The 144,179-nt window shown below is 36.7% G+C and overlaps 7 protein-coding genes and 1 non-coding gene across 14 annotated transcripts; 3 read left to right on the forward strand and 5 right to left on the reverse strand.

Moving 5' to 3' along the window:
* The first annotated feature begins 24,164 nt into the window (after positions 1-24,164).
* LOC140159519 (uncharacterized) lies at positions 24,165-25,302 on the forward strand. The gene is made up of 3 exons (XM_072183009.1): positions 24,165-24,182; positions 24,379-24,559; positions 24,818-25,302. Exons 1-3 carry the CDS (start codon positions 24,165-24,167, stop codon positions 25,300-25,302), a joined length of 684 nt encoding a protein of 227 aa, XP_072039110.1.
* An 842-nt stretch (positions 25,303-26,144) lies between these two features.
* On the reverse strand, positions 26,145-41,689 carry LOC140159520 (uncharacterized). Its single transcript, XM_072183010.1, has 12 exons — positions 41,666-41,689; positions 36,784-36,835; positions 35,397-35,612; positions 34,637-34,879; positions 34,229-34,471; positions 33,775-34,017; positions 33,334-33,576; positions 32,889-33,131; positions 30,306-30,548; positions 28,732-28,856; positions 27,745-28,012; positions 26,145-27,504 (listed from the first exon to the last, which is right to left on the reverse strand). Exons 1-12 carry the CDS (start codon positions 41,687-41,689, stop codon positions 27,212-27,214), a joined length of 2,436 nt encoding a protein of 811 aa, XP_072039111.1. The 3' UTR covers positions 26,145-27,211.
* LOC140159018 (uncharacterized) lies at positions 41,171-78,768 on the reverse strand. Of its 7 annotated transcripts, none has more exons than XM_072182336.1 (13): positions 78,563-78,768; positions 69,632-69,881; positions 68,917-69,243; positions 67,865-68,317; positions 66,870-67,036; positions 64,611-64,826; positions 63,795-63,857; positions 62,415-62,531; positions 61,543-61,653; positions 60,498-60,582; positions 59,934-60,142; positions 46,444-46,517; positions 43,885-44,019 (listed from the first exon to the last, which is right to left on the reverse strand). In XM_072182336.1, exons 2-12 carry the CDS (start codon positions 69,834-69,836, stop codon positions 46,446-46,448), a joined length of 2,025 nt encoding a protein of 674 aa, XP_072038437.1. In that variant the 5' UTR covers positions 69,837-69,881; positions 78,563-78,768; the 3' UTR covers positions 43,885-44,019; positions 46,444-46,445. The 7 variants fall into 7 exon arrangements, with proteins under 7 accessions (XP_072038436.1, XP_072038437.1, XP_072038434.1 ...); XM_072182338.1 differs by lacking the exons at positions 43,885-44,019; positions 46,444-46,517 and adding exons at positions 56,082-56,103; positions 56,732-56,807; XM_072182335.1 differs by lacking the exon at positions 46,444-46,517 and having other exon boundaries at positions 41,171-44,019.
* Positions 65,588-65,661, forward strand: Trnat-ugu (transfer RNA threonine (anticodon UGU)). Its single transcript has one exon. It is a non-coding gene; the product is annotated as a tRNA-Thr (tRNA).
* A 3,943-nt stretch (positions 78,769-82,711) lies between the features above and the next one.
* Positions 82,712-92,565, reverse strand: LOC140159521 (CST complex subunit CTC1-like). The gene is made up of 6 exons (XM_072183011.1): positions 92,555-92,565; positions 92,231-92,374; positions 91,464-91,556; positions 85,034-85,205; positions 83,690-83,846; positions 82,712-83,128 (listed from the first exon to the last, which is right to left on the reverse strand). The coding sequence occupies exons 1-6, from the start codon at positions 92,563-92,565 to the stop codon at positions 83,037-83,039; spliced, it is 669 nt and encodes a 222-aa protein (XP_072039112.1). The 3' UTR covers positions 82,712-83,036.
* Positions 92,566-93,316: 751 nt separating this feature from the next.
* On the reverse strand, positions 93,317-113,666 carry LOC140159522 (CST complex subunit CTC1-like). The gene is made up of 19 exons (XM_072183012.1): positions 113,501-113,666; positions 113,004-113,171; positions 112,378-112,493; positions 111,222-111,288; positions 110,447-110,621; positions 109,808-109,882; positions 109,411-109,486; positions 108,646-108,732; positions 107,302-107,397; positions 106,646-106,707; positions 106,190-106,292; positions 105,185-105,399; positions 102,010-102,166; positions 98,104-98,862; positions 97,640-97,765; positions 96,175-96,278; positions 95,196-95,293; positions 93,875-94,068; positions 93,317-93,343 (listed from the first exon to the last, which is right to left on the reverse strand). The coding sequence occupies exons 1-19, from the start codon at positions 113,664-113,666 to the stop codon at positions 93,317-93,319; spliced, it is 2,871 nt and encodes a 956-aa protein (XP_072039113.1).
* Positions 113,667-117,822: 4,156 nt separating this feature from the next.
* LOC140159524 (uncharacterized) lies at positions 117,823-118,455 on the reverse strand. Its single transcript, XM_072183013.1, has one exon. The coding sequence runs from the start codon at positions 118,453-118,455 to the stop codon at positions 117,823-117,825; it is 633 nt and encodes a 210-aa protein (XP_072039114.1).
* Positions 118,456-123,429: 4,974 nt separating this feature from the next.
* On the forward strand, positions 123,430-138,524 carry LOC140159525 (zinc finger protein 474-like). The gene is made up of 8 exons (XM_072183014.1): positions 123,430-123,514; positions 124,169-124,269; positions 124,544-124,722; positions 125,252-125,362; positions 125,626-126,357; positions 127,750-127,756; positions 128,548-128,743; positions 137,441-138,524. The coding sequence occupies exons 1-8, from the start codon at positions 123,430-123,432 to the stop codon at positions 137,605-137,607; spliced, it is 1,578 nt and encodes a 525-aa protein (XP_072039115.1). The 3' UTR covers positions 137,608-138,524.
* The last annotated feature ends 5,655 nt before the right edge of the window (positions 138,525-144,179 follow it).

A 144,179-nucleotide genomic window follows, 5' to 3' on the forward strand; every position in this document is an offset into this window, starting at 1 on the left:
CGCTACTTTCTCCGCAAATATATCTCCTTGCGCTGCTTTCTCCAAAAATGGTGTTTCTTTCACCAATCACTCTTTTCCCAGGGAACAGGTTTCTTTAACACAGCTCCGTTGTTTTTTGACAGATGCGTGGCCTTCACAAACCCAGCAAACTCCAGCAATGTGACAGAAGAACTTTTAATCCTTTGATGAGGAAGAGCACTTTTGTGTGCTCGCTGTCTTCTTCGTTGCTGTATTAAAATTAGCTCAATTATTGGCTATATAAACTGGTTAAAATGTACTTCTTTTTGTTGAAGCACGAAGACCATCACACACATGTGGAGTTTCTCAATCTCCCACGGCATTCTGTAAAGTCCCAATAAAAGCCTCCAGCTTTTTATATCAGTACTCATGCGAAAAACCCATCATCTATTAATAAACGATTACTTCACTCACATTTTCACAACATTGCTGCAATCTTGGGATTTCCCAATATTAATTATACACATTCACCTTTCACATTACATCAGTTCCTGGGGGGGTTCTGACTATGGTGCAATATACTGAACTGGGGATTTCCAAGTTCCAAACATAGATCTGACTTTGTTTGCAATAATTTGGGGGAATACCAAAATGACTTTCCACACCATTGTCTTGCACGTACAAGGGGGTTTACCATCTCATTAAATACTTTCAGCTTGTAAACAAAGTTTAATAATTAAATTAAATCAAATTACTCAGGGCACATCACAGCTGTCACTGGCGCACTACTTTTTGAGATTCACTTTCAAATATACCCTAGCATTTTCCTAGATACCCTACATACAAATTCTGGATCCCATTCGCCAAAAAATCAAGTTTTTCACAGTTCTTTTATTCTTTCCGAACCACAGCATACATTCATATTAATAAATACTCACACCTCGTTATATCAGGACGTCCCTGTGGCGAAGCGGTTAAGGCCATGTACTTCATATCCATTTATGAATTTTTGCTCAAGTTCGAAACTTCCCACCACTTTTTTTTAAATGTTTTATTAACCAATTTATTGTCATAAATCAAGAATAACACCATTTCGAACATCCATTGCTATTGTTGTTATATTATATTTTTTCATCAAACAAACATGTTTGATTTTTTATACACATTTAGGCCTAGGCCTAGGGCCTACTTTCACCATCCAAATGCTTTCACATGCCTGACTATCATGACATCTTCGTCATTTAAAACACATTTATCAGTGGCTCTGTTCACAGCTCAGACTGATATTATATTTGGAATAAATATTATAAATTCTCACAAATTAAAATCACAAACCGCGAAAGATCCCCAACAACTGCCGCTGAATATTGATATCCAACCAGATTTCCCCACAGGGCTATAAAGAACCACAGACCGCGAAATTTGGATATCCAACTAGATTGCCCCGCAGGGCTACAACGGATCACACACCACGAAATATGGATATTCAACAAGCTTAAACTATAAATTAGCTCCCGATAGAGGGCAGGGCTTGATAAGGGAAATTAAAATCACAAACCGCGAAAGATCGCCGACAACCGCCGCTTAATAGGGATATCCAACTAGATTGCCCCGCAGGTCTACAAAGAACCACAAACCGCGAAATTTGGATATCCAACTAGATTGCCCGCAGGCCTATCGATTATAAAGAACCACAAACCGCGAAATATGGATATCCAACAAATTAAGAATTTGGAATAAATATTATAAATTATCACAAATTAAAATCACAAACCGCGAAAGATCGCCAACAACTGCCGCTCAATATTGATATCCAACTAGATTGCCCTGCAGGGCTATAAAGAACCACAAACCGCGAAATTTAGATATGCAACTAGATTGCCCCACAGGGCTACAAAGAACCACAAACCACGAAATATGAATATCTAACAAGCTTAGACTATAAATTAGCTCCCGATAGAGGGCAGGGCTTGATGAAAACCACAAATCACGAAAGATCGCCGACAACCGCCGCTTAATAGGAATATCCAACTAGGTTGCCCCGAAGAACTACAAAGAACCACAAACCGCGAAATTCGGATAGCCAAGTAGATTGCCCGCAATCTACAAAGAACCACAAACATTAAAACACGATTATCTTGCCTAGTCGGGGCATTTAGTATAGGCTTAAATATATGCGCATTTTCGACCATTTTTTACCAGTTCCGACTTGAAGTAGGCCTAAATCGGACTTACTCTCTGTGTCTCTCTGGCATTGTCAACATTGGGTGTGTGTTGTTCATATTTATATGTTCTTTACATATTTACGTTGCCTTGAATGATTAAAGTATACTATATAGTATTAAAATGTATATTGATCATTGTATACGCCTCTTCCCAGTAAAACACAAAAACGTTTTAAAAACGTTTTAAATAAGTTATATTTTGGCTTTTGGTTTAGGTAAAAACGTTTTAATAACATTAAAATGTCGGGTTATATAAAGGTCATGATAACGTTTTAAAACGTTTTGTATGAAAACACACTACAACAATATTTTTTAAATGTTTTCAAAAAATGTTATTTTAAACTATTTTTGCAAACATTTTTGCCAAATATTTTGTCAATACTTAAATAACATTATGTTAAAATATTTGAACCCAGCAAACACATAAATGTTCTTAAAATGTTCTTTTCAAAACCTTTTAATAACATTTAAATGTCGGGTTATATAAAGGTAATGAAAACGTTTTTAAAACGTTATTGCAAATATTTTGGGCAAACATTTTTCGCAAAATATTTTTTCAACCCCAAAATAACATTCTGTTTTGAATTTTTTATATCAAGTTTTCAAGAATGTTTTTGGAATGTTATTAAAACGTTTTTATACCCATTATATAACCCGACATTTAAACGTTTTCTGTAAAACATTTTTGTTTGCTGAGCAGTAGATTATCAAAAAATGTTTTTTAAGGTAAAGAAAACGTTTTATACTCTTAATATACCCTTTATATAACCCGACATTTAAACGTTTTCTGACAACCTTTTATAACCTTTTGCGAATGATGTCGAAAACGTTTTGTGTTTGCTGGGTTATCATTACAGTCACGCGTGACGAGCAAGTTTTAAAAATAAACGACTGATAAAGTTTTGTTTAATTAGGGCATATTTATTGTTTATTTATTTATTTATTATTTATTTATTTATTAAAAATAGCAACTTCAAACATCTATTTTTCGTTTTATGGAGCACTTCGTAACCTGGTGACTTTCCAAGCTTAGAGCTGCTTGGCTACATTCATAAAAAGAAAAGAAATCTACCAATAAAACGTTGACAACGTAAAGAAATCAGCAAGTTTAAAAAAACCCACCTCGGCTCACTTTTTGAAACTTGGTCCCATTTTGAACACCAACAGCAAATAAGTGTTTTTATTTTATTTCAACGGAATACAGCGTTTCCAACAAGATTACAAGCCTACTTGTTATTCGTTTAATTCAATCATTAATCATGATTATTATAAATAATAGGATATTGGCTTACCATGCAAGAACAAGATAATAACCTTTCAGGTCGTTCCAGAAAGCTTACAAGTTAATATCGCATCTGCACAAGATACATAGCACTTTTGGATATGTTTAAAATTTATATAAATATGTTTAAATCAGTACCTTTTACAAATTGGACCAAGTTTCAAAAAGTGAGCCGAGGTGGGGTTTTTTAAACTTGCTGATTTCTTTACGTTGTCAACGTTTTTTTGGTAGATATTAGTTACTGTCATCCTTGCGCAAAACCTCAAAAAAAGGAGTTTCTGCGCACGTTATACGCAGAACGGAAAAGTTGAAAGGAAAAGTTGAAAAACAAGATTAAAATTAGTTTGTCTATATCGCGGTGCGCAGGATGTAAATTGTATACACAGCTATACATTGAGATTGACTTTGTTACCCAAAATCAGTGGCACAAGAGTAAAATAAATTGTTGTACATTATTTACAAATGTCTGAAGTACGTACTTCTGTGTTCTGAATCATAGGATTTAGAAGGAATATGCGTCAATATTGACAATATTGTCAAGAGTATCCAAGACGCCTGTTTTGGTTGTCATGAGGTAGATTGTTTTCCTTCTTTTTCAAAGTAAAATCAACATTGTTACTCTCTAAATGTACACCGAGTGGAAAGAGTGGATAAAGGGAGTGCAATGTTGAAATGTAGGACAACACCTTTTTGAGTGGGAAAATTTCACTCTAAAAGGATTGAACTACTCTCAAAAGAGTGAATATTGTCTAAATAAAATGTACTTTCTCTCTTTTTAGTGTGTTTCCCCCTCAAAAACGGGTTGTCCTTCGTGCAACTCCTTAAAAGAGTGGAAATTCACTATTTTACATTCAGAGCAGGGGCGCACCATCTGATTTCCGGAGGGGGGGGGCGAGATTTTTGAAAGAAAAAACTTCGCCCACTATATATATACGGCGGAAGGGACCTGGATTTTCCAGGGGGACGAACCCCCCTAAAAATCATAAAAGAAGAAAAAATAACAAAAAATAACAAGTGAATTCCAAAGACGAGGAAATTTAAATTGACACTATAGGTATATTTAAAACAATCAGTTTTTGGGGTGATGTGATTATTAAAAAGCAAATTATCTAGATGGCTGGTGTTTACAATCCAGTTACTGAAATGAAAGACACGCAAATATACATTGGCAAGCAAAACAAACATGACAAATAGATCAATATTTCTTCCTAATATTAAGATCCATAAGATTAAGTTGTTGAAGACGCTCCCTGTAAGATTGACCCCCCCCCCCCTTCTCTGACCCAAAATAAATCTTGATGCCCTCCTTTGGATAAGTTCCAAATTATTGATGTGTTTTTTACGATACAAACCACACTATCTATGACCGGTAAAACAAGAGAACGATACAGTGTGAGCAGGATGTTTGGGTTTTGTTTACCAACAACAGTCCTGAGGAAGCCTATAAGTATATTGCACTTTTTTGTAACATTTGACACATGCTCATTCCAAGAGAGAGAGGTCACTTGACCTTTGACCGTTTTGCTATAACTCGAGAACTGTATATCGGAGACAGGTCAAACTTTCTCTGAATCCTTGGGATAAGAGCAATACATTGATATGTTTTAAACAAGATTTGACCAACTTTGAAATTTCGCCCCTGCATAAGCGGCCATTTTGGTTTAAATGTTTAATGCAAATTAAGCGCAGCACTGATCTACTAATTGGGATTTCGGGGACTTTTCATATGTTATTCAATATGCTTTATTGAAATGAATGGTGATTCAATGGATTCTATTGCAATTTGTGCTTTTGTTAACCCCTTATTTTTCGTTATTTTACTGGGCTACACGGTTGTTTGATATGATCATTTATTAATTTGTCAACAAAACATATGATGTTCAATTCCAGACTTGAATGATACCAACAGCTATCACACTACCGTAAACGTTCGCCTAATGGCGCTTTTGGATTCTTAGAAATGTGAGAGCGCCATCCTTGTAAAATCTCAACAGCATTAAGGATACGTGTATGTTAAATTGAGCAACCTGGACATAATGCCTCAGAAAAATATCGTGACATGACCCAATACTTTAGGTCACTAGGTTAGTTGCTAGAGCAGCAAATGTTTCGGGGTTTCTTCAGGTATTCTTTCTCAAAGTGCCATTGGACTTAATTTTTAAATCGATTCATACGTATACTTATACCTAACTCATTTTGGTAAATCTTTTTATAACATTGTAATTTCTTCATATTTTTTAATATTCTTCAGTTCAAAATTACACCCTTCTATTGTCTGACCCGTTAGCTCAGTCGGTAGAGGGTGCGCCTTGAATGGTGAATGGTACTTGTTCGAATCTTGATTTCTGCCCCCACTTTTATGTGAAGAAGGGTCAAGAAATGTTTTTGGATTTTGTCCCCATTTTACGAACGAATATTGTGAATTTTTTTTAATTTAATTTTTATTTTCTTATTTTTTTTTTAGATAAATAGGCACTGCGAACAAACGGCAACAAAAACCGCTGACAAAATTTGCTCCACCTGCTACCTATCAATGCGTGATATATTCCACTACATTTAACAGTTAAATGACCTTTGAAAAATAGAACGGCCTCAATGTTTCAAATTGTGTCACTACATTACTTTATTCATTTATGCATTATAAATGATCAGCTATTTTTTCTTTTCTTAAAAGGATCAAACCCAAGTATATCAGACCATTGATCATATAACTATCAGACCACGAAGTAGTTACGTAACTCCGTGATGGTATCGGAACCAAGCACTGTTTGTATGGCGATACGATCACGCTATTTTGGTATGCCTTTTTTGTGTACTGATTGTTTCGATCGTGGTTCATTACTTAAGCGCGTGATCCCGTTGACATAGTAACATTACGTAACTTCGATACCAGGCTTCGATACTGAATAGTTGTTGAGTGCACATAATATGGAAAGCCATTGGGGTATTGTGTGCCTTCCAAAGCGCCTTATAACATGTTCTCATTGTGCTGTGGAATCCTAGCCAGTATTCAATGATAGCTATAGAGGCCTTGCGTTTATCGATTGGTTCCAAACAAAGGATTTGAACCGGTTTCTTCCCCGTAATCATGGCAGTCCATTCAATCAAATGTTGTCATCAACCTATTTGATCGTAGTGCATTTTGTTATTTGTATGAGACGAACTGTCGCGGTAGATGCAATCATGCTTTTGTTGAATGCATTTGAGTAGTCCGCCATATTTACGGGATGATACGTCATATGCACAGCCTCTATTCAGTTGGTCGTTGTATGATTTTGTTCGTTCACTCATTCAAATTTTATTTATATCATTTGAAGACTGAGCCTATTATGATACATCCTCCGTGGAACAGTTTCAAACAAATATAGCTAGGGATTATTGGAGCAGAGGTTATCTTTTGAATCCTCTTAGGGGCTATCATTTTTTTCGGAAGGGGGGTCCCAAATTTACAAAAAGTCTGCGTCAATAAAATTGCGCACCCCCTATTTCGGCAACAAAACATTTATGATCCCAAACCCCAAAATTGTATTGAAATCAGTCTTTTTGAATAAAAATAACACACTTTCTGTGGTCATCGTGTGACTCCCTACATTTTGGTCATAAAACATTTTATGACCCCCTCCTATTATTCTTTCCAAGACTTTATGACCCCCGTATATTTGGGACCCCCCTTTCGAATAAAATGATATACCTCTTATGACCACTGATGCATAGGCAAGGACACTCGCGCGAATTGAAAGACTTGTCGCACGCGACAGTTCGTCTCACACACATAACAAATGCCTATACAATCAAATAGGTTCATTACAACATTTGATTGAATGGATTGAGTTACTCTAAAATGAAACGATAAAAGCAAAGAATCATGAAAAAAGACACATACAAGATAAAATAATAAAATTATATAAACAATGTTAAAGATAAAATCAAGAAAATAGAGAATAAAATCTCCTCAAATCAGAAAAAAAACATTGACAGACATCATAATCTGTCAGAAATTACTGCATGAGATTCGAACCATCAATCTTCTCCACAAGTTCTCTTTATCCTCGCACTATAGTCTAATGCTCTGCTCACTGGGCCACAACGTATCAGGTGAATGATTACCGCATTATCATGAACAAGTTTGTTCGATCTTGTTCATAATTGTATGTGTCGATAGGTTTCACCCTTTAACTACACGTACCCTTAATGATCAGTGATAATAGTCGGCCTTTACAGGGATGGCGCTCTCTCATTTCCATGAACTCCATAGCGCCATTAGGCGAACGTTTACGGTATTTCGTCTGTTCAATTAGCTTAGATTCTTGTATTTTTAAGATACATGAAAAAATATAAAAAAATTGGTCAAAGTAATCAAAGAAAAGTGTTAGCACAGCCTTAGACCCAATGTGATTTTAACTTGTCAAATTCCAAAGTTCAATTTAAAACCCCATTTCTTTTCAATTTTGCCTCATTTTAGGCAGTTACTTGGGTCCACCACAAGGGTTCGCAACCTTTTCACAAATCGAGTGGGACGGTCCATTCTCAACTTAGGGCATAGACCCTATCCAATTTAGCAAAACAATCTGTTCACCAATCTGCCAGTTCAATTGTAATATTATTGGATAGGATCTATGATGGTCCACCGGGTGCACAAAATTATCGCGATTACGTTTTATGCATAACATTTTATGCTGAGCATTATTTATTCCCCAAACAATGACATTAAAAGTTGTGGATTTCGTTCTTATTTCAACTGGTCTACAACATATATACCATCATTCCTTTCCAAGAATATCAGCATTCGCTGGATATTTTCAGATACAGTGACTTTACAAGAACTGTTTTCTGTAACCTCATTGTTTTATATAATATTTTCGAAATAACAAATTGAAAATAAATGTGTAGTTTTATAATAGGCCTAGGCCTACACCTTCACAAACCCATTCACACAATAAATAAATAAATAAATAAATAAATAAAAAAATAAATAAATAAAAAAATAAAAAAATAAAAAAATAAATAAATAAAAAAATAAAAAATAAAAAAAAAAGAAAAAAAATAAAAAAAAAAAAAAAAAAAAAAAAAAAATAAATAAATAAATACAAACAAATTCAAAGTATAGACCTCTGGCAAGGCAACCGTTACTTAAAGTTTCACGGAATACCCTCACTTACGATCATTGGGTAAACCGATCATCAGACGGATAGTTTGTCATGAGTTCAAATTTACAGAAATGTTTATACGAGTATATACATTCTGTGGTGTCAAAATCATGACGAACCAAGCCAACCAGAACAGTCTCTACTCCAAAAGTAGTCGAGAGTGCTCAACCACTAAAAATAGTGGGGGCGTATTATAACAAGTTTACTTTACAAGTGACTAACTTTGGAATTTAAAGTGCTCAAACCCATTACAGGTGAGCTATAGAAACAAATTCAAAGTATAGACCTCTGGCAAGGCAACCGTTACTTAAAGTTTCACGGAATACCCTCACTATTTTTAGTGGTTGAGCACTCTCGACTACTTTTGGAGTAGAGACTGTTCTGGTTGGCTTGGTTCGTCATGATTTTGACACCACAGAATGTATATACTCGTATAAACATTTCTGTAAATTTGAACTCATGACAAACTATCCGTCTGATGATCGGTTTACCCAATGATCGTAAGTGAGGGTATTCCGTGAAACTTTAAGTAACGGTTGCCTTGCCAGAGGTCTATACTTTGAATTTGTTTCTATAGCTCACCTGTAATGGGTTTGAGCACTTTAAATTCCAAAGTTAGTCACTTGTAAAGTAAACTTGTTATAAATAAATAAATAAATAAATAAATTTAGCTATTTAGCTGGACAATGCGGATGGTCGAATCTCAGCGCATCTAATTATTATGACATTCGTCCCCGGCCCCATTGCACTAAATGGATTGATTCAAAAAAGTTTATGGTACCCGATGTTCTACGGCTTTTTATGAAAAAATATCGCCGGAAAAGACAAAAATTGAAAAGAAATAGGGTTTCAAATTGAACTTTGGAATTTGAAAAGGATAAATCACGTTGGGTCTAAGGCTGTGCTAACACTTTTCTTTGATGACTTTGACCACAGGCCGTGTGTCCTGAACTCGCCACCCTTAGCGTTACATGACAAATATTATGAATTTTTACACCAACCGGGTTTCTAATTAGATTATCTCGACAATCATCAACCCTAAACTAGCAAAAGTATACATTTTTGGAAAGCTGAAGGCATAATCAATTCAATTATATACATTTCAACTCATTATACAGGGTGACCTGCAAGTTATACAGGGTGGAATAAAAAAGATTTTGATAAAAAAATGGGTCACTCAATGCATTGCTTATTACCAACTTACAGTAATACACTGGAAGTAAACAACATTCATTTGGTTAGAGGATATGGAGAGCCAACTGACTTTGGAAGAAACCAAAATCACAGCTGTTTGGTAATCTAGGAATATAGGGTGTCCCAAAGTATGTTAGATATTTTTACAATTCAACATATTTTGAACCTAAACATTTTCCCCTAACCCATACAGAAAAAATATGTCCATATTTAGATTCCTCAACAAATATAACTAAAGAAAATCTATACTTTGACTATGATAGAATAAGTAATTAAAATTTTACAGTAACTTTTAGATTTTGAAGACATCTGCATTACTTACTACAGTGTTTAATATGACAACGGGTAGTTTTGCATGGAAAAGTTTGTATTTTCTAGACTAAACCAATCATAAATTATTAAAAACAATTAGTAGAATAATTGTTTAGCTGTAAGGCCATGAGTGTTTTAGATGCTAAATAGAGTCCAAATCCAAGTTACAGCCTTTACAGAAGCAGATTACGCACTAAAAATACCAATCCCATAGAGTTTGTGTGTACCACATCCCCCACCACCACATCCCCACCACCGCCACCCTGCCCATTCTGAATTCTATGAAGCAAAGTGTCAGTATTAAAAAAGTTCAAGTATTTCTTTTTACAGGGTTGAAAGTGCATTTTATTTAGCAATAAAATGAGACCACAAGCATGACAATACCTTCTTGCTTGACAAAGATATCATCATTTGTGTTGAGTCGACTTGGCAAAATGTAACGCCGCCACCCTTTTTTGGTGGCGAGCTCAAGACACACGACCCACAATGTTTTATTTTTTTAAATATCTTAAAAATACAAAAATCTAAGCTAATTGAACAGACAGCAATAAACTGTATGTACACAAATATTTTGTAGCAATTTTAACATAGAATTTCATTTCTTTATTAAGTTATTCATCTTTTACTGCTTTTTTGTGCAATCTTTAAAGTGTACATTTGTGTGCAAATTGAGGGCGCTATTTACATATATTTTAAATTAGCCAAATAATATGAGTTATACCTTACATTTCATGATAAAAAGTTTTTTGAAAATTCCCTTGTCATTTGTTAGTCTTTTTGCTGATGTTTTAATACATTATACATGTGTCTACCCCTTGTAAAGATGCAAACAAAACGTAAGATAAATAGCGCCACCATTGTTCAACTTTTCTTTAAAATGACTCGGTTTTCCATATCATCAAACAACCGTGGCTAATAGGGTGGGGGACATTTACTTATCCCAAACTTCAGCCGCCTTCTTTAATATTATTCCGTTTTCTGTTGTCATTATGTAAATTTTTCGATTTTAGTTCCATATTCTTACATTTGGACACATCTTACGGAATGTTGACATCACTGACCGCATTCCACCAATGATGTACCAGAGTCGCGCTAAAGTGTATTTATCATTTAGTATGTTTTAACATCTATATATATATCATTGTTTATCATTCAGTAGACATGAATAACGACATTTCATTGGTTAATGGCCAAATAATATAATTTCGTATTGTTCAGCGTTCATAAATTACCGTACAATATATAGCCGTATTATTCAGCTCTTAATCAGTACCGGCAATTAACGGGCCTGCATACTCGCGTTGTATTGTACTCTGTGCTGATCACGTATGCGGTAGAGACGACAATTACGCGCTACCTCGCGTCGCGCGATGGCAATGGTGCGCTGTCATGGCTGTATTACATGGCCTGGCGGTAGCTGCATGACAAAAAAAGCATGCATGGAAGAGTTGGGAGTAGGCCTATAACTTGATCATTTATAATTGTGGTATTTATTTATTTATTTATTTATTTATTTATTTATTTATTTATTTATTTATTTATTTATTTATTTATTTATTTATTTATTTATGTTAAACTCATGTCTACTGAATGATAAATTCGTTAAAAAATGTAAAGCATGCATGGAAGAGTTTGGAGTAGGCCTATAACTTGATCATTTTATGATTGTTTATTTATTTATTTATTTATTTATTTATTTATTTATTTATTTGTGTTATATTCATGTCTACTGAATGATAAATTCGTTACCCCCTGTCTGTTCATGCAATACGAAAAATATCACTGGTTTGAGGACGTATCACACTCGGCCTGCGGCCTCGTGTGATACGACCTCAAACCAGTGATATTTTTCGTATTGCGTGAACAAACAGGGGATAACTAATAATATCGCCCGTATTTGGTTTACAGGGGTAAATGGACCTTAAAAAGGCTGCGTGTCACTGGCGAAAAACAAAAACATTGGTAATAAGTTATTACTGTAGCGGAAATGGATTCAGAAGAGAGATGGTGCCCTTCAGTTATTTCGGGTCACGTGATATCAGGGTATATAAACCGATGCGCCGATCATTCTTGGCTCTTCCGTACCCTGCGACCGTCGAGGCAGGTTGGTCAAGACATATATCTCTCTCTGCATCAATAACCACTACTACCGCTCCCAGCATATCACTTGGATCAGCCTAGAACCCTAATAAACAATGAACAATGACATATATCCGACTCTTTCGTCTGACTCATTAGTGTGACTAGTATTCATAAGACTGTGCGGATTGGCCGCACACCCACGTCATCACTAAGTTGCCTTAGACGCTCGCTACCAGATAGTTTCCGCCACATTGGTGCCAGCTGTGGGATTGATTTGTCATGATGAACTCGGAAGCTCGATATTCCGGCGCACAGTGGCCGGTTCCGCCACATTGGTGCCAGTGGTGAGATACTAATCCGCCACATTACTAATAACTTTGCTGAAAGTTGCAGCTCGCTACCCGGCTTAGGTGGACAGGCATCCTTTTTGCAATCTAGGCCTATATTATGTTAACTTTGTTGTCATAGCACCCAACCTGATTCTACCTTATACTTTGGTCGCTATACTTTGCGCAACTAAGAGTAAAGTTTAGGCAACATTGTACAATTTAGCCATCTTTTGGCAACTTTTTAAAACTCTTACAATGTTATGCATTCTTACCAATGTCGGTCAATTTTTGACATTTTCGTGAAAGACATGGTACCTCCGATATGTTAGCAATATGCTATATATACATGCTATTCACGTACATGTATTTATTAAATCACGACAATATTGCCGAAATGGTATCAGGCCTTTTGCCAAATTAAAGGTATCGAATTTGACTGGACCCTTTGCCTCAGTCAACAGCGTTGCCAGCTTTTAAGTGTAAGGGGGCAATGTCAGTTTTTTTGCAAGAAAATATTTTTGGGGCGAAATCCCCCTTTCCCCCAGTAGTGCCGCCACTGCGCACAAGAGATCACATTGAAACGCATCCAGAATTGCGTTTTAATGCGGACGTCGTGGAGTCACCCAATAAGGCCCTTATTCATTTGTCATCTTTGTAATGGTTAAATTACCTTTGGACCTCTGGTCCCTGGTGCAGATGCGACACCTGGTGTACCCGGTGTGCCTGGTATGCCATCCCTGCCATCTCGGGCCGACAGACCATCTCTTCCGGGTGGACCTGGGGGACCCGGGGGTCCTTAATTGTGTTCAGAAACAGAAAGACAGAAGTAAAGATTACTTAAGATCACCCTAAGAACCAGTCAGTGATCCACGAGGGCGAATCAATATGTTTTGACAGCCCAGGCTATTTTCAGCTAACTTTCTTAGTTCTTAGGTGTTAGTTCTTGAGTAAATTTGTGAAAAAACAATTAACATACCTATAGGGTTATTGGTCTGTTGTTGGTCATCCACAGTACGACGCATACGGTCATGATGTCCATACGCGAAGCCATCGGGTCCTACAGGTCTAGGTATATCCGGGACCGTGTCCTTGGAGAATCGTCCATGGAACATCAAACATAACAACAATGAGTATAAACTATTATAATAAGTGACTGTATTATGGGGAATCAAACCCGATTCTTACCAAAATCAAGTGAGAATCGATAGATCGTACCTTACCAATGCGAGTGCAGAATGGGTATGATTTGGGGAGAATCAGTTCTGATTCACGCAAACTAAGTTTAGGAGAATCTTTGCAAGAATAGATTTTCTGATTCTCGCAGAATTTGAGGCCATGGGTCATTAGTTCAAAAAGGGTTACAGTTAGGGCTTAGGGCATTCTGTTACGGCAACAACACAAGGCGTCCCATGTCAAACGTCCCATGTCAAAACCAGGATCGTAAATGGAGAAAAAGCCAAAAATCTGCCCGGGTGATTTTTTTCACAGTTTGGGTTTGTTGCGAATTTGTGATGTTATTTATGTTTAAAATATTGTCTGATAGTTTCAAATCGGAATATAACTGGCATCTTGTATTTTTGAGACATTTTAAAGGTAATTCCTACTCTCAACATTGTCAATATTACTAGGCCGATATCTTAATTTCCAATTTTATAATACCATAACTTACGAACTCTTAGGAATGTCCGATTTCATTGGGGAGCAAAATATCTCTATGATGTAAAAACCTCAAAATTGATAACCTGCTAAAAATGTCTGGTTTTGACATGGGACGTCACAAATAAGAAAGTAACTCTAACTTAGAGTATCATCTGTATGCGGTATGCACGTGTGGTCAAGCGCGTATTTTTTTTTTTTGGAGGGGGGCTTTGGGGGCGCGAGCCGCCGAGCCCCCCGGGGTAAAAGCAGGGGGCGGCCAAAACGAAGGGGCGGCGGAAGAAGAAGGGGCGGGGGAAGAAGAAGGGGCGGCAAAAAGAATTAGTAAATAAGAAAGGGCGGATAAAATTCTGAAAAGGTATAAAAAGTTGTGAAAAAATTGTACTATACATCAAAATGTGTTGATTTTAGGGCGCTAGCGCCTATAATCTTTTTTTTTTTTTTGCTCTTCACTTTTTCAAACCACCGAAAAAAATTGGGTCAACCTTTTCGGGCTGTTGAGGAAGGGGCGGCAAAATTTTCTTCAGCCCCCGGGGTAGGAGCGGCCACGGCGGTACGCCACTGGTGATGGGTAGGGTTGTACGACGCGACTTTGGGCTATGAATTGGTGATAATCGCGATTAATGACGACTATATCTACTGTGTTGTTATTTGAATCAACGAATAGAAGCTTGATTACATTGACAAAGAAGATGCTTGGGTTCAGACGTTACTTTTGCCTACTCACATTCACAATGTAACAGTTATAATACCAATTCATAACCTCATTAATATACGCAGCAAGTGCGATCCAATGACAGATAATAACTTTTAAATGCGCGGACGCAAATGCAGGTCATTGAAAAAGTATAATGACCGCGTCTCGTGACGTAGCTAAAAGTACCCTCTACAATGACCGCGTAATGTGACGTGTTACGCGTTTGAACAATTTACGCGAATGCTGGCCGCCGAATTTGGACATCGCATGATTGCGTGCTAGTGTGATTGGTCGCTAGCGGTATTTCCTTAATGGGCTATTCGATTTTATTCAGGGAAAACGACAGATAAAGTTCAAATTGTGTTCTGTTTTCAAATTAAAAGAAGAAAATGTGCCGTAAATTGAATTAAATAAAGTGAAAAGTGACGGTTATGAATGAGGTTAATGACTTTGCATTTTACTGACAGGTTAATGACTTTGCATATCCCTCGGGGCTGCGCCCCTCGGGATATTCCTCGGTTCCAAAGCACAATGTTTAGATATTTCACAATACCCTCAAAACAACTGATGCGCAGTCATTAACCTCTAATTCATAACCTCCGCGTATCACGCCATATGTGCGTCCCAATTAGATTGCTCGTTAGATGATATACGCACACCGGCGCGGAGGTTATTGATATCCATCAATGACCTCCGCGTATGCTTACGCGGAACAATGATTTCCGCGTAGTGCGCATCTGTTGCGCCGGAACTCTACACGCGCACGCAACTACCATATTTGCACATGGCGTGATTGCGCAGTGCTGTAATTGGTAAGTCCGTTTTAGCCTGTTCGACTTTTTAAAGGGCGAAATATAAGTTTTGATAAAAATTGTTTATTTCAACAAATTTCGGAGAATAAAATCTTGAGATTTGGTTGAGTGATGAGTTAAAAGTGACGGTTATGAATTCGGTTAATAACTTTGCATCAGTTATATGTCGGGCATTGTGAAAAATCTAAACATTTTGCTTTGGACCTCGGAATATCCCTCGGGGCTGCGCCCCGCGGGATATTCCTCGGTTCCAAAGGCAAAATGTTTAGATGTTTCACAATGCCCTCCAAATAACTAATGCGCAGTTATTAACCTATAAATAGTAGCAAGTTTTGTAGTGTCCGTTTCAATATACCATGCGTCTTTGTATGACACATACCTTTATACACATGCATTTTTAACTTGAAAGTGACCACTGAGGTTTTTACTCAAATTTTGACCTCCAATCAATTGTTGACTACTCGCGATTCTTTGGTGCCAACCTGCCAACTAAATTTAGTTGACTACTACTATATAATGTTATAATTTCGGGACTCCTTACATGAAGGTAGAACCATTGTCTGTCACAAAAGATAATATGCGGCGACACTTAATTACTTTATACCGGCTCTGGAAATCTTCGTAATCAATTATTATCTATAAAAATTATAGTTTCAAAATTGAATGGAACATAAATAGAGTTTACCTCCATTTGAGCCACTTTCCATTGCAGCGATTGTAACGCAAGGTCTGTTTGGTAAAGTTGGGTGGTTAGTCTGTATTGCTCAATGCCCATACACAACACTGCAAAAACAAAGACTGATATTGCCAACATTTTCAAATACTGTGGCTGGCTCTGCTTATTGTACTCATTGTAATACATGCATTTCTCCTGTTTGGCTGTAAACTCACCATTCGGGTTTTCTGCTGCGTAGGCATCCATGTTTTTCTCTTATTTTTCAAATTGAAAATGTTCGTGTCCATTCGGCACTATAGCTCAAAAGCAAAATATCTTCAAATATGAACCTTGATGAACTCAGATAACCGATGTTTTTATTTGCTTAGGAATGCAATCAAAACTCGACCGCCGGTTGACCGGCGGCTGAACCGCGTTCCATTGTTAAGGACAATTGAAACCGGCTGCATCCGGACGGAACCACCCGGAACCTGCGGCGGTCAACCGCGGGCCGAGTTTTGATTCCATCCCTTAGTAAATATGAGATCTGTCTGTGCGTTACGCCAACCAAATGTTTCCATTGCATCATCGTAGACATTTGGAGCTTGGAGAGAAATTTAAAACAACAAAAAACAAAAACAAAAACAAATGTACAAAAATATTATAATAAATTATGATATTAATATTATCCTGTCATATAATGAATATAAAAAATAATAATACAGAATAAGAGAAAAATTGCACTTAGTACCGTGAATAAGCCAAGGGAAATGTCGCGTTATTTATATAGTCTTCATGTTATCATTTGAAGTTCAAAGGTATTTGGTTGTGAAGATGAAGTTTGCACCCCGGGTTTACACGTACTGTACTAAGCATGATTGTGTGGTTTCAAATCATTGCCGATCTGTTTGTAAACAAACACATACTAGCAATATTTTTGGTACCATATCATATGTAACGCAAAATGGACAATAAAAGTTCGAATCCAAGTTACACGCCGGCTATTCTAGTGTTATTAGCTATCTCTGTATTTTCTCTTCTTTGTGTTGAAGTTGTGTATCTTCAGGTACAATGTGACGAACTTCACGACCAACTGCATTCTCTGAAGGTAGGCACTATAATAATTGTTTTTACACATATATTCCTTCACTATTAGCACAAAGCAGCCAAATTAAGTGCAATTAAATACCGTATGGGGATAATTTCGGGCAAATTTTTGCTCAAAATTGTCGCAAAAAGTGGCAATTGTCGTCAATTTGGGTTTTTACCTGGGGGGAACTGGGGCCAAGAGTTCTGACTGGGGGCTTTTCGCCCCATGTCCCTCCTGGCGCCGCCACTGATTTTGTACCTTTATAGGCTGCGATATAGTACGGCATTTTGCAGACGTTTTTATTGTTCGGGGCTTTGTTCGCATTAATGACGTCTTTCAGGAATGAAAAATGCCCGCAATATATTTTGGCCTTTACGTGGCTTGGTTTAATTTGTAGGAAAAAATAGCTAACGGGTAATTTGGTTCGTCTTAATATCTACAGGTTATGATAAAGACTGAAAAAGAAAGGCGGACACAAACAAGCTTGGAAGAACCTTCTATTTGGATGCATGGTGTCGATGAATCACCACATGAGAGGAATCGGAATAGAGACTCCCAGAGAGAACCATCTGGTCAGGAGGTAGTCATCGAATCAAGAGAGTCAAAGCCAGGGGCACCTTTGCTCTACCATCATTCGAGAGTCAAACGGCAATCAGCTGGAGAACCAACATTAGGAGTCAGAGGTAAACCTATATTGTGCTCATATTGAGCGTCAAGAAGATTTTGTACAAGATTGCATTGCTTGCACTTGCGTACATCCATATTAAAAAAAATTGCGAGCTTGAGGTAACGCGCACACAGACACCCAAATGCATATTATTTTAGGAGATAACATCAATTGGGTTTTATTATTTGAATGTTGCGATTTCGCAACCTCTTGAATCTCTCCAATATTTCGTGCACCAGTCGGTAATAAGCACATTTTACATAATACTGCCATGTCTTCGATACTATGTATCTGTTGCTATCATTCTCTGTGTTTGACAACTGGCACATTTCTATGAGCAATATTATCCAAAATGGTACAGGTGTCATATAAGTGTCGTACTTATCCACATCAGATATGTAGCAGAAGACTTGGACATTAACAATCAACTTTGAGATAACGTTGGAACAATAGAGATTGCGCACAATAGCTACCGACAAAAACAATGCTCATTAATTATAAAGAAACTCACTTGTGGCCTGATTGCGTCAGATGCATCACCCATGTTTCAGATGGAAAGTTTAAATTGCATATGTGAGTGGACACTACGAATGAGCCGTAAACTCGGCAAATTGTATTCTGAGTTACAGTGTAAAATATGCGTGAAGGTCATATTCATATGTATCTCAATTCGGCGCGACAAGTATCTCATCAAACACTGTTTAAACCAATCAATAATCCTATTGCTGAAGAGGATAATAAGCTTCTACCTCTTTCTATAGAATCCTTTAAATAGTTCTTGTCTTTGTTTGCTTTGGCGAAATCCTGTTCAAGTGGTGGATAACAAAGCATTGTATAATTGTCTACAATGCTGGCCATAAATGTTGGGACGGTTTGATAGGGTAATGTAAATAAGCCCCCCCCCCCCACTCCCCCCGATCAATGTTGAATCCGACTTTTTTGGTCACACGCGCCTTGTGGCACCCAACATTGATTGGTGGGGAAGGGGGAGGGTTGGGGTTTTAGGAAAGGGTTTAGGCTTGACACCAAAGAAACCTCCATTTTATCACGTTAATAATAACGGAAATAAGGCCATAATATAGTGTACGTTTTCCATTAGTGTCCCAACACATTTTGGCCATGGTTGTAGGTATGTATAACCAACAATTAACAATGAGAGGACATTCCTGAACCTCGTTGACGTGGGGATGATTTGAAATGACTGTTTGATATTGATTACCAGAAATGTGGAAAAAGAGACACATGTAGAACCGAAAAAAAGTACAATTTTGTTGAAGGAACAGATTTCAACAAACCATAACCCCGCTTCTGGATATCGTTTGAAGTCAAATGATATACAATTTTAAAGCTTATGATATATATTTTCTAAACACGAAATAAAACAAAATTGACCGGGGCCAACTTTACGGCTGATTCGTGATGTCCAGTCACATATGTACTTGCTCAAAATACTTGATATAATTCCCGTTCTTAATTAATAGGACCCCGTGGCTTTCCGGGCTTTACCGGGCCACCCGGTTCTCCAGGATTAGATGGCCGGCCTGGTCGGGATGGAAGAGATGGCATTCCTGGCGTTCCCGGCACTCCAGGAAGCGTCGGACCAAATGGCTTGAAGGTAAGCAAATATAGTAGTATTCTTGACTTGATTCTTGATGACCTACGATATATTGAGGCTCAAAAAGCAAATCAAGTACGTTGTAACAAACATCAGAATCATTTCAGTAGCTCAACGCTCCAAACGGAATTGACACTTCTTTTCAGTAACAATCATAAAGTATTGTTGGCTTGTGATTGCAGGTTGAGAACGTAAATGCAACATACCTTATAGTGGGTAAAAGATTGACAGCTGCAACCACATGCAGGATCAGAGTTCTCAAATGAGCACCTAAATATTATGAGAAAACCAATTACAAAGTTACGATCCACTTCAAAGGAGTTCCAATGTGTCCTTTTGGGAGATCCCTCACACTTGAACTCTTAAAAAGGGTCTCTGAAAATTCAAGAAACCTTTTAGAGGTTCTGCAATCATCTCATTAGAGAACCAGAAAAAGTTTCGCAGTAACCAAAGTTCTTTGTGGTTCTAAATGAACCATCAAGGGATCTCCTGAAAGGACAAATTACGAACCCTATTGAAACTTTGTTTTCTAAGAATGTGGCGTAAACGCAGTCCAGTGGTCAAAGGATGTTCGAGTTTATGAGAACGATTGCGAGATTCCAATGTCTATCAATCATCCATGTAATGTGGTCTCCATAAGATATACGTAAATCGGACTTTAAATATCACATTATATAAATTCGTTTAGGATATTTGACAGAACAATAATGGTGTAATTTTACAGACATTTTCCGGTCTCAAAATTGCCGAAAATATGGGTAGGGGTTTCAGAGTTCCAGCCGCACACCCTTGTCAAAATGTAGTTCGAGTATCGGTCCCTTGGGCATTTCTAGTTTTCTATTCCAGTGCTTTGAGATCCAGTGAACCAGCTTATAGATACCTGTCACACAGTGTCATCGCCCCGATATCTTCATGGCAGAAATCGCCATGGTAGGTTGAATCCACCGCCACGCATGGCCATTTTGTATCGACCTGTTTAATAGTTTTGAGTCGCTAAATGAGCCGAAGGACATCTGACTAAGGCTACTGACGATAGCCCCGATCAGCTCGGTGACTGACCTCGCTGTGTGTCAGTCGATCATGGTACGCTATAGGTCATATGCTTTTAGATTACCTTCACGATTGGCCTATACACTGCGCTATATAATTCGGCACATATAAATCAGAATTACGGGCAGGATTATTGTCAGTTTTTGACTCTAGACGCAAGCTACTCTCTCAAGACGCTAACTAACGACTATCATATCTGTTTAAAATATATATTCAAGTGCAAGGAACCACATCTGGTTTCTTTATACGAAATCATTTACGGGAGATATTCATCATTTTCTACCGCGGTATCCAAAGATTTTCTACTCATGTCAAACTCGTGCATAGCAAATTCACGTGTATCGATCCCGGGTATTTATTTTAGTATCTCTGCTGACAAAGTAATTATTAGCCAGGCGATGTCGGTGTGTGTCCCGCTTATCTCTGCAACAAAATGCACAGAACTGTGTCCTTAACTTAGGAAGGTCTCCGTACAATGTTGGTAATGGTATATCTGCCATCTGTGATTCAATTGTTTGGCTGATTTGGTGGTAACTGTCCATGCCTGGCACCCAAAGAGCTGTTACAAACAGTTGTTTACATGCCCACCAGGCTGTAGCTTAACGTATCTTTAACGTATTTTGGCTGAGCTCCATATCCATGCCCCTAAACTTGTTAAAACTTTACAAAATACAGGGTGTATCAAAATAGTGTATACAGTTTGAAAAATGCCGCTGGACTAAAAAGTAGGAGGCCTTTGGTCAAAATACTCTAGTCGATAACTAAATCAACATCTTGTCCTCCTACGACTGAAAAATCACTGGCGTGTGACCATTAATATTGGTGGATTTGGTGGCTACTTTTGTGAACCGAGTATAAAAAGCAGTTGCGCTAAGTCAATTAAAAACAAAACAACGTACAAATCACAAAAACGTCTCGCCACTTTCTTTAATGTTTACAGTTATTGACAGTTTTAGTCTTAGTCTTCTACATGCCCACAATTCTTCTGTATGCAGATGTCAGCTCTTCTCAACATGGCGTTCACACCACGTCTAATGAGAGGTCTGTCCTGCCTGAGAATGTCAACTTGTGCAATTATGCGTCTGAAGTTCATCAAGGTCTGCAGGAGGACTTGTGAAAATATTTAATACAAACCCTGTTTCATCGCCAATGATGAAATCTTCCAGGAAACAAAGAGGATGGGCAAAAAGCCACTGACAGCACACACTGCGCCGTTGGTAATCTGCTTGCTGAAGTTGATATATCTTCTTACCATCTGATAGAGATGAAATCACAAGGCTAAACGAGTTATTTTGTTAAAAGTTGCAGAGGGTATTCCAAGTCAATTTCGACGGCAGCTAATTTGAGGCCTGCTTGCCCGCCTGCAGAGTGTTACGGACTGCTTGGATATTAGCAGCAGATCTTCCAGTTCTGGAGCGACCACGATGTTCTCTGTTCAGATTGCAACTCGTTTCAGTTATCTGACACTTCGCAACATTTTTGTAAATAGCACCACGTGAAGGGGGACATACTTATGCTGGACTTTGGGTGCGATGGTACTCTGCAACAAGGAAGGCCCTTTGCTCTGGCGTGTACTGTCGAGTATCCATGTTAATGCTGCTATTCTCCTTATCAAGTAAAATCTAGCAAATGTAAGGAGACAGTTGCCCAGATTTACCATGTCACGTGTTATGTAACTCACACATGCACAGGACTGAACCTTAACAATGAGGACAAATAATCTGTACACCTGCGTGTTTCTCTTTGTTGCACAGTAATAGCAAGTACCAGGAATTGAAACCGAATTGGTTTCGCGCAACGGCTTTTTTACCACGGTTCACAAAAGTAGCCACCAAATCCTTATTAATGGTTACACGCCAGTGATTTCTCAGCTGTAGGAGGACAGGATGTTGATTAAGTTATAAACTAGAGAATTTTGACCAAAGACATCATACCTTTCAATCTAGTGGCATTTTTCAAAATGTATACATTATTTTGATACACCCTGTAGAAAAGAACAACAACTAAGACGAAAACCAAGACATATCCACTCTGGCACTCGTCTGAAGAATGGGTCTTTATTTGTCACTGGGTTGAACGCTGGTTCAACTATGGCTCTCCAGTGGAAAGGTCCGATCACTGGACTTTCTTGTTCACTGCAAGCTGAGTTCGGCTTAGCTGTGAGGGCTCTGATCAAGAACAGTATTTTACACGATTCGTGTTCTTTTTCGTATCATCCAGTCACCGCGCTTTTCGTTATTACGCTTGTTGGTATTAGATTGATAAAACTTTATACTTCTTCACATTGTAACAGGGGGACAAAGGTGAAATGGGCTTGGAAGGATACGAAGGTGTCCCCGGATTGAAGGGCGTAAAAGGTGATATAGGAGAAAAAGGGGATGAGTGTAGCATCTCAGATGCGGACATACGACCATACTTTACTAGATTTGGTTTAGGTGAGTGATGATAATTGAGCTACATGTATGTAATAGCAATACTATCTTAACCTACTGAGCCATATAATTTGTGTAAAATGGGCTACGAAGGGGAGCGGGCTACAAACCCCCTAATTTTCAATTATAAACATCATATACCGTTATACTAATGTATAGCTATGAGTCTCCTCTATCCAATGATACCGAAATAAGTACTTACATTCCCTGCAATTTTCACCAATAAGTTCTCGTAAGTATAAAATGAAAATTACTATTTCAAACTAACAAACAAGAAGTCAACATCTCTTGGCATAATTTTACAAGAGGGAAATGCAAATCGTCGATTTCACTGTAGAAACCTATGATTGGCCTCATTAACCCCCCTCAGACCATCTTTGATTGTCAGTCCTACCTGGGAGCTGGGGTTACAATTTTATCACTAAAATGAGCGCAAAGGATGGATCTACGATTAGCTTAAGTCGTTTGGGCGTAGAGACTCGCATTTTTTTTTATGACGGATGAAAAACTTTCGGGTTTTGTACACACACCTTGGCAGTTATAGTGTAATGTAAAAGAGCGAAATCGCTACAAAGGATACAATTATGAATTAAATTAGCTATATCTTAGTATATATCGCTCAAAATATGTTAGTGAAATATTAAATTAGTCACAACAAACAATATTGCATATTTCATTTTCTATACAAATAATACCACTACCAGTTAACCACTAGCGTAAGAAATCAAGTGGTCTATTTTATCATAAACATTTATGGGGATAAAAACTCGTCACACAACAAGAAAATTGCACTTATTCAATCATGTTCGCAGTATCAAAGTACCAACATTAAGACATTAGATTAGACTGTCGCAATATCAATTATTTACACCAATTTTAATTACAAATACATCAAATAGAAGTATTAACACAGAAAGCACTAGATTTGTTTTGATAAAGTAAAAGAAGAGTATTTAACATAATGGTCTTGTACATCATGGTAAACAACTTTTCTCGCACAGTCTGACTCTCATTAACATTGACATGATTATCTGTGCTTAAACCCTACCGCCGGTTACACCGTAGCACAATCGATCTTCGGTGCTTGTCTATAGCTCGCTTACCGGCAAAGGGCGTAGCCCGATAGATCAAGCTTAGTGTATAAATAACATATATTATTATGAATATGTATTTAGGCGGGAACTTCATTAAATCCAACATCTCTTTCAGAGTTACCACCAGAGCAAGATGGTTCAGTGGCATCAACCCCGACACCTTTGCAACCATTGATTCAACAATCATCTGGTAAAGCTGTTTATGTAAGATGGGGCCGCAAAACGTGTCCTGAAGATACCACCTCTAGCCTTGTTTACGAAGGTAAATAATTATTGTTAACATAGGCTATAATAATGGGCTATTACGCTCTAAAACATCGGATGTATGTCTAGCACGACAAGTAGCTCCGTCATATTTAAATTTTAGTAAAACAATGTAATACATTTTATTGCCATCAGAATCGTGGCCACAATTACCAATTTTTTTTCCTCGTGACCACCATAACTTTGCCTGTGCTTCTTTTCTTTATGGAAATACCAATACTAAATACTATTTAAACCCCAATCCCCCATTTCACAGGTATCGCCAGCGGAAGCCACCATGCTCATACTGGAAGCGGTGCCAATCTTCTCTGCTTACCCATGAATCCAGATTGGGATCAACATTCCGACGGCTTTCAGACCAATTCCTTCATATATGGCGTTGAATTTGAAGTTTCAGCTTTCAATCCTTTCTCTATGGAGAATGCTGAAACACTCCAGGACCATGATGTCCCGTGCGCTGTATGTCTTGCCCATCGTAAATCAGTTGCCACAGTGGTACCAGCTAAGACAACATGCCCATCAGGATGGACGAAAGAATACGGCGGGTACATCATGTCTTCTCATTTTCAACACCATCGTAGCGAGTATATATGCGTAGACAATGCCCCAGAGGTACGGCAAGGTGGATACACGAGTCAGGATGGCAGCTTGCTATATCCCACTGAAGGCAAATGTGGAACTTTGCCATGTTCACCTTATTTTAGTGGACGGGAATTGACTTGTTCCGTTTGTACTATATAACAGTTTTACTTTTAATGTTGAAGGTGACCCTAAGGAGTCTTTACTTGTGATGGTAGGCACACATGGCAAATGTATCGACGGCCTCGGAATGCCGACAAGTTTTTTGAAAGACGTTGCCTCCAAATTAAAATGCATTCTTGAATCTGTTGACAAGGGGGAACAATTTATACATGCACTCAAAACTTTCAAAAACTGTCAAGATGTACAGACGGGTCAATAATATGGGAGGGGAGGGAGACACGGACTCAAATGTGTCCGATAGAATATCACGCCTTCGCGTTACTGCAATACACCGTGCAGTGGCGTGCGCAGCACATTGAAAGTGGGGGGGGGGGGGCAGGTTGTTCAGTTCCCCCGAATGGAGTCTGATTAGGAGCAAATTTTGACGTTTTTAACGTTTTTCCCCCGAATGACCAACAAATATGTTCCTGCTCCCCCCCCTTTTGCGCACGCCACTGACACCGTGACAACCCCGTGGGAACTGGGGTGGGGTTCTGTCAGTATACCGTATATTAAAAAATAAGACCGTTTTCTTCTCTGCGATTTGTTAACGAAAGAGACAAATTAGTTTGGCCAAAAACGAGCGAGGGGGGAATGACGCGTTGTTTCGAAACAAAGGAACACAGAAAACATCGTAGAATAAATTACTTAAATCAAAAATTAATTCACTATCTTCAGCTTTTTGGATGATAGAAACAAAAACGTATTTCGCAATTGCCTGCATGCATCTCAGGGCTAAAATATTACCATCATTACTGGGTTATGAAAAATATGACCTTTCTTCTGATGATCTTTCATGATCTTAATTTGATGAGGTAAAAGGATGAGGCTGTCAATCAGGCTTAGGAATGTGGCAAAGAAAAAACACCCTCAATTCAAAACAATGACGTTACCATGGTTACAGTGGCATAATGTAATGTCAATGAATTTATTTATCTCCACATTGACAATATGAACTACGTATAATTCAACAAATTGAAGATTAAAATTACTCGACGCGAAACCCTTTCTGCGTTTATTTATAATTGCATATAATTTGGTGCAACAAAACGTTTCACTATACCCGATTGATTAAAATGACTGTATTTTGTAGGAATAACTTGTCATTGAGAATGAATGTTTTGAATATTTGACGAATCATGTTGATTCAAATGGATAAAGATCATTTATACTGGATGTCCAGGAACTCGCCCCTGTGAGCTCCTGTGAACACCAGCCACAAATACCAACCACTAGATTATTTACTGGATTTGGCTTAACAATGGAAATATGAAATAACCAAATCGAAGCTCATAAAAATGCCAACCCGGGCATCAGTTATTATCAAGTTAATACAAAATGTGACCGTACACGACGAATGAGCCGTAAATGTCCTAAATTGTATTCTGAGTTAAAGTTTAAAATGTGCATGAAGGTCGTATTCATAGGCACCTCAAGTTGGTGCGACTTGTATCTCATTTTGATCATGTTGATAGCACTAGTCAAACCCTTTTAAACAAATCAATAATCCTATTGTTAACGAGGATAATAAGCTTCTACCTATTTCTATAGAATAGTCTTAAATAACTCTGGTCTTTGTTTGCTTTGGCTAAATCCTGTTCAAGTGCTGGGTTACAAAGCATTGTATTTTGTCTAGGTATGTATAACCAATAATTAACAATGAGAGGACATTCCTGAATCTCGTTGACTTGGGGATGATTTGAAATGACCGCCAATTATGACTGCTTGATATTTATTACCACTGCAATGTGGAAAAAGAGATACATGTAGAACAGAAAATAGTACCATTTTGTTGAAGGAGCAAAGTTCAACAAACAATAACCCCGCTTCTGGATATCGTTTGAAGTCAAATGATATACCATTTTAAAGCTTGTAATATATATTCGCGGTGTACCATCAAATTAACGGTTTATTCTAGCTGTTTCCGGCGCATCTTCATCTCAGTAGTTTTAACCGCTTCCCAATCGCCTTTGAAATGAACCCAAACCATCAACTCTTCGCATATGTTAGCATGGCTAGTGATGTTACCGAAAGCTGGAACACTAACACCAGAGGCACTAGGCCCGCCCCACGGTCCGTTCAGATTAGAATGTCTGCAGCTCGTGTACCACCAACCGCCGTGGCAATCTTGCGCACAGAGGTCTGGTGAATCCTGGTCGTAGGTGTAAAAGTCTTGACCGTTGTGCCAAGATAAAGAATCACCTTGAAAGAGAAAAATTGAAAAGATACAAATCTTCATTATCATTAAGCTGAACATGCAATACTTCCCTTGTACTTATAAAATTGCAAATGTATTTTGGTTACCCAATTAGGTGTGTAGATGTGATTGGGTTATTGTTTTGCGATGGATGAATTGCACGATTGTTAATATTACCGTTTCAAGCCAAATGATGCATTTTACGGGATGCGAAAAAAAATGTAACTTTCCGGATTCTTACTTACCTGCTGAGCCATTATAGGTGCCAATTGATAATCTGAATTTCTCATTTTGACTTCCAATAGCGAAATTATCATAAAGTGCATAGCGCGTTACCGCCGGGTTGCTATAGTCGCCCAAATCCACACGAAGCTCCCAAGTTCCATGCAATGTCATCCTGTGAATGCGTGTATTCCCTAGCCAGAATTCACCATTTAAGTCACCAAAACCATTGCCATACTCATCCCAAGACCGGTAAAAATTTACAGATCCGTCAAAACGTTTTTGAAAAACCTGTATCAAAGGAAATGAAATCAAATTTTTAAATTTTTAAAATATATTAAACATTTATACATTTGCATAGGTTAGCAACTTGACTGGCTCGGAATTGAGTTGCAATGACCGGCCCGATAGGCTTCTTATATGGCATTGCTCAAACAATTTGTGGGAAAGCGTATTCAACTACAAACCATTCTCTACGATACCATTTTGATGAGTTTCGATAACCATGCATGGCAACATCGAAACAGCGGCACTCGTCAACCTGACGGTGCGTTCTTATACAATGATAACACGTTTGTTTGATTGCCAGAAAGGCCAAAGGTGATCTTATTTTCATAACTATTCTCCTTTTCCTATCTTTTAGTATGTCATAGTTTATAATTATTGCCCCGTCATTTCAGACCTTAAAGTATATTCCCTACATAAGTAACGATATTCTGAAAGAAAACGATATAATAAGATGATAAATGTTTGTTTGCCGCCGTACAAACTACTAGAAAATATCGTTAAAGGCCCAAATTAGCAAACCTCATTCCCAGAGAAAGATTAGACAGCAGGCCAGACCATGGCCAGACAGTAACATTATGGTTTATTTCATCTTGAAGGTACGGATAGTCTTGCAAATATGAGCTAACTCTCCCCTTGGCTATTCAATGTGCCATGAATTAGTAGGTCAGTATACTCTCATTTCCACACCTGTTGTTTCTAGTTGTGGCTTTAACGAATCTTACCGTCCACGGTCCTCCTTCAGTCTCCATGTCACAGTAGACCCGAATTATACGATTGAGTCTATCTGGATAGATCCTGTACACACCAGACGTAGTAGAGCCTCCATCAAAAATAGACTGACAGTCAACTGAAAAAGTAATTCAGTTGTTCCTAAGAGGATGATTTTACTAAGTTGTTTGGTGCCCCACAGAGCTTTCCTTGATTAATATATCAAGCCTATTGGTCCATAAAAATTAGATTATACAGCTAAACTTTCTTCATAGTTTTAACTTCTTACGGGGTTCGATCTCACCATTACGAATGTATTCTTTTATAAATAAACCTGTTTTAATTATATGAACATTGTACGAACCCCTGGTACGAAGTGGCATATCTTTAGACATGTAGATTGGTTTATTTAGGGATATTGGACACTTTTAAGTGGCGATTGAATTTGAGGTTATACATACATGTAGCAGCGTGTTATTGGTCACAAGAGATACGCGAAGACAAACTAATATCACGTGTAGAAGCGCCGCCCCGAGCGCCGCGCAATGTGTAGACTATGCCATAGTCGAATTTTATTAAAAATATGTTATTATTAGTCATGATGAACCCATTTCGTTGAACTCAAAATTATACTGATGTTTATTAAAATTAAAGTATTCAATAGTAAAATGGTCATAAAGAGTTAAAAATATCAGATGATTAGTGACAATAAAAGTAATTGAATGCAACATTATCTTGCATAATTATAATGGCTCACTTTAATACTGAACAATTTTGATTTTGGAATCTACCAGTTTATTGATAGCGAACCCCGAAAATCCGACTATGGACTTTGAATTTTAAGCAGAACTTTACCCCGGGACTTTGCTCTCTAAAAACACACTGTCAAGCATACTTGTTTATCAGTCCATTATCCACAAGTACTAAGCATGGTATAGTACAAGACGCGCTAGATGTTTGATGAGAGATTAACTTCCGCGTCAACACAAAAGCGCCGCAAATACCACAGAGAGTTGTGTACGGTGTAGTTAATGGTAATGGCGCGGGCCCGGAAGATTTAAACCATAGCGAGATATGGGCGACCAATCACAAGGCAGGTCCATTTAAAGATGCATTACATCATGGCCATTTTAGTTAGGCCAGAAATTGGCCTAACTCTCCATAGAGTCCCGTGTTAAAAATCTTAACCGCAAGACAAAGTCAGTAGTCCACTTGGGAAGCTAACAAACAGAGGGAGTGCGGTGACTGAAAAGATCAGATACAGATGTGAAAATCTATCAGTTGCACACAAATCAATATAAATCAGAGGAGTTTTATGCTTTATGTATTATTATTATTATAATAGCCAGAGTATGCAAAATGGGCAAGTGGACTACGGAGAAGTCTACGCAATGTGCCGGATACAAACACGTAAATTCAATCGCCCCATTAACATACTGTCGCAAAAATCATAGGTATCATTATCGAATCGCGAAAGACGGTTTATTTTCAGCTTTGACTAAAATGGGTGTCCTTCAGCATTTTACCTTTGGGCTTCATTTCCTAAGGTTAGATGGGAGTTGATGGGATCTCTTTTTCATCATTTTACCTTGCACTTGGACCTCGAATTGACATCCTCGTGAATTCAATGCACTATCAGTTGCGTTACAAGTCACTTTAGTGATTCCAGGTATAAAGGCAGATCCTGAAGGTGGATTACATTGATGAGATGTAGGTAAATTGGAGTTGTCTGTTACTTGTAACTCTGACCATGTAGCTACAACATTAGTATCCACATCTGAACTATGTCGATGAATATTTATTGGACAAGCAAAAGTTGGTGGTTCTTCATCTGAATAATAATAATAATAATAATAATAATAATAATAATAATAATAATAATAATAATAATAATAATAATGAGAATGAGAATAATGATAATGATAATAATAATAATAATGATAATAATAATAATAATAATAATAATAATAATAATAATAATAATGATAATGATAATGATAATGATAATGATAATAATAATAAAAATAATAATACACTTAAATCATGCATAATTCGTAAACACAAAATCAAAATCAACTGAAATTTTGGGGAAAAGATTTTTTCGTGGACATCTACTGAAAAATGCCATAAAAGAGGATGCTAGAATCACAAAATACTCACTTAATAATAATGATGATAATAATATAAATAATGAAAAAAAGTAATAATAAAGAAGTTTGGGTACATGGAGTACTAAAGCAGTTATTTTACATGATACCTGGTAGGCCTACGGAAAAATCTGCATTACTGCCGGGAACAAATTTTGTTATGTAGATTTTTCCGTACCAGCCATTCCGTAATAATAATAAAATTAAAAGATACTTTTATCAAAGAAATACTAGTATCTGCAACCCTCATTGTTTTTTAGTGATGATATGATACGGAGAGGATTTTCAAGGATGAATTACATAGATTGAAAAGTAATTTTTAAATTCAATCAAAAACCCTTCTCTCTATTATAACGTATTTTTAAACAGCAAAATTGTTCCTTGACCTTTCTGATTATTTTATTGAACTTCACTATTGCTGCAATACTTAGTATGTTCAATCACTTTGCTGACCACGCGCCGATCATTAAAGCAAAATGTGAAAGGAACACAATGAATCACTATTGATGTTAAGGGGTACTACACCCCTGTGGTAAATTTGTGACTATTTTTGAATTTTTTTCAAAAAATAATAACACACTGGTAACAAAAGTTATGTATATTATTGGGGCAAGGGATCCAATTACTACACTGAAATTTCAGTAACTCAAGACAAGCGGTTCAGTATATATGATAGGAAATGAAGTACATCCTAGCGGTACCTTATTTCTTATCATAAATAACGAACTGCTTGTCTTGGGTCACAAAGTTATTACATTTTAGCAATACTCTTTGTACTCTTATTAATTCTTTCTACTATTATTAATGTATGATTATTTCTAACCAGCAACACGAATTTCATTTCATATGAAATCCTTTTTATTCGGACCCGCTGGTATTGACAGGTTAATTGCAAAATGCTATCTGAATGAACGGTCAAAGGGACAATATCCTGTTATGGTTTCAATATTCAAAACCTACCTATTTTACGACCACATTTGTTAATTTGTGGCACAACGCGGAAGAGACCTTATAATATGTTTTACAATTTTCGATATTGAACTTCCCCTGTAAATTGTTTGTAAATTACAATGTTCACCGTATATAAAATTGTGCGTTATAAATATTGATGCCTTTTTAAATAATAGCGCTGTATTTTCTGTGTGTGTGTTTTCTTTTTTTTCCTTCAAACATTCGTTGCTTATTAAGGGTAGACGAGGTATTGTTGTAAAGTAGGTAATGGGGATATTGAGGAATTGTTGGTCGAAGCAGCCAAACAAAATCGATTTTCATTATCTAAATCAATACATTATTGAAAAATAACACTTTGATGATTTGCAAAAGTGCATGCTACAAATCATTTTCGTTTTACATAAGTGTTGTTGTTTCATCCCTCTTTACAACATAACTCAAGAACCACAGTACCTACAAAAGTATATCTGTGATATTTGAATTATTCTACACATTCGCTATGAAATGATCAATGCAATTTTTGCCAAAGCTCACTGCCATTCGCAAGATAGTTGCTTAAAGGGGCACTTCGTGATCCACAGCCTCATCCCCCCACTTTTCTCAAAAAAAGTTGAGATTTTTATATCACTGGAAACCTCTAGCTACATAATGTTTATGTACAAAATATTTCTTGCAGATTAATTCGTTTTGCAAAGATATCGTGAAATTTGAATTTCGTTCTGGTGCACCAGAACGAAATTACAACACATTGTCTATGGAGCAGTGTAATACACATAATCATGCATAAATCGCAAACGCAAAATCGGAATCAACTGAAATTTTGGAAATAGGCTTTTTTCGTGGATATGTACTGAAAAATGTCATAAAAAGAGGATGCTAGGATCACGAAACACTCCTTTAATAGAAACAATAGAACAATAACTGGATCAGTGACCGTCCTATACTGACAATTAATACTGAAGTTGTAAAATTATGCAATAAGGTATTCTCATACACAAATTTGTGGTTAAACTGGTTATTAAACTAATTTCATTGAGATAATTGTGTTTTTATTCATGGGAGGTACAGCTTACCTGCAACATTCACTGAAAATTGACAACTGTTTGAGTTCTGTGCTGCATCAGTGGCGACGCATTCAACAATTGTAGTCCCCAATTTAAAGGTACTCCCTGAAGTATGATCACAAGCTACATTTGAGCCAAGACCGGAGTTGTCTCGGACTGTCAGAGATGCCCAAATTACCGAAGCAGAGTTGGTGCCAGCAGCTGTTGAAACATGTTGATTTTCTGGACACGTAATTGTAGGAGCTTCCATGTCTTTAAAAATATTAATTTTGTAAACAGGATCAATGGATATTGTAAGTGTTAAACATTTGTAAATTTCTTAACATTGGAATTTCTCCAAAGCATTAGGTATGTCATTATTTCAGGCATTTTTGTTCTTATATATATACTGAAAGTTTCAACCTTACACCTGTAAAAATTTCATATGGAAGTGCCCTCGGGAGGTTAAGCTTACCTAGAACATTCACTTTAAATTGACATCTGTTTGAGTTGCGTGCTGCATCAGTTGCGATGCATTCAACAATTGTAGTCCCCATTGTAAAGGTACTTCCTGAAGTATGATCACAAGCTACATTTGGGCCAAGACCAGAGTTGTCTTGGACGCTGAGAGATGCCCAAATTACCAAAGCAGAGTTGGTGCCAGCAGCTGTTGAAACATCTTGATTTTCTGGACATGTAATTGTAGGAGCTTCCATGTCTTTAAAAATATTAATTTTGTAAACAGGATCAATGGATATTGTAAGTGTTAAACATTTGTAAATGTCTTAACATTGGAATTTCTCCAAAGCATTAGGTATGTCATTATTTCAGGCATTTTTGTTCTTATATACTGAAAGTTTCAACCTTACACCTGTAAAAATTTCATATGGAAGTGCCCTCGGGAGGTTAAGCTTACCTAGAACATTCACTTTAAATTGACATCTGTTTGAGTTGCGTGCTGCATCAGTTGCGATGCATTCAACAATTGTAGTCCCCATTGTAAAGGTACTTCCTGAAGTATGATCACAAGCTACATTTGGGCCAAGACCAGAGTTGTCTTGGACGCTGAGAGATGCCCAAATTACCAAAGCAGAGTTGGTGCCAGCAGCTGTTGAAACATCTTGATTTTCTGGACATGTAATTGTAGGAGCTTCCATGTCTTAACAAAATATATGAATTTTGTAAAACGCATCAATGAGTGTTGTAAGTGTTAAACATTTGTAAATTTCCTAACCCCGGTTCTTAACATTGGAATTTCCCAAACCATTATGTCATTATTTCAAGTATTTTTGTTCTTATTTACTTTGAAAGTTTCAGCCTTACACCTGTACAAATTTTATATGGAAGTGCCCCTTGGAGGTAAAGCTTACCTGCAACATTCACTGAAAATTGACAACTGTTTGAGTTGCGTGCTGCATCAGTCGCGACGTATTCAACAATTGTAGTCCCCATTTTAAAGGTACTTCCTGAAGTATGATCACAAGCTACATTTGAGCCAAGACCGGAGTTGTCTCGGACTGTCAGAGATGCCCAAATTACCGAAGCAGAGTTGGTGCCAGCGTCTGTTGAAACATGTTGATTTTCTGGACACGTAATTGTAGGAGCTTCCATGTCTTTAAAAATATATTTATGAATTTTGTAAACAGGATCAATGAATATTGTAAGCGTTAAACATTTCTTACCATTTATAATTATTCCAAAACAGTATGTCATTATTTATCACGATTATTTTTTATTTACAAATAATGCGTTTTCAATATTTCAGAGAGGGTGCTTACCTATGATATTTACCGAGAACTGACATTGCTTAGAGTTTTGTGATAAATCAGTAGCGACGCATTTAACAGTTGTAGTCCCCAATGTAAAGCTGCTGCCTGAAGTATGATCACATCTTACAGTGGGGTGAAACCCAGAATTATCATCAGCTTGTGGAGAGGACCAAGTTACTGTAGCGACGTTTTTGCTAGTAGCAGTAGGTGTGGTTTGATCTTCGGGACAGGTTATACGAGGAGGCTTGACATCTATAACGGAATGAATAAATTATTTTAAATAAATATTTTAATTTGAAGAAATATCGATGTTGTATCATGTAAACGTTATTGTTTAGAAACAACGATATTGTCTAAAATGTAAAATCCCTTTTATAAGAAAAAAACCTTGTCGAGCTTATGAAAGGTCTTTAACATCTAAGGTGATATTGATTTTCTGAAGAAACTATTAAAATTAACAAGGTTTATAAGATAAAACATCGAACTTTCTTTACTTCAAAATATTTATTTAAAATTATTGTTAGAACAATGCCTCCATAATAATATTGACTCAAAATAATGTATTTTATATTACTATTATATTACTGTTATGTGTTTACGCCTGGCAGTTGCATAGCGTAAGTTATCCTGTTGGGGGAAACTGACCATGGGGGCGGGGTACCAGATCTGATTGGGGGCACAACCCGTTTTTCAGAAAGTTTCCTATGGGATTTTCGCCGTGCCCCTCTGAAGCTACGCCACTACCTGGATAATTTGAAAAATACCTCACCTCCTGAGCAGTTAAAGTTGAGTATCTTAGCATCGCCAGAAGCTAGTTCAGTTAGATACACGCCCACGGTTTGCTTGTCATCACTTGCCGATGATATTGGATGAGTATTGAAACCGCCCAATGCTATCTTATCACAATGCGCATTGCATGGATCCCAGTCAGCTTTCCATACAGTTTCACCGTCTTGTCCAACGTAGCAACGTTCTCCCAGCGAACCTGTGTATGGTTAATTATCACAAGACATTAGACTCAAAGTATGCATTGGTGATTGAACTATAGAGGTAGACAATACAATGATACAGTAAAATATCAGTCTCTTAGGTTGGTTTCTCGAAGGTATAGGCAATACCATTTGGGCCATTGGTTTTACGACTTAATCTGGTTTGTTACATCCAGGATTAACCATATAAATCAATTTAATTTTCAAGGATGCTACTACCGTGCGTTTTCCACACCCAGGATTAACCATATAAATCAATTTAATTTTCAAGGATGCTGCTACCGTGCGTTTTCCACACCCAGGATTAACCATATAAATCAATGTGACTTTCAAACATGCTGCTACCGTGTGTTTACCATACCCCGGATTAACCATATAAATCAATTTAATTTTCAAGGATGTTACTACCGTGCGTTTTCCACACCCAGGATTAACCATATAAATCAATGTGACTTTCAAACGTGCTGCTACCGTGCGTTTTCCACACCCAGGGCCATATAAACCAATGTGACTTTCAAACGTGCTGCTACCGTGCGTTTCCCACACCCAGGATTAACCATATAAAACAATGTGACTTTCAAACGTGCTGCTACCGTGTGTTTTCCACACCAAGGATTAACCATATAAATCAATTTAATTTTCAAGGATGCTACTACCGTGCGTTTACCACACCCAGGATTAACCATATATACAATGTGACTTTCAAACGTGCTGCTACCGTGCGTTTTCCACACCCAGGATTAACCATAATAAACAATGTGACTTTCAAACATGCTGCTACCGTGCGTTTACCACACCCAGGATTAACCATAATAAACAATGTGACTTTCAAACATGCTGCTACCGTGCGTTTACCACACCCAGGATTAACCATATAAACAATGTGACTTTCAAACGTGCTGCTACCGTGCGTTTACCACACCCAGGATTAACCATATATACAATGTGACTTTCAAACGTGCTGCTACCGTGTGTTTACCACACCCAGGATTAACCATAATAAACAATGTGACTTTCAAACGTTCAATTTGTTAGGAGCATTTCGTCCATTGAGCAAAATATTTAACTAACTGCTTTGTTGATCACCAATAGTTGTTAAAATGTTACTTGTTACCAAAGTTGAGTAAAAAGTAAGTAATAGGATATTTTGTTATGATTATATCTTACCTGGCGTGATATACACCACCACAAATAATGCAACCGATGCCAGTTGCCTCATCTGAAAAATAAAGATTCATGTATACTAAAAAGTGTCGGAATCTTACACTCGATTCCAGAAAAAAACTACAGCACTATTTTGGTATTAAAAATATCCTCTTTTGCGTTCACGGTTCATATCCTTCAGTTGATGGAACAAGTTTAACTTGTAATAAAAGTCCATTTATTACAGTATATATGACTTGACACAAGTCTAATGATTTCAGAATCTTGTATAGGCTAAGATATTTTTCTTAATCTTACTATTTTATGATTTTAAAGTAGAATAAAAATAGGATAGTAAATCAAGAATCAACCGTTCGTCCTCATTCAGTAGTGCATGTACTTGGAGACATTCCATAAATCTCTAAACTGCATTGATACTATCCAAAGAACCCTTACCAAATTGTTCCATATCGTCAAAAGTATATTACAAAAACAACTTTATTGTCATTTTAAAGCTTATTTTTTTAAAAATCTTTAGAACAAAATCAGAAAAAGTAAAAATGGTAAATACGAGATCGCGAATCGTCATGAATGCAGACCTAACTTAAACATATACCAAGCTTGTGATAGAATTAATTTGCGATTGGATCAAAATGTCATTTGTATTACATGATTATATTATACTGGTAGACTGACAGGCTCAATTATTGCATTATTCATTTTCCTTACTCCTTTCTGATGACAAACCATATAAATAATTATCCCGTCAAAACAACGATTACTTACCTTCCAAAACGTTATGCTATCATGAAATATTTAGAATACATATTTCATTATTGGTCCGCAGCACACATCTTCAAATGCCCACTCCGTAGCACAAATTGGCCAGAAAGCCAGGAAAAGAACTATTAATTCCACTGAAACATGAATTCAAGCGTTGCTAACCAACAGGTGCTTAAGGAGACTGTCAAGTCTCAGAAATGCATTTATTAAAAGTGCCGCAATTATTCACGCACGATATATATATTTCAGAAGGAATGAAGCAAGTAATAAAATATAATAAAAACAAGAATACTGGTGTAAAAACAATTTGAAATATTTACCAAATAAGACTAAAAATATGAGTATTCGAACAAGTCGAAAAAATCCTTGGAACGGAGTCTCAAGATTAAGACAAATAAAACACATTTTTTAAATTGGGTTAAAAAAGATTTCCTTGTATTCAGAATGCAATTTGATGTGTCTTATGTGCCACAAAAATACTGTGCAAACGTTGCTATCCAATCCCTTAAGGGTGCCAGTTTTTTTTTAAATCTTACCAAAATATTGAAAAATGGTCTTACGTTTTGGGTGTCAAAATTAAATGACTGTATATTCCTTTAAAATTGCGAAGAGTGAAGCATACTCGATTTGTTATTAAAATAAGTAGTTCTAGTCAATTGTCAAATATGTACGTTATTAGACTAAAAGCAATTGAAGTATTATTGCCGTTCAACATGAAGACAAAAAGCTATTAAAATGCTTCAATGGATAAGACAAATATGTTACCATGATAACCAGGTTTGTTTTTATTAAAGGTATTAAACAACATCACTATTTAGCTGGTGTTTTATACAGGTTGATGTTTGACATCTAAACATGTCGCACAGCTAACCGGTAGCATTTAGAGTGTTTTCAATGGGTACAAGTGTTTAGGATTGGTTTAGATACAAATTCAAAGTGTGATAACTTGTAAAAAAAAAAAGAAACATTAAAAATATAGCAAATGACCTTCCTAACACGTGTGCTGTTAAATGTATGAATAACATCAGTAATATTTTATTAGGATCGAAATGCTATCTTCCATGATCCATAGATAACAAAAAGTTTCATTTTCCCTCAATTTGTTTGTATTTTATAGACATTCCTCGCCGTAGATAAATACTATCTTGAGTATAGCAAAATATAAGCAAACATCCAAATATACTTTCCTATTAACACGCGTTTCTGCTAATGTATGAATAATTTTTGTATTATTTTATTAGGCCCGCAATGCTATCTTCAGTAGATAGCGAAAAACCATCAAACATCAACGTATGCCAAGAGCACTTTCTGAACACGTGTATAGCTAGGCGAGAGTTCAGAGAAAATGCTGCAGGCCGTAAGTGGGCTATGCGCGGGATCACAGGAGATAAATGATGCATGTCGCAATGGGCATATAATGATTGGCCGATCGGGCCGTTATATGCTATCTTGAGTAGATAACAAACAAACATGAAACATTAAAAATACACCAAATGACCTTCCTAACACGTCTGCTGCTAAATGTATGAATTATTTCTGTATTATTTTATTAGGATCGAAAATTATATCTTCAGTAGATAACAAAAAGTTTTAACTTTTTCCTCAATTTGTTTGTATTTTGTATATACTCCTCGCCGTAGATAAATGCTATCTTGAGTAGATAGCAAAATATAAGCAAACATCCAAATATACTTTCCTAACACGCGTTTCTGCTAAATATATGAAAGTTTTTTGTATTATTTTATTAGATCCGCAATGCTATCTTCAGTATGTAGCAAAAAACCATCAAACATCAACGAATGCCAAAAGCACTTTCTGAACACGTGTATAGCTATAGCGCGCATTCGGAGCGGGGTTCAGAGAAAATGATGCAGGCCGTATTGTGGTGGCCTATGCGCGGGATCACAGGAGATAGATGATGCATGTCGCAACGGACCTATAATGATTGACCGATCGGGCCGTAAATGCTATCTTGAGTCTGCTGCTAAATGTATGAATTATTTCTGTATTATTTTATTAGGATCGAAATATTATCTTCAGTAGATAACAAAAAAGTTTCAACTTTTTCCTCAATTTTATTTTGTTTGTATTTTATAGATACTCCTCGCCGTAGATAAATACTATCTTAAGGGATGTGGAATGAGCGTTTCGACAGTATTTTTTGTGGGATATGAGAGCACATCAGACATATCGAACTGCATTCTGAATACGAAGAAAGTCCTGATATCAAATAATTTTCATTTTTTTGAAATTCGCGATACAACACAAATTTTATGACAAATTATTAAAATTTGATATTAAAATTTGTTTTTGATATAACAATCCTCATAGTAAACTTTAAAAATCTAATGATATGTACTTAAAGCGTATGTAGCTAGGAGGAAAAGCCGACGATCAATTGAAAACTTTGACCTTTCATATTGAAGATATACATTTTTTCCCAAAAAAGACCTATTTTTTTTTGGTATTTTTGGGAATAAAATCCATATCTTCAATACGAAAGGTCAAAAATTTCAATTGATCGTCGGCTTTTCATCCCAGTTACATACACTTTTTAAAGTACATATAAAGTACATATAAAGTACACTTAAAAGTACATATCATCACATTCATCAGATTTATAAAATTACTTCGAGAACTGTTAAATATCAAACACAAAATTTTGATTATTTACCATAAAATGTATATTACATTGCAAATCTTAAAAAAATCAAAATTATTTGCTCTCATCTTCCACAAAAAAATACTGTCCAAACGTTCATACCCCATCCCTTAAGTAGATAGCAAAATATAAGCAAACATCCAAATATACTTTCCTAACACGTGTTTCTGCTAAATGTATGAATATAATCTTCTGTATTATTTAGTAGGCCCGCAATGCTATCTTCAGTAGATAGCGACAAACCATGAAACATCAACGTATACCTAAACACTTTCTGAACATGTGTATAGCTGGACGCGGGTTTAGAGACAATGATGCAGGCCGTAAGTGGATTATTCGCGGGTTCACAGAAGACAGATGCATGACGCAACAGTATCTGACTAGTATGTACGAGGGCTGTTTCAGCCCTCCTACAACATAACTCAAGAACCACACAGGACCTACAAAAGTATATCTGTGATACTTGAATTCTTCTACACACTCGCTATGAAGCTGACTACCATTCGCAAGATGCTGTGAACTACCAAATCACAACACTTTAAAATATGTCAAACCTTAAGGGGTACTTCACCCGTGGTCATTTTGCCTATTTTTGCATTTTCTCAAAATTATAGCACATTGGTGACAAGTAAGATATGTATATTATAGGGGCAAGGACTACAACTACTGTACAGAAAATTCAGCAACTCAAAGCAAGTAGTTATTGATTCATTGATAAAATATTGGTTTTCCCTCATTTTTGACTGTAACTCCACAACTGTTGTCCGTGCTGAAATAAAATTTCCAGTGCATTAGTTGTAGTCCTTGCCCCTATAATATACATATCTTACTTGTCCCCAATGCACTATAATTTTTGAGAAAAATGCAAAAATAGGCATAAAATTGGGCAGGGGTGTAGTACCCCCTTAAGGTAACAAATAACACATATACAAACATCAACTTAAATTGAATAAAAAATAATAATAATTCTTTTATTTCAGGCCACAGCCAATTCATATACAAATAACTTGTTTAATTTCACTGGTTTTAATTATGGCATAAGTATTCAATACCACAATAGATTGATTTTAAATCATTCTTCTAATTTCCTGTTTTTATATTGTTTTTGATTCTTATTGCATAACGGTTCCCTTGTTGTTGTTTAAATACCCTAACACAATTCTTAGTAATTCAGCAATGAAATTCCACACATGAAAATATGGTCTAGCTGCCAGTGCTAAACCCATTATCAAATACATTAAAATATTGGCTGATTCAATAATTTAGCTGAAACTAAAAAGCCAAAAGTATTCACCTAGTAGGCCTACTCATGTGACATCAAGCATGTGACTCGTGACCTCATTCAATACATGCTGGGTGCATGCAGTACATGCATTTTTGGACAGGAATGTGTACATTGTACATAAAAGTGTCATTTAAATGTACTTTAAGAGAAAACCTTTACAACAATAATAAACTAACCATATGCGACACAATCTGCTCCATGGGGGCCAAAGGAGGCATTTTTGAAAATTGAGTTACTGTAATTATTACCCTATACAAACATTATGCTATCATAATATACTGAAAACACCAAAGGTCTAGCATACTTGGTTCTAAAGTTATGAAGTTTTGTGATGTCTATTTTCTTATGTATTTTATTGCTTTTACTCCTTATTTGTGTCTCAATCTCAATTTCAAATTTGCCGCCTTTGGCTCTCATGGACCCAATTGTGTCATATAAGTAGCTGATGAAAAACCAAGAATCTAACCCTAGTCTTGTGTAATATTTCGGCCAAATATACACATATGTGAAACAATCAAGGGAAATGAGTAGGATGTCGATAATATTGATTTTGAGATATTGGCAAAGAAAGTGTTAAAATTCTTTTGTTTTATATTGTTTTCAGTTTCAGAAAGCTCTAAATGTCCTCTTTAGAAACATATGTAAAACTCATTTTCGACCAGGGTCGACATGTGACTCATTCCCCTTGATCATGTCACATATAAACATAGACCATCATGATATAAACACACACAAGTGAAACAAACTCTTAATGCTTACTGTGCCCTCTCTTGCGCTCCCTCTCTCATTATCTACCGCAATCTCTCCCTTTTTCTCTTTCAGATTGCATATAATTGTGTTTAAAGGCACTGCTTGATCTGGTAAATCAACATTTAATACTTATAATCCAAACCAAGTTAGTCACATTGGCAAGGAAAGGCATAAAGACAACACAAGTATACACCTTTGCTGTCTACTGAAGATGGTTGACATTGAACTACCGAATGATGATCATACACCTGTCACCTACTACCAATTAAACCACAGCAAGACGTTTAATAATTATCCCAATATAGTGCCAAAATAAATACTTTATTTTATTTCCTAGTCTAACAGCAACTTAGTTAACAGCAATTCCAGTCTTTTAGGCTATAATTTGTGCATTTTACCTATGTTATTCATCCCAATCGAACTGTAACATATTTGATACATGAAATGTCAGCAAATTAAGGGCTGGTATGAAACATATTTTTGCACATTTTTCTGTTGCAGCAAACACAGCATTTTCTCTTCACAGCTTCATTTTGCCACTGATTTTCTGCTCAAATGAGTTACTTTGTTCAAAGTTTTTTCCTTTCAACATTTTCTTAATGTATTGTTGTTACAGCACATGTTTGCAGCCCTAAAGAAATTATACAAACATGGAACTATATATATAAATGGTCTTAACTTGAAGATTGTGACCCCCCTCGAAAAAACCCGCCATACTCTGAATTGATGTCAAGAAATGATGAAGAAAAAATAAAATGCTATAGAGTCTGATGATGATGAAACTTTTATAGAGATGATGATGATGATGATAATAATTATGATGATGATGACGACGACGACGATGATAACAACGACGACGACGATGAAATAAAGTATCTCTGTGTAGCTTGTGAACTAAAACTTGTCCATCAAAAGCAGTATTCTCTGAGTATACATGTTTAAATGTGTGTCATACCTGTATAATAGTACTATTAGTGATTTCAGCAAAAACATTAAAAAAATTGTTGCAATAGCTTAAAAGTGAAGGATAAGTCAACAATAAAATTGTCATGTGTAATTTTCACATGAAAATATTGGCAATATATGGAACAAAATATCTGTGTTGATAAATCTGAAGCTCAATTAAATTGCATGTAGCTACAAGTGTGTGTATGGATAACTCCATGCATCAACCAAAATGTGACAGTTCACCTTAATTAGATTGCTTTGGCCATATCACTCACATGGTATGCTGTACTGTGAATTTCAACTGAATGAACACAGCTTCACAACAGCGTGACAATCGTCCGCGTACACTGGAGTGTGTGATGAACGCTCACACGTGTGTGACGCGGAAGTGAATCCGACCATGACAACTCACTTGTGACTGGTTAGTATTTTCCAATGTTGTGCATTTGTGTTGTATTTTGAAATATGCACAGATACGATCACAGTTGGATCACATTCAATTGAAATTCCCAGTATAGTACACCTGTGCTCTTTACAATAATGCACAATTCAGATTTTTTGATGATTTGTTTGAATTAGCGAATCACAGATTCTGCCTTTAAAATATTGCCCTTGATATATTTCAATCAATTTCACTGCCAAAATCAGTAACATTTGTCTTATTTATAGGGACAGTAGTATTGAAAACCTCTGAAGTTTCAGTCTCACTGTGTCTACTGATGTACCACCAGAAAAACATGGCTAGTAGTCCACCAAATATGCCACCCGACAGCCACATGAAATTCTTCATGGTGATGTATCGAAAAAGCCATTCACAGTGCCACCATGGTTTCTGCAAGAACACATTAAAACAAGAACAAAGATGTTTATTATTAATTATATTAATTGAGAGGTCTTTTTTTCTCATTTTGATCATTGTGAGTAACAAAAGATAATGCTTTTGAGACATTGTGTAACTGTCATACAATATCTGTAAGGGAAGCTGTTTAAATAAAGTGGAAAACTGAAATGCATTCAAATTAGGCACCAGAAACAAATATGTTCGATCTTTGGATCGACCGTCGATGCTGCTTCGATGCTTGTTATTAACCCTATTCTTATAATTCTATTACCCCCACAAAAGTGGTATATTTGAGTGGTGTGGAGGTATCATATTAACTACTGCGTTGCAGTGTTATTGGTTGGGTAAAAACCAATAAGTGGCATACCATTGGCAAGCTTGGACTTAAAGCTTTTAGAAAAACAAGTTAAATATTTAATTATGTAAATATTATGCAAATTAGCTCATGAATAATTAATGAGCGTGTGTGTGATCCACAGCCTCATCCCCCCACTTTTCTCAAAAAAGTTGAGATTTTTATATCACTGGAAACCTCTGGCTACATAATGTTTATGTACAAAATATTTCTTGCAGATTAATTCGTTTAGCAAAGATATCGTGAAATTTGAATTTCGTTCTGGTGCACCAGAACGAAATTACAACGTATCGTCTATGGAGCAGTGTAATACACATAATCATGCATAACTCGCAAACGCGATATCGGAATCAACTGAAATTTTGGGAATATGCTTTTTTCGTGCATATGTACTGAAAAATGTCATAAAAAGAGGATGCTAGGATCACGAAATACTCCTTTAATGAGCTCATAGCCAAATATGATCAAAAAATTATTTTCATTTACAATTTTGAAGTGTATGAGTACATCAATGTGGCATTTTTATGCAGTTTTAAATACACTGCCATGTTTCTACATAATTATAATAAAAAGAGTTACTTTGAACCATATTTAAAAAGTTTATGGACATTTTTGGGCTATTTTTAGGGCAAAATTTGGCTTAAAAATGGTCAAAATATGCAGGTTTCCAACATTTTAAACCATTTTATGATGTGTTAATGGTAGTTGTATTAGGAAAAAAGGTGTTTTGTTGATAGATAAGTGATAAATTATCAAAACTATTCCAAAGATAAGACCTTATTTGTGTAAATATTTTTTTACATGCATATTAAGCCATTTCGTGCCATATGGCACGAAATTGATAGGGGGTAATAGAATAGGGTTAATGAACTATCAACTAATTAATCAGAATTAATGTTAAATATATATTGGACAATATCCCTATAGGCACAAATTATTATTTTATCACAATTAACAATAGTAAATTAATTGATTTCATAAATAATAAGGATCGACCAAGCCTCGATGGTCGATCAAAAGATCGAACTAATTTGTTTCTATTGCCTTAACAATATTCACCCAAAGACCCACATTTGGAGGACCCCTACAATACAATGCAAACTGAAGTGTCCTTACCAAAAGATTGATATTTATTGTGCTGCATGTCAATAAACTACCTGTACCAGGCCCATACGCAGGATTGCATTGGGGGAGGGGGTGCTGATTTTGAAAAAGTGGACTTTTTTCCAAGGGTGGAGCGATTTTGTGAAATGTGGACAAAATTTGGACCTTTTGCCCAAGAAAGTGTAAAAACCCGCACCCCCCTGCGTGCAGGTCTGACCTGTACTTTAACACCAAAAGACAAGTTTGATTTGCACTATTCTTGAGATAAGACCCATCTTCAGTTACTATTACCGGTAATCAGCAACTCTCAATCATGTTTTACAAACCATCATTCAGATAGGATCAATTGATATGACAATAATATTATTTTCAAATTGGAAGAAAAAAAAGGTTACTCAATCAATCAATCGATCCATCCATCCATCTATCCATCAATCAATCAATCAAACAATCACATTTTTGTCATAGCACCAAATTCATTTACAAATGTTCAATGGCGTCATTAGCTCAAAAACTACTGCTGATAAGCATCCTGAAATAGGTGGCTCTTCAGGAGCTTCTTAAACTGTTCAAAAGTACAATTTTTTATTTGACCTGGTAGTTTATTCACAATCTGAGAGCATAAGCAGCAAAAGCTTGGTCACCAAAAGAACCATGCTGAGTTCTTGGCTCAACAAGAGGGGTACCATCTGAGCATGATGATCTAAGCTGGCTTTGAGTAACTTGAATGTGAAGCATATCAATGATGTCAGATGATGGAGTTTGTTCGTGAAGTGCTTTAAATACAAGTGAGAGAATTTTGTAATCAATGCGTTGTTTGAAGTCCTATTATAAACTGAATGAGTATCTGAGGTTACAGAAGATATAAGTTAAACAACACAAAGCATAGAAATAATAATTCAAAATTCCCAAAAGTCATATAACCATGATAATTACAATAGCAAATTTTGACATACCATCATGACCCAAAGGATGCCAAAGATGAGCAGAAATTGAATAGTAATTCTGACTCCTCGGGTGCACCAAGGACCTACAAAATTTGAATTAAAAACAAAGAAGATCAATCTTGTGTGATCATAAGCATATTTCTTTAGAATAAACCCTTGGTTTGCATTTTTGTTTTGTTTCCAATTTCACACATTCCTACCCTCAATTGCAGAATTTTGACCTTCACTTTTCAAGTTGGATTCGTCATAATAGCCCTAAATGTAGTTGCTACAAAACAATGAATTTGATCTTGTTTATGATAAGGTATATATACTTTACAACAGCAGTGGTACATGATTATCTTGAGCAAAAACTTTTTTTTATTTGAGCCTTCCATGTCAGCTAGCAGATGCAGCAAGCTTTGATTTGTTATGGCTATACCCTTGTAGACTGATTAGGGAACTGTATTTTGCACAAACCAGCTTACAAAACACCATAAGTGTGGTTGCACAAAGTGTACAGATAGGCTTTGACACAGGGTGTATCTAAATGATTGATACCTGTAAATACCCAGTAAGCATGGCCAAGACTACCACATCAAAATACAGCATAACATCCCCTAATTTGTAGATCTATGTAATAAAAGGTCACAAAACTGTAAATTGTAGTCATTTCAAGAGAACCCAATGTTGAAATTGGAAAGAGCAGGCTTTTGATTAGACGACAAAGGCGATGGGTAGCAATCATTTTGATACAGCTTGTATATGAATGACACCTGATCCTATGATTCCATGAAAATTCAACATTGTTTTTGAAATCCTTGCTCAATTATAAATTTGTGGTGCAATATAAGAATATGAACACCCAGACATTGAAATAAAGCACACCCACAAAAACCCCCATATATTTTAATAATAAATCAGCTGTCCCTCTAGGCAATGTAGGTTTCATTAAAGAATTTTAAATATCTTGGTGCTTACTTGGTCAAATGCCAAAGAGCTGAACAACATAATTGACAGAGCCACCGGAGCCTTCAGAGAGTTGATAAAGGTGTGGAAGGATCTTAATATCAACCTGGAGACCAAGCTGAAGTTCTAAAATGCTTGTGTTCTCTCCACACTCCTTATGCCGCTGAGTGCTGCAATCTCAGAGAGGGATGAGGTTAGACTGGATGCTTTGAGATGCGCTGTCAATACAAAATTCTTTGAGTGGTATGGTCACAAAATAATCAAATAGCTGTCCAAACAGCCCCCAACTCATATCAGTCATCCGGAAACGCCGCTTACAGTAAAGACCGCACCCAAAGAGGTTCTACCCCCAGAAAGCTAAACCATGGGAGAATCAAGATGCAAACTTGGTCATCCAAAGGCTTTATGAAAAGATGTTATCCAGAGATGTCTCAAGGCTGGACTTCGAACTGTAGGATTTGGAGGCATCTCTTGAGCCAGGCAGCAGATGCAGAAATGCATGATGCTGACTGCAAGGTAGGTAGGTATAACGCAATTTTCCGAAGGCTTTGCCATATAATAATTCAGCTTTGAAAACTTTTGAATTGCTCCAAACAATGTTGACACTGCACTTCCATTTCAAGGCTCTTATGCAGCGTTCGAAATTTTGGTTGTCCGTTTGCCCGGGACAACTAAAAAAGTCACCAAAAATACTGATTCGGTTGTCCGCTGGACAACCATAAATCTGTAGCCAAAGCAGATGTACGTACAGACAACCAAAAACTTGGACGGACAACCAGAAATTGTAACCTGGTTTTATTTTTCCTTAATTCGAACACTGCTCTTATGAAAAGCTCAGATGAAAAAATTGAATCTCAAAGAAGAAAAACTTTTGAGAAATACTTTATTAGAGTATTTTGCAGGCTTTGCAGTTGTAGCAATTGACATCAAGTTATGAATGCTATGAATGGAGCTGCTTTCTTTGTAGAAGCTTGGGTATGATATAAAATACACATGTTGCATGGAGTACCAAGCTGGTTCTTTGCCATGCTAACTACAATGTTTGTCATTGGGCTCAAAATACACCAGAGCGAAGGGCACTTTGCCCCAAAGTTTAAAAAAAAAAAAAAAAAAAACACTCCAGTGAAAACTATTTGTCAATGACGCATGTGTCACAACTTTAGAATCAGGTAAAGTGGTGTACCGTACCTCATTTTAATGCATAGGCCTTGAGGGCTACTTTTCAAAAAATCTGTTCAAAATTGCCTCCAATCAATAAATAAAGAAACAAAACCTTTGTAGACTTATAACCAGGACTTCAGTCCTTGCACCCCATGGTACCATCCTAGGATTAATACCAGCTTGGTGTAGGCAAATGAATGATGTAGAACACACATTAGATGTGGGATATCTTGGTTACACAATCAAAGGCTGACTGGTGGTGAAGGAATTTGCAGTTTCTTGTCATATTTTATTTCATACAAGGTGTACATCTCATTAAAAAATCATTACATTCATATCAGACAAATTTCAAATAAAGGGATTAAAATTAATTGATGTGCACCACAAAAACAAATTTTCACCAGCAAGCCAGCAGCAGCTTGTGTAAAAGCTATCCCTAATTCCATACTTGGTTCACAGCTTCAAACAATATACCTGAAGTTGAGACTATAATGAAGGCTATACCATTCAATTTATATCTAATCGCTCGGACACATCATCTTCGACCTGACCAACGGGACCGCAACAAATGCACTGCTCGGCCCTTTGTCTTACCCATTTCTGGAAAAAAGTTTGTTTATCATTATGTATTGTATAATTTAGAACTACATTGTAAATCATGATAAAAAAATAAAATTAAATATAATAGCACAAATGGTTCAGAAAATTAGGTAAAATTAACATACAGACTAAATACTATGATCTTGTAAACATTTACTATGAACCACCAGAGTGAATGGGGGGGGGGCTCCCAATTTGGAGGTGACGTGTATGGCTGTCAAACCCCTTTTTTCAGTATCAGCATCGCTGTCACCAAAAGGCCCCATTTTTTAAACACAAAGATCCCGTTTTTTAATACATGCTCTATCACTCAAAGACCACATTTTTCCATTTGATCTGTTACCCAAAGGCCATTAATTTGCAATTTGAACAACAACATCAATTTATCACTGATTTTATTATTTATTTTGAAAATAACAAAGCCATATAGAACTAGACAACATAAGCATTTAGGTACCAGTTATGTTCACCCCTGTATATTCTGAACAAAGGCAAATATGTCCAAATTAGGCCAAAAAAAAAAAAGGGTTTGTCTCAGAGCTTGCTTGAAGTTCCTCTCTACGATTTCCATCCCAAAATTGATCAAAGACTAATAATGGGGAAGTAGCATTTTTAAATTTTGAGGATAAACACATCCGTCGTATAGTGCATGAGCTATAATGGAAGACAGAGATAAAAAGACTAGTTTGCGTCTGTCAATCAAACTTGAGCATGGTTTGTTTGCACGTGTTGTGATGATATGAGTTGCTAAATGCAGCGGTAAAACCAGTCACCTTATTGTTAATTTTGTACCTTCTAACATACAAACCATCTCAAAAGTTAGGTCTTAATAGTAGGAAACTTTCTTTGGTGAAAGCACCATGTCAACAATGACTAGAAAAGTTGCTTTTTGCCTTGTAAAGTATATAATTTTTCACCATTTTCTGCTTTTCCATTTCTCTGATCGGCACCAGATAAATCGTCCTTCCTTTTACGCGCTATTAACCAATCAAGGATCGTAGGGAATTTGATTGACAGTGACGTCAGACGCAAACTAGTCTTTTCATCTCTGTCTTCAATTATAAAAATCAATTTGAAACATTTTATATTGATATGGTAGCATATGAGTCAAATGCTTTGGCGTAAGCACAGTTTACAAGGCAAATCTGGGAGGAAATGGAGCACAATCAAAGGTGTAGTATCAGGGGAATGAGGGGGTCATACACTCAATTAATGTTTCCATTTAAACTACCAAGAAATAGCTAGTGCCGCTCCATCATGCTCAGCACCCTGTCAGTCATATTCTGTGCCCCTAATAGGATGACTCACTCATTGAAGTTAAATGAATGCCAACTTGGCCAAGAATGATGTAATATACCTATAGCAGTGTTAGAAACGAGGCAGGCACTTGGGTAATAAGCACAAGATCAACTGATGAGGGCCCGTGGATATTAAATAAGGATCGACCCAAATGGATCTTAAAAATGTTGGATTATTTCAAACACTGCCCACTAGTGTGTTGCCCCTGAACCATACCCATTTTGGTTTCCCTACATGGCACCCACAACACAAGACAACAGATTCTTGACAGCTGCACTCTGTTTTGCATAGGTTGCAGACACCTTTTTATTTGAGTGTGTTTGGAGGAATTCAAAATAAAAGTACAAAAAGTTATTTAAACCTTACAAACAACTTGAAATTATGAATCTGCAAGCACTTCTTTCATATCAGATCAGGTTTATTATCCACAATGGCAAAGTAAAAATAAAAGTAATTTTCCAATTCATTACTTGGAATACAAATCTCATTCTTACACAACATGTGGAAACTTTACAAAAAAGTATACATAATACAGAATAAAATTTCTAATAAAAAGTTTTACACCAGGCAGGGTCTTAGCTAGAATTTGACAGGCACCCATCATTTTCACAAAGATTTGCTGTTCAAAATTTGATCCTGAAAACGTAAACCTGACCCATGGTTTTTTGAGTCAGTTCAAGCAGATATTGCTAAAGCCTTGATTTATTTATTAGTCTGGTCTTGTTTTGAGTTCACAGAACTTCTCCAAGCATCATTTTAGGCTTTAGCATTTAGTCACAGGTATTACTTTTGCCTGTTCCTGGAGCAAATTACCCACCCAATTATGGGATGCACACACAAAATATAACATGCCTAATCTGGCTTACTGGCTGTTCAATCCGGCCTGCTGAATGCTATGAATGCCTACACATCAATATTGCTCTTTTCATAGCCATCTAACATTTTTGCTTCATTATTCTGTGCACATTTTTTGGCTAAAGTACTAGTATGTAAATTTCAGCAAGTATAAGCACCATGATTTCTTCTAATAATATATTTTGCCCATGTTCAAAACATTATTTGAAAGTAGTGAAACAAAGTTCCCATATCGTATATTTACATGTACATGTGCCTGGTTGTTAACTTAAGTAGGTTTTCCTTCTTTCTCACTGTGCTTGGTAACTGGTTTGTTTCATGGCAGTGAAATGCATTTGTACACCATTCTGATAATGGACATATTATATTTATTAAGTATTGCTCTCAAAATTGCTTCAGTATTCTGTCTCTACTGCTTTGAGTAATTGGTCTTTATTTCATCACTTTCAAAATTTGGAAGGAAATATTTCAAGAAATGAAAGTATTGAAATATTTACTGTTATTTCATTACATTTCAATGTAAATGCAACAGTTTACTGACTTTCTGTACATAATTCCACAAGGCTCTATGTGCATTCACTTACAAAAAACTAAAAAAAGCAATACCAGTTTCAAACACTGTGACTTCAAAGTTGTGAATTAATACTAATGCTGTAAAATTTTACAAACTACTCTGCATGCGGACTACTCGGTGCCAGAAGTGGGTAAGTGCAATAGCTGCCATGTGTAGATGAGTACAATATATCTGGCACTGAGCAGTCAATACATGCATACCCATGTGATGCCATGACGCAATCACCCAATCAAGTCATACATGCATGGTTTTGTTGGCCGGGCAAGTGAAACACTGTGGCTACCGGTCCCCGATCCTGTGTCACAAATATTACTTATGTAATTGCAATTGATTATCATTTGTGAATACAGCCTAAAACATGTACATGTAGCAACACATGTATAATTCAATCAACAAACCTGTATTAACATGACACAACTATCGTCTGCCTGGAAGTTTGAATGAAGACAGCGTTTTCCCTTTGCTCCTTAAATATCATGTAAACCATTCACTAAATTATTTTTTTTCCACTAAATTATCCAACCAAATGCTCTGTTTGGTTTCTTATACTAGTATACAAAACATACGCTGGATGAATGTCAATCATAAATTCAAATGATGTTTCAAATGGCTTGTTTTCTACATGTACAATGCATCATTTAATTACATAATTACAAAAATTGAAAATTTACTTCCCTTTTATGGTCTTCAAAGGCATAGTCAACAGGTGAAAGTGTAGCATATCAATTCAAGTTGCATTAGTAAAACATGATGAGTTGCATTTATATTTAGTTGGTTTTAGTACACTACGTACTGAGCCTTATGTCTATCACTATTTAATATGAACTGTATAACTTGACCGAGAACACCCTCAACCGTATGAAGGCCTCGTCTAGGATCCCTAATCAATTGCAGGATGGTTTTAATCCTAAAAAAACCATCAAGACACTCTACAAGCGTTTGAAGAACACACTCAGCAGGAATGATCAATATCAACTGCAGAATGAACCAAATCCAATATAACCCAAGGTGAAAAATACTTGCATTCTGTATTTGAAATAAAACAAAACAAAACAAAATGTACTTTTAAGGGTGGAATTACTGTCCTTTGAATGAAACTTTAGGATCTTTTCATGTGAGTAAATATTTTAATTCATGCATTGTATAACATACAAAGTCAATTAAAACATTTTTCTGACCCTTTCTGGGTGTGCTCACTAAATGGAAAAGAGTGAACAACTCACTCACCAAAAGAGTGAGAAGAGTGAACATCACTAATAAAAAAATAAAAACCACTCCTAAAAGAGTCAAAACTACTCTTTCAGTATATGATATAAGTGACATTACTTTTTCGAAAGGGTCAAATTTTGGTACCAAACCAAACTCTTTTTTTTTTTTTTGTAAAAAAACCCCAAATAATTTGAATAGCTATGCTGTTATGTTTTACATTAAAATGAACAGTGTATCAATTCTAGTAAACTTCAGGTGTGTTTATGTGGTTTGATATACACTGAACCACATATGATATATGTAAAACAATAAATATAACTGTTTGATAAAAGGATATTGAAAATGCAATGAAATGAAGTGTTACAAAGAGCAAAGTATTTCAAAAACCTGGTTTGTATGAGCTACCCACAAAGGCAAGACAGAAAGAAATAGTAACAACCTACAAAGCACCTCCTACTGCAAGGATCAAAATGAATAATGTAACAATTTGGTTGAAAAATGTATGTACATGTATTGTCCCCTTGTCATGAATTTTCCAAAAAAAGAATAGTTTGAACTATTTATGACCTATACTTATGAAGATATTGCAATTCTGTACCTGATTACTTTCTTGAATACAACTAATCAGCCACCCTTTTTGTTTTTCTTCCTAACTACATGACGATGTGTAGAATAAGTACAGAATACCATTTTTTGCTTTGGCCTACATACAACTGCTAGCAGATTTCTGCAACACCTTTTTGCTGAGTTAGCAGGTGAACTGTGTAAATACAGAGATGGGGGTCGTGATTGACTCATTGAATTGAGTCACATGTCTTGATTGTTTATTGAATACCAGTAGCGTATTTAGCCCTTTTTGAACGGGCGCGCGCCCCCCGGGTACCAAAAAAAAAAAAAAAAAAAAGGAGAGAGAGAGGGGAAGGAGGGAGGGGAGAAAGAGAGAAAGAGGAGAGATCGAACTAGGGGAACGGGACATTATTTTGCAGGCTTCAAAATAGAAGTCAATTTGGGCCTTCTTATGCGACTATAGATAGCCCTATACTAGCCTATATTTTGTGATAGGGGGCCTTACTTTCCGTCACATTTTGTCACCAAAGTCAGTAGGCCTAAGGCGGACTACACGCTGACTTCAATTCAACATCGATCCATGCATGCTTTAATTGCAAATCTCAAGTTTTAGGCCTAAAATGTAACATTTCAAATTTTACAATTTGAGTTCAGGCCCTTTTTTGTTTTTGATAAAAGTGTAAAAATGATGGACCAAATGGTTTCAATTGGACCTTTATTTTCCAAATTTCAAAACTTCTCAGGGGGAACATCCTCTCAAGACACCCCCTGCGTATATAAACAACTGCCCGTTTTCGCTTCTGTATTTAATACCCAGCACTTGATGTTTAAACCAAATACAATAAGAGTAAAAAAAAGGTGGCTTCATTTCGCAAATTTGATATTTTCGGCTTTTTCAAACTAAAAATTTTACACAATAAAATTGCCAAAATGGTCCACCAAATGGCATCAATTATAGGTCTTCATTTTGTAAAAGTTTCTTTCTTCTGACACCCCCCCCCCCTGCGTGCGCAACTTTATGTTTACATGTAGGCCTAAAGCAATACCGAGTAATTTATACAATAAAGGTCAAAACTTGTCCACGAATGGCTTCAATTGGGCCGTCATTTGGCAAATTGTCGGCCTTTTCAAATTTAAATTTTACACAATAATAGTGCAAAAAATAGTCCACCGAATTGCTTCAATTAGGTCTTCATTTTGCAAAATTTTCTCACCTCTCAGGGGGCACATCCCCCTCAGATACCCCCTGCATGCGCAACTTCATGGGTACATAATTATAAACCAATAATTCATATACAATTTGTAAAAGTCAAAACTTGTCCACAAATGGCTTCAGTTGGGCAAATCTTTTACATAAAATATAGGCTTTTTCAAAATAAACTTTTACACAATAATAGTGACAAAATTGTCCACCAAATGGCTTCAATTGGGTATTTATTTTCCAAAAGTTTCTTTCTCAAACTTTTTTACCCGGAATTTTTTTACACAATAGGCCTAATAGTGCAAAAATAGTCCACGAATGGCTTCAATTAGGTCTTCATTTTGCAAAATTTTCTCACTTCTGAGGGGGCACATCCCCCTCAGACACCCCCTGCATGCACAACTTCATGGGTACATAATTATAAAGCAATAATTCATACAATAAAAGTCCAAACTTGTCCACAAATGGCTTCAATTGGACCGTCTTTTCGCAAATTTTAGGCTTTTTCAAACTCAAATTTTACACAATAATGACAAAATGGTCCACCAAATGGCTTCAATTAGGTCTTCATTTTGCAAAAGTTTCTCACTTCTGAGGGGGCACATCCCCCTCAGATACCCCCCTTCCTCGCATAAGCGCTCCGGGATGAAGCTTGGCGCCATATGATATTTACAAAGTTCTATTTTAGCCCCCGGTCTCACTGAATTCCTGGATACGCGCCTGAATACTGACATTACATACTGGTACTTCAGCCACTGAACAAGCCAAGTCACTTCACATAATCCTGGTGTTTCCCATTTCTTTTCATGTGATAAAACAAATGCACACAACTTTAGAAAAGGCAGTAAGATTTTATTGAAGACTGCAGTTCTTCCAGAATCAATAGAGAAGAGAACAGACGAGAAGTACCCTTAATGCATATCTATAAGACTCTAACTGATCCTTTTGTTTATTGTATTGTTTATTATGGAGTATATTATTATTGTGATCTTAAGTATCAGTCAATCTCAAACTTTGAGCAAATGTTTTTGGAATCTCACTGTAACATCATGTCAAACTTTTCAAAATAACATTGTGAAGTCTTAGAAAATGGCGCTCTCCATTAATTTGACAAAACTGTTGACCTAGCCAGTATCACTTTAAATATAAACTTTCTTGACCTCTGTGATTGTCATTGAACAAAACAATGGATGTGAAGAAGTCTTCATGTCAAAAATACTGTGCTACTGTATCCCAAAATTGGCCTTGATGGATTCTGAAATGAATGAAAAAGTAAAATTTACTTGCAACTAAGGTTGATGCCATGAATTACTTATTTAACTTCTCACATAAGTTCAAATGAGTTATGTACAAGTTGTTATTATTCTTAAATTCACAGCACATAATTTCTCCATTTGCAGTTAATTATATATAGAGTACAAGTTCCTCAAGATACAAGTTACAGAGCAATTTGGTATCCTTTTTAGAGTTCAACATTTCTTATACCTGATATGGTTTAATAGCAAGGTATTGAACTATCACAAAATGAAGCGACTAGATTTAGTCAACATAGTTAAGATATTTGGATGTTGAAGGTAGTCTGTGATCAAAATTAAGATGTACCGGCATGCTACAACAGGCCTTCAGATTTAAAGCTTGAATTGGATTGGATTCTCGTAATTAGTTTTGCGAGAATCTCATATTCAGATGTGTGTTAGTGATCATGTGCGTGATGTGCATGCACCATGAGCGCCTTGGCATGAAGCCCCCAATGGGTAAATAGTAAAATGTCAGTCCACAGTTACGCTGTTAACTACATCGGGTCTACGTTTGTCGGTGCGAAAGTGTAGGGGTGTGTGGGCGAGTGTGTGGTGGAGTGTTATATTAATGCATTTTAACAGGACCTTGTTTTTATCTCCCGGTGGTGTGGTAACTTTGTAACTTCTTGTTGTGTTGTCGTGTTGTTTTTCTTCTTTTATTCTGTGATAACAATACAAAATTTGATAGAAAAAAATCAATTTATGAAAATATTTTAAAGTTTATGCCATAATTAATCAAAACTACATTCAAATTGTGAGCTCACCATGCCTATAAATCATTTTACCCATCATGTATTATGACAATGCTAAGCTATGTATGCAGAGTGACAGTCACACTTTAACTGATTACAGTCACACAATATTCAATACATCGAAAATAACTGACTTAAAAATTAATAAAATTTATTGTTTTTAACAATCGTCGCTTAAGCATTACATAGACAATGCTCTTGAATACAAAGGAGTTAAAAGTATCTCCTTAAAAAAGTACTGACATTTGGATCTGAGTTAAAAAGTACAGGAGTTGCACAATTGACACCCATATGAAACCAGTTTCCATTTTGATGTGTGAAGCAGATTCATGATGGATGAACAAAAGTAAACCAAAGAAGAATGCCGCTCACGAAGTTGCTACGTTGAATACTTTGAGATATAACCACGAGGTTCCATGAATTATGCAATTAACCCTAACACCCAAAAATCTTACAAAATCTTACGATGAAAAAATATGCGCATGCATGAATCCCAGGGTCTGCGATGACGCAATCACCCTAAGTGTTATATATGACGGAATTGCTGGCGGGCAGCAATAACCCGATGTAGCTACCGGTCCGTGATCGTGTGCTTGGCATGCGAGGGGTCAAAGGTTGAATCCCGGGGTGCCAAGTCAAAATTCTTCTTCTCCTTGACTTTTTCGGATCTTCTTTGACTTCCGATCCCAAAAAGCAGGGTCCAGTGTTAGGGTTAATAAATGGGCACTGTAGATTGAGATTTCTGTCACTTCATAAGGTATCTGCTTCCATGATCTACAAATATGTTCATGTAACTCTATATTCCCTGTGAGGATATCCCTGCTATTTCACTTCACATATATCAATGTTCCCAGTGTTTTGTACATCCTCAGCCTAATATCAAAGCCTCACCATTATACCAATTCTTAAATAGTTGACATTTTTTTTAAAATTTCATTGGTTCTTGCCCATATAACATGAGCAAAAATATTATCATATATCATTGTTGGGTGTATATTGCACTGCACTGTTGTTTGTATCGCTTTCATTGAGCGTAACATAGTATGGGCGCAGTGATCGTGCACGTCGGCGAGGTATGATATTTGCTTCCGTGTAAGAAGTACTCAATAGATTCACTGATTTCATGCACTGGAGTTAATGGTTGAACTTGATCAAAATTACCACAGGGTGTAGACATAAATTACAAGCAAACACAATTTTATGGGTGACCTCACCTGATGGGTGACCTAGAATAAAAGTATTGTTTTTGAAACCAAGCTGTGCTTCTATCGCTTAATATACACCACGGGAGATAGCATATTTTTGAATAGCACTCAACTTGGCATACCGCCTTCTTATTCCACTTAAACCAACGCCATCTCCCATGTTATATCAGGCAATAGGTTTTAGTATAGGTATTTTTGTTATTGCCAATGACTGCTCTGGGGAAAAAGAACCACTGTGCCAATCCAAATGAACACATACTCAAACACAACCAAGCAGTAACTTGATTCTCCCTAAATGAGGTTGTGAGAATTGATTCATGAGAAGTTTGACAAAATTACACCCGCAAAATGTTTTTGTCTCTACAGTAGATACAATATTTTCCCACTCAATTATATTTTAAACACTTTTTTTGAATTTAAGAAATGCAATTCAGTAAAGAAAACATTTGCTATTAGAAATAATTTGCTAAAGTAACATTAATAGTTTGAAGTCAAAATACTTCAACATACTGAATTTTTCGACAGAGAACATGTAGATTACTTGTCCACCGGCGAGTGCAATCACATTGTATCTTGGGACCAGGTTGACATCACATCTTGATTTGCTATCATAATTCATGTTTCTTCCCAAAATGCAAAATGAGTCAGCAGCAAGCTCATGGAAAAAGTCGCTTATGTCACATGAATGAAAATCCATATGTTTATAAACAAAAACTAGAGCAGTATTCTTTTCTAAAAATGAATGAGTACAAATTGAACCAGTTGATGCAAGAAAGCTTTTTAATAATGCAGCTCAAATGGCAATTAAAAGCAAAAAAAAAACCCAAAACAAAACAAAAACAAAAAAACCAAAACAAAACAATTTAAACCAAGACAATCCATGATATGTCTTTATCCAGCTGAACAAAATGTGTAGTGATTTCAGAAATAGCAAAAATGCCACACTATGATCCGTAAAAAGCTCCCCGTTGATTGAAAATACGTAGTTCAGCTTTTACCTGATAACTTAGATCATGATGGGACAAAAGCTAAGAAGAAGTCCTCCCTGGATCACAATAATAGTAATGCTTTCAATCAGCTTGATAATAATGGATGTTTTACAGTCAAATAGAAACAGACAGCAATATTCATATTGTATGTTACAAAATTGATGCAGCATCTTTGCTATTATTAATTACAGTTTGTCCACTCTGAAGTACAAAGTGACAACGCGCGCATATACAGCACGTTAACAGTGCGTAGTGCTGTGTCTCTGCTGCAGATATGCGTGCCTTCAAAGTCGGCACAACGTGTGCGTCCGCGTCTGTACTTTGTACTTCAGAGTAGACTGACTGTAGCAAGCAACATAATCCTACAGTTATGTATGCACTGAAGAACACACATTGAAGATATATCCATCATATATGGCAAGCAAGTTCGGAAGAGCTAAACATTGTAAGACAAATCGTTGATTAATATTTCTTGTTGGTGACAGCTCCAAAATTATATAGTTCATCTATAAAAATGATGATCCACCGTTATGTACAAAAACACAACAGCAACAACAAAAACAGCCACGCAAGCAATGTGAGGGGCAAGTTCAGTATTATAAAAACAGAAAAGTAACAGCACTATTCAAATGCTATAAAAGTAAAAGCACTATTCAAATGCAGCACTATTCAAATGTTATAACTCCTCTTTAGAGTCACTTTTCTGTTTTGAATCCTTTGATTGCAGTGAACTATTTTGCTCATGAGAAGCATGTGTTGCGCTATTGGTGCGGCTGGTTCGTTCATGTGTGCTTGTGGTAGTAGTGGTATTAGTAGCACTTAATTCTTGCACTTTATGTACCTTGGGTTCAGTCTTAGCATCAGCAGCTTCTGATTCCCCTCTTGACATATCTTGATCTTCAGGGGCATCCACATTTCTTTCAACCTCTTCTACAACATCAGGTTCTTGGTACGACCGTTCTTCTTCTTGCGCTCTTTCTTCCATTTCTTTGAAGTAGGCAAAGATGGACTCCATGCTGTAGTATGATGTCTCTTCATGCTTGGATGTTCCTGCAATTAAAAGGAAAAATGTATATTGTATCATCAAAAGATAGTTGAATAATATGTTATTATAATGTGGGTGACACAATTGACAACCTCATACCCCCGACATTTGGATCGAATTTGATGGAGCCTTTGATTAACTCACCCACATAGTCACTAGATTTATTTATAGTTAGATGGTTTTATAATAACGTACGTCACCAACAAGCTGTGCTTCATTCCGTGAGTGCACACCTTTCACAAAATAATCAAAGAGTATATGACAGGAGTGGCCTATCACTCCAGTCAGATTACAATTAGAGATGGCATCCATATTTTAGAGATGGCATCCATATTTTAAAGATGCTCTTAAAGTACATACCAGCAGAGACTCTAGCACAATCACCACCAAAGGAGCTGAGAGGAGTGTCTAATGGTTTGCTGGATGACACCCAATTCTGTGAATGCTGCAAAGAATAAGAAATGTGATTTGTATGTCAATCAAAATATTGTAAAAGATTAAACAACAACAGTAAACCTTCACTTACGGTGCACAGGACTATGCAAGTGCAGACAGTGACTACGCATATTTCCCACCATTTATTTTGTACAACTTTTACACAATTACAGAACTGATCACAGTACTGTGCAACAACCAAGTTCCTGTAAGGCACTACTCAATGACATCTCACTTTGCAGTATTTCTAATTCATTGCATGTGTAAATAGACTTGTCCACTGTTGGAGAGGGAAAAAATGTATTAATTGTTTGATGGCGATTACACATGCACACTGACACTCCCATACGTGCAATGCATCTACAGTAAGCCAAAAAATTACGGTACCAGTTATGTTCACCTCCGGTATATCCAAAACAAAGACAGATGTGTCATAATTGGAACCAGCAGGCAATAGCCGCATCTTTTAACTCGAATTTAAGACCTCATTCGTTGAAATTGTTCAAGAAATAAAGACATGGCGATCCCAAAACCCAAGGAAGATACCAATTTAAAAGTTGCAGTTTGCTGCATTAAATGCCCTATTGATTTGTACACAAAGCGTTCGTGAACAAGAGAACTAGCGCTGCGCTTCCATTGATTAGCACGTTAAAACTAGGGGTCGTGCTTTCATTGATTAGAACACAAAAGTGCAACTTTTGATTTCGTTTCTTCATTAGGTTTTTAGATCACCATTTCTTTAATTCTCAACCAATTTCAACAAATAAGGTCTTAAATCAGAATCTAAAGAGTACAGGTATTGACTGCTTGTTTTAATATTGACATATTTGTCTTTGTTTAATATATACAGAGGTGAACATAACTGGTACCTTAATTATTTGGCTTACTGTATATGGCTAGTTAAGGGAATCATAGGCTGATTTCTATATGAAATGTGAGCAAATTGAATTCATTCCTTATGGTAGCTTACCTTGATAAACCAGTCTCTGACATTGCTAGATACGTAGTAACCCAAACTATGTACAGAATCTGTGAAGCCTACTGCAAAGACTTTATCAATAAAGCCTTGACATTGTTTAGCCTGCAAGAAGACAAAACAAAGAAAAGTTTGTAAATTAAAACAAATTGGAAAATATAAAACCCCCAAGGAAAGTTCTTGGAATGTTGCTGGATATCCATGCTTGCACAAAATGCTTCAGAAAACACACCATTGCCAACTTGATGCCAAGTTAAAAGGGCATTTTGTGATCCACAGCACATTGTCTATGGAGCAGTATAATGATCATGCATAACTGGCAACTATGCAAAATTGGAATCAACTGAAATTTTGGAAATAAGCTGTTTTCATGGATATCTACTGAAATATGTCATAAAAAGGGGATGCTAGAATCAAGAAATACTCCTTTAAACAAGAATGACAAGAGTACACATAACTCTTTTACGAGACCCACAGACAAGGTCTTAGCTTGGATTTGACAAGTGCCCATCAGTTTCACCAAAAGTCTCTGTCCAAAACTTGATCTTGAAAAACATAAACCAGACCTCTGCACCTTTTTTTTTGTTCAGTCAGTTCAAAGAGCTTTTGCTATAGCCTTCATTTATTAGTCTGGTCTTATTTTGAGTTCACAAAACTTATTGAAGCATTATTTTTAGAATTTAGCATCTGCCACAGCTAACACCTTGCCCACGGGTGATGCAAGTCACCCCTGATATCCTGGGTCTTGGTGAGATTCCCATAGATATAACAAACTAATTACAAAAAAAGCAACATTTGTGGGAATGTGGCAATGTTTTGGGTTTTTTTGCTTCATACTGAGAAGTACATCAAATGTTTATACTTACCATTTCTACAGTCACATAACCACCAGCACTGTGTGCTACAATGGCAACCTTGCCAGGCCATTCTGAGATGAAGTGTTTCCATACGTATCTACCATGTGATTCAGGATTGGAGCTACCCTACAAGTATGAAGAAATAAATAAAAAATTAGAGGACTTCAGATTAAACTGGTATACAATGAAGTAAACATACCAAAGGAATTTCAAGCTATTAATCCTTAAAACAAGTAGACCGCATAACATGTCGTACGCTATTTTGTGCGGTTTGTATTGCAAGGAGATCACTGGCTTGTGCAACATTATTTTGTGTGGTTTGCATAATTCATTAACCTACAATTTACTCATAGACCTAGGTCTTTGTGTGAGAGCCTAAAGAAGCCTCGAAAATTTCTAGTTCTAAATGACTTCAAATGGCTTTGTTATTTCAAAGTCTTTGGGTGATAGATCTAAAGGAAAAATATGGGGTCTTTGGGTTACACAACACCATATCCCACAATGCAAATTGATTAAAGTGACTTTGTGGTGCAGGTGGTGATTACATTTGGCAAAATATCATGAAAACTCCCACTGCACGATGGGTAGATGTATTATATATTACAATTTCCCCAACAAATTTGCCTGGCCTAATTGAATGTATTTAGCTCTCATTTTATTTACTCCCTTACATTTATTCCTGTTTATAATAGTGACTACAAACACAATTTGAGAATGTGGTTAGGCCTATAATTTTTCACAATGAAGGAAGGACAGACGGATGGACGGATCTTCAGACGGAAGCGTTCTTATAATCTTTACTCTATTCCATGGCGTATGACAATTAAAGAGAGAGAGAGAGAGAAAGAGATGGAAAAAGAATGTATCACAGAGAGGAGAGAGAAATAGCGAGCGAAATTAAGCCATGTGGAAACAAACATATTTTCAATTAAAACTTATCATTATCATCATCATCATAAACGCTTCTCGTCAGCAGTTTGACATAGCGCCATCAATAGAGTTTCTCCAAGTAGGTCTCTCTCTCTCTCTCTCCAAAGTTCAGTCACTTTCTTTATGGTTAAGTCTTCTTTGATTTCTCTCAGCTCTTTTTGAATTGTTGATATCCACATAGTTTTTGGTTTCCCTCTTAGTCAGTGCGCATTTCATTTGGCGCTGTGTCAGAACTTATCAAGGCAACATTATTTTTACTATTATAATTGTTTTCATTATTATTATGATTATCAATTATGATTATGTCTACCATATTCCCCCCCCAAAAAAATACAAACACAACATGAAACAAACCCTAAACATGAAATACAACAACACAGAGCTCTTTTCTACAACTTAGTATGTATATACACACACAGACTATTTTTCTTTTAAACATGAATTGAACTCATATCTTACAGGTATCGGCCTTCCTTTATCCGAGTTGTAATTTGTGTTGAGAAGCATCACCTCATAATTATTCTGTAGAAATGAAAAAACAACAAAAACATCAAAGTATTTCACTACCATTTCTCACCCTGATATGGCAGTGATGTCAGTGCGCATTTCATTTTGGGCTGTATCAAATCGCTAGCATTCCTCAAAGCACTGGCACACACATACACACGTTTTGATGTGTGAGCAAAAAACAGCTGCCTCAACATGTTGGCGTTACTGCCACATCAGGGTGGAAAATTATATAGAAACATTTTTATCCTATACCAAGCTGTACACACTTGGAAACAATTGATGATCACTTGAAAAACAATATATTGATAATCAGTTATTCAGTTGGGAAAATATAAATATATTATTAGTTCGGTTATGGAGCCAATATATTGTAATTTCTTGAGTACTTCTGAATTTCCCCCAGACATGATATTCAAGCATCTTGGTGGGTCCTGAAGTGTAACTCCAAACCAGCCAAACATCAAAAAACCTCAATGCACAAAGCAATTGCAAGCACAAGTATACCCCTAATGATCCAATTGCTTCATCATGCTACATGACATATAGGCACAAAAAAGCTTGGCCGGCCAAGATACACCCCTTGGAATGCTATCCCTGGTCATGTGTCTAGAACCTAAGGTTCAAATCCCCACCCAAGAAAACAACTTTTCTAGTCATCTTCTTTCTTTCTTCCTTCCTTCCTCCTTTCCTTCCTGTTCTCCAAGAAGCACATGAGGCATTAAGGTTGACAAAATTGCATCGAGAATGACTGGCATATATACTTACCTTTATTGCTTCTTTGATGTAGGGAATCATGGTACCCATATTTAGATCATTATTGATGATAAGCCTCCTAGCCCACTGGCCTGCTCTCACTACTCCGTTGCCATGAATTAATACCAGCAACTTCTTGTCTGTAGGCGGCTCCTCACCATTGATAACTGGAAGAACATGGTCACTTACAAATATGAAGGTTCTTGGTTGTTTCTCTGTTGCATCCACCTGGATTGATTAAAAGATGAATGAATGAAATGATGAATGTTAAGTGCAAATGGATGTTTGTTCAATTAAATAGTATTCTATTGACCCTTTGCACTGATCTGCACTGCAGTGATGCCAACGAGCACGCCTTAAGCGCACAATTGGGCTACTTGCCGATCACTTGCCGCTACTCAAAAAAGCATACCGCTACTTGTCTAAAATTGGGCTACTTTTGCCAGTCTCAGGCCGCGGCAGTAATTTGATGTATTTTACTTTCAATTTAGCCGATTTATAAAAGTTTTGAGTCTTTGAACTTCCAAATTGAAATTACAATGGGTTTTGTGACCATTTATTGATCGGTCAATAACTTCCCAGTAAGTACCGGAAATTTTAAAGTCAAGTGCTTTTCCGCCCAATTGGGTGTTTTGCATTTTAAATTCGGGTAAATCCTCCCAAATATCCAGTATTGGGTGCTTTTATGGAAGCATAAAAAATTGGGCTACTTGAGAATCCTTACCCGGGGCCTGGCGAGTCAATGCGCCGCGTCTTGACGCTGAAAAGTTTTGGCAACACTGCTGATCTGCCATCTTGATCTTTAAACAAAGTTCTCTCTGCAAACGCATGTCACAAAGTACATTTTGAACTTACTTCATGGTGCTTATAAACCGTCGCAAATAATGAAGGAGACAAGTAGAATTAGTGAACCCGTCTGGGAATCAAACCTAGGACCTTAGGTTTACAAGACCTGTGCCTTAACCACTTGCAACCAGCCTAATTACAAAGCTCCTGTGGCCAAGTGGATAAGGCACAGGTCTTGTAAACCTGAGGTCCTGGGTTCGATTCCTAGGCGGGATCACTTTTTCTACTTGTCTCCTTTATTATTTGCGACGGCGAACCTGGTGAAAAAGTATGTTTATTATATATAATTCCTGTCGATAATGCCACTGTTTATCCATGTAGTGATGTAGTGGACCAATTTTGAATTCACAGTGTTCGTTTACAACCCATAAGTGTTTGTTGTATCAATATCAGTAGCAGTTGTTAAAAATTTAATTTGAATATCAAATGAAAAGGTAAGATGTTCTTTACAGATTATATGATCCATACTTAATATGTGCATTAAAAAAACCCTGCTGCATGACAGCTTGATGCACTACTTACAAACTGAAAATTTTGCTTCAAAATCCCATTTTGCTTACAAACTAAAAAGATTGTTTATTGTTGACAATATCTTTCACACAGCTCCTAAGAGTTTCTAGTGGATATTTTTATAATATGCGACATGATCAAGGGGAATGAGTCACATGTCGACCCTGGTCGAAAATGAGTTTTACATATGTTTCTAAAGAGGACAATTAGAGCTTTCAGAAACTGAAAACCCCATGTTGATACGTGTTTTCTTTGCAAAGTTACGTACATTTATCAATCGCTGAAAACAATATGAAACAAAAGAATTTTAACACTTTCTTTGCCAATATCTCAAAATCAATATTAGCGACATCTGCCTCATTTCCCAAGATCGTGTCACATATAATGAACTGTGCAGACTTTTGAGGAGGCATGGAAAGGTTCACTTTTGAGCAATGCATTTAGCATAGGGAGTGTTATCTTACAAGAAAAATGCAGAGGTCAAAAACAATATCCCTGATGTTTTCACAAATTCACAAAATAACTTTGAAACAGATGAAAAAAAAATAGTGTGAATAGTCCGATTGGATTAATCAACTTTTAAGCAGGTTATGAATAGAATCTAATTCACTTCCTTAAAGATAACTTACGTTACGTGCAGGTCACTGTGACTATCTAAATATCACTAAACTTTGTTCATCTGGCATATTAGAAAGACTCTTAACATTGTGGAGTGTTGTGTAAATAAAATATGTACCATTGCACCCTCATTATTAATTATTGGTTATATGTTTGAACAGAGAGGTTTGTCTAATTAGTTTCTGAAAACACTGCATACTTGCATGACAATGGACTTTGGATGCTGATAATTATCAATGGACTGCATGTTGGTGATACATTAGAAATATTTAGAAATAGAGACGGGTTGTAACTTACAGGTACATATGCTTTCTGTAGACCACATTCCGTTTCCATTAGCTGAAAGATGTGTTTTGTGATGATTTCTCCAAGTGCTTCATAATGTTTCTGATTGAAGCTACGATCATTAGGAATCACTTCAAAGACAAACGATGAGCCAGTTTTGATTTGTCTTAGTTCACCATCTGAAAAATAAATGTAAATAAATCAATCTCTAAAAGGTCACTTTAAAGAAGGGAACTCAATAAACCGAAAAGGGAAATATCCAATGATATTAATTCTTGACAAATCTTGGTATGTAAATTATGTTCAAAGCCCAGAACCTTGCCAAAAAACAAAAACAAAAACCCAAAACAACAACAACAACAAAGAATTTTACTATTTAAGCTTTTTGGTTTTTGAACCCACCCTCTCAATATGCATTTGATAGATTTTTTCAGCCTAAATTGTGGGGAAAACACCGCCTCGCTTTTTATGAAGTAAAATGCTTCTGTTCAGAATGTGAATAAAACTATTAAATAATTCTTGTACATTTTCCATGATAAATCATGGAAAAGCTGTAAGCATACTTTTAACTTTTATTGGAGTATGTAATTCAATATGGTACACAAATAATTCTGTGACAGCATCAACCAATATATTCTGGGTTAGAAGTTTGTTACATGCTGCAAGAATCCATTTAGATTCTCGCAAAAGAATTTACAAAAATCTTTTGATTTCCTCCATTTACTTATCACACAAAATATTTACGAGAATCTATTTGGATTCTTCCAAATTCTACTTTGCGAGAATCGATTCTTGGATTTGTGTCGAATTGCTAACCCTGATTTTGCAATAAAATTAATCATTTACTTTTTCTGAAAAAAATGTTGACAATGATCCATATGTGGAACTAGAAAGCAGTGACACAAGATATGAGAAAATGATAGAGATAGTAGTCATGGACATAACAGAAATAGGAAAATGTAGTTTATATAAGCAAATAAGTAGGCTTTTACAAATTCAAAACTTACGTTGATTGAATTCATAACCAAAATCTTGCAGAGTGTGCATCTTAGATAGATCCGGCCTGACAGATGACCTTAAAGTCCTCTTTGGTACAGCATCTGCATCTGTCTTTGGCTTCTTGGCACTCCTCTCTGTTTGTTGCTCGTCTGTTTTCCCTTTCTCGTCTGGTTCCAATTCCTCTTCTTTACTTCTCGACCTTCTTATTGCTGCTCTTTCCACATCTTTGTCCTTGTCATTGGTAGTACTATCTTGCATCGCCTCGGTCTTTTCTGTTGTTAAATCTTCAACAGGTGCATCATCTTCTCCTTCTGAGATATTTGTTTCAGATAATTTGTCATCATCAGTGACATTGTCTTTATGCTCTGGTTTGGAGCCCTGATCTGATGGCTCTTTACTTGTGGATTCGCTCTTTGCCTCTGAATTCTCATCCACCTGCTCTTCCTCCTGGTCTTCTGCAACTAAAAATGCATTTTAACAAAAATTATATCCCATTTGGTTTGTTTTTTTACAAAAACGTCATGTTACAATAACTAATCAAAGTGTTAATTTAACATGATGCTGTTTGCTACTTGTTTTTATTAAATTCAAATTAAATAAGTTATCTGAATCTCAATATACAAACATTTTACATACATTTTTGATACCAGGAAAAATATTGTCACACCCCAAATATGCCAACACCTGTTGATAATGTGATATAATTTAATACAATTCTGGTTTAATTATCATGCTCATCCACCTATGTGATGTGATCAAGCAAAATGAGTTGAATGTCAGGAATACTGATTATGAGATATAATCAATAATATATAGTATCAGTATTCAACTTCCTTTGTATTTTATTGTTCTGAGCAACTCTAAATTGGCCATATCTCTGGAACCGTAAGTCTACTTATGATGGGGATTTCAGCAAAATAAAGCTCCAAGAATGGCTTACATAATGAATTGAAAACTGAATTTTGATTTTGATCGACATGTTTTGCTTGATCGCATCACATATGTCATGAAAAAACTGTTTGTTTGTTTAAAATCTGTGAAATTAGTTGGCACAGCTCACCTGCAAGTTCTGGCATTTGATTGTCATCTTGGATTGTCTCTCCTGCAGGCTCTTCTTCCTTCTCATCTTCCTCCACCTCTTCTGGTTTGAGTACCTCTTCATCTTGTGGCAGTTGATTCTCATCTTGACTAGTCTCTCCTGCAGGCTTATCTGACAGAGCTTCCTCCGATTCTTTCTCTTTTTCCTGCTCCTTCTCGTCTGGTTTGGGTGTCTCATCATCTTGTGGTGGACTGGGTGTCTCATCATCTTGAGGATGATTATTTGCCTCTGTTTTTTCTTCATTGGTATTATCGATCTCCATTGGTTCCTCCACTCCATCATTTGTATCTAATTATGGAATTGAAGGATTCAAAAGCAATTTTAATTAATAGATTAATTTCATTATTTTTGGATACTTCAATTCATATTTTGGACAACCCAGAGAATACGGTAAACAGCAATGACCTCAAAGTCACAGAGTTCTCAGTGCAATCTATCACATCACGGTACAGTGCATACATGTATTTGCATCACTTTTCATGGTATGTTTATTTTGCTTTTACAATATATGTCTTTCTTTTCTGTTTTCATGGTGCTGACCAATGTGACATTTTCAATTGTGAGATTTTTGGTAATGCATTTATGGATACCTGCATTCCAAGAATGGTAACATATAAATTTTTCATTTGAAAAAGGACCAATACCAGTATTATTTTAACTTCTTATTTTCTCTTACCTTCAGCAGATTCAATCCCCATGTCTTGTAAATTTTCTGTCAGTCCCGTTTTCAGAGATGGTTTCTGATCCTCCTCCATGTCTGTAGCCTCCTCCGTACTGGTCTTGTCTGGCTCTAACATCTCTGGTAATTTCAGATCTGGTTTCTGACCATCAGCCTCGACTCCAGTTGCGTCTGGCACTGCTGTCTCGGGTAATTCTGCCATTGTAAATTGGCTAGATTGAGCTGTTGGTGCTATCACAAACAGCAACTGTAAATCAAACAAGCTGGCAGCAGTGAGCTACTATATTGACTAGTGCTTGATAACATTATTTATTTAATATTATTAATGTACATAATGTATCCCAGAAAAAATGCCAAATATGGAAAGTAAGACCTTTGACCTTGGTTGTACAGCACCTGCACTGTCAAGAACCATATGGTGATCTAATGGAAAACTGTACACATCAAATCACATTATATCAGAAAACCCAACAGGCAGCCAATATAATGTGGAAAATGAAGAATGTTTATACTGATGCAGAGCACAACTGTACCTCTTTGCAGGCTATTCTTTATTCCTCCCTCTGGGGACAAAAAGAGGGGGCAGGCAATTTTAGGCAGGGCAAAATGGGTAGGGGTAAATCAATTTTTGAATGGTCAAAAAGGAAGTCCATCACCACACCTAAGATATAGACGAATCCAAATCCACGCATTCCTACACCTGACTAGCAGCCTTTAGTTGGGTAGCCGTCGGCTACAATACACCCAAAATGTGAAATGATTCGGCCTTGGCGGAAATTTTAAAGTGCATTCTATCACCCGTGTTACACCTTCCCCGAAAACACAGGTAGACAAAAGAATGATTATACAACTCAATACAATTCCCTTCGGCAAAACACACAGCTTCTACATGGTCTATTCGCTGTTGAAGGGCCATATAATAATCGGATTAATTACACACGGTATCTATGCATACACCATATCAAACGCTACAAATGGATGTACTTGCGAACAAAAGGACTATGTATGAATAGATGCGACAGGATTACCTGCGGAATTATCTCTATTGTATATTATTCTATTAACCAGCCTCGTCCTTGCATCTTCTCTAGAGGTGTTAGGCGGCTTTTATTTGCACAATTGGGCACTCAAAACACCAGGTTGGTGCTAGCTACCTAAAGATGGCCGACCAAATCCTGACCATGACTTGGCTCGTTGGATTTGTCTATAGGAAATGGTGAATCCAAATGGGGTTTCTCTACAATTTGAGGTCACAATGTGAGCTATGGTATTATTGCCATGTACATGATTGAACAGTGCAAATAGATTTGAGACCATTGGCCAATTTATAAATTCAGGTGAACCAGTACTCATTTTTTTTACTATTATTTGAACCTTTCTACCAGGACTCACCTGGTAGAAAGGCTCTTATTTTCTATTTTCACCCTTGATCAGGTGCTCAATAGCTTTAGTTATGTTGTGAACATACATGAACATACATGGAAAGTGAAACCACATCTTACAACATATGACTCAAGTTAGCCAAATTTGCAAAAGTATACAAAAAGTCCCAAAATTTAAGAATTTGCTAGCGTAGCTTAGCTAGCCAAAAAATCATATTTTTGAAGCTTTATTTGTCAAAAAAGGTCCAAATTTGGGGAAGAAAGTCCACTTTTCACAAAAAAGTCCACCTTTTCAAAATCAGCACCCCCACAAAAATTGGTTAAATGCGGTAATTGAATTATACCTATAATTTCCTTTTTAAGAATTACATCAAAAATGAATAAACTTAATATACTTTGAGCATAGAGTCCTGTCATCTGATTGGATAAAAGTGTGGTCATTGAATTAGCTAAGCCCTCAAAATGAACTATGCCCAGTCATGAAAACAAATTATATACTTCATTAATATATTCTTGTTCATTGATTGGTTAAAAGTGGATCACATGACAAAAAATAGTTCTACCATCAGTACTCCCATCCGTAAATAGTACCTGTAAGCCGTAAATAGTATTTTCAATGTCCCGGATGAGCCGTAAAAAAATAGTACCTCCAAGCCGTAAATAGTACTTTTGACCATGCCTTCCGCGTGCACGCATTCGATGCGACGGAACAGTTCGCGCACGCGAAACTGCCATAGCGTGATTTCGCGCTGCTGTAATTGGTTAGCCCGATTTTAGCCTATTCGATTTTGTTGAAGGGCAAAATATAGGTTGTACTTAAATTTATTGGTCTTGCTGTTCACTCAGGATAGAAGCAAATAATTTTCTTTTAACCAATCAATGAACAAAGAACATACTAATGAAGTATATAAAACAAATATATACTGCCTTTATTCGAAGTTCTGGTTAAAACTATGGTCCCTCGTTGAGATCAATTAATACTATTTTCCATCGGGGCTGCGCCCCTCAGGAAAATATTACTATTGAACTCACCTCGGGCCCATAGTTTTAACCAGAACCTCTCATGGCAGTATATACATGTATTTGTATACTATTGACCGGTGTCGGTGTGCGTCTACGCATGCGCAATCGCAACATCCACTTACATCCATTCAATATATAAAACAAATATTGACTGCTTTATATTCGGGACATGGTTAAAATTATAAGCCTGTGGTGATCTCAAAACCATGCTATGACCTTGAATTGCACTTTGGTTTTTTTGCAATTCCAATTCAATTTTTCAACACTCAAATTTTGATTCAATTCCAATGCAACTAAACTAAAATAATTTCAATTCAGTACATCCAAATGCTAAAATTAGGCAAGTAAAAATAAACTTGTTTAGCATCCTGGTGTTTTGAAAAAAGGGGAGGAAGAGGGACTTTTTTCTTTTCTTTTTTTTACAAAACTGCTTTATATACCCATATTTAACGCTTTATTTTGTTATTCTGCATTGTGAATGTCACTGAATGATATCTGAAAATGAGGAGGAGGAGGAGGCACTTTTTATTTTGTTGTTTTGGAAGGTAGGCCCCTCCAGTGATCCCAAAACTCTTCTGAAACTATGTGTCTTATACATTTGCAAGACTGTATGTAAAATTTCAACTCCCTCAAACATCTTTGAGAAGTTATAAACATTTACAAAATAAAAAGGAATTTGAAAAATCACCAAAAAAGGAGGAAGACGAGAATGCTTACTCGGCCTTACCAAAATTAATTTAAAGGGGTACTACACCCATTGCATTTTTTTGTATTTTGTGAAGAAATGATTTATAAGCATGATAAGTGCAGAGTGTGTATCTGAATGTACGTTTTACATGAAACTTTAACAGCATTCATGGCATTCCTTTACTTTAGGGTTTTTTCCCAGGGGGGAGGGGGGGCACTCAATTTTTTTTGGTAGGGGTGTGCCCCCGCCAGTTTCGAACTCGAGGTCTAAGGAACTGATCGGCTGGCCAAAAAGGGGGGTCTAGGGAACTGATCGGCCGGCCAAAAAGGGGGTCTTGGGAACTAATTAACCAGCCAAAAAGGGGGGTCTTGGGAACTGATCAGCCGCCAAAATCTGAAAATGGGGGGTCTTGGAACTAAACCATGCAGGTCAAACCAGGGCTCAATTTCGTTGCGTTTTTGCCACAGATTTTTGAAGGAATCGATTTCACTTTGAATTGTACATTAAATTATTAAATCAAGAAAACCATCAATGCAAAATTGGTCTGTGGTGGTCTATGATGGAAATCTCAGCAAAGCAAAACAGCATTCGGATCAAAATTACTAGACCCTGCAGACCTACCTATAGCCTACTGATAATTATAGCAGCAGCGAGCAGCATTACATAAAAGCCCACCATAACAACAAACCCACAAAAATATTTTTTCAGTGCCGTAACTAAAGAAAAACATTTAGGCTACATTGAACTGCCATGCATACATGACACGATTAAGTGAAGTGTGCCGAATTTGACAACCATTCCACTATTGGCACCAGTAGATCGTAAATTACCTTTTAATTCACTGTTATGGCCAGCTGCAAGGACGTACATAATTATTTGAGGTACTTTTCCTTATATTTGGCAATTTTATTCCCAAAAGAGATCTCAAAATCATTTATTTCCAGCAAAACGTTTATCATCTGAAGGCCTCGGCACTCGCGACAGTGCTGGAATCATTGTTTACAAACAACCAACCAGTGTTGCCACGGACTGCTACAAGGAGCCCAAAATCCACCTTATTCCTTACGATGTGTTTCAAATTCCCTTTGAAGCTTCTTCTTCTTCCTTTGAAGTACAGTCCTCTCTACGAGAGTATTGTCGTACTGTGTGCAGTGCAAATGTGGCGAGCAGGAACACGACTTCCAGTGATGCTCTTGGAGAAACTATTTACAGGTGCAGAATAGGGTGCAAGTAAAAACTAAAACCACTGAGCGGTTAGCGGAGTGTCAGCGGGTTCAGCCTACTCCTGAAGGAATCCAGGGATTCGGCTGACACTACCGAGGCAGGAAGTTGGTTCCACAGGCAGATGGTGCTGGGAAAGAAGGAGTGCTGGTAGGCTAAGATCCTGCAGTGCTGTTGCTTAAATTGCATCGGGTGACCTCTGGTTGACACGGTGGATGGAATGAAGAGAGGTGGGCGGATGGAATGGCCACAAGCCCATAGACGATGCGGTAAAGCATGATCACTTTGTTATGGGCTCGTCTTTCATAGAGTGTTTTCCATTGCAGGTCTTCTAGCATTTTGGTAACACTGTGCCTCTGGTGGTAGTCAGATTTTACGAATCGGGCAGCTCTTCGTTGAACCATGTCTAGCCGGGTCACGAGATCCTTAGGATGGGGGTCCCAGACTGATGAAGCGAATTCCAGAGTAGGGCGAACATAGGCGTTGTAAGCTTATTCCTTGATCTTGGCTGGACACTTCCTGAGATTCCTTTGTAAGAACCCTCTGGTACTATTTGCCTTCTTGCAGATATTATTGATGTGAGGTTTCCAGCTTAGGTTTTTATGAATGGTGACACCTAAGTATTTGGCTTCATCAACGGTGCGGAGAGTTGTTCCATGGATAGAATACTGGGCGTTAACAACTTTCTTCTTGTTGGTAATTGGGGGCACCTCGCACGTGTCTGGGTTGAAAGCCATCTGCCATGTCTTCTCCCATGTCTGAAGACGAGCCAGGTCATCCTGAAGGGCAGAAGCATCATGGTCCGATCTGATTGGTCGATACAAGAGTGCATCGTCGGCAAAAAGACGTATGTTGGATGTGACGGCTTCTGTTAGGTCGTTTATAAAAACCAAAAAGAGGAGGGGACCTAGCACTGTCCCCTGTGGGACGCCAGATGTGACCTCTGATGTGCAGCTCTTTTTTCCTTCCAAGATGACTTGTTGGGTGCGGCCTGATAGGAAGTCACGAATCCAGGACAGGAGATGTCCGCGCACGCCGACATGGTGGAGTTTCAGTAGGAGTCGTTCGTGGGGAACCCGGTCGAAGGCCTTGGAAAAATCTAGTAGGATGGCATCAACTTGTTCTTTATCACGAAGGCCCTCGGCCAGGTCTTGGATGGTAAGCAGAAGCTGAGACTCACACGAATGCCTCTTCCTGAAGCCAAATTGCTTACTGGTAAGTATACCATGTTCATCAAGATGGTGTATTATCTGGCTGTGAAGGATATGTTCCATGAGCTTACAGATGATGGAAGTTAATGATATGGGACGGTAGTTCTCCGGTTTGTGTTTATCGCCTTTTTTAAAAATTGGTGAGACATCTGCTGACTTCCATTGAAGTGGAATCTTGCTTTGATGTAAAGAAGCTTCAAACAACAGCGCCAACGCTGGGGCTAACTCATTAGCTCCTTCCTTCAGAAGGTAGGCAGGAATGTTGTCGGGGCCTGAAGCTGAGAATGGCTTAACCTTAGCCAGCAGTTTGCGAACTCCTTCAACTCTGATGGTGAAATTAGGTACCTCAGGATGGATACTTGGACCCAAATTTGGGAGGTTGGTTGTATCTTCGTCGGTAAAGACGGAGACGAATTGATCGTTAAGCATGTTCGCCTTGACAACACTATCACTTTGTAGGAGACCATCCTTCATAAGTGGTGCGACGCCGAATTTTCACATCTGTTATTTTTATAAACGACCATAGTTTTTGGAGTTTCCAGATGAATCATCACATATCATATTGTTGACATAATTATTGTGTTTAGGCTTACAGTCAGATTGCATTTGTTTTTCAGACTTATGTATCTGGAGCGGTCGTTTTTGGACTTGGTCTTCTTAGCTTTCATGAAGGCTCTCTTTTTTCTCCTAGCAAGTTTTTTCAGATCGCTATTGATCCACGGCTGGTTGAAGCGAGTGGTAGACATTTTGGAAGGAACACAATCTACCAAGGTTTCTTGCATGTTGGTGGAAATTTGATTCCACAAGTTATCAACAGGAGTATCAATTGAGTTAGTCATGATAAAGTTGGTAGAAAAATCAGACAAGTTACTTTTAACTTTCGACATGTCAGCTTTTTTCCACAGAAACAGTTTCCTGCGCACTGGTTTCTGGCGCTTAGCCCGGACATCTGAGATGGTCAGGACCATTTCATGATCACTAAGAGCTGGTAGTGGAACACACTTGCTGATAAGAGCTGGTCTATTTGTTAAAAATAAGTCCAATGTATTGTCTAGTCTGGTGCAAAAATCCACTATCTGGGTGAGGCCCAAATCTTGGAAAGTTGAAAGGAAGCACTCATTTATTGACAGTTTATACTGATGACCGACGATTGCATCATTAGGCCATGATATGTCTGGAAGGTTAAAATCACCGCTGACCCACACCGTGGCAGATGGAAATTTGGTGATGATATCACGTATGGCTTGACACAAAAACTGGGCATATGGTAAATCATTTCTCGGTGGTCTGTACGCAGAGATGATCACAAGGGGCTGTTGCTGGTATAACTCAACTTTGGTTGCAACTATTTCACAATCTGTCTCTAACTTGATTTGGCTACCAATAAGATCATTTTTGATCGCCAATAAGACTCGCCAGTAACCATCTGGACGATCTTGGCGAATAGGGCGTTGTAACCAGGAGGCATCATCTCGCTGCTAAACATACCAGGTTTCAGCCACGTTTAGTTAGCAATAATAACATCAGGTTGGCTAGAATCGACCGCTTCCCAGAAAGCCTCCTTCTTGGATTTCAAACTTTGAAGGTTGACAGATAGTGTTTTAAGTGGTCTAGAAACATTCTTCCTCCCTGTAGGTCTTTTAATGGGGGGATGAACGCTGTAGGGGAGAGCCAATATCAGAGCCATCAGTTGTACTACCAGATGAACTACGTCTAATACTGCGCTCAACATTTCCCGGTGTCAGATCGTGGGATGATTTGTTATCCATACTAGCCAATGTGTCAAATTTGTTTTCAGTTTCAGATACATAAGAGTCAAAAAGGGACGATGAGTAATTCGGAGTGTCACAACTTGCACAAATCCAGGTAACATCCGAATTATTCAGTCTGTCATAGGTTTCATGTGACATACCCATACAATCCGTGTGGAACCAGGTGTCGCAGGTGTCACATGCAACAGCCATTCTAGTGCGTGACCAACGCACAGCTTTTTTACAAACACCGCAAGGGTATTTGGGGGCATAGGGCCCAGGGTTTGACTCAGTATCACATGATTGAGTTATCAGCAGAATACTTAAGTACAACAGGACCAGTTTTCTACTTGAATGGGTTGCGTAGCACTTGGATAAAAGAGTGAGTCAATTGACGAGCAGACACTTGACGTAAAGAGAAGCTTGAAGAAATTTATGGTAATTGAAGTGGTTTGATTCAGTTAAACTTGCAGCTGGGTACCAGGCACTAACAAAAGTACCACTTTGATTCAGTTTATATGGCGTTTTATACTGTTCTTCCATGACAAAGTTACTGGCCAATGATGATATCACCAAGAGTGATAAAAGTAGGTGAAAATCAAACATGATTGGTACTGACCTTAAAGTTTACTGGAATACATGGGAAAGGATGCAAAAATAGCAGACTGGAAAGTGCTGTTGGCTGGCAAGGCAAGTCTATGTCAGGTTTAATTTGGTAAACAAACCTGCTATACTACATACATGATACGATCGTAATGATGGAGGATGGTCGCCATTTACATGCATGAATGAACTCACCGCCACTGTAGACACATGACACACACACAACCAAAACAACACAGATCGGTTGAAAAATACTTTGGATGAATGATGACTTCCTTGGAGAAAACAATCCACAGAGTCAGATAATTCCAATCCAGGAAGAAGCTGGAAATATACTATGGTAGCAGGAACCAGGAATAAATCACAGATACTGCTAAATAAAGGATTTTGTAAGGTAGAAAACTGGAGCAAAATTAAAAGTCGTGTTCCCGCGGTCGTGACCTTTGACCGGAGCTTTTGGGCTCGCAAAAGTAGCTTTTGTGCTTGAAATAGTAGGACTGAAAACATGCCAATCAAAATGCCAATGAGAGCAGAGATCGGTGACCTGAGAGTCTATGGAACGGCTAGAAAAATTTGGGGCTTCAAGAGCGGCAATCAATGAATTCAGTCAGGTCAGTGGGACTAAGGAACGGCTAAAGTTTTATTCAGATTCCCTTTTACAAATTAAGCGTAAAAAGTACTGCTAGCCGTCCAGCGCGTATTATTTGCAGAAGGTCCAATGCACACGCTTGACGTCGCGCGCGTAAAGCCGCGTATACGCGATGGTTAAGCTGTCAAATGAAATCTGAATAAGACTTTAGCAGCTCTGAAAAAGGGGGTCGTCGTCGCGGCACATACCCATCATGAATGTGAGTGCCCCCCGGGGTTTTTTATTTTGACATGTATATTAATACTTTAGCCGGGACTTTAGCTGCCTTCTCAGTAAGGCTTCTGCACTGGTTAGGGTTAGGGTTCGGGTTATAACACTGTACTTCCACAAGGCAGCTATAACATGTAAGAATAAAACCCCCTAAAATAAAGAAACGCCACAAACAAAATTTTAAGCTTACCAACTGACACAGAATCAGCAGAACACAAACCGCTACCACATCTGCTAAATGCTTTAAATTAAGATGTCCTCTGGACGCCAGCTTCTGGTTTCGATTTGAAATATTGACTCCAATTTCCCCACACAAAAATATTTTACTTTACAATCCAGAGAATTACACATAGCAGAAAAATTCCCCGATTTCACAATTTTTCTTTTGCGATGCAAAATTGCAAATGGCAAAAATCAAACGAATGAGGGCGCGATCAAACTTTGATTTCACCCAGGGGGGGGCGGCCAAGATTGACTGAATTTTGACGTCGTCATTGGTTTTACACGTAAACACAAAAATGTCTCAAATAATTCCAAAAGTGTATGCATGTTATCAAGCACTATTTTATCAGTCTAAATCCGTTGAGGTTCGACAATGAACCTCATTGTAAGTACTGTTTTTTTGAATTATTTGTATGAATAACGCACGATATGTTACAATATATATACTGAAAATTCCCCCCACGTATAGTATGCCATAGTCGTTTTTGATAAATAAAAACATGTTATTAATCATGATGAAAGCATTCAGTTGAACTCGAAATTATACTGATATTTATTACTATGATATTACATCAAAATACTAGTATAAAATTGTCATGAAAAAGTTTATATAATTATACTAAAAAGTATTTAGGCCTACCCAGTAAAAGTAAAGTATACTAGGCTTATATTATTGAATGCAACATATCATGTCATAATTATATTGGCACTTCAATACTGACCAATTCTGAATCTACCAGTTTATTAATCCCAAAATCCGAGTTAAAAATCGACTATGTACATTGCATTTTAAACGGGACTTTGATCGGGCAAAGTCCCTAACACACAGACTGTCAATCATACTTGTTGTTTATCAATCCAATTAAACCGTAAGCACAAAGCCTGGAAGTACAAGAGGCGCTCATGCACCTACTGAGAGTTTAATGTTCCTATACCAAAAAACAAACAAAAACCATTACCTTTGTCCTGTAGGCCTACCATCCATAATAATTTAACTGCTTTGTTTTAATAATCGCACCTAAGAAAATTATTAATCATTTTATTTGTATTTCCCAGTATTTCATTTTTGTCAAATTTCTGGGGTAATTGGGTGGGTGGGGGGGAAGCAGAGTCGGAGTCTTGAAATACCACGACAAAATTGAGCAAAACTGCGACATACATCTTTCTTTGGGCCTTTTCAGTCCAAATTACCTAATTTTGACCCATTTAAGTATTAAAATTGGAAATTTTCACACATATTTTATCCCCGTAGTGTTATTCTAGGAGTTGATCAGTGGGATAAACTTGCAATTCCCCCCTGGGAATTTTGCCTGGTACGTCAATGATGATTATACCTTTAATATAGGACAAAAAGGTTCAAAGAGGGATAGTATAGAAAGAACCACCAAAGGCAGCATCAAGGGTCCATAAAACTACACTAGAACAAGTTTCTGGTGGTTTTCACAATAGAGGTTATCCGTGTTCTATAAGCTGCATATCCTACCAACGACTCCTATACCTTGTTTAGGACTTTCAAAAGAAGTACCTGCATGTGCAACCATGACTATTTCAAAATAGCCCGCCAAAGTCATGCAGGTAACTCCGAGGTCGTGCATTGAATTAGTTTGAATGAGGAATACTACGGGAACCAGCGCCTTTTGTTAGAAGTCACGCATGAGTAAAGTGGATAACCTCTATAGCTTTATTGATTAGTTTTGACATCCAGTTATGTTGTACAAACATAGATTTGCATCTCTTCCATTTACATATACTTCATTGGTTTGTATATCTGTTATCGTCTTCTCTGTTTATACCAAATGTTTGCATGGTAACCCAGTAAACACAAAAAGTTTTTCACATTATTCACCAAAGGTTAGAAAAGGTTTACAGAAATCGTGCAAGTGTCAGGTTATATAAAGGGTATAAAATATTTTCATAACATTCAAAAACATTTTTTGAAAACTTCCTGCCAAATATTCTACCATAATGTTATTAAATATTGACAAGATATTTTGTAAAATATTTAGCAAAAATGTTTGCAAAAATATTTTGCAATAACATTTTAACAACATATAAACAATGTTTTTGTACTGTGTTTTCATACAAAACGTTAAAAAAATATAATCGGTTTAAAATGTTAAAAAAATGTTGTGTGTTTGCTGGAGAGTTGATGTAAAGCCCGTAAACACAAAATATGAATATATTGAATATTTTATTGTACAGTGGAGAAAAACTCTGACAATGTTCTCTAGAACAGGTTGGTAGAGAAAAATATTCACTTGTATTCATTTATCTGGCAAATTATATTTGGTATCAAACCAATTGTAGGCAGCATAGTCCATTTGGCTTCAGTGTATGCTCCAGTGCGTTTAGTGTAGCGTAATGCCATGTTTCAGTTGGCAAAACAGATAATATTTTTTAATCCAAAAAAATTAGCGTTGTATTTTTCTGGAATGGAGAGTAGTGTCTTTTATTGTAACAATGTCTTTCCTTACTTGATCTGCCCGAAAACATGTAAAATGGTAATAGGTGACATCTCATAAAAAACATAATGATAACAACAAACACTTGGAATCATTCATGCTTTGCATGCTGGCCATAAAAAGTCCCAAGTTTTCAGATATTTTCTCAAAATTTTAAGAGTTACCTCAAGAACAACTGAACCAATACTGGGCATGTTTGTACTAATTTTTATGTATTTTTCATGCTGATTCCAAATATAGTCATGAACTTGTACAATTCTGAAATTTTTAAAGAAAATTGTGAACTTGTCATCTGCAGTCGACGCCCATTTGGAGAGGGCCAAGATACAGACATAAATCATATTGCAAATATTCTGTTTATCAGCTCTTCTGGATCCTCTCCTAGTTACAATCCAATCTTTACTCACACACATGCATTTGGATTCCCTGTAATTTTAATTACAAAGCAACTCCAAAAATAAATGGGGTGAAATGGTTCTGGTTTTTTACAAAGTCAATGTGCAGTATTATATAAGCAGAAATTTGATACAGATCATATGAAATGCAAAATGGCCAATACTTTATCAGCCACTTGCTGAATTGGAAATCATTTTGCTAGGATTGAAATTTTATCTTGTAGCACAGATATTTTCAAAAATACCTCTTGATATAAAAGCACAATTATAATATATATTTAGAATAATTTAAATTAAACTTTAATACTACTTGTGTATTTCGCTTACCGGGAGCGGTTTCGACGAAGTTCCGCCAAGGAAGTTCTTTGAAAGCGCTCCCGGTAAGTGAAATAAACAAGTATAGTGCAAAGTTTAATTTAAATTATTCTCATTTTATTACCACTACATATGAATTTGCAATTCTATATAATATATGTTGTTTTGATTTTCGCATCCTGATGAATAACAGATTACTATGAACGGTCTCTATCTCTATATGTGACATGATCAAGGGGAATGAGTCACAAGGTTTTTACATCATTTTCATTTTGATGCAAACCCCATCAAAATCGGACATCTGGTTACCGAGTTATGAGCAAATTATCAATGGCTGAAAACAATATAAAACAAAAGAATTTGAACACTGTTTTTGCCAATATCTCAAAAACAATATTAGCAACATCCGACTCATTCCCCTTAAATGCATTTCAACTAGCATGAATAGTGACAAAATGGCTTTTTGCACTTCAAATATGAAGTTGCCCTCTATAGTTATTACAATACAAATGGATGGTTCATATTGATCTCAAATTCGTCTGTATGTGGGAATCAAAACAATATGATTTGTCCACAATTCATCTTTAAAAAGTTTTTATTTATGTGCGAGTTGCACAAAACAATCATAAGAGAGTAGCATTGCACTTTGGTTAATGGTTATGGCTTTCAACTTTGGTGTGAGAGATCCCTGCTTTAAAGCTTTGCTAGACAAAACTCACACCCACTCTTCACATGGCTCATTTGGTAAAGGTGAGGCAGATGACCCATAAGTTACAGTCATTTCCGATCAGGGTAATGCCCAATTGGGCTATTTCAGTTGAAAACCATACACCCCCTATGGGGACCTTAATCTCCCACAAAGGGGTGTAGATTTCAAATGGAATCACCCATTCAGGTAAAACCATTTGAAATTCACACCACTCCCTGTGTAAGAGATTAAGGCCATGTCTATAGGGGGTGTATGGATTCAACTGGAATAGACCATTGTCAGCTCACTTGCCCATCTTGTAAAAATGCCCTGACCTTGCTCATTAGCTATGGCAACCACCATTCACCAGGTCACGTGGCCTACTTTGAAGTTTTGTCAGCATTATCTTTCTAATTTCAGCTGTTAATGCATTATGCTTGGCATAAAAAAATCACCAACATTATAACCAAATTTCTAAACAAATTAGGGTATGTAGTTCAAATATATTATTATTATATTGTATGCGCCAAAGAATACCATGCCATAGCTGTTCAGTTGGAACAGCACCTTCATTAATTAAATTTATTGAAAAGTTATTATTTCTGTACATTTCAGATGTTGCCATGGGATGTATTTCTTCCTAGCATCTCCACTCTGTTCATGTTCACTGGAACCTGAAAAAGAATACAGACATGTAATGGTGAATTAATATACCCACTCCAACTAAACAGGTTTCTTTTTAAAACTCTTTGTGTGTGGGTGTGTCATTATGCTTTTGCAAACACTAGCAAATGTCAACACACAGAAATCTGTACGATTGTTCCAAAAGGCATGGTTATTTACTGCATTTGCCTGTGATTGGTTAGGTCCACACTGGGGTGGTAAGGCAAAAAAAGAAGAAGAAAAAAAGAAAGAAAAACTCAAACATTTGTACCTGTAAATATTCAATAGGGTGAGTTGATGTCCACTTTGCGAGTAATTACACAGGGGTGTGGGGGGGGGGGGAGGTGAATAAGACAGTATTCATGGCTTTTCAGGTGACAGTGACTGCTGCTTCCTAGTGTCAATTTGTCAACTTTCTTAAATTCTATCCAAATAATACTTCCAAAAGTAATACAAACTCATTTTGTCAGTTTTTGATTTCCATAAAATTCTAACTGAACACACAAAAATTGAAGCTTGGATCATAACAAAAAATCCTGGATGTAAATTCTTATAACATAACCAAATCATACCAAATTTAGTATTTCCTGATGCTGCATGTTTCATTGGTTGGTTGCTATGCAACATTCTACACTTCATTTTGACAGGTTGCTGAATGGAATTGTGGGTACAGAGCATGCTCACAACACTTTCTAAGTCGTCATTAAGTTGTGGAAGTTGAGCAGCATCCTAGGAAAAAACAAAAATGAAAGAAAGCTGTCAAATCTGGAGTGAAAATGATTTTGTTTGCTCTATTTGCACCATAAATGACTCCCTAGGTCTGGGTCTAAGAGGATCTACGTGGTTTCACAGAGACGAGAGCATTGGTTAATCCGAGGCCATCAGCACTCAAAGGCAATTTTTTTTTTTAAAGTTCCTGGTTGACGAACCATATTGGTGTAAAAGTATCAAATATGATATGTGTCTATTCTATCAACACAGCAATTTTTATCTTCCCCTTTCAAGGTCCTGGGTCATCTCATCTAACCCACTGGCCTCTGGACACCTCTTATTGGCCCAGCCAAATTGAAAGGCAGATTGAAAGTTGATCTTAAGTTGCTCTACGTCAAAATGATCCGGTCTTTATGACTGCTGAAAGCCCAGACCTTGGCCATCTCATCTAACACCCTAGGAGTGGGGCAGCTCTTACTGGCCTTGCTGATAGATTGAAATTTAATTTAAATTCCTCCATGTCAACATGGTCCAGTCTTTATGACTAATGAAGGTTTTTCTTTCCAGGCCTAGGCCATTTCATCTAACCCCCTTGGCACAAGGGCAGCTCTTACTGGCCTTGCTGATAGATTGAAATTTGATTTAAATTCCTCCATGTCAAAATGGTCCAGTCTTTATGACTAATGAAGGTTTTTCTTCCCAGACCTTAGCCATTTCATCTAACCCCCTTGGCACAAGGGCAGCTCTTACTGGTCTTGCTGATAGACTGAAATATGATTTAAATTCCTCCATGTCAACATGGTCCAGTCTTTATGACTAATGAAGGTTTTTCTTCCCAAGCCTAGGCCATCTCATCTAACCCCCTTGGCACAAGGGCAGCTCTTACTGGCCTTGCTGATAGACGAAATTTGACTTAAATTCCTCCATGTCAAAATGGTCCAGTCTTTATGACTAATGAAAGTTTTTCTTCCCAGGCCTAGGCCATCTCAGCTAGCCCCCTTGGGCACGGAGCAGCTCTTACTGGCCTTGCTGATAGGTCGATATTTGATTTTAGTTACTCCATGTCAAAATGGTCCAGTCTTTATGACTACAGAAAGGTTCTCTTCTTGGTTTATTCTAAGCATAATAAGAGAACATTGGTGATCATGTGATAATAAACAAACTTTTCTTATAATCATTTTATCGACAAACAAATCTTTCCCTACCTGTTGCTGAGAATGCTCCTCTTTGCTATACCGATACACTACTTTCCCATAACTTGGTAGGAGCTCTATTAATTGGTTCCATAGAGCAGGTCTTAAGCCAAGTAGGTTTGATACAGATCGCACATCATGACACCATACCATGGCTTCACCAGTCCCATCATCAACTGAAAATCTGAACACAAACCACATGTCACAAATGATATCAGTTCGGGGCAACACTTGTAGCTAAAGGTAGCATTATGTTGCCACCCTAGATTTATCATTGGCATTATTTTAAATGAACTAAACCCCATAGTGCAGTTATGTCCGGGACTGCTCTATAATCCGAAAGTCCTTTAGTCAGAAGGTTCGCTAGTCCGAACACATGTTCAATTTTAAAAGAGGTTCTCTAGTCCGAAAAAAAATTGAAAAGAGGTTCTTTATTCCGACGGTTCTTTATTTCGAAGGTTCTATAGTCCGAATTTGAAAAACGGTTCTCTAGTACGAATATGAAAATAGTCTCTATAGTCCGAATTAAAAAAAGGGTTCTATAGTCCGAATATAGAAATAGACTCTATAGTCCGTATTTTAAAAAGGGTTCTATAGTCCGAATATAGAAATAGGATCTATAATCCGAATTCAAAAAAGGGTTCTCTAGTCCGAAATTGCAAAACGGTTCTATAGCCCGAAACAGATACTGTGTTCGTTAGTCCGAATCAGTAAAAAGGTTCTACAGTCCGAATTTTTAAAACATTAACATAACCTCTAGCTAGATAAGACTAAAGCAGAGTTAAAGGTAAACGAGATGACTCTACTGCTAAAAGGGCATACACCACCCCCGGGACACCACCAAATCACGATGTAATGTAGATGGATTCCAATAAAAACAAAAATCTTTTTATATGTAGATGGATTCCAATAAAAACAAAAATCTTTTTAGAGATATTTTGGCCTTCCTGTGGAAAAAAGAGAGGCATGTTATAGCTTAAATAAATATTTGATACCTACACATGAGCTTGGATCGCCCAAAAAGTTGCATAAGACAATTTTTTGAATAAAGTAAGCCCTCGGATTGAAAAATGGCCAGAAACGGGTTTTCAGGGTAGATAACGGGTCGAAAATGATGATTTAATCACAAGACTACCCGTAAATTCAAACATTTTACACCCGGACACCCCCCTCCCCCAAATCGAAAGTCAAAACTATACTTTAACTATTCTGTAAACTAATTTGTTTAAATGATTAAGATTTGTTTAAATGAAAAAGCCACAGCATTGATATGGTGGGATGGCGCTATGAAAATTTGAACTCGACAATGCTCGAATACATCGTTGAATATTACTAGTATATAATATTATAATGGAATGAAAAACTGATAAAAATGAAGAAAATATCACCAGAATAAAGATAAACCTGAGAAACCAGAGAAACCAACCATGTTGAACAGCAGCGGATTTGTAAAACATTTGATGAGTTGACACCGAAACAAATGATAAAAATAAAATTCGGACTATAGAACCCGTTTACCAATTCGGACTAAAGAACACGGTATCCGTTTCGGACTATAGAACCGTTTTGCAATTTGGACTAGAGAACCTTTTTCAAATTCGGATTAGAGAACCTATTTCTATATTCGGACTAGAGAACCTTTTTTAAATTCGGACTACAGAGCATATTTTCATATTCGGACTAGAGAACCGCTTTTAGAATTCGGATTAAAGAACCTCTTTAACATTCGGATTAGGGAACCTTTTTAAAATTCGGACTATAGAACCTTGAAATAAAGAACCGTCGGAATAAAGAACCTTCGTAATAAACCGTCGGATTAAAGAACCTTCGGACTTAAGAACCGTCGGAATAAAGAACCGTCGGACTATAGAGCTTCCACCGTTATGTCCATGGCAAATTCACTGTGATCTTGGAAAAGAGAGAAAGAAAACTGGCAGGTTACTATAAAAACCTAATACAATAATTGATAGATATTAGAAAGCCGCGTATAAAGGAAAGACCTTGGAGCAAGGAAGATGTATTCGATGTGAAGGTAAGTTTATTTCATATTATATTTTTACGTTTTGCAAACAAATAAGTTTGAACTTCCAACCTCAATATTCCATGAGTGGCAATGGCTCTACCATTGCTTATCATACGCTACGAAAGTTACTGTATATCAGCTACGATCGTTGGAGTACGGACTATTCTAAAGAAAGAAAGAAATAGGGGTGTTGCTTGTAATTGTAATAAAAAAACCATATGGAAACGTTTTAGTGCATAAGTCTCTTTAAATGCCGAACGCTATGCTCAGCTATGTGCATGTACTGTGTTTACATTTCACAGATCAATGATTCTAAGGCTATTCACTATTCATTCTCACTGCATTCTGTTGTAAACGTGACCCAGTTCATAACAACTAACACATCGGAGCATGCGCAGTCATTCCCAGCCAACGCTCACGAATTATTGGTCAAAATGGCAAACAATCTCAACATACCAAAGTGTTTTATTTTAGATATTGTTTGCCAATCTGGTTCTCTTGATACTAAATCTCTTATCCAAAATGTCTTTGATGCCATTTGCCAGAACAAGTCAGTTGGTCTTTCGTTTTCTGATAGGATTCAAAATCAAATCCGCAAATTCGTATGTTACCATTCGTGTGCTACTAAAGAAATTTGGCCGTTCAAAGTTTTGTTTTCAGAGTACAATATTTGTGCCGTTGAGCAGCAGCGCGATGATTCTCTTCTCTTAGAGAATAGTAAATTAAGGAAAACGTTGACAAAGGCAGAAGTCAAAATGAAAAAGCTGAAGAAGAGGAGTAAAGATCGAAAAGACTAAAATTGCTAAATTGAGAGCCCTTCACAAAAAGATATCTCGCGAAATACTCCGCAAAGCGAAACGAAAGAAAAACTTGAAGTCAGAGAGTAGATGTTCTTGTGTTTGGCGTGCTTCCTTGAAAGATAAATGCCAATTGGCACTTTCGTACCTTGGTCTTTGTAATTTTGCCGTATACAATGTAGTGGTTATAAATAAGACAACAAAGAAGCTTGAGACAATCACATTTAGACGACGTCCCCAGTGATGCCAATGTTAGGAAGAAAGAGGGTAGCAGTAGTAGTCCCCAGACAAATTGAAACTCATTCGGCTATTGATCTTAATAAAGGATGAATATAACATATCTGATAGGGCCTATAGTGCAATCACATTGATAACAGACCTGTCGACCCTATATGCACTTAAGGCTGAAATGGACAAGGCTAGTGGATTTATCAAATTTCAGAAAACACAGGGGAAGGAGCCAGGGATAGAACATGATTTGGAAAGTATCATAAAGTACAAGTTAGAGATTTTGGCAGATGATGGTGGAGAGGGAAGATAACAAGATCCATATAAAAATAAGTGGGGATGGGACAAGCAAGCAATTTTGTGAACATAACCTGCACCATACTGAACGACGTAGAAACAGCAATGTCTGAAGTTGGCCATGAGCCTGTTTGTATTATAAATGGTGGTGAGAGCTATGATGTTCTGAAGGCCCATTTGGTGAATGTGAGAAAGACAATAGAGACATTCACTAACTTTGTATATAGCAGTGTGGAGTATGAGATAATATATTATCTAGGGGGAGACTACAAATTTCTGCTGGAGGCCTTAGGGTTAGGTGCGGCCAACTCTAACCATTTGTGTATATACTGCAAAAAAGCCAAGACCCAGTATCATGATTGTACCAAAGTAGGCGACCCGAGAACCATAGAGGAGATTAATCAATGTGCTAAGAAGCCAGATACCTCAATAACAAACTTTTCGTGCAAACGCGATCCTCTCTTGAGTCTTCCCGTCTATCCCGCTCAGTAGAGTAGTAGTATAATTTCTGATGGGCTATTTGAATATTTGGTTAGAGAATGTGAGCTTGTAGACAAAATGCAAATGAAAACAAAACAAACTCCTCATATGGACACGCTTTCAGACATGATACTGGCATGTGGGATTCACAGGGTGAAGTTTTATGATAGAGGTGGAGGTAAACTAAAACCAAGAGACCTGACAGGGCCTGAGAAATTGAAGATTTTGAGCATTTGAACAAAGTTGAAGGTATTTTGCGCTTATGTAAACAGAAGTCAGATGATGAAATTGTTCAAGTCATTAGTGTATGGAGAGAATTCTATTCGCTGTACAGTTTCTTACATTCTTTTAAGGTACTTAGTAATGGTAGAGAGACTAATGGTATGGAGCAGCTTTTATCCCTTACACGACAATGGCTTGCGTTGTATGTCTCAACTTTCACTTCACGACACATAACCCCTTACTTGCTGATCATGTGACAGATATCATTAGTATGCATGGCAGCATTGACATTTTTAACTCCCAAGGGCTAGAGAAGAAAAACCATATTGTCACTGTAGATTATTTTAAATCTACCAATCATCGCTGTGGTTTGGATGGAATTGATTCCCTTTCGCAGCTTGCTCGCTTATACAGCAGAAAAATGTTCTTGGTGAAGCACCAAATTAGCATCCAAAAGCGCACGCGTTCATGCAGCCATTGTCGTGAAAAGGAAGCCAGTTTCCCGGGAAAGTGGATCAGATGCTCACATCTGATGAAGTCCTCCGACGAGATGGACGAAATATTAGTAAGTAAAAACTTACTGGTTTTGCCAAACAAAAATTACTACTTGATAAAACAACGATATTGTATCCGACCAATCAACGCAGCTTGGCAGCGCGGGGATATTTGAAGAGTCTTCCCTAGCTAAATAATGTGCAAACATTTGCAAACCGCACGCAGCGATAATATACATAATATGGACAACAGGCCTAAGTCCGAGTCAGTGGTTGCCTTTTATTATTGCGTACCATGGGTCTATCAGACGCGTGCCAGTTGAGCTCAATACCTCTCAGTTGTTGACTAGTGTCCCATCCGATCGTGCGTCACATCCCGCGGCATAGCTTTGTGCTACCATATTTGAATTGAAACTGGGGCGGGCTTTCGTAATTGACATCGGAATCACCGTGCTTCGTTGAACGATTATTTGGAAGGGAGATCTCAAACAGATTGGACCAGGCGAGGAATCAGAGGTCAATGGACTTTCGCGTTCACTTATAATACGAGTATATTTCTATATTGCTGCATGGTTGACTGTGTGTGTAATCAGTGGCGTTGATTTGTGGATGAAGAGGAATGGGTTTTTGGCATTGAAGAAAATAAGGGGGTGGGGGGGTGACAGGACTTTGGCCTTTTTTTCATAGGGCATTATGTAATTATTTATTGTTACATTATCCAGAGATGGAACCGAACCGAGACTGGGGGCCAGTCTACAGTTTGTAGAGCTAGTGATCTAGCTAATTCTTCAGATTCATTTATGTTTGAAATTTTTACTATGTATAACTATTTTTGGGAGAATAACAATGAAAATAAATATGGCAAATGATGCATCAAAGTATTGTGAACTCATTGAAAAAAAGAGCCTTTTAAGTGTATGTAATAATTCTTGAATGTGTATTATGTTTTATGGGGAGTGCTGGTCTTTCATTATATCATAGGAATTTAAGATGTTGAAACATAAGAAACGTTGTATTTCCTGTGCTTTTTTGTGTTTTAATACGAAAATCCCATTGAAAATATTTTAACTTGATCCCCTATGCCGAGACAAAACATGCTTTCCAGTTGATAAAACCCTGCTACCCCTGCCTTCATAATGGTGAATTCCTAACTTGATACCGCTTCTTCCAATCGATAATGACGCTATTGACATGTACGGGCGGAGCTCCACTGACTGAGTTTTGGGGTATTTTTCAATGGTTTGCTGTCATTTACTCATCAAGGTGGTCCCCCGTTATTATAAGGACTATGCTAATGATTTAAAGATTGACATGTAGAGAATAAACCATACTTGATTGACAGAAAGTACTAAATTTGTACCTCTTACGGTTTCGTGACACCCCTCTTCCAAATGCGAACAAGCCAGGGCGGCCCGGTGAAGCAAAATGTACATTGGATTTACACGGGAGTTTGGATATAGATGTAGGATTTCTTTCTCATACAAATGTATGGTCCCCCGTTATTTAAGCTTGTACCGGGTTGAAAATTCTGATATTTGGAAAAGAATAAGTAATTGAAACATAGAGCAAGTACTAAAATCATAGATTTTATACTTTTTGATATATGACGCTAACTAGTTCATCTCCTATATCTACAACACAGCGCTACCAGTATGGGTCAATTACCTATTGTAAGTGCCCATGTGTTGTGTGCATACATGTAGGCAACAATAACTGCATGATGCACGACTCTGGGTATGGAAAATGGGCTAACTAGTACCATGAACCACAGACTAGATGGGCACCTTTGACCGAGCTATCATCACCCGAGATTGCAAAAGCAAAAATTTATTTGAAGAAAAAAAAGGTTGCTAAATCATCAATTGCATAAAGAAATACAGTTACTCATCAGTACAACTAACTTTGTTTGCACGGAAACCTGTCCTTGTTTGAAGCCATCATGTGAAGTACTTGGGCAGATACATTCCTGCCTCCCACATCGCTCACAACTCCATCTGGTTTTAAAGAGAAATATGTAAACATTTAAATCTTTCTCAAAGTAGTATACAGGTGTACATTGATTAGAAATAGCATAATCAATACAATTTCTAATGATAACAGAAAAACAATCACGCCTTAAAGATGGGTTGTTCGATTGTAACACATGATATTTTCTCTCTCGCATTGAGGCCAATCTCCAAAACATACTTATTCCAACTTTTGATTTAAACTTGATATAGCAGTTTGGATTCGCAAAGTAAAATGTGTATCAAAGTGGCCCATAAAACAGTGTATGACATCTGGGTACCACGAAACTACCACATTTTTTGTTCATTGTTTTGTGTTCACAGAACTTATTCAAGAATTATTATTTAACATGCATCACAGGCATTAATTTTGCCTGTCCCGGAGTGAAATGCCCATCCAAAATGACAGGTGGATGGGTAGCTAGCTAAGACCCTGGTGCACTTGAACTTAAACAACAACCATGTCTCCCTAACCTCTGGTTTCCTCTGGACTCACCACCATGGTTAAAACTGACATGTTAAAAATGTCTAGGAACCCGTATGGTTTCCCATGTTGGTGGATACTGAATATGCCTCTTGCGTTAATTCATGCATACATATAAACAAAACAAAAACAAACGGACCTGATGACCTGTTCAGTAGCAGGCTACCTTCTACTTTACCTCAATACAAGTAAGTGCATCATAAGGACATGGCCATTCACAGTAAACAGAGTTCCTGAGTCAGGAGGGTTTGTAGACAGATGTGCTATGAAGACATTCTGGCAATGGGAGTGGTCACTGAAGTCATATGTACCTGCTCTGTTCCTGTCATTAAATAACAAGGGTTTAATGAGCTAAATGATAGGTAACCAATATGTAACCAGCATACAATGGATATCCAACCAACATGCGACCAATATGCAACCAACATGTGTCTGATATGCAACCAACATACGACCGATATGCAACCAACATATGATCAACCAAAATGAAAATACAACCAACATAGGTGACATGATCAAGAGGAATGAGTCGGATGTTGCTAATATTGTCTTTGAGATATTGGCCAAAACAGTGTTCAAATTATTTTGTTTTATATTGTTTTCAGCCATTGATAAATTGCTCAAAACTCTGTAACTAGATGTTCGATTTTGATGGGGTTTGCATCAAAATGTAGCATACATAAACTGCCAGAAAATGATGTAAAAAAAATTGAAAATTGCCGACATGTGACTCATTTTCCTTGATCATGTCAACATGACCAATATCCACCCAACATACAACCAAAACACGCCAATAATCAACCAACACACAACCAATATACAATAACTTACTGTCTGTTTGGAACACTATATGGTATATGCTCAATGGTGACATCAGTGAGTGGTCCCACTTGGAAGAAGATATGACCTTTAGCAGACTTCAATTTGATGCACCTCCTGCAAAATCAAACAATAAAATAAATCAAAATCATGCAAAAAATATACAACAGATACAAAATGTTGTAATAATAAATATATGTCCTTTGACATTGAAACAAACAAATTCAGTAGTATAGAGCTTGTTACACTATCATCCCTAGTGTCAAGCAGGGATTACATAACCCTATATCAACACAACACACCTGAATGCTACAATGCTTCCTGGTACAAGTCCAGCTGGATAGGTAGAAGATGACACATTGATATACACCCTAGCTGTTACATCATCATCCCCAGTGTCAAGCAGGGATTACATAACCCTATATCAACACAACACACCTGAATGCTACAATGCTTCCTGGTACAAGTCCAGCTGGATAGGTAGAAGATGACACATTGATATACACCGCAACTGTTACATCATCATCCCCAGTGTCAACCAGGAATGAAGATCATGTTACCTTCTTTTAACACAACACACCTGAATGCTACAATGCTTCCTGGTACAAGTCCAGCTGGATAGGTAGAAGATGACACATTGATATACACCCTAACTGTTACATCATCATCCCCAGTGTCAACCAGGAATGAAGATCATGTTACCTTCTTTTAACACAACCACAGAATTAAAACTAGAGAACCAGAACTCGGCCGCCATCTTGATACAGGCATGGAGCAAAAATTGGGGTATTCAGTTTCCCTCGGAATGCGCTCGAGGCATTCGTTGTCATGCAAGCGCGACATGGATGATGGGCATATTTTGAGAGATGCACTTGATGTGACCTGCACGCGAGTAACAAGACGCTTCAGAAGATGCAGAATTGTTTTCGTTCGTCTCCGCGCACCGTCCGCAAGGACCCAAATACCCCTAATTTTCTCCCCATAGCTGACGGCGCGATTGTACGTGGTATAGGGACTGGGAGTCCCGGTTATCCTTCTCCAATTCTGTGAACACAACACACCTGAATGCTACAATGCTTCCTGGTACAAGTCCAGCTGGATAGGTAGAAGATGACACGTTGATATACACCCTAACTGTTACATCATCATCCCCAGTATCAGCTGCAGGATCTTTGACAAGTACTTTCATCTGCCACTCTGTGAAGAAACCAAGAAAATGCATTTATCTACAAAGTTCGCTAAGGCAATTGCTTGTATCCATTTACAGGTGCACAATTTATATATTTTTTCAAAACATTGCAAGAAATCATTTGTACTTTGAAGCATATTGATTTATTAGTGTGTACATATTCCGTGATATATTGAAACACATACAATATTATTGACACAAATTTTCATTTCAAATCTTATCTTTAATTTAGTATATGGTATATGTGGTATAGAGAATTAGAAAGAATAACATAAATTCGGTTCCCAATGTGCTTTAAAGTTAAAAGAATAAACATATCAGTCACGGTAGCCATGGATGAAAAAGATAACAGACCACGTACAAGCAGTCAAAAGTTTCAGCATCACCCGATAATGAGGGCCGATTGTTCCATGAAATGCGACAGGCAAACCTGGTACGCACTTACCGCATATTTTTACAGTCTATCACGTAATCACAAAGGTATGCAACGCTCTATCGCATATATGCGAAGGCACGTAACTCTGCCGTGATTGTTAGACATGGCACAATCGAACAATCAGCCCTCATGAATATGCGAGAATTCACAGCATACAATGCATATGGACTGTTGATACATGGTCTGTAGTAGTCTTGTGGCAATTTTATGTGACAAAATTTGATGTGATCAAGCAAAATGAGTCAGATGTCGGGAATATTGATTCTGAGATATAGCCAATAATAGTATTCAACTTCCTTTGTATTGTATTGTTCTGAGCAACACTAAATTGGCCATATCTCTGGAACCATAAGTCTGATTATGATGGAGTTTTCAGCAAAATAAAGCTCTGAGAATGGCTCATGTAATGACATTGAAAACTGAATTTTGAATTGGATCGACATCAGACTCATTTTCACAAATGTGCCAACATTTTCTTCAATAATCTTGTCACTTTGGGCTATTCCAGTTGAAATCCATACACCCCCTGTAGAAGACATGACCATAATCTCCCCCACTGGGCATGTATACAAATTTCAAATGGAGTCACCTATTCAGGGAACCCCATTTGAAATTCACACTCCCTGTGTGGAAGATTAAGGTCATGTCTTCCACAGGGGGTGTAAGGATTTCAACTGGAATAGCCCATTTGCTACTGACCTGGTTGGGTTTGATGAGATCTAGTAGCTTTTGCTGTTGCATATTGACAGGATACAATCATGCCCCTGAATGAAACCACATTGTCATAGGGACCACTTCTACATGAAAACAAGTAAACAAATTGTATTTAAAATGTGTTGATTTCATAAATAAGCTACTCAAGACTGTAGTGTAACATTTATCAAATACATATCGTTATGAATTCGGCAGACAGCCGAATCCGGATTCGGCTTTTGGTAAATTCATTTACGCATTCATTACTTTTGAATTTGAGAATAAGGGATCAATGCTATACATAATAGAGGGCAGCATATCAATTTTTTAACGGAGATCAGATGATAACAGCATAGTAAGTATTCAAAAGAGGGCGGCATACAGGGTTAGCTAACGGTGATTCACAGTACGGTCAAAGACGATAACGGTTAAAAAATCGATATGCTGCCCTCTATAGGTAAAGCATTGATCCCTTGTTCTCTAATTCAAAAGTAATGCATGCCAAAAATGAATTTACCAAAAGCCGAATCAGGATTCGGCCGTCTGCCGAATTCATAACGATATATTGTAATTTATAATGCACAGCATAACTAGAAAAACCCCAATAAAATACATAAGAAAACATACATTACAAAACTTCATAACTTTAGAACCAAATATGCCTTTTGTGTTTTCAGTAATAGCCTAAGAGTGCACACCAGTAAATAAAAAAGTCTCCTACACCCTGGGAGGAAAAAAAATCAGTGTTTCAAACGAGGAAAAGTGTGATATGACAAAGTTTTCTTCCACACTCATTTTAGAAAGTCATTACTTTTACTCAACTTTAATATAAACTCTGTCTGGAGTATTTGCATGATGCTGTTTATTATACAAAATTCCCACATTTGAAAATTGCCATAATTTTCTTCCAGACTATTTTAGAAAGTCTTTAATTGACTCAGCTTAATAGAGATAGCTTATCAATGCCAATCACAGACACACTTACTCTGTCTGTAGTATATGTGTGATGCTGTTTAAACTACAAGCAGATTTGACATTAGCTTGAATTTGGTTGTATTCTCCTACAATCTCTGGTGGGATTTCATTTTCCTGTGAGAACAAGAAAATAATGAATATTTCAAAGTGTAAATAACATTATGCATCCCCACACTCGTGCACATCTACACCCTCACATACACACATACTTGTAAAGACTGGCAAATGAACACCTAAGATTAACTAGGACTGAGGCCAGGGTTGCTGAAGGGGTATTTTCAAATTTTTTTGACCCTTTCAATTGTGAATTTTTCCTCTGAAGGAGTCAAAAACATTGCCCAAGGGGTATTTTTATAATATTATTTTTGAAAACATATTTAACAATATGTGTGTTTTTGGAATCATAGGCGTAGATCCGGAGGGGGGTGTGGGGGTGGGAATCTCCCCCAATATTTTGGGGGATGGTCCATACAATCATCCCCCAATGTTGACGCCTGTATGTGGGTTTCTGACCAAATTAACCTCATATTTGGCCATTTTAGCCCCCAAAGTGCAAATTTTTGCGCGCTTCAAGCGAATTTATTCTACTTTTGCACCATATTTCAACAGTTTAGCTTCAAAATGGCAAACTTTTTTGTACCATAAACTTATTCTTTCTCCAAAAGGTGCTGGATTCACTATACTTCAAGACATTTTGTCACCCCCCCCCGAGTCAAAAAGAAATCTACGCCACTGTTTGGATCAGTGGCGGATCTAGAGCAGTCAGAAGGGGGGTGGGGCAATTTTAGAAGAAAATAATAATATTTAAAAATGCCCCCTGAGAAGTAAGAAACTTTTGCAAAATGAAGACCTAATTGAAGCAATTTGGTGGATCATTTTGGCACTATTAATGAGTAAATTTGTCAAACTGACACTATACAATTTTAGCGACTCGCAATTAATCACTAAAACATACATGGATTGATGCTGACAAAATGTGATGGGCCCTACATATCGGGATGAGGTCCTAAATGCCAAAAGCCGAGAATAAATGCACAATATCGGGTGTTTCTCTATTCAAATCTTGCAATATCTGAACGCGTACGTTTTCAAGATTTTGTACGCATTGGACTTTGGGACAATGGATTTGAAGGAGTCAGAAAAGTGCCTGAACGCGTAAATATGCGTGTTTTTTGCGTTAAAGTAAACCCTGACCGAGGCATTTTAAACCGAGGCCTTTTACACCTAAAACTCTGCACCAAACTATGGACCCACTTTAAGTGTTACAATCCAACAAAGACTTGACCCTATACCAGCAACATGGTCTGTTTTGCTTTATATTGTTTGCAATACACTGATGGGGGAAGGAACCAAGGACATCCACAGCTGGTGTGTGTCCAGTACTGTCCATGGTTATTGAAGTGTATCCAGGTGTGTGTCCTCATTTGACAGTGTTTATACATGCACACACACACCCCTACTTAGCAACCCCATACCTGAAGCATCGTCAACTTTGCAAACTGAGATACACACAAGACTTGTGTACTGCCAGCCTTCTTGATCACTTTGGAAAGACTGGTTTTGGAAGACTGAACAGCTGAGACTAACACAGATTCATTTGGCTGCAACAAAGTAAGAAATGTAAAAAATGTAATTAAGTAAGATGTCTCAAACCTAAAAACATTTAAATGGTTATTTTGCAGGATAATATATAGAAACATTTTCTAAAGTTTTTACTTTAAAAACTTTCTTGTGCTTCTGGAAATTTAAGCATTCTAGACATGCATGTTCTGAAGCATTGGAAGACATGATCTTAATCTTCCACACAGGGTGTGTGAATTTCAAATGGAGTTACCTGAATGAGTACCTCCATTTGAAACCTACACCCCCATGTGGGCAATTAAGGTCATGTCTTCCACAAGGGGTGTATGGATTTTAACTGTAATAGCTCAATACTCACAGGACAAGATGAATCCAAAGACAGTCGATAGACACAAGAAGGTACCAATGCAGGAAACCACTTCATAGCATCTTTGTTAAACCACAGAGCAGCAGGCGTGGTCTTTACTACATCTGATGAATCCCTATGTAGAATCTCACCATCTTTATCATCTTCACAAATGTCAATATAGTCAGCATCAACAAAGAATGAAAGATTTGCAGACTCTGCACTCTCCTGCTGAGGCCAACTTTTGGTTTTGACACTAAATATTGCACATTTCTTTGGTTTCTGTAATGTCAGTTTATCCATTCCAATATTGGGTTGTTTCAAACCAGCTGAAGCAGCAGTCCTCTTGACTGGTTTCTTAGAGGCATTTAAGCTTATTGCTGGACATAATATCACTGCATCTGTCAAGTCAAACACAGCATAAACTCGGCTCCAGTCTTGCTCAACAACTTGTGTGTTTTTCTGCTTTGAATCTAAGCATAAATTGTCTGCGATCTTTGAGATATCAGTTGTACCGCTACTTCCATCGCCTTCATGATGAACAAACTCTTCCATAACAATGAGAAATTTGTCAACTCTAATGACTTGGTCCAACATGGAAGGTGGTATCGGAGCATGAGAACCCTTTGTCTTTTCAGTTCCATCTTGGTAAAGCTCACTATGCTTCATTTGACTTTGCATATCTGTCACTAGACATGGTATAGAACCAGTTTTGTCCACTAGTAAAAGTTGACCTGTGGGCAAGTTGGTTTCTAGATACCCAACCAAAACCTGAAATAACAAAATGATAAAATTGTGAAGCACCTTGAACCATTTTTTATCCAAATAACACTCAATTTTGATACAGCACAATGTGTCACATTTCCTATACTTAAAGGTGAACCTCATTGAAAATAAAGTTATATATCAATGGAAAGCTTATGATGTCAGGATACTAAAAATTATTTTTTTCTTTTTTTTTGATGGCCAATAAAGCTGAATAATTAAAAAAAATGATTGAATTTTTGGTCTTTTTTAAGGCGCCCAAAAAGCACCCAAATCAATCGTCTATGACCTTGAGAATGCTCGTGACGTAAGCTCAGGGTTCAGATCACGTGATCCTACTCGGAAACATGTAAACAAGACTTGCTTCCTGTACTTTGCAAGCTGCCCGGCAAGTCTGATTTTCACAATAAAGCTTGAAATTAGAGGAATCTTCAAGTTGCTGGTTCCTTCTATATATATTAGAAATAATAGAATTATTGTCAACACATAAATTTTCCGTAAAGTTTTGACAAAATCAGTCATAACTGGCTGGGTATAGGCCTAACTGGGTAATGGGATCAATCCCATGAGCAAATGCTTGCTGCTACCGTTCATGTCATGGACTGAATAAACATGATCGAATAACAAATTAAATACTTGTTTGTGACATTCCTATTCTTGATTCATTTTAAAATATCTGATTAAAAAAATATCGTCTTGCAGTAATCAAAAAATAATAAAAACCGCTGATTTCATCAAATCCAGCCCATATAAAGGTTTTCATATTTAGCGCATTGCGATAATACATTCTTTCCACACAATCGCGATTGAAAGAAACAGATACTTGGGCAGATACTTTATTATAAAATAAATACAATTTAGGCTTAGTAGACCGTTATTTGATGGAATTCTGAAATCTGAATAAAATTAAAATATTGTCACTTGTGTCACGATTCTTTAATGATAGTACAATCAGTGTACGGTACTGAAAAAGTGAAACATTCATGTTTTATGGATTACCGAACACGATGCGTAAATTGCTGCTGAAGAAATTGCAGGGACGGATATGCACAAACATAGCGACTCTCTTCGGGGCTTCGTCCTCTGGTAGCACTTGCGCTGTGTGTTTCATGGGGTGTTTCAGCAGATTTGATCAATCGTTCCCTTATATTTGGAACATTTACAGGAATAAATTTTGCTGATGAAGTAGCAATAAGTTGGAAATATCAGAATGTGAATATCAAATCGGTCATTTTGTCTGCAAGTACAGTACAGTCGCGGATACTGAACACTCGGCGTAGTGAGACTCAGTCACTGAGCTCATCCCGTATGTATCTATATACGAGTTCGCCTATCATACATGAGCTTACATGACCGGTTGTAAAGCTAAGAAATAATTAAAAAATCCTGTACATGTACCTTATTCTATTCCTTTATTTTCTCATTGTGATAAGTGCATCTCAACTTGGTGTGACGATCTGAACTGGTAGCACTAGCAGTTATTTTTTGTAATCTGTTTTCATTCGGCTCTTCGTGAATCTTCGTGCTTTACTGCAATATTCCCTATGCACATCGTGGATGGCTTGGCCTATCCCAAAGCACCCCGGCCAGCACTTTTCACATTTTTAAATCCACACACTTTATTCAGGAACTTCATTCTTGATTTGATCATGATATTTCCTTCATGTTATTCTTATTTTATTGAAGATATTTTTCATGTAAAGTAAGTTGACAATGACTGAATTCGTGTATTGGCCCGATGCATGCCACAGTAATACACAGACATTGTGTTTACAATCAAACCCGAAGTAACTGTGTGTCCCTGGGCTGGCGTCATCAACGAAAGGCGGCCCATTTGAACGATTTGTTTTTGTAATTTAGGGGGGGGGGTGCCAATATCCAATCTTTGCATGGAGATTATGTCTAGCCTGGTACGCTATGCAAATAAAAATATTCTTTTCTGCTTCCTGACATCATAAGCTTTCCATTGATATATAACTTTATTTTCAATGAGGTTCACCTTTAAGCACAAGTGAGAATTTGTGAAAAATAACTTAAATTTTTGCTGGTCTCTTGAAAGGCCCTGAACTTCTTTACCTCTTTTGAATAAAGAAAAGAAACAGCGCAGTGATCTATAGTGAGTGACACACCGGGATAAACCCATAAGACTCAGCGCACTTAACAGGAATGTTAAAATGTTAATGTTAAAAAAAATTATAATTCTAATTAAAATTATAATATTTCCTGGTAGCTTTCCTCAAAACAAACATAATAGACAGCAATTTGTTGCTCAAATGCATAAATCTGAGGCCCTTTAAAATAATAAATAATATGAATCTGTTCTGCAAATAATCTCATTACACTCCAAACCAGTTTCATGATGGAAAAAAAGCATGCACTTACCATCGGAGCAGTAACGTTTATAGAGGCAATACATTTGCATGTCCAATTTTTTGAATGTGATATGATTTTGATATGTTGAACATCATCTGATTTGGTGAACAGGTTGGTTATGTCACTTATACAAGGAAATTGACAAAACACACCCTGGATAAGAGATAGAATACAAATACTCTGTATAATTTATTGAAACAAACAATAGCAGCATAACAGCATTGGGCTAATCCATTTGAAATCCACAACCCCCACTGAGAAATATTTAGGAATTCCGACCAAATGTAATAATTTGAATTATTCTAGATCCAACTGTTTTCATCCACAAAATGTGGGAAACAATGCAGAAGATTTTTGAATTCCAAACAAAATGTTCTGCTTTGAGGCCAAACTGTGTAAAATCAACAGTACTTTACACATTTCAAGTTTTCAACTGTAATTTAACACAAAACTGGCAGAAAATTTCCTAGAAGGAGCTTTATTAAATCCACATTTTTTCCAGGCATGCAGGTTTATAATCTGTTGCAAGGTTCCTTTTATCGTTAACCATCACGTATATGTGCCGGACGTCAATTGTCCGTGATAGGACCTTGTGAAAAAATAATATGCGCTGGACTATTAGCAGTACGCTTAATTTGTGTAAGGAATTCTGCAAATTATAATAGTATTTTAATACCTTCCAGTGATATTCATCATCAGGACAGTCCAATTTGCAGTCTACCAGTAATTTCTCAAAACATGACCTTTCTCAAGCTACTATGTTGTCCCTGTTCTACTTACTTTATCCAGACTGGATTTATTAGCCACACATGGTTGGGTTCTGTGGTTCAGAAATTCTTCATATACATTCCTCTTTGTTGCTGTAATCCACTCTAGACTATTAGTAGCTGATGGAGTAGTAAGCAGTTTCCATATGGCACTATGTTCTGCTTTTTTGCTTTGGGAAAAAAACAAACAAAAAACAGTCCACTTTTAGCATTGATAAAATACAGGGTTCAAAAGAAATAACTCCCCCCCTAAAATTACAAAACATTTCTTTGCATAACTTGATATATATTTTGTTGATTTGAAAAATTTAAAAGGCTGTGAATAGAGGAATTGTTTGTCAACCCTCCCAAAGTTGTTTCATTTGCAAAAACAATATTTTTGGTCAAAAATATTCACATTTTCCAAAAATGATGCTTTCAGAAAAAGTTGCACTTTACCACATTATATACAAAACATTCTCGATATTAATGTTAAGGTTGATTTAATTCTTGGTTTTTCCTTCACCTTTCTGTCTCCGATCCTTCAGGCACCCATGCAACCATCAACAGTGCAAAACAAAGATTTGTTGAACTTAATTTTGACGTAAAATGAGATTTTCTTTGAAGTTTTTAATCATCAGTTGTTTCAAAATAATAAAATCACAAGGAAGGATAAATGAGCTCTCCACGCATAAATTTGGCCAAAAGGGTGAACATTTACCTGTATTGGGTCAGTTGAAGCATCTTGCATTTTGATTTAAAATGATGGCTTTCTTGGATAAAGGTGTAACACTCATGATGTGGCCACAAGAGATTGGCTGCATGCAGTTAATTGGCCGAATGCTGACTTCCAACCGCCAATCTTTGTTGGCCATTTCTTCTTTGTCATGTACGCCTTTATTCAAGAGAGCCATTGCTATAGATCTTTGGCAACTGTCTCAGTCTACAATTTGCAAGTAAATTTTTCATCTCTTCTAGCCAACGAAAGAAATAAGCATCACACTGCAAACAATATTTCTACTCCTATACTGATTTTACCATTTTTGAAACACCGACTGAAAACCCAATTCATGTCAAAATTCATGTCAATGAATCATTGTTTTATACTGAAAGATGATTGCATGGGTGACTGAGTAATTGGATACATAAAATTTAAGACAAATTAACTAACAATTTACATTGATCACGTTGATATCGAGAACGTTTTTGTACATTACATGTATAGGATGTTGAAAAGTGCAACTTTTTTTTAAAGCATCATTTTTGGAAAATGTGATAATTTTTGACCAACAAAAAATGATTTTCAAGAAGAAGAAAATTGGGAGGGTAGCAAAAAGATTAATCTATTCACAGGTTTTTAAATTGTTCAAATCAACCAATTGTATGTCAAGTTATGCCACGAAATGTTTTGTGATTTTAGGGGGGGGGGGGAGTTATTTCTTTTGAACCCTGTAGTTACATGTAGTAACTGAGGTTAAGTGGGTACTACACCCCTGGCCAATTTTGTGCCTATTTTTGCATTTTTCTCAAAAAATTATAGCGCATTGGTGACAGGTAAGATATGTATATTATAGGGGCAAAGACTATAACTACTGCACTGAAAATTCAGCAACTCAAGGCAAGTAGTTATTGATTTATTGATCAAATATTGGTTTTCCTCATTTTTGACTGTAACTCCACAACTGTTGTCTGTGCTGAAATAAAATTTCCAGTGCAATAGTTGTAGTCCTTGCCCCTATAATATACATATCTTACTTGTCACCAATGCGCTATAATTTTTGAGAAAAATGCCAAATTAGGCACAAAATTTGGCAGGGGTGTAGTACCACTTAAGTGTAATAGAATAAATAATGGTAAGTTCAGTGTAGTCTTGTTCTAAATATAATGATTAGAGCACTGGTGATGCAGTACTGGTAGTTAAGGCTATGCTTTAAGTAGCGGTGAGTGTGTGTGACCATATATTGCGACACAATCAAGAGAAATGAGTCAAAGGTCAACAATTTTCAACTCTGATTTTTGTTCATTGTTCATTCAAGAGCTTTAGGTAAACCTGTATTTTCCGTCAATTTCTCATTATTTTCTGAACAAAACTCATTAAAATTCTACTAGAAATTAAAATAATGGTGTCAAATGTGTAGTTTGTCAATAAATTACTGTTATACCACGGTTTACCATCTCCCTCTGTCAGTAAAAATCGCCTATTTGCCCCTCTATCCTTGATCGTTACAATAAACAGAGGGCAGTATATTATACCTAAATAATTAAATAAATACTGCCCTCTGTTGGAGACATTGTTACCCATCTGAGACATTATATAATGATGGGTCGTTACTCTGATGCCAAATTGCGAACAAAAATTACTACCGAATTAAGAGTTACAGTGCATGCATAGTGGCTCGATCGCTACTTGAATATTGTATTAAACAGTAAACCCCGGTAGAAATTGATGATGTCATCGTAATTATTTCTTGATTTCATCGGCATCAAGATTCTGTCATCAAAACTCGGAGGCTGTTTCGGCCTCGGCGATAATAATCAACAGAGGGCGCTATGTAGCCTAATTAGCGACAGGGGGTGAAAGATCAGCTTCACGAAAGTTAATGAAAGAAAAACGATTTATTGAGTCATTGGCGATGACTGTATTTAAAATAATTGGTGTTTTTTTAATCATGATTGTTTCAACGTCATGCATACGTATTGTAGCACACATTTGACACCATAATTAATCAGATATTATAATTATTAGTATTTGGTTCTACAAATTGGAGAAAATTTATCGGACAATACAGGTTTTCCTAGTGCTCATGGTTCATTCACCATTTTAAAATGCTTAAACTTCTGGCTACAAAGTTACAAGTGATTCTCCAACTGTAAAATCAAGTAAACATACAAATGTATCATCTGTTTTTATAACTCAAAATTGATATTAGCGACATTAGACTTGTTTCTCTTGATTGTGTCATAAAGTTGAAAAGCTGAAAACAACTAGCAAACAGCTGAAATTTGGAAATCTCCTATACTTTTGTATTGAGCAAATGTACAAAAATACCTTAAAATCTAAACAGAAAAGCTGAAATCAAAAACTCACATCTCCACAAGGGGTTTAGGATTTACATTGGTTTATGGCATATCACAACTGTTAGTGAAATCAGCCTGACTGTGGTTAGAATATTCAAAACACAGACATGACAATAAAATATAATACCTACCTATAAATAAATGGTCCAAGCTTCTGTTGCAGTATTGGACAAATGCTACATAACCAATGCATTCTGGATGGGCTGGGATTTAGCTTGAGAATTAGATACAGAAGACTCTTGCCACTGTTCACCTTCACTTTATTATCTATATCTGGAGCTTGTTGGGAATGTTCTGTGATGACGACTGTGCTTCGTAAACAGCAAACAATACAGCGTTTGGGTGGCTATCATAGAGCAAAATAATATGTGTGTAATGTCAGGTGAACATTTGACACAACAGTTCATCAACTAAACCACCCACCCATCCCTCAGCTGGATAACTCACCACCATGTGTAAGTAGCATTTGTGATGTGATCAAGCAAATAAAATAAATCCTTGGTAGTGAAAATTGATTTCAATATACAACCAAACTCCAATAGTGTTTGTATTGAATTTTTACAGCAACATGAATGTGACCAAGTTACAAGACCCAGAAGTCTAAATCTACTGAATTTGCAAGTAATTGTAAATAATAAATCTTGCGGATTTAACATGCACTTCTCCATAGTACCTGCACAGTTCTACATTTATGTATTCCCCTGCCACTGACATACATCAGAATGGATGGGGTGAGGCAAGCGATTTGAAGCGCCTTGTCCAAGTGCACAACACATTAGCTTTGCAGAGATTCAAACCCATGACCACAGGCTGCCTCACAATTATGAGTTGAAGCTTTATCTATTACGCCATCGTATCCAAATTGACCTGTTATGCCACCATTTAAAGTACTACTTGGTCGGCTTATAATTGGGAAAAATTATTCGCTTTTTACTGCGCCCATCAAAAAACTTATGCTCATGTTAATCCGTGCAAATGCATGCCAGCCACATATTATGCAACTAGCGTAAGTACTGTGTCCAACTGTGTGCATGCCATTCTATATCAATACACAATGTTATGAGTCATTTTTATGCCAATTATAAGCCGAACAAACTTTACAAAATGAATCTTTCACTTGATATGTTTTTACTCACCTTTCCCAGCATGTAGTCATGTGCATTATACACAGCAATCTTAGTTCCAATCCTGTATCGCTGATACTGTTTGCTACCATCGTGCATATAGCATAAATATAACCTGTCAATCAAAAAAGTAAGATTAGCTGTATAAGGTGGCGCTCTTCCATTTGTTAAATGTATTACATTTGTGTCAAAATGTGAAGAGACATTGTGAAAAGTAACAATTATTTCAGGTAACAAAGAATTAATTAAGTAGTAAAACTGTTGGGTCTTTTGAAAACCTCTTCCAACTGTAGATTGTGGTGTAGACAATATCATACTATTGTAGAAATAATTAATGGTTTGAAATTATGTTTTTCTTTTCTCTATGTTTTAACACAGTAGCAAATAGGACACTGATTCAGTACACCTCACTCTAAATGACTTTATTGTATGCTTCAAGGAGTCTTTAATTAAAGATAAGTTATTCACCTGACACGCCCTTCTAGTTCATAGATGCCTGCCTCTGCATTTACACATTTAAGAATACTGCCCTGCAAAAATGAAAAAAAAATACAAATACTCATTAGCAGAGCAGGAATAAATGTGAATGACTGTGGCCATTAAGCAGTAGTGCAAAATATCTACCAGAAAATGGGTATATTTACTGAAATACTTGATGTGACATTCAGATTTGGATTTTTCAACATGCATTCTGATTTTATATTTAAGGTGTGTGACCCAATTCGGGTTATCCCATCCAAAATGCAGATTCTGGAATCAGATGAAATCTCATATCTTTCTCAAAACCCCAGTGACATTTATGGCCTGGAATATGGTTTGTTTGGTAGTTACCACCCCGGAAGTGTTTTATGGGGCACTGTGATACACATCTAAAATCCAAATTGCTGAAGCAACTTAATTAAACTACTTAGAATAAGAATGTTCATGGTGATGGGCCTCATTGAATGCAAGGTTGGAACACCATGTGTTACAATCGGACCACACACCTTTGGATGAATTAATCTTGCATTACAATGAGTTTCTGACAAAATATAACTTATTTGACTGATATAAAATTTGTGAAATGTTCATTAGTAGAGAGAATAAATAGTTTTTAGAATTCTTGAATTTGAATGTCTACTTACTAAAATTGTTGGTGTGACAGTCATATTATTGGTTTCAACTTCCTTCACACAAGTCTTTGATTGACACACTAGTACTGGATGCGGAGATTTTGTGCCCTGAAAATGACATGAAAAATAAGTAAATATTTACCATGATATATAAACTGGCCTCAAAAAGAAACTTATAATTTTTCACAAGGTCATATTTTATTTTATATTACTCATGCATAAATTCTAGACAGTTCATTGGTTGATTACCATTTATCATTTTTACTATCACCCTCTCCGTGTGATAGTCTTTACCATCATGTGCTCTGCCGTAGTGCGCCTGCGCCAAGCCGGCCCGTGCGCTGACTCTTGGACTCGCCGATTTATAGTTATGGGGTGGACCCCAAAATGTGAAGTATATCACGGCAAAACATGGTGTTATGTTGATGAAAAAATGTATTTCTTACCTTAAATAGTATTTTAGTAATAGAATTTATGCATGAGTGATATAAAACAAATATTAACTGTCTTAAATTTGTGTAATGGTGAAATATAATCACTCGGTGAAAGATGTATTGTTCCATTACACTCGCCGTTCCGGCTCGTGGAATGGAACAAGCCATCTTTCACCTCGTGATTATATTTCGACCATCACACTCATAGACAGTTAATATTTGTATATTACTCTTTGGAAATAATCACCTGTGTAAGGATCTTGTACACATTCTCACAGATTTATTTTGCTGGGTGCCAACTATTCGCCTGTGAATGTTTACCAGGAAGCTGTTCCGTGTCAGTGCATTTTGCTGTTGTGTCAGTGGGACAACTGCTTGGTTACTGACACGTGTTTAGAGTAGAGTATTGAAGTAATCCTGTGTGTAATTTGTGTTCATTTTTATTCACAGGATTTTAAGATATGACCTTTTATGTAAATTATAAGTTTCTTTTTGAGACCAGTTTAATTTAATTGAATTACAGTATCACAATAATTGCCATCCAAGTCAAAGGCATCATAAAAAGCTCTACCCAGCATGGTAGATTACAGATAATTACAATGACCGAGAAAAGATATTAATAATTAATATATTTACTTTGTTCTTTATTTTTGTAGTTGATAGCTTAACTTAATTGATTAAAAATGTCAAGTAGAGATAATAACACAGGTATCACATATACTGCTTTGAATCTTTCCAATGGCACATTGTATTTCATTCAAATTGAGCTAATGTGCATTTAAATTCCAAACGAAGGTTCCTAAATACGGGAGTGGACAGCCCCCAATTCTGAGTAATAATATGTCAAATTTAGGTGGTCCTACAAATGTTTCATATTAATAAATTAGACTGTCATACTTGATATTATACCACATTGCCATACCTTGTTTATTGTAGTTAGTAGTACATTTGTAATAGTATACATCTTGCCAATGTGGAGGAAGTGATATAAGTACGCATTCTCCATTTCCTGAAAGAATTCAAAATATTTACAGTAGAGTATAAAGAGTGCTCATATATTACAACCCTGATAAAGAGCCTAAGAAAGAAAAAGAAGATCATTGGCGACCACTATAGTCCATATGGTTTCCTTGAGACAGTAACGTGTGGTACATGCGCAATTAAAGGTGGTGTGTCTGCAGGGCACAGTTACTTTGCACCACATCGTGTGCTACTGATGTAACGCCTTAGAACACGCATATATCACATGCGGATGCTACTTTCAAAAGGATGCCAAATGGAATATACCGGTGTTGTTGACCTTCAGGGCTCAACCAGAGCTATATAAATCCGAAATTTATTTATTTTATTTAACCACTCCTCTTAGGAGATGTACACTTGATGTTGTTCTCTTTCAAAGCAACTGAAATGTGCCTCAGACTACAGACCATATTTTGTTGGATATTATATTCTTCTGGTGTTGCTTTGGACTAAGCAAGCATTACACAGTCAAAATCTGGATGAAGACCTGACTCTCTTCGCTTGCTTACTTCTATAGTAATGTGTAGTTCTCAATAAACTGACAAGTCCTGTCACAATGTATTACACTTGGTTGTTAATCCTACACAATTGAAAAGGGCAATACTAACAAGTTTTAATTCACATCTTTTATTTGTAATTACACACATATGAACATGGTTGATCTTACCTTTGATAAAATTGTAACTTTGGAGTCACTGGAGTCTCCACTAAGTTCAACAAAGAAGAATGGTGTGCTTCTTACTCTGAACAAAAATAAATTAGGACATAAATCACTTTTAAAAGGAGAGACAATATCATGCTATGAATAAATGAATGAACATGTATTCATATTCCTATTTAAATAGTTCCACTGTCATAACATGATATTGAAGACGAATGTGAGTGATGGTATGTTGACCTGGAATTCAATACAGAGTCTTGGGTTTATAAGCACATAATTTCAGGTTCACGCATCACAGCTTTTTTCTGGCACTTACAGAATCGAACCAGAGTTGCAGCAATGAGAAACAAGTGCTTTGAAAACTACATAGACTTGCCTCCTATTCTAATTTGGGAATCCTCACCTGTATAATGGACTCTTAGCTGTAACAAATCCACTTAATGTCACATGTGTTGGCATCTTCTTAGCACCCTCCTGACTGAAATATAGAAGATTTACTGATATGAACACAATGAAAATTCTGATTGGCCTTTCAAGAACTTTAAACCTTCTTAATATAGGCATTATTAAACCTTATTTGATTATGAAACCCAATGTTGGGAGGTGCAATTAAAATTGAAAGTGGTTCCAATTTTTCCCCTCCTTGTAAACATTATATCACATCAGATTCTAACAAAGTAAGAAAGTTAAAGGTTGTGTCATAGCAATGCCCACAGGCCGAAGTGCCAATCTCCTTTTCCTTGGTGTTTAGGCCAGACTTGCTTGAATTAACTTGTTGTGGGCCTGTTAATTTACACAACCTCTCTATACTGTATAAGTGGTAATTTTTGTGAGGGTTTTATTTTCACAGATTTTGTGAATGGAGTTCTATCCGCGAAATGAACACCTCACGAATATATGTAATAATGTATTGCAAGTATAGGGAAAAACTGTGCAATCACAAAAAAAAAACCAATCGCAAAAATGTCTCTCACTGCAAATCGTGAAAATAACTGTATGTAAAAATTACCACTTATACAGTACTGTCAACATCCTGCTTTACCTGCGATCTGCCATAAGTTGTTGAGCATCTTCTACATTCATGGTATCATCTTGTGGTACTATCTGGCTCATCCAAGCTGGCCATCCTGTGATGTCCGTTGCAATCACATCATTGAGAGGAACTAGATGAGGTTTACATTGGTGGCACACCTCAATGGAATTTGAATCTCTCTTGTCTGTTGTAAGGATAACATATGTAAGATGAGTGAAAAGAATTCAAAACTCGCCACTAAAATATTTCTGATAATTCTACTTTATAGTGGCGATTCCCCGCAGGGAACATTTTGTATAAACACAATCATTTGTCACATCGAACAGATGCACTTGTCAATTGTTACATGTTCCTTCTTTCATGAAATCTAGCCACTGAATTAAAACCAGAGATCCGAGACTCCCTATACTGCCACATGCAATTGGGAAAATGGGGGTATTCGGGTCTTTGCTGACGGTACCCGGAAACAAATGAAAACAATTCTGTGCAATAATCACACTATAACACATTGCCTTGCTCCTTAGATGCCGTCAGTGCTGCCATATTTTGACAACAACTTTTATCATCTATAACTGTTGTACTGGCTCCACAAATTCAAACTGCCTGGTATTAGTGTCATATGGCAACTGACATCTGCAGAGTTTTGATGTAACAGGTCGCATTTGCTATGACCTGATGGAGTTGGTCCATGTCAGTCAATCGTATAGTAGGTCCATTTGCCATCAACAAACTTTACATATAAAATACATTTAGCAAACTATATAGCATTGAAGAGTTACTTTACCTGAAATGTAATTCCAGCAATGTAGCACAACCAATTGTCTCAACCAACTCATGTCACAGTTTAATATCTGTATTAGAATGGACATAAAACAAAGATGTACATGTTGAATGGTTACAGTATTTTTTTTACTGCAACTGATAATAATTTAAAAAGAACATTATGATAATGTCAAAATGTTGCTTTACAATACTTTAATTGTGTGATGAACAAAAGTTGGTTTTTGCAAGGGGCACCCAATGGGTGCCCTCGCAAAAACCACACATATTTGAGCTATTTATTACTCTAATTAAAGGCATAGGCCTACAGTCATGTTTTGGCTATGACCTTTAAAAAGTTATTTAAAAAAAAAATCCAGATCGACCGACCCAATTCTGAAAAAGTTGTGGAGGACAAGCAAACAATTTTTTTGTGCCTAACTTATGATGTACTCCACGGACTTGCAAGTATGTTTAATTTCCAACTAAACCCAAAGAGACATGTTTGCCTGTTACTAAAGAAGAGCAAACTACTGTACCCCCAAATTCTTTTGCTGTGTGCCTGGTAAATTAAAGAGCAGGCTGTTTTCAGTCTTAGTGTAATGCATTGTGCTCACAGCCTGCACAAATCTCTATACCCAAACCTTTGTAAAGCTCAAGCTAAAAGATGCAAATGATTGTTTAATATCAGGCTTTTGCTGATACATTTGGGAGGTGGACTTTTTTGGTGTCCATATGTGACAAACCAATATGGCAATTCTGAGTGGGTACTCTTTGGGCCTAATCTCTTTGCTGAATTAACTCCAGAGCTGCCAACATTGGAATATGTAAATGCAGAAGATTTCTGTAAAAAAAAGTTTAAGATGTGGCTCTCTCGCGCCAAGGGCAGTGGCCCTTGCGTGGGATTAGCGCCCCCAAAAGCTCCTGGATGTTAGCTTTTTGAGACCCTTAAAAAATGCCTTTCCAAGGCTACCTAACCTTTTTTTGGCAAAAGGACAGGACAGTGGGCGTATAATTGATTTTGTTTTGATTTTTAGCCAGATGGCTATAAATGCAGAAGATTTAGCTAGATGGCTGCAAATGCAGAAGATTTAATATGTTTTGCAGAAGACAGAAGATTGTCAGCAAATAAGGAAGTCTTCTGCAGGATCAAGAAGGGTTGGCAGCTCTGTAACTCTTACCTGACATGGTACAAGTCCCGTATGATCCTTAAGGAAAAGTCGTTCTGTTTTGTCACCTTCCTTGCATACATTGGTTAGGTAGCCTATCAGTAGATTGCTATGCAATGGTATGGAATCTATAATAATACAAAATTAAGAAAAAACTTAGTGTATCCTCTTGAACTTGACCTAGTGAAGTAAGCTAAAAACAACTTGCATTTAAGTTGAACAGTGGATTGTAACATCTTTAATATCACATTCTTTAATATTGCATTCTTTCATGGTTTATTACATTCACAGCTATCTGGTTGAATTACAATAATTAAAACACAATAACATATAAATATAGCACATACAGAATACAGAGAAAATCTACAAAAATAGAAATTGATATGAAGCTAAAATGCTAAAAATATTCAAATCAAAAACACATCCAAATTAGTAATGCATCCAATGATGTAACTCAATATATATTCCTTTGTACCCTGTTATTAACTGGCCTTGAAATTGAGTGGCCACGCCTTATGAGTGGCCTTTAAAATGTAAATTGTGAAACCTGTTCATATGTTAACCTTGCACAGACAGAAGAACAAAACAAACACATTTTTTGAGAACACTGACTAACTTCATATTCAGCAATAATTTACCTTGTCCTAACTCACACTGATTTGTGCAATTATGATGGGGTGACCGAAGACAACCATGACAGTTGTCTGACCCTGCTGATGACTGCTGTTCCAACTGTCTAATGTTCAACAGTGTCCATGTTGATGCATCTCTTGCTGACCTATTCTGAAATCCCTCTCTATTCCTTTCTGAAAGTGAAGAATTTTAACAGAGAAAATCAAAAACTAGAGTGGAATAAAACTATTAATGATGTGAAGTTCAGTAGATTTTTACTTACAAAGCAGAGAAAATCACAGATGGATCAAGTTTGCCTTAATTAAATGAAAAATATAGCACCAAATAAATTTAATTCTATAACTGACAACATTCAAGTGTTGACGAATCCATGATTGTTCCCCCTCCTCCAATGTTCACACTTGGTAAATCAAACACCAAGGTTCTTTGCCCGTAATCATTCATTTAACAGCAATTCACTTCTTTTCAGCATTTTGCTATCTAGTAAACATGCAAAACTTACCTGGAGGGATGCAGCGCAATGTTTCAGTTAACTCGGTAGCAACTTCCTTACATCTACATAATGATAGTTGATGCTCACTGGTGCCTGTGCATAACACTTGGTGAATGTGTTGTTGGACAGACAAGACAAAAACGGCATCCTCTACATGTGTCAATTGTGAAGCCATGGCATTGTCTCAGTTGAAAAAAATCCTAAATAAATTATAAACAAAAACTATTATAATCTGTATGCAAACTTGCAAAGGCATGATTTTTTCCCATTCTTACAAAATAGATTTGAAAAAACGTCAGCCTCATAACAAAATTGCCCAAATCATTTTTCCATGTTACTTGTTTGCAATTTTGACCCTATTGAGTAATAAACTAATAAATAGTTCACCTTGGATGTGTTTCTTTTACAATTCACTCTGTCGGACATCCGGGAACATTGTCCCCTTCGTTCCCTTTGCACAAGCGTGCGCATAGCAACCAGCTTGAGAAAGGGGAACTGCACAGGCGCACACTGGTTTTTGTGATGTCAGACCGAATGCCATCAAACTGCATCATTGTATATCTCAAATTAAAGCCCTTGAGTAAAGAAAGACAAAACTGACAACCGTTTTGTCATAGCACTCTCCGTAGCAAAGTTACATCTTGTCAAAGATTGACTTTCATCAAAAAGATTCAGCTAACAAAACAACATTTCGGTGGTGTTTCTAGATCTTAAAACAGTGATAGTCTCATGATGAATTGATGATAGCAGCTTTTCTATGTGGAACTGCCATCAAAATCCCTCTAAAATTCCATGTGCGATTGTCTCATCACCAAAAAAAATCATATGTGACACGATCAAGGGAAATGAGTCGGATGTCGCTAATATTGATTTTGAGATATTGGCAAAGAAAGTGTTAAAATTCTTTTGTTTCATATTGTTTTCAGCAATTGATAAATTGACGTAAGTCGTAACTTCACAAAGAAAAGTGGTATCAACATGTTTCTGAGAGCTCTCAATGTCCTCTTTAGAAACATGTGTAAAACTCATTTTCGACCAGGGCCGACACGTGACTCATTCCCCTTGACATGCTCGATCATCATGTAGGTATGCTAGGTGAATTCAAATTTCCCATCAAACTGCATCATTTTACATATCAAATTAAAGCCCTTGCCCTTGAGTAAAGAAAGCCAAAACTGAAAACATTTTTGTCATAGCACTTTCCGTAACAAAGTTACATCTTGTCGAAGATTGACTTTCATCAAAAAGATTCTGCTAGCAAAATTCCCCAAAACAGCATTTAGGGGTGTTTCTAGATCTTAGTCTCATGGTGATAGCAGCTTTTTTTAATGGAACTGCTATCAAAATCCCTCTAAAATTCCATGTGCGACTAGCTCATCACCATAAAAAATCATATATTTGGGTCCAGTGAAGTATAGAAAACATATTTATGTAGGTTTCCTTCACCGACCTGTTCTCGAAAAAAAATTCAAATTTCTATGTAAATATGCATTGTCATTGAAGAGATTCATCAGGAGTGTCTATATAAATTATTACTAGAGTTCTCATAACAAATCCAGGTACTCACAATTAGTAGTGACGTTTCGCAACCTTACTGGCTGGTTGCTTCTTCTTGACTGAGCTGTATCCAATACTAGCACTTGCTGTCTTAGCTGTAGTGTTGCCAGTTGATTTTTCTTAGATAAGCTGATTGTAAGCATGACTGAGAAAATAAGCTGCGCCCCCCTCATTGTTCATAGCTTGCTCGTTGCGCCTCCTGATCCAGATTGACTCTCTTATCCATCTTGGGAACTTATCACTTTCTCGATGAAGAATTTTGGCCCCCTCCCAGTCTATGATGTGGTTGTGCTCTGCGGCGTGATCTGAAATGGCAGACTTGTGTTGTTCTGAAACCGATGATAACCGAGCGGCTCTGGTACACGTCCTTTGGCTGATTTTATCTGATTCTGATTCACTCAGCAAATGTGGTTATCCAGACTGGTCGTTTGAGAGAGTCAAACAGCAGCGCACCAACAAAACCGTTAAGTCCAAACCTAAGAAGAACTCGGACGATACAAAATCTCGGGGTATGGTAGTTATACCATATGTGCAGGGTGTCTCAGAGAAAGTTCAGCGGATTCTGAAGAAACACAGTGTCTCTGCAGCAGTGAAGCCACACACCACACTGAGGAACATGTTAGTTCACCCTAAAGATAAAAGGGACATAAGTGAAACATCAGGGTGTGTGTATGAAATTCCTTGTCGCAACTGCACCCACACTTATGTTGGGGAAACAGGTAGACAGTTTGGAACAAGAATGAAAGAACATCAGAAAGAATCAGATAAAATCAGCCAAAGGACGCGTACCAGAGCCGCTCGGTTATCATCGGTTTCAGAACAACACAAGTCTGCCATTTCAGATCACGCCGCAGAGCACAACCACATCATAGACTGGGAGGGGCCAAAATTCTTCATCGAGAAAGTGATAAGTTCCCAAGATGGATAAGAGAGGCAATCTGGATCAGGAGGGGCAACGAGCAAGCTATGAACAATGAGGGGGGCGCAGCTTATTTTCTCAGTCATGCTTACAATCAGCTTATCCAAGAAAAATCAACTGGCAACACTACAGCTAAGACAGCAAGTGCTAGTATTGGATACAGCTCAGTCAAGAAGAAGCAACCAGCCAGTAAGGTTGCGAAACGTCACTACTAATTGTGAGTACCTGGATTTGTTATGAGAACTCTAGTAATAAAATATGCATTGTGTTTGGGCCCCGGTCTAGGCGAATTTCGCTGACTAGCAAATGTGTTAACTAAGGTTTGCCTGGGATACCTACATCATGATCATTCATGTCACACATGCACATATTTGGGTCAAGTCAAGCTTCAAGTATCGACAACATATTTGTAGGTTTCCTTGACATGCTTGACCAATAAGCCCAATCGCCATTCTAACTTCCGGTTTTTGAAAGCAGTTTTAGGACAGTTTGACCTCTGACATATCGAGAAAATTTACGTAATTATTATTAATTTTCTTATTATTGTCACAATTTTGATCATTAAAATACCAAATAATTAATTATAAAACACTAATATTTTTTATATTTGTTTTAAATATTGTAAAACATTTTAAATTATATTTTGTACGTACAAAAACCCAATATTTCTGAATTTTCTGAAAGGTCAAAGGACAAAGTGTCCTAAAATTGCAAAAACTGTCCTACAAATTACAATGCATTGCAAACTTCCAATGCCGATTGGGCTTATCTTTTCTTTTAAATTTCTATGTATATGTATTGTGTTTGGGCCCTGGTCTAGGCCAATTTGGCTGACTAGCAAATGTGTTAACTAAGGTGTGCCTCTCATATCTAATTGCTGGTCCGTGAATGGTCACTCAGCTCAGACTCAGTGGAGGAGGTAAGCTTAAACTTACAACTTAAAATAGCACACTTTTCATTTTAAATTGTTGTCTTATAACAAATCCACAGTGGCAATACTAGTACATTTCACATTACGAAATATTATTAAGCTTATGTTTTACTTTTAAGAGTAAATTTACCACATACAAGTATCTTGAATTCTGCGCCGAATCTGCGAACACCAATGGCTGCAATGGTAATAAGCGTTTTTAAAATACAAAAACTACCTTTTATTTGTTCACTATTATTGCGACATAGATTTATCATAAAACAATAACTAAGACAATAATTTCAATTAAACATAATTTATTGAATTCAAAATTTTAGCAAAATTTCTCATCTGGATGTAAATTAATTAAAATTTGATTATTATTGAGAAATATATTTTGTGTCTGGAAACAAGCTAATCAATCAATTATGTTATAAGGTGAAGTTACTTTTAGAAATGACATTCACAACCATGTACAGGTATCCCTGCTCTGTATTTATTTATCTACTTACTGGTGTTTACATGTCTCCATGCAAATGCCATGGTCATGATCATCGATGGGGACTTGACGCTCAAAACGAAAGGTAATTTCTGGTTTTAAATGTGTTTTTTTCAGTTTAACAATACATTGTACTGTTTGTTTAGTTTGTATTCCTTGATTCTGTATGTTTTTTGCTACATTAAATTAGGGGTTCATTCATATATTTTCATGACTGGTTCTGGTTCTGGTTCTGGTTGAGTCGGCATTGCCAGACATGCTGTACTTCACCAACTTCGCGGTCAAAGGTCTATGCGCATTTAATGGCGTCGCGTCGTGAAAAGAGCTAATTAATGAAGTTTATTTTGAACATTTCCCGCTCGTCGCTGTCACTGTCGTCTCGTCGAGGTCATTCCAGTCGGTCGTCGTTCTGTGGAAGTAGCTGAATTTGTGCACATCCTTCCTGATCAGCTCCTTTTGAGTTTCCTGCTGTTTCCTCTTGTTTTCAATCCTGCTGTTCCACCCTGATGAACATAGTCTTCCGCTCTAATTCCAACTTCCCCATTCATGATCCTATACATGAGCTGGAGTCTGGCGTCTTTTCTTCTGTCTTGTAACGCTTCCCATCCCAGCACTCTGGTCATTTCTGTGACACTGCTGAGTTGCTTGTAGTCATTCATACAGAATCTTGCTGCCTTTCTCTGCACTGCCTCGATGGCTACGATGTCCTTCTTCTTATACGGGTCCCAAGAGCAACCAGCGTATTCCAGGATTGGACGTACCAGCGTTTTATAAGCTGTCTCTTTCATTTCTCTCGGGCAAAACCACAAGTTACGCTTGAGGAAACCAAGAACTTTGTTGGCTTTGGATGTCAACTTCTGGTATTGAGCCTTCCAGCTCATCTTGCTATCAATTTCGACACCAAGGTATGGATGAGAGTCTACCTCTTGCAGCGGTTGTCCACAGAAGTTGTAACTTCTGTCGGGCGCTTCTTTCTTAGTTGATAGCTTCATGACTGAACACTTGGCTGGGTTGAATGACATCTCCCATTCCTCTTGCCACTTTTCCAACTGGTGTAAATCTTTCTGCAGTATGTCCATCTCTCTACTGGTCTTCCCAGATGTATATATGACGCAGTCATCTGCAAATAATCTAGCAGTACTCCTGATGTTGTTTGGCAGGTCATTTATGAATAACAGGAACAATAGGGGCCTAGTACTGTACCCTGAGGTACACTAGAAAGCACCTCCCTTGGGGCCGATACCATGCCGTTGCATACCACCTTCTGAGATCTTTCAGTCAAGAAGTGTCTAATCCATTTCAGCAGGGATCCTCTGATACCATGGTGATCAAGTTTGCCAAGGAGTCTCTCATGGGGGACTTTGTCAAATGCTTTGGCAAAGTCTAAGATGGCCATATGAACTGTCTCATCATTCTCCATACTTTTAGTAAGGTCATGAGTGGTTAACACTAGTTGAGTGACAGTGGAGTGCTTGGCTCTGAAACCATGTTGGTTGTCCACCAAAATATTGTGTTTCTCCAGGTGTTTCATAACATGTGAGTGTATTATGTGCTCCAGAATTTTACTCACTACACTTGTGAGAGATACGCCTCTGTAGTTACCAGGGTTGTCTCTAGCCCCTTTCTTGAAAATGGCACAAATATTTGCCTCTCTCCATTGATTGGGTAGAGTTCCTTCCTCAACCGACTGTTGAAAGATGTCTGTGAGAACAGGGGTTATCTCTTCAGCACACATTTTGAGAATCCACGGTGGTATACCATCTGGACCAGGGGCCTTGTTTGGTTTCAGGTTGTTAATCTGCTTCAGCACGCCTTCTTCACAACCATAAACGGTTGTTTATGCCCGAGCGGGCCCGAGGGCATAAACAACCGTTTAATCATGAAAATATATGAATGAACCCGTTCATACATACCAGAACATTTTGTGATTTCTATTTCATCAAAATAATAACAAAAAATTACAAGTAACATTAAAAAACACGATTTTCCTTCATTTTCCCTACCCGGTGATCGCACATCCGGGATACCGGGCATAAACGCTGTTTATGCCCGGCTCTCGACCAATCACGCGCGCTGTTACATAGCGTGTATGTATGAATTTTCAGTATGCTTTAGTCTATATTTTTGGTTTTCCCTATAGCCGTGTACTCAATGCGCAGTCCCTAGCCGCCTAGTGAGTAGATTTTCTTGCAATATTTGGCCTATTTACCTAGTACAAGGAACTTATACGATGTCCTCATTCACAAACTGATACTATCTGTCCATCGTATAAGACTGTTACCGCACGGCAACTGGTTGAAGGAATATTACACAGTCAAGAATAGGCTCCATCATTTTTTTTGTTCTGAACCCGCCCAGTCTCCCAAAACATCAAAAGCGTTGCACATTTACTTACTTAAGACTGTCCTTTTTCATATAACGCAGACAAAGTAGCGCCAACTTGCCTAGAAATGGTCAAATTTTGGCAAGAAATATCTCTGTGTAATCCTATGTAAGTCCCATATCACATCGTTATATCGGCGATCGAGGTTTTTTTTTTTCTGAAGTTTGGTTGGTACCCACCAGCGTCATGCATGTGACGTGACACAGCTAAAATAAGCGACCGGGAATCGGGGATCGTTAAAACGTCAACAAATTTCAAAACAGAGAAAGCAGTAAACTTATTGGCGAGCGATCCAAATTTTGAGCCATAAGTTTACGTGGTGAACTACTATTTACCTTCAAATTTGATCCTTACATTTACTTTGATTCCAGAACAATATCCAGCGTAGTAAAAAAAAATTTTTTGGCGTTTCTGATCGTCACGATGAAGCATTTTTCAGGACAAAAATGGTTGCTCAGTTCTTCGTCTCATTTGTTTTTGTCGTAGGCAGGTGGTAGGTTAGTCTCGGCACGGGCTCGGCACACACTGTGTGTGTCTATAGGAACGACGGCGTTAGGACCGGCGCTTAAATTGGCTGTGCAGAGATTGATGCTGATCAATGGCGTATTTTCACGTAACTTAATCAACCAGTCCTTCAACTGCTTACATACACGGTCATCGGGTTGTGCTTGTTCCGCCATGTTTATTGTTTTGAGATCGGGGCATTGAGCTTTAGTCTATTTTATTGTAACCAAAACAACAGCGAGAATCGTGTGTTAAATTGACATAGAAAAGAACAGGAGGGATCAGCGAAATTTACTGTCAGCCCTCTGGTCAAACCTTTGTGCGCACGCGCAGTGAAATTTGTCATTTTTCATTCGTGATCATTTTTGTTGGCGCGGGGAGAGGCGGCTTCTTAAATCATCTTTATTCGCGAAATTCCAAATGATATTTGCGTTTCAAGAATTTGGTAAGAATCCTAGTTAAGTTTCTGATTCTTATATGAGTACAGTTTTACATGCATCGTCCAAAACTCCAAATTTCAAAGAAATTTGTTAAAATGCTACAGCGGCGCAAAGTCTTAAGCGTGTAAATCACATTCACACACAAAATGGGAAAAACGAGTCTCAGTGGACGAACGGCGTCCATGAGACTCAGCGAGTCTAGTATGCTTGCTGAACAGTTAATATTTTAATGTAAAATATGTGCAATCTAAATATTTCTTTTATCTTGTACATTTCTTTTTATCATGGACCACAGTGGAAATATTAAACTTGTGTGCTTACACATGTATTCTTTAAATAAAATGAAATGAAATGAAATATCAGTATTTAAACAAAAACCTTTCTTTGCCAGCATCATTCTTTGCATTCAATTTTGCAGCTGTTTGCATATTAAAATATGCCGGCCCAGTGCTGTACTAACGTTGTTACATTCCTATTCAGTTAATTAGGATGCAGTGTTGTCAAAACTTTTCAGTGCCAAGGCATGGCACATTGGCTCGCTATGCCGCGGTAAGGAGTCTCAAGTAGCCCAATTTCTAAGCTCACATAAAAAGTGCCCAATACTGGATATTTGGCGGATTTATTAAAATTTGGAACCCAAATCACCCAATTGGATGGAAAAGCATTTGACTTAAAAATTCCGGTACCGTACTTAAGGGGTGGGGTATGAACCTTTGGACAGTATTTATTGTGGGACATTAGAGCACATCAGGCATATCGAATTGCATTCTGAATACGAAGAATGTCCTTCTGATATCAAATAATTTTTTGAAATTTGCAATGTAATACACATTTTATGCCGTTATGGCAAATGATTAAAAATTCATATTTTTGATATTTAACAGTACTCGAAGTAAACTTTATAAATCTAATAATATGTACTTAAAGTGTATGTAGGTGGGATGAAAAAGACGACGATCAATTGGAACTTTTGACCAATCGTATTGAAGATATGGATTTTTTTCCCCAAAACACCAAAAAAAAAAAATTAGGTCTTTTGGGAAAAAATCCATATCAATATGAAAGGTCAAAATTTTCAATTGATTGTCGGCTTTTCCTCCCAGCTACATACACTTTAAGAATATATCATTAGATTTATAAAATTTACCGAGGACTGTTATATCAAAAATGTGAAAAATATCAAATTTTAATAATTTGTCATAAAATTTGTATTATATCGTGAATTTCAAAAATGAAAATTATTTGATATCAGAAAGACATTCTTCAGTATTCAGAATGCAATTCGATATGTCTGATGTGCTCTCATGTCCCCAAAAAATACTGTCGTAAACGCTCAAAACGCTCATTCCAGATCCCTTAATGGGAAGTTACGAACCGATAAATAAATGGTCATAATACCCTTTATAATTGCAATTGGGCGCTTCTGAGACCCAAAACCTTTATCAGTTAAATTTAAAGGAAAATACATCCAACTGCTGCCGCAACCTGATTTTTGGTTTTGCAAAGTACCCAAATTTTAGGTAAGTACTAGCATGGAAGAAAGAGATAAGAAGGAACCACAACGAACGCATTCACTTTGTCCACTCCCTTTACCGACATTTAATTGACATTGTTATTCATGAGGATTTACTTTGATCAATACCCAGCGTTAAATAGGTGATTGGTATTGTACTCCATGTATTTGCATGTCTTCTGGAGCGTGTCTGAAGGATGATTTGAACTAATGACCTTCCGTGCAAGCACTCTATAGGATTTTCTCTGGTGGCGTGATCATCGGTCATTGATGGCCTACATCTTTTCTTCCATTTTTCGCCCAATTTTCCCAAACTTTGATGACTTTTCTCTCAGAGTTGGCAGTCTTTGGCACTGAAACGAAGTTAGCTAGTTACGATTATACACATATAAACTATTAAATTAAACAGGTTTCATGTACCGGACTCAACCGAACATTGTACATTATTTAAGAACATTTTGCATCTATTTTTCATCAAAAAATCACCAAAATCTTACCTTATTTGCTAAAGATGAAACTCAGTAAAAAAACGGCCGATTTTGATGACCTTTTCGATTTTTTAAAGGACATTTTCTACACAACACGATCAAGAAAACAGTTTGACTGTAGATCCCAAAACAAAGCTACTATACATGTTCAGAGCATCGGTGAAATTCCATAATCTTACTTCTGGGTAGCGTTTGTTTGTTCTTGGATGGGTTTGTTATAGTTTTTTCCAGTAATGATTTCGCCAAGCATCGATCGCGGTAAATGAATCATACATGAAAGTAAGTACCATAGATAGCATAACCTTTCATGCGTCAATAGATAAGCGGATTAAAACTTGGCCGATCAAAGTCGTTGTGGTTCCTTCTCATCTTTCTTCCATGGTACTAGCAGCACAGTTTTTTTGAGTAGCCGCAAGTGATTGCCAAGTGCAGGGTGTTGGCATCACTGCAAGGATGTCAATTTTTACATCCTTGTCTGTTTAGGCCAAAAAAAAGGTTTGTCTCAAAACTCACGAGTGGTTTGAAAACAAATGCGATTTTTTTAAAATTCCGACTTGGTATTTTTATGGTATTTTTAGAAAAAAAGTCTGTGTTTCTTTTTTTCAAATCGCGCGGTTTTTGGCCTTACAAACAGAGAGGTAGACAAAAGACCTGTCAAAACTGTTCCAGTTGTCCAAACACTCAAGTATCAGAAGGATGGTCCACAATAGAGTGATTCACACATCATGAATAGGGATTTTAAGCTGATGTGCTTCTATTGTCCAGTGTACGTGCCATGTGTGTACTCTATACATGTACCTTGCAGTTGTGGTGAGCAATACATAGGCCAAACCAAACGACCACTAAAGGTCAGAATATCTGAACACCGAAGAGCCACAAGACAAAAGAAAGAAGAGGGCTCGGCATTAGCTGAACATGCTTGCAAAGAAGGCCATAAACCTCTGTGGGATGAAACAACAAAACTGGCGCAAGTTTCTCACTTGGGGATGAGGTTGACCCGTGAAGCGTTGGAAATCAGAGTTAATGAAACTTCTACTATCAATAGAAATGAGCTGAGAAAATCGCAGAGCCGCTAATCTTTACCATGTCGTGTGTGGCGCTCTCTATTTTCAAACGACTAATCACAGAGCCGCTAATCTTCACCACGTCCGCAATTAAGTGATATAAACGATCATCGTGCATACAATCAAAACCCACTAATTGTTATGAATTCCTGTCGTAAAAGCCTATCCCACAAAATTTAGAGATCTTCTTGTGAGAGCTGAAGTCCCCCCTCTTTCTGATACTATTCCTTCCACAGAACAGGGTACTTTCACATTTGATTTCAACAGGTGTATTGTTTGCAAGGACCATATCCAAGAAGGGGATTCTGTCACCAGTAATTCCAACAATTTCTCCCACAGGATCAGGGGCAACATCACAGGTCTGCACTACATCTAATGTATTGCATCTCATTTCTTGCAGAGTTTGTGGTATACAGTATGTGGGAGAAACCAAGACTGCACTTAGGAGGCAGTTTTATAGACACAGGTCCACTGTCAACACCAAGAAGCTTGACACCCCCTGTTGGTAATCACTTTAACCTCCCCAACCACTCTATCTCTGACATGATCCTACAGGGTATTGAGTCTTTAGGTAACCGCCCGACACAGTCCGTGCCAGCAGAGAGAAATTCTGTATCTAGCACCTACATACTATCCAGCTACACAGTCTCAACATCCAAGAGGGAAACGACTAACATGTTTTTCATTATCATCATATTCCCCCCATCCTTTTATTTGTGGATAAGCAGTTTTACAGCAGCTAACTTTTTGACTTTAAGTTTTTTATTCACCATAGGTTAAGAAATTTATCACAAAACTTCCCGGATATTGTGAACCTGGATCATTTGAGGATTCCAGTGGGACTGAGTTTTTTGTGATCAGCATCAAGCAAATTCTCAAGCAAATAATGGCAACACCATCCCTATCGGAAATAATTGCAAGATATCCGCAACAGCATACAGATAGACTGATGAGGTTAGATGCACTTATAATAATGATCCAGCAACATATTTCTTGCTTACATGTAAGTCAGGTTGGAGGTAAACTTGATGTTGTCCACGAATGATGTTGACCTTCAACTTGGAATATATTTGGCTTATACTCAATGCATGTTTCCATAAGAAAAAAAACCCTCAAGGGGTGTGTTATTTAGCATATTACCAGAACCTGTGTAGCTAGTATGTTGCTTTAGTTGACTGGTTGAGTCATGTCCTACTGGACCCAAGCAGAATAGTCTGGGTGGGCCCCCTGAGGACACTTTTGTATTTAAAGTTGTCACCTGTTTGTTTTGATTTGAGTTTATTTAGCATATCATCAAGAGTCATATCAGTTCCAAGGACTTTCATCTACTTTTACCGATTAAATTACACAACACGGTTGTACTTGGTACATGAGTTAATTGTACTGCCAAAAAAAGTCTTCAGTTCATAAACTTCATATTTGTATATCAATAACAGTATATTAAATATAACATTTTCTTCTTATACCATTTCATTTCAATCAGAGAAATCTTTCAAGGTCAACAGTGGTTACAGACAGCACAGTTCTGCACTCCTATGGTTGAAGTAGGCAGTAATCAGTACTTTGTGCAAAGCAATGGAAGTTTGGAAGTAAAGTTAGTAAACGCAGCTGATCAGGATGGGTGCTCGCATCAGAATTGTTGCTCTGTAAGGGATCGGATAGCGACATTTGCACATTATTTTTGTGGGACCTGAGTCAGAGCACATCGGACACACCAACTTGCATTTTGAGGAATGTCCTTCTGATATCACATAATTTTAATTTTTGTAAAAGTTGGCCTAGTTGGGTGCATTTCCTTTGATTTTATATTATTTTGATTTTAATGTGGTATTGTATTTATTTCAGGTGATTATGAAGACCACCATTTGTGTGTTATATTTGTGGCAGAGAATTCGGTTCTAAATCTATATCTATACATGAACCTAAGTGCTTGGAAAAATGGCAGATTGAAAATAACCAGTTGCCAAGGCAACAAAGACGACCAATCCCAATAAAACCCGGATCCATGTCGCAATCTGATGGCATAAACAATATTCCTGATTACAATGAAGCTGCCTGTCAAAGTGCTAATGCTCAACTTCTGCCTTGTAACAACTGCGGACGGACCTTTGCCCCTGATCGCCTACCGATACATCAAAGGTCCTGTCGTCCCAAAACTGCAACTCTTTCTGAACCTAGCGTCAAAGTTGACAGAACTCCTTTGACACCTAAGAACACGCAACCAAAAGTACCAGCTAAACCAAAAACACTAATTTGTTACATTTGTGGAAGGGAATTTGGAAGCAAGTCCTTGGAGATTCATGAGCCTCAATGTCTGAAGAAGTGGAATATTCAAAATAAGCAGCTACCAAAAGAGCTAAGGCGTCCAACTCCTAAAAGACCAGAAAGCCTGATGGGTGGAGGACGTTCATCTGGAAAATTCAACAAGGCTGAAATGAATGAGGCTGCATGGGAAGCTCATAAATCAAATCTTGTACCGTGCCCAAATTGTGGCAGGACTTTTGCTCCAGATCGAATACAAGTGCACCAAAGAGGCTGTGGGCCTAATAAGACTAGGGAGTGTCTGCAGAATCAGCATCATTTGGACAGGTAGGTGGTGTGTAATATTTATACATTGGCTACATGTGCTTGTAGAAAACTTTGCAAAAAAAAGGTGCTTTAAAAAATTGATTTACGAATTGTTTTTTTTGTGAATTAATAAATTTCAATTGGAAAATTTGTTAAAAAGAGGTAAGGGCATTTTATGTCCCAACCAATGATTTATTTAGTGTACATGTATGTTTATTTCGCCGTTGTCATGGCTACCCAGCAAACCAAGGGCTTCTAAGGCAGCCAGCTGTGTAGGGAGTGTTTTACACACCCAGATTTGTTAATACACACCCAGTTTTTGTCCACATGGCCTATACTTTTTACACAAATCTTAAATTTACACACCCAAGTAAAGTTTTACACACTCAAACCTTCAAATCCTGCCTAAGACCCTGCAGCAACAATATTTCAACAATATTTTTCAAAAGGTTAATAGAAAAGGTTGGCAGAAAACATTTAAATATCGGGTTATATAAAGGATATGTGCAATGTTTTCATAACATTCAAAAACATTTTTTGAAAACTAACTGCAAATTATTCTAACATAATTTTATTTCCATGTTGACAAAATATTTGGCAAAAAATGTTTACAAGAAATATTTTACAACATCATTTTGACGTTATTTTAAAAATATTGTTATACTGTAGTGTGTTTTTCATACAAAACTTTTTATACAAAACTATGACCTTTATATAACACAACATCTAATGTTATTAAAACCTTTTTACCAAAATCAAAACCCAAAATGTAACCCATTTTAAAAACATTTTGTGTTTGCTGGGTACCTATCGCTGGCCAGTGCCTACATTGTATCACTATCAAACATAACATAGCTAGCTCTACAGACTTTCTTGTTTTTTAAAAATGCCTCCAATATCATGAAAATGTGGGTATTTGTAGAGCCCAAAAATGTGTGATTTCATGAAAAAAGGGTGTTATTTTCATACAAAAATACAGGAATTCCCCTTTTCATTTATAAGCATGTGTAGCAGATAGTTTGGGCAGTGGCGTTGTATCGGATTAACAACCTTAACTATCTCGAGCGAGAAATGTCAAGGTCAGATGACTGCTCTTTTTTTTGGTAGGAAAATATGAACATTTGGTGTACAATGTACAATGTATTGATGGGATTATATGAAATTTAAAAACAATGTTACATATTTTGCATACAAAAATGAATGTCTATGAAAAGGGAAAATCAGAAACTGAATATATCATGTACAACATAGACTACTCTCTTTTTGGTGCATTTCAATGCTTTCATGCCAATTTGAATCATAAATTTAACAAAATATTGTCTGTTTGTTGATAGAGAAATACTTGTAGTTGTACATGAATGTACATCATAATAAATTTGGTTAAAATTTGGAATTTCTAATTGATGTAAACAGAAAAGAGGTAGATTGTATTGAAAAATGTCTCTTGTATTATTTACCTAATTGTAAAAATCCATAATAGACTGTAAACATTGTACAGTTCGCTGAGGGTATTCAGTGTCAATATTGTTCAATGTCAAATACTATCGTACTATTTACACTCAGTCATGACAACCACTCAGTGCAGAGCAAACATTTATGTTACCATTGAACTAGCTATATTAAAAATATTGATGGAATATTAACAGAAATGGATTTTGGAAGTTATGAAAAAATACACATTGGTGTATGCATACATGTGGGTTTCAGGTTATCATTACTGGGTTTTGCTTTGTTCCCTTTAGCTTTATTCCTTAGAGAGTTTTTGGAAATGAATCAATTCCAAAACTCTCTTAACTACTGGATGACTAAGATTTATTCACTCGCTTTATTCCAAACTTTCCTGAGCTTGAAAATTTGCATTACAGTGTACAGATTAAAGGGGTGAAATTTCATGGTTAAAATAGCCAAATATACTCAAACAAGACTGTTTTAAAGAAAATGAAACAAATAAGAGACATTTTGGTTTTTCCTTCATGTAATTTTACACCAAATTAAGGTTAGAATAAGAGTTATGGTTGGGGTAGGATTAGATGAAATAATATCATGAAGGATAGACCCTAATTTCAGTTGATACAGTGCCAATGAGTGTCTTTTAGTTGTGTGATTGCAGATTGTAATAAATTGAACCTGATCACTTGCATACTTTTAGAAAGCATGTATTTTGATGGGTGTCTCATGATTGTCTGCACATCTGCCATGTTTTTTCAACAGAAAAGTACCAAGTCCCCAGCAGTAGTTAGGAGACCAGCCACTGTGATTTGCTACTTATGTGGAAGAGAGTATGGCTCTAAGTCTATCACAATACATGAACCAAACTGTCTGAAGAAATGGCATATGGAAAATGACAAGTTGCCTAAAGGCCAGAGAAGGAATGCACCTGTTAAACCAGAGATAAGACACATAGGAGGTAAGGTGTTAATTATGCAAATTTATGCATAATTATGCAAAGTACTAGATATCTGGGCTAGATGTGCTCAATTATAACTATGTGATAACAGATATATCATAAGGGCTGGGGTATAGGGGTCCAGGTATATGATATTACAATAGCTTACAACGATGTGAACTTCATCAGAATTATTCAAGTTTAAATAATTTGCTTATGCAGTAACTTAAAACTCCTCCATGTGCCTATATATAAAATTGGCCAAATGTCTAAAAAAATCCAACATTTATATCAGGCTGAGTTTGATGTACTATTTTGAAGGTTTTTGAGCATAATTCCCCCTGCATTTTGACTTTAATTTCATTGTTTCGATATCACCCCCACCAAATTACTGAATTCCGCACCGGGGCACGTCATATATATGGTAGATTTTTTATCAGTTCCAGCTATGGAAATTCTTTTAGAATAAAAAGCCCCATTATGAAATGTAGGAATAGTAATGAATTAAAGATGGGTGATGCTCAAACATGTTTGTTTGTGCATATTTATATCAATATAAAAACTCAAACTCAAAATCAAGTTAAGAACGAGCATACAAACATACACACCTGCAAATTGGCACTTTTATAATATAAGGGGACCATGTAAGCGACTTTTAACCTTACCAATTTGTTGAATTGCATCTGCCTCTGGATATTTTAGCTCAAATTCAAAATATCGGCGAAATGGTCCACAAATGTGTGACTAAAATTAAGAAAAGCACACTTCTCTTCATTTCCTGTGCTTTCAAAGTGAACACTTGTTCATATGCTACTGAATTTGAGTAGTGCATTCAAATCTTTCATTTATTGACAGATCTTGATGCATTTTCCTGTACCTTTGTATCTGTGTGTACGTGATAGATGCACAGACTTTATTCCCCCTTCATTAACCTGTGTCAAAACATATCAAATCACTGCTCACTCTTCTAAGTGCTTTTACATTTATGTGTTAAATGGATAAAAGCTCACTATAAATACTATTTTTGTCTCACAAAAAGTAGAGGCAATTGCCAATTCCAAGTATCAAAGTCAGTAAATTTCCAGAGTTTTCATATTAATTAGTCAAAAGTGAAGAAATTAGGTTTATTTTGTTGTTGTCTTGAACTCAATTTGTCGATTATTTGCTAGTAAAGTGAGGATATTGCAATACACTTTTAGCCTGATTAGCAGTGAAAATAAGATTATGAATGTTCAGTGGTTGAAGGGATAATCAGAAAGCTTAAAAAATACCCAGCAAACACTAAACATATTCTACATTTGTGACACGATCTGGTCCATGGGGGCCAAAGGCGGCAAATTTGAAACCGAGATAAAGGTAAAAATATAGAGTAATAAAACAATAAAATACATAAGAAAATAGAAATTAAAAAAAATTCATAACTTTAGAACCACATATGCTAGACCTTTGGTGTTTTCAGTAAATGATAGCCTATTGTATGTGTAATGTAATAATTACAGTAACTCAATGATCAAAAATGCCTCCTTTGGCCCCCATGGACCAGATCGTGTCACATTTACAAAAGGTTGTCAGAAAACCTGGGCAGAAAACGTTTAAGGGGGTACTACACCCCTGGCCAATTTTGTGCCTATTTTTTCATTTTTCTCCCAAAATTATAGCACATTGGTGACAAGTAAGATATGCATATTATCGGGGCAAGGACTACAACTATTGTACTGAAAATTCAGCAACTCAAAGCAAGTAGTTATTGATTTATTGATCAAATATTGGTTTTCCCTCATTTTTGACTGTAACTCCACAACTGTTGTCTGTGCTGAAATAAAATTTCTGATGCAGTAGTTGTAGTCCTTGCCCCTATAATATACATATCTTACTTGTCACCAGTGCGCTTTAATTTTTGAGAAAAATGCAAAAATAGGCACAAAATTGGGCAGGGGTGTAGTACCCCCTTAATAACATGTTATATAAAGGGTATAAAACATTTTCACAACATTCAAAAACATTTTTTTAAAATGTACTGCAAGATGTTCTGACATTAATGTTGACAAAATATTTGTAAAAAATGTTTGTAGAAAATATTTTATAATAACATTTTGACAATATTTTTATAATGTTATTGTAGTGTGTTTTCATACAGTACATTTTCAAATGTTTCATTACTTTTATAAAAACCTGACATTTAATGTTATTAAAATATAACCTGTTTAAAACATTTTGTGTTTGCTGGGTAGCTTTTAAAATGAACAAGTGATACTAGTATTTCATGCACTGTATTGTCATCTACTGAAGATAGCACATACATGTAAGGTATTGTCACTGAATTTGCCTCTGGCTATCTCAGCATGATTATTTAAGAATATTATAGAAGTCTATACCGTAAAACCCGTCTACAAGGATATACCTAAGAAACGCCCTCAATAAAATTGGTTGCTTTTTGTATTTGGAGTTTGAGCAAATATATACTGGCACTGGGTGGCTATGCATTCCATCTAAGTATGTTGTAACACCAATCAATTGTATTGACATAATAACGACTGTTTAGTATATCAGGATCGTATAGCTCAATTGATAGAGCGTCAGACTTTGGAACTGAAGAGAGCATGGTCCGGGCACCGGTTCCGTTTTTTCATTCTCGTTTAATTTTTAACTTTTTGACATGTTCTTTTTATCTTTCTTCAAATCTACCTTTCTACTTTTAATTTTAGGTGTTTTTTTTTGGTGTTTTTTTTAGTTTTTTTTAGTAATTTTGTGGTCTTATAGAAACTAGTAAAATAAAATTATAGCGAAACCCACGGTTAGACAGATGTGTTGTAACTACTTGTCTGTCCTCGTCTTTGCAATAAAAACCTATGTTGCACCTTTGTGCCATCCCAATTCTTGAGGAATGGTAGGTAGGGTGCGTTTTTGGCTTAAGCACGATTTTGTTTCTACTTATGTGTATAAGTGTGTCATCAAAAGACCGCCACCACCGTGGCGCGTCTCTTTAGACTAGCTTTCTTTCTTGCGGCCAGAGCGATCGACAATGGCAACTGCGTTCTCATCGTGGGGTTGTACCTTCCCCTACGACTAGCCCGCTGTTGCCATAATGACGCATTCCGACCGCAAGAAGCCCGCACAAGAACACTTTCTTTCTTTCTTTGAGTTTAATGGCGCCTTCAGCTACTATGGCTATTTGCGCCAGCAAGAACACTTTCATCGTGCTGGAAAATATATGAAGCAAATCTAATCTAACCAGTATACACGAACCTGTTCCACCTTACTGCAGGGGTGTTCAATTTAGTTAATTCTCTTGGTCCTTTTTACGAACTTAATATATGCATCTTCTACCCTCGCCAGAATGAAAGACTTGTGATGAAATCAAAATAAATATTGTTCTGTTGCCACAATTGCAGTTTTTTCAATAAAAAAAATAGATGAGGAATAATAATTATTCCATATTTGAATCTATTGTCCCATCAAGAATAGAGTGTCTTCAAAACTTCAATCAATTCATCTGACAAAGGAAACTATTCTGGTCATTCAATTTTGTTTTCGCTTGCACCTGTTATATCACAGGCGTTGGTAGAGAAGGCACACTTCTCTACCGAAGTAGTGATGTAAACACTAACATGATTAATTACCATAGCTAGCAATGGACATACACTACTTTTTGTTCCACTTGAACCCATACTCATAGGCTATTCGCTGTCGATGTGACGTAATTAATCGGATTAACTACCATAGCAATTGATGAATACAATTTTGAATATATAGCCCTGGACTTCATCGTTCATGTGGCACCTATACATTGAACCATAGTTGTCAAAGAAATGCTAATCACTCGCCATGTAAGATTAGTATTTATGAAAAGAGTGGTATTCAATCTATGTTTGGTGACATACGCGGGTGATTAGTGCAATCTGCTTGATGGTAGTTATTGCGATTACGTCACTTCGACAGCGAATTGAAGTATAGACGAATCCAACAAGCCAAGTGATGGTCAGAATTTATTCGAAGCCATTATACGCTGGTGAAGTTATAATTAATCGGATTAATTACCATAGCAATAGGTGAAAACAATTTTGAACATATCGCGCTGCGCTACAAGCAGGTTACACTCATCACCTGTACTGTGTATGTCTGCAATCATAGATTGAATACAATACTGGTCTTTTCAAAGATACTAATCTTACAGGTGCAGCATGATATGGTTCAATGAAGAGGTACCGCCTGAGCGTATCAGTGTAACGCGGTATATTCAAAATTGTTTTCACCTATTGCTATGGTAGTTAATCCGATTATTACGTAATTTCGCCAGCGTATTGAAATAAAACAGGAGGATGTGAGTTCATAAGGGCAATGTCGGGGATTATAGGTCACAATCGATGTGGAGAGATGAGAGGTCCGACCAACAGCCATTATAGCGAATGGTTCATGTTCAACTATTCCAGCGGACGGTCTGTGGCTAGTAAGGAATCGTCTTTGACCACATGCGCATATAAACAATAGAATAAATTAAACTAAATATGAAAAAAAAAATGATCACGAAAGGAGTCTTTAGAAAATGCAAGAAAATATAAATGAAAAGTTTGAACAATATTTTGTTTATAAAAGTTTGTGTGACCGTGATGAGGCTCGAACTCACCATCTTCCGATCTAAAGAACCAAAGTCTTATGCCTTGCCAAGTGAGCTATGCTCGTGAGATGCGAAATAAAGATAAAATAATACATTGTATACCTGCTTGTGTCGGTAAATGATTTGCTCAAATTCCATAATGATATAATATTGTGGAGGCGCTAGCGTGAAATTTACTATCATCACAGTCGCTACTATTCCTTGTAGACGGGTTTCTACGGTATGATATTAGACCTTTGAAATAGCAAAGACACTAAAAATAAACAAGTTCTCATTATTCCCAAACCCAAATTTTAATCAAAACTGAGTATCAATCCCTTGATTTTGTAGATATATAACAATTGTACTAAAATGCCATAATTTTGATTTAAAAAAATTATTTACCTAAAATAATGAAATAATAAATTATTAGTAATAACATGTCAGGAAATTTTTCTGTTCATTTTAAGATGAAATAATGAGGTAAACATGGTAAAACGAAAGAAAACAATTGACTATTCTGATGATAATTCAATCACAATGAATTTGGCTGATTCTAGGTGTAACTTTGGACATGTATGTAAACATTACAAATATGCCCAAAAAAAATCAGGTTTGGAAAAAAATTTTATCACACAATTTTTTTATCACACATTCACACATGGCTTTTATTGCACCAAATTTTGCATTGTACTTATTTCTGGCCCAAAGTATGATGAATTCTAAATGTGTTTTTTTTCAAAATGAATCCCTTTTTCCTCTTTTCAGTTTATATATTTTTTTTATTGTCATCCGCTTTACATAGCAGGTGTATCTTAATGCTATTTACATAGACATTGCATTGTTATGACGATAGGGCTTGGTTGTTAAGGGAAATGGATAAATTTATTTATGATGATATGAAATAAATGAGTCAGATGTAATGTTCACTATATTTGATTTTGTGTTTTCTTCATACTAATGTACACATTGTATTGCCAATTAACCAAATTTTGACATAAAAAGGGTACATGTAGTATTTTTTATATCACAGGTTATGACAGGTATAGCGTGGGGTAAGATAAGCTTCAAGGAGCAAAATAAGCTTCCTGTTTGTTTTGATTGTATCTCAAAATATATTTTGATGACATCCGACACATCTGTGGTTAATATTTTACAATAAAACAGAAACATTTATTTCAATATATTTTGAAGGTGCTTGAATAGACAAGCAAGTTTGTTAACATGTAGAAGGTCGTTCATTACAATGTATGACTGTATCATCTAAATTCACTTATAATTGAGAAGGATGCATGAGACAATCAATGTCAGTTCGCTACCACGGCAACCAATTTTATGCTAATTGCTGTCAAAGTGGTCATTTTTGCATGTGTAATTTTTTGCGCTTTGCCGATATTGAACAACATCACTTGCTGTTAAATTTATGATTCTGGGTTTTCTCACATAGACCTATACATATAAAAGAGTACATTCACACATTTTTGTTTTAAATGATGATTTTGGGGCTCAAGCAAATTGGCATATGAAAATTCTGTGGTAGCTCCGTTGAGTAGGAAATGCACGAAAATTAATGTGCAGTTAAAATTTCCACTTTTGAAGAAGGTTGCTACTTCCTTAATACTGACAAGTAGCCATGGAACAATTTACTTCAGGTTAAAATAAACCATATAACAAAGAGTTTCTGCAGAATGTATAAATAAAAACAAATGAAATATAAATATATTATTGTAACAACTGTTTCCTCACATGTATACTAAAAACAATTTGTTCATCTTTTCAGAATTACTAATGTACTATATTCTTTCTTTCTACCCCCCCCCCCTTTACTCAGTTTTGTACAGACCTTCTATAATATGTAACTTTCCAATTCGTAAAAAATAGAGTAAGTTCAATTGTCAGATACTTTGTGTGTGAAAAAACCCCAAGCATGAGCATGCAACTCAATTACCCATTTCCAATGGTTAATATGCATGTTTTTATCAGTATTTTAAAATAAATATGAATTCCAATTTATTTATTTGCTTACCCACTTTCTTTACATGTATCCTGTATCAGGGGTGTACCATACGTCTCAGTCAGAGATTCACAGAGCCCAAGAATCAGTCTTGATTCTTGCCAAAGAATTTGGTTGTGATCACTATGATTGTGTGGAATTTGAACATTGACAAGAATCGCCTTTGATTCACCAGGCCATATAAATAATTTTGACTTTCTGGGAACAAAAGATGACGATTTGAGCAAATGTCTAAAATTTTCTGTGAGTTAAAACAGTTTGTTTAGCAAATTAGCATTTAATGGGGTGCATTAAGCTATTCTGGCTACAAAAATAACCTTTTTTGATAATTGGACAAAACAAAATGACAATTGTATATAAATTGGTGACAATTATAGTAATTTTTTTGCATTTTACAAGTCACCCTAATTATTTCTACTACTTTTCAAGATTTTCTGCGGACATGACTAGACTGTGTTCCCACATTCCCATCCTTTTATATGCTCTGTGATTCACATAATTCATTTCCATGAATCAATCCTTGTGAGAATGGATGTACATGTACAAATTTATGACAACAATCTAACCTTGTTGTATCTTTTTACCATCCCCAAGCTCATAAATTGCAAATGTTTGTATTCACCAGATATATATTTTGTTGATAGCAGCATTTTTTTTTATTTTTCAGTTATTTTAAGGCTTGCAGCGCCCCTTGTGCATGTATGAAGAGCACCTTTGTTTGAAATACCTTGAATGCTAGACAGGGCTCAAAGAACTTATTTTCAAGTTTTCTTCAGAAAAATTGCTCTTTTCATTTGAGTATTGCTCATTTTACATTAAGAAAACAAGACCCTTGCTTCCATATTCTTTGAGCCCTGATGCTAGGTTATATTTATTCCTTGTGCATATGTTAGAACTTGTCAGCATGAATGTCAGCATATTTTCCCCATACCAAATACCCTGCATGTAGGCTTACATTGTATATTATAATATATCAACTATATACAATTATCCCATTGCTAATTGCCTATGTAGACGTAGATATAATTGTAAGAACTGGTAATTAGAAACACATGTTTTTGGCTTAATATTTTATTAATCATTGTTAATAGTAAAATTGGACGAAGTTTTAGTTTAATATATTGGTGGTTGATTTAGGGAACATGAATTCAACATTCAAAAATATTGAAAAAAAAAAAATTATCTTTTCTGTTAATTCTTTTATCAACTTGTCAACAGTTATTTTAGACCATTCCAACTAATGAGCTGAAAAGAAAAGAAATATTTAAGGCCATCAGCATAATTATAGTCAGATATTTTTCTGTACATTTTTCCGCTGTGACAGACATTGCATCTTGGTTTTCCACAACCATTTTTAGCTGGCTGTGATTTTTGATTCAGGTGATTAGGATTGTTTGGGCTTGGTCTCCTTCTCTATGTTTTTTGTAGCAAAAGATGCTGCGGCTTATTTTTGTTGCTATGGGTAATTAACTGCTGTGTCGATCAGGGTCTCAGCTAGAAATTGAGGGTTGCCCGTCATTTGAATAAAATTGCCTGTCCTAATTTGACCTTTAAAACATTTACCAGACATCTATAGCCCAAAGAGTTCAAATATGTGCTGATATGGCCTTGTTCTACAAATTGGGTCTACTAAAAAGGGTAATTAGCTTCTCAAAACATCCAAATTATAATATAGCATCTGTCAAAGGCATTAATTTTGCCCGTCCCAGGAGCAAACTGGCCGTCTAAAATGACGGCCAGACGGGTAGCTAGCTAAGACCCTGGTGTCGATCACAAAGGGAAAACATAAGCAAGACGTTGGACTATAATGGCTAATAATAATTTATATTTTGTGTCATAAATTAGCATGCTGCACACAGTGCTTGAGGTTGATAAACAGAATGTTCTCATCTGTGCCTATGATATGAGAAAATTAAAGTGTATCTTTTACAAAACAGAATTTTTATTCTTTTGAAATGTGAAAAAGGAATCAAAATAAAATAAGAAAAAAACAAGCACAAAATAATTTAATGAATAATCAAGTTATTAGTATTAGTCCCGGTATTAGTTAAAACAAACATAAATTTCTGCTCCTAATATAAGTTATTTTCTTTATCCCCCAATCTTCCAGGAGGCAGTGGTGGTCAACACACCATAGAGGAGATCAACAATGCAGCATTCCAGGCAGCCAATGCCAATCTGGTCCCATGCCAGAAATGTGGAAGGACCTTCTTACCGGACTCACTTGTCATACATGAAAGATCCTGTAAAAAGTCTACATCAGCGAAACAACGCTAGCCCCACCTGCACATTTTAATGATGGCGATTTGGATGTGTCCAGCACAGCTAGACAAGAGAGATACAGACCGTGTGCAATCAGTCAAAGTCTCAGCATCACCTGATAATGAGGGCCGATTGTTCCATGAAATGCAATAGGCGAGACTGCTACACAATTACCGCGTATTTTCACGGTCTATCGCATAATCGCGAAAGCACGCAACGCTCTGTCGCGTATACGTGAAGGCACACAGCGCTGGCGTGATTGTATCTCTCTCATCTGTGGTGTCCAAGCATCCCAAGCCAACAGCAGGGTCCTTCTACATGAACAGTCTTATGATAATAATATTCAGGGGTGAACGCAACAAAGACTATCTACAATAGCTGCCCTATAGACTTTTGTCCATTTTTTTGCGTTCTATATTGCACACATTTGAAAAATATGACACCTGGCAGCTATTGCAGATGGGGCCTTCTTGCAATAATCCTTCAATATATATTTTGAAAGAAGTCGGCCAAACAACCCCAGCTTATATTTACTATCAAATAGCATGGTAAAGTCCTGTGTGGCCAATACTGTACATGAGCAATCTTGCAAGACAGCAAAGCAGTTGTTTATAGTCATCTGGGAAAGGTTCAAATTGTGATAATTTAATCTGGTCAACCAGATAACTCACTTTTTGGCTAGATGGAATCGCCAACTTTGCAACTGAAACCTTTGGTCTTCAGGCGGGTGGATTTGCCATTCATACTGGGATATATATGGCGCACAAGCTGACTGATGTGGCTTGATTGTCAATCATCATGAGTGTGGAGGATGTTCTTATATACCTGAGGTAGATGTTGTACAATAATGCAAAAACTCCTGTACAAGTCATCAAATAGAAGTCCTAGCCACAACTCTCTCTCTCTCTTTCTATTGACGTTTTTTATTCCTCAAGATACTTGATATGCTTACTTTTACTTGATGTGATAAAACTAACCACTATGACTATGTAGTCAGTTTTGCTAAAATGTCAAGTTAAGTGATTGATAGTATACAAATATTAAATGTTTATGAGTTCAATGGTAAGAATATTTTCATGGGGTGAAATATGGACTGTTCCATTCAACGAGGCTTGGCAGAGTTGAATGGAACAGTTCATATTACACCACATGGAAATATTCTTTCCATGAAACAAATAAAAACATTCAATATTTGTTTTATATAACTCTTTTTAAAATAACTTTCTTTGCTTCCACTTAATTTTGTAAATCACCTGGAAAAAGAAATAAATTAAAAGATATCTTAAATGCATATTTATTTTAAAAGCAACACCCGCACCTATAATTGGCGAGTCTAGGTGGAAATATCGCATGTCAGCGTTGCTATGGTAGCTCCGCGTCCGTCCAATGGAAAATAAATATTGCACGGATGCGGAGTGCAATAGTCCTTTTGCAGCTGGCTGCTAAAAATAGCAGAAATAATCAATAGTAGTTGGCCAATCAAATGACAAGAAACTTTGTATGAGATATATAATATACAAATATTAAATGTTGATGTGTGTGATGGTCGAAAGACGGATTGTTCCATTCCACTTGCCATTGGAATGGAATAATACATCTTTCACCAAGTGATTATTTTTCGACCATTACACAAATTTAATTTATTATTGATAACCTCATTAATAAACGCGATGCGTGCGGTCCAATTACATTTAGTTATTTGTGAAAACGCGAACGCAAATCGAGGTCATTAATATCTCACAATTGACCGCAAAATGTGTAATTGTTCCAATGGGACACACAATTGACCTGCGTTTGGGTGTTGTTGTGCATCGAACAAACTGCGCACGCGCTGGCTGCCATATTTGGATTGCGCGCTGCCATATTTGCACAGATTGTGATACGCACTTTTGTTATTGGTCGTCTTGTTTTAGCTTGATCGATTTTTGGAAAGGGAAGATGTAAAAATCATCTATTTTTATAAACTTTTGAGCAAATTTTGTGTTATTTTGTAAGGTGAAGAGATTAAAGTGACAGTTATGAATGAGGTTAATAACTTTTTATCGGTAATATGTCGGGCATTGTGAAAAATCTAAACATTTTGCTTTGGACCTCGTAATATCCCTCGGAATATTCCTCGGTTCCAAAGGCAAAATGTTTAGATTTTTCACAATGCCCTCCAAATAACCGATGCTCAGTTATTAACCTCTAAATATATACAGACTTATTGCAACTTATTACATTGTAAGTATTTACATCAGAGGATAAACCTGATCATTTTCTGTATGAACACCTTGTTTTGTGTCTTTCATTGTATTATTATTGTCTATGTAAAAGTGTGATGCTTTGATGTATTGTAATATTCAATAGGGCTTTTTTATTGTCAAGGGACTGGTTCCTAAGAACAGGCTTTCATTCCTGTGGTTAGTATATAGTGTGTGATTATGTACAAAATTAATGTACGGTATGTGTAGTATAATTGGAATTTATTTACAACTGTTCTGCCAAATTTGATGGCTTTGTACATACGAATAATTATGTGAAAATGTGTATTTCTGCACAATTATATATATATGTGATTTTTGGCATTATTCCCTCACTTTATTTTTAATATAGTATACATGTACATTGTAGATATGGTGCATTATTGAAGCGCATTAATTGTGTAGAGAAATTTGTATTGTTTTCAGTCTGTTAAAGGTATTCTTATAAGGTAAAGAAAATGTGATGCACATTTAATAAAGACAGATTTATTTGTATATTGTAATGGAAATTAATGTATATTTTCATAATTTATATGAATTTTTATTTTAGAAGAATATACTAGCCATTTGTAGAATAATTTTACACTTTTGGTTAACAGACTATAAGTATGTAGGGTTAGTCAGTGTGGCACCACATCATTTGGAGGGGATAGTCCTTTTCACCAAGTGCACTCTATAACATTGACACGTATTCATAACCTCATTAATAAACGCGATACATACGATCCAATCATTTTTATTTATTTGGCAAAATGCAAACGCTGAACGCGGTCACTAATAAACAACAGTGGACCTCCGCGTCGTCAGCGTAAATATTAGTAACCTTCGCGCGCACCATGTTGTGCATCAAACAAATTGTGACAGCACTGGTCGCCGTATTTGGATTGCACGCTACCATATTTGCAGATTGTGATTCGCACTTCTGTTATTGGTCATCCTGTTTTAGCCCGATCGATTTTTGGAAAGGCAAAACGTAAAAATTGTTTATTTTTGAGCAAAATTGTGTGTTATTTTGTAAAAAGTGAAGAGATGAAAGTAACAGTTATGAATGAGTTTAATAACTTTGCATCGGTAATATGTCGGGCATTGTGAAAAATCTAAACATTTTGCTTTGGACCTCGCAGCCCCGAGGGATATTCCTTGGTTCCAAAGGCAAAATGTTTTTTCACAATGCCCTCCAAATAACCGATGCAGTTATAGAGGCAGATCTACAATATGTCTCATTATTAAACATGGTGTGTAGCACTTTGAGTGAATGCTCACAATATGAAGTTTATAATTTATAATTAAATTCACATTGATGTCACTGTCAGCCCTTTGCTAAAGCACTAGAAATATGAAACATATCGTAAAAATTTTGCCTTAATGGCTCATATGGGCTCCCTTGACAACACTGGAATTTTAGGCACAAACTAAGTGCCCTCCCATAAAAATCTCACAGTAAGGGCACAGACCCTTAAATTTTGTTAAGATTTTTAGAGGAGTGTGCCCTCTATATTTGTACTTTAATGGCCCTTAAGGCAAGGAGCCCATATGCGATTAGGTGAATCTTTATGGTAGCAAATGAACATGTCACTTTCCCATGGTTTTATATCCAGAGGTTTGCCAACAGTAATGTACCCCATACAACACCATGGCCTGCATATCAGGGAATGGATAACTTTGTAGTCGGCAGGTAACACCTCATAAGTACATGTATATTTGCTGTTGTAGTGCACGTTAGAATATGACCGTTGCTAGGTCAACTGGATCATGCTTTTTTGTTACGATGCAATGATCAAAATGATCACAACACAAAGCCTATGGCATATCGAAATTCGGAACAGGTGTATGAGCCCAGGCTTGGAGCAGTAACTAATGGTTACTAATATGCACTACGGCAGCGAATACCCACCCTTGGGAGATGTGTGAGTAATCCTTGTGTTTATAGACCATTCTTATAATTGGCACCTTTCTGCCATAGATGGGGTGAACTTCAATATCACACAGAGTGTAGTGGAAGCGACGATGTTCACTCCATCAGTGGCAAGGTGCCAATTATAAGAATGTTCTATAGACGAATCCAACAAGCCAAGTGATGGTCAGAATTTAGTTGGTCATGACTGGGTCCCCGGCGCACCAAACTTGTGTTGTGACTGCCCAATTGGGTGGATTAAAGCTGCTTAAAAATTGATGTTATATTGTATTGTGTTGTAAACTTTCATCATTCTATTGTCTCCGTGTAACACGGGTGATGAAATACAGTTTAAAATCCCCGCCAAGGACGCATCATTTCATATTTTAGGTGGGATATACCCGACGGGACCCAGCTACGGCTGCCATTGAGGTGTAGGAATGCGTGAAATTGGATTCGTCTATAACTGTTTCCAGGTAGTCCTGTTTACGATAGTTATGATTTCAAATAGGGTTGCAAGCTCAGAACATGGGGTGTGAGATGCTCCAATAACATAACAAAATGGTGAGAAATTGGTGGTTTGATGATTACTGCATCTCCCTTTTTTGGATGCAGTTGACTTTTATACCAATCATCATTTTTGAGATATTCAACCAAAATATTCTGCTTGAAATTAGCTTTAAAATGATGTATATCATGTCTATAGTACTTGACATTTAAGTAGTGAAAAATCAATAAAACAGTCAATAAATCCTTTGTTTCCTATTGTTTATTGTTAAGTTCGATGGAGCATATCTCAATAGTGGCACTGGCGACATCCGGCTCAGTTGTGAGATGGTCACATTCAGTGCTTTAATAGAAACTGCAAAATTCTCAACAAAATTTTTGACATGTGCCTAATTAACTCACGTTGGGTGAGGGGTTAGGAAGATTATTTTACTGGAAATTTTTCTACAATGTGAGAGTTGATAATGACTGTGTTCAGGGTGAACGTTATTATTACATTACAAATAAATAGTTGTAATTCTTATTGTTACATGTACTGGTATTCATGAATTTGACCATGAATAAAACAAACGATGCACCACAAAATTGTCAAGAATTGTTGTTATTTTATTATTTTAAATTATGGAACAACCAGTTTGAAATAACAACATCCATTCGGTTTTCTCTTATCCACAATAGTGTACAATACCAGGCATTTCAAAATGGGATGTGAAAAGTAGTGCTACGCTATTTATAGTTTTAGTCTGTCGCCATTTTGAGATACCCTGTTACGACATCACAAGATCATCATACCACAGAGGGGGTAAACTTGATTACAAACAATTATGACCAAATTGGTACAAGTAAAAATATTCATCGGGTTACTATTTTACAACAAATTTTGAGGATAAACTAGATTTTATTACAGGTTTTCTCTAGTTCTGGTTTAAATTAATGGTGATCTCATGTGACATATGGTTGTCGATATTCCCTGTGTACTGTCCATGCCATTCCAGAAATAATTGCACTTCTTAAAGAAGACATGTCATTTTACACTTTAAAACCTCCCAGACCAGAATTTCATTGGGAAAATAGGAATTCCCAGTTTGGGAAAAATTGCACTGAAAAATTGGGATTTCCCAGAAAAAATTCACAAAGATTTTTGGGAAATCCCGCATCTTCTTTTGTCATTTGAAAAGAACATGATACATTTTTGGGAATTCCCACTGCTAAATGGTGATTTTTCTGGCAAATTCCCATGGGGAACACAGTTTAAAATTGATGGGAATCCCATGTCTTCTTTACAGGGTTGCAATTTATTTCTGGAATAGCCCAAATGTCCTAGTTAAAATAAAACCAGTAACAGTTTGGACACATGCAGAGTATGATATTTATAACATCAATATTTCAAAAGAATACTTTGGTATGAGTTTCATTTCATACCTCTTATTTTATTTGGAAACTGGATTGATGATTGTTTCCTATCACATACAGGCAGCCAAGTGAGTATATTGTGTATTTAATTTAATCCAAAAATGCACTTTGAATTTCAATATTACCAATTTTTGAAGGGGACATTTACTACCACTTCATGATTGGATAATTACACTTTTTTGGTCCCAAGCTGAAAGACCCTTCTATTAACATAAAATGAAGCTGCAAAAGTTCTAGTAATGTTTGTGACTCGGTTTCAGATTCCCTCAATTCTTATCTTTGTATACCATAACCATTTAGGTCGGACTATAATAATTATATATACATCGTATACTTCATGGATAACTCTGTATTATACATGACATACTTTGGTGTGGGCATAAAAAATAAAATAAACAAAATGAGGAACGGTGACAGTGATTTTCTTTCAATTTAGTTGGCATGCATATACAGCATGAGGGTACAACAATAAATGCATTTTAATATAAATTATTAAATTTATAATTTTGTTTCTACAAGTTTATTGTATT

The sequence above is a fragment of the Amphiura filiformis genome, chromosome 8 (genome assembly GCF_039555335.1).
Source record: "Amphiura filiformis chromosome 8, Afil_fr2py, whole genome shotgun sequence".
Classification (NCBI taxonomy): domain Eukaryota; kingdom Metazoa; phylum Echinodermata; class Ophiuroidea; order Amphilepidida; family Amphiuridae; genus Amphiura; species Amphiura filiformis.

Coding starts and splice junctions, on each gene's coding strand:
- LOC140159519 (XM_072183009.1), top strand. Junction 24,560..24,817: donor CTCTAGCCTTGTTTACGAAG/GTAAATAATTAT, acceptor CCCATTTCACAG/GTATCGCCAGCGGAAGCCAC.
- LOC140159520 (XM_072183010.1), bottom strand. CDS start 41,689: ATGGAGCAGATTGTGTCGCATATG. Junction 34,880..35,396: donor CAACTTTAACTGCTCAGGAG/GTGAGGTATTTT, acceptor ATTCCGTTATAG/ATGTCAAGCCTCCTCGTATA. Junction 34,472..34,636: donor GTTCTCGGTAAATATCATAG/GTAAGCACCCTC, acceptor ATATTTTTAAAG/ACATGGAAGCTCCTACAATT.
- LOC140159525 (XM_072183014.1), top strand. CDS start 123,430: ATGAATAGGGATTTTAAGCTGATGTGCTTCTATTGTCCAGTGTACGTG. Junction 123,515..124,168: donor ACATGTACCTTGCAGTTGTG/GTGAGCAATACA, acceptor CATTTCTTGCAG/AGTTTGTGGTATACAGTATG. Junction 124,270..124,543: donor CAAGAAGCTTGACACCCCCT/GTTGGTAATCAC, acceptor TATTCACCATAG/GTTAAGAAATTTATCACAAA.
- LOC140159018 (XM_072182332.1), bottom strand. CDS start 69,836: ATGGCAGAATTACCCGAGACAGCAGTGCCAGACGCAACTGGAGTCGAG. Junction 64,827..66,869: donor TACAGAAAGCATATGTACCT/GTAAGTTACAAC, acceptor TAATCAATCCAG/GTGGATGCAACAGAGAAACA. Junction 63,858..64,610: donor ACATCAAAGAAGCAATAAAG/GTAAGTATATAT, acceptor TCATTTCTACAG/AATAATTATGAGGTGATGCT.
- LOC140159521 (XM_072183011.1), bottom strand. Junction 91,557..92,230: donor ATGCACTTACTTGTATTGAG/GTAAAGTAGAAG, acceptor CTTTAAAACCAG/ATGGAGTTGTGAGCGATGTG. Junction 85,206..91,463: donor CAGGTTTCCGTGCAAACAAA/GTTAGTTGTACT, acceptor GTTTGTGTTCAG/ATTTTCAGTTGATGATGGGA.
- LOC140159522 (XM_072183012.1), bottom strand. CDS start 113,666: ATGGCTTCACAATTGACACATGTAGAGGATGCCGTTTTTGTCTTGTCT. Junction 113,172..113,500: donor ATTGCGCTGCATCCCTCCAG/GTAAGTTTTGCA, acceptor CTTCACTTTCAG/AAAGGAATAGAGAGGGATTT. Junction 93,344..93,874: donor ACTCCCAGTCCCTATACCAC/GTACAATCGCGC, acceptor CTACCTATCCAG/CTGGACTTGTACCAGGAAGC.
- LOC140159524 (XM_072183013.1), bottom strand. CDS start 118,455: ATGGACATACTGCAGAAAGATTTACACCAGTTGGAAAAGTGGCAAGAG.